The sequence below is a fragment of the Pagrus pagrus genome (genome assembly GCF_965226575.1).
Source record: "Pagrus pagrus genome assembly, chromosome: 21".
NCBI classification, from domain to species: domain Eukaryota; kingdom Metazoa; phylum Chordata; class Actinopteri; order Spariformes; family Sparidae; genus Pagrus; species Pagrus pagrus.
In genome coordinates, this window is record NC_140208.1 from 25,732,270 (window position 1) to 25,876,448 (window position 144,179).

A 144,179-nucleotide genomic window follows, 5' to 3' on the forward strand; every position below is an offset into this window, starting at 1 on the left:
GTGCTGTCAGATGGACTCCGCTCAGGGAATCAGGCCAAATCATGTCATGATTAAATGCAATAACATTTGCTAACATTACATGGCATGACAGGATGCACGATGTAAAATCACTTTCAGGATTTGCACCTTCAGCAAAATGCATTTAATTGAACGCATACAATATTTATAACATAAGCACACACTTACACTGGCGGACACGTAATGCCGGTGGCGGAGATGAGAGCACCTGCTGTCGGTGGGACAGAGAGGATCGGTGGCGGGCACGTAATGCCGGTGGCCGTGATGGTGGCAGCCGCTGTTGGCGGGACGAAGAGGGTCGGTGGCGGGCATATTATGCCGGTGGCCGTTATGGTAGCAGCCGCTGTCGGCGGGACGGAGAGGGTCGGTGGCGGGCATATTATGCCGGTGGCCGTTATGGTAGCAGCCGCTGTCGGCGGGACGGAGAGGGTCGGTGGCGGCACATAATGCTGGTGGCCGTGATGGTGGCAGCCGCTGTCGGCGGGACGAAGAGGGTCGGTGGCGGGCACATTATGCCGGTGGCCGTGATGGTGGCAGCCGCTGTCGGCGGGACAGGAGGATGAAAGCTGGGGACAGAGAGGGTCGGTTCGGCCCCACTGACCACTGCTGTAACTATCGGGGGTAATGTGGACACTGCAGAGACGGGTGTTGGTGGTGATTTTGTACTCTCCACAGTAGCTCCTCTTGACAACATCGATCCACCGTTTCCTTACGTTGTCTCGGTAGGAGACTTAAATAAGCTAACTGAGCCGTTACCCTGGCCTGCACACTGTGGCATCCAGGATTGATGCATGAGCTACGTGGAGGAGACATGACTGGTTAGCTAGCTGCAAACTATCGTAAGCAATGCTATCCAAGACTCGAGAGCTAGCGGGAAAACCACCGAAGCTAATGCTTACGTAATGCGGCTATGATTTCTGACCCGCCCATTAAATCCTGAACACAGAAATTTTGAAACACAGTTTGGAAGCCTAGCTCCATAATTACATTCTAAATGGTTGAATGGCTTTTTACATGTTGAAACTCTCGCCAAAAAGCAACCGAGGCTTTATTTATGATTGGGTATGAGTCAAACCTTCACGTACAAGCACACTCATGACCAAAGAGGCACTTTTAAGATTTACCGTAGTTTCGTTTTGGGGCAAGCTCATTTTGAACGGGAGTACATAGGGCATACCACGACGGCATCAAAATGTCTATTTTTAGACCACTAAGAAGGCTCCACACATCATGAAACTTTACTGGTAGCATCACCAGGGTCTCTACTCATGACACGAGCAGTAAGAACATTGTTTGTGTACACAAAGTGTGTGAAAAAGACGGTTTTGAACTACTTACGCTTAGCTACTGGGACTCCGGCGCGCCGCCGCCATTCCAGGCAAAAAGTGTCGATCTCCGAGTGCGGCCATCATGTTAGTCAAAAGCAACACTGACGTCCATGTTGTTGCTTTTGACTAACGACAGAACAACGAATTATCCGCGAATTCATCTGGAAATAAGCCCGAGGAGCGTCCCACCGTTACTCTCCGTCATGATGGCCGCACTCGGAGATCGACACTTTTTGCCTGGAATGGCGGCGGCGCGCCGGAGTCCCAGTAGCTAAGCGTAAGTAGTTCAAAACCGTCTTTTTCACACACTTTGTGTACACAAACAATGTTCTTACTGCTCGTGTCATGAGTAGAGACCCTGGTGATGCTACCAGTAAAGTTTCATGATGTGTGGAGCCTTCTTAGTGGTCTAAAAATAGACATTTTGATGCCGTCGTGGTATGCCCTATGTACTCCCGTTCAAAATGAGCTTGCCCCAAAACGAAACTACGGTAAATCTTAAAAGTGCCTCTTTGGTCATGAGTGTGCTTGTACGTGAAGGTTTGACTCATACCCAATCATAAATAAAGCCTCGGTTGCTTTTTGGCGAGAGTTTCACTTTAAGGAAATACATTTATGACCTATTTAATGTGTTTAGAAGAAAATGGCTGAATTTGCTTTACACGGACTTTAAAAAGCATCTTATAAGATGTTTATTGTATTATATGACACAGGTATCATAAGACATTTTTTGTTCAGTCCCAACATCAACATTATGAGGCCTGATGGGAGCCACATGCCCATTTAGAACCCTGGGAAATCTCCTTCCAACTCACACAGGCAGAGAGCTTTCCATATCTGAACCTTCTTCCCTTGTAGCAGTTTGAGATTTTGCCGTGATAAAAGCTTTCTAAATAAAACATGAAGTGATTATTATTACCACATATGTGAAGGAGAGGGAGAAAGGATGGAGGGAATGAAAAACCATTTACAAGGAAGAAAACTGGAACAGCACAGGCAATCTGTGACAGTCTAAAAACAGAGAGATCCTGCTGAATGAAAGGCTGAAAGCACCCTGGGCACAGAATGGACTTCTTTATTTATCATGAAGTTCACAGTAAAAACACCAGGACAACAAGTGAAAGGGTACTGTTGGCTCAACTCCTGTTTGATTTGTGTTTAAGGTTAGATTGTTGTGGAGTTCCATTTTCATTTTCTCATGTGATTTATACAAACCAACACCAAACTAAATGCCTGCACTATATGAACACTATATGGAATGCTAACGTATAAGCTTGCAATATAAGCTTATACATTATTCACAGATGTCAAAATCCCATCTGAAATTCATACATTCCTGACTGCAATATTAATCTGCTCTGACTCTTGTGAGGTTTACAGTATGTCTATACATTGTTCAAAGATAATATCCAAATCCTTGTTTTATGAGTTTAACAATAAGGACTTAATCATGTGCGTTTGAAGTGTGGTGCTTTACCTGCAGTAGTTTCATATTAGTGTCCCCCTAAAACCATAAATTGCTGTTTTTACATTTCTGTTTGTACACAGATTAAACAAATAAGATCCAACATATTAATTATTGAGCTTCAGAGCTGTTGGTAGGTGTATTTTTCATGTTTGGACCTCTAGCTGTTTCCATGTCCTGACTTAAGCTCTGTACTTAACACAAAGTCATGAGATTATGTCAATCTTCTCATTTCAGTCTAAGTAAATGAATAAGCGTATTACCTAAAACAATTATTTTAAGATATTGCAGATTATTTTATAGTCATGCCTGTCATGCAACCCAGTCCTTGGATAAAATGTTGGTGGTTACCCTTTCTGCAAACCACTACTATGTTTACATTCCTACATGTCATGCGAATCATACTGACATTTCTACAAAACATGTCATGTCATGTTTAAATTATTTGTTTATGACCTGACTTTCATATCAGGGGGCGTAGGGGATGGTGGAGGAGTTACAGGCCGTTTCAACATTTGTAAGCGAGAAACCACTGATATTATAACCGTCATGTTTTCAAACCCTGTGCCTAACCTGACCAGAGCATAAGCACAGTGTTGTTAAAACATAAAATTTAAAATTGAACAAAAAAACCCAAAACAAAATGAAGTGAGGACTGCTTATGCAGTCTGATTCCACAGACAGACACCCTACTGTGGACAGTAAAGGAATCAGAAGTCCCAGCTCACACTGGTGCTGTTCATCCATCCAACCATCTGTCCATCATGACCTGTTTATTTTTCTGGAGGACACAGAGCCATTTACTACAAGTTCAACGGGTGGAAATGCCTTCTTCCAATGGACTGAGAGCATCCTGGCAGCTGAACACGTCAATAGTCCTCTGGAAAATGGCATTTAAAATATTAGTAATTAGTAATATAAGTGTACATAGACATGGACATACAGTACACACACAAGAATCACAAGCTGTCTCACCTCCACACCTGTCAGTACCTCCTCTCTGGATGTGGTGAAGAGAAGCTCATACAGTCTGTAATTCAGAAACAGACTGCAGCCAACAGAATACACAGGGTCAGCTGCATCAGTTAAATTATTAAAACACAATACACCCTACAACAACCGAGAGCTATTTCCTATCTATCTTAAATGATTCATAAAATCACAATATGCTGGCTGTCATTTCAAGTGAGTTTTTCCTCAGCACATTAATGCGATGGTGTCATTAAATAATCTGTGGTAAATTCTATTTATAAATACAATGAACATTAAAAGGAGGGTAAAGTTATGGGTTAGCAGTGGTGGACAGTAAGTGCATTTCCTTTAGTCAAGTCTGTGATATTTTACATGAATATTTCCCCATTCTGCTAATTTAAACTTCTACTCTGCTACGTTTTAGCGGGAAATGCACAATTTACTCCACTACATTTATTCAATGGCAGTACTCACTAGATATTAATAGTACATACAAGACATTAAGATTTTTATATACATGTACAGCACAAACATATCATCAGCTTGTAAAATGATGCACTGTATTAGATTAAACTACCCTGAACATATAAAATACACAAGTTAGTACAAATGAGCCTACCGTGTAAAGGTACAAAACTAAAGATTCAACTTTATTTAATTGTCATTATGGAGAATAGATTGTATAATTTACTTGATATCTGTAATTCCCTAAGATACAAACACATACACACAAAATGATACAGACTTAATTAACAAATTATTAATTTGGACAGGGTGAACAGACTTTGGCTTAATAAAGGGTCATAATTCTGCAAAATGAGTACTTTTACTTTGATACATTAAAAACATTTTGATTTTGAATATTTCTCCATGATATTGTAATCTGGGTTTTACCTGTTTACCAACCTTTTTCCCACTGATTTTGAAAGCCAATGCAAGACCAAGATGTCCTGTTTGCCTACCTGCTGTGTTTTACGAAACATGCTGTGACAGCTTTACAGCATGTGGTACCAGTTTCTCCAGAATGAACCCAGTCAACATGTCCACCACCCACACTGTTAGTGTTGGTCTGTCAGATACCTTGTGCAACCTGTGTGGTTTAAGAAATGCCAGTGTAGTTCACAGGTGGAGCCAATGCCAGCAGTGACATCAGGCCCCTTTGTGACCACCTTACCTTATACTGAATAATGATTGAGTCACTATGGGACACACATTGTAAAACTGGGATGTATGTTTGATATGTGTTTACCTATGCAGGTTAAACATTGGGTAGCATAACCCACACAGGGCCTGCACAGAGCAAATTGAGGAACACATTTTTATGCCAGCATATCACTAATCCATGCTGGGCCCACATGGACATGTTGTCTGGGATTTACAGGAGGTATGCATTTGTATCCTTCCAGCCATCTCTGAATGAGTCATACGCAGAATTTGAAAAAAGTAATAATATCATGATTTGACCTGTGAATTCGAGACCATTTCTTACCTGTTTCTGATGTAACTTATGAGTGCTGTTGCCTCTTCGCTGTCTAGAAGTGGAGTGGTGTCTGCTTCTGGTGTTGAGCAGTGGCAGGCAGGACCTAAGGCCTTGGCAAACTCCATCAAGTTTTCAACAAAAAACATCTTCTTCTCTAAAATATGAGAATAAAGCACAAGTCAGTGCTGCAATTTTTATATATTTGACAAGGTATGTAGTAATGCATTTACTAGTCATGCCAGTTTACTGGTTTTCTCGGCCCCATTAGATCCCAGTAACCTTTGATGTGGATCCAGATAAAGGGACGGATCCAAACATTTTTCTCACTTTCTTTAACATTGTGAAATGCGTTTTCCAACATTTTCACTAATTTCTCAGGGAATAATGCATGCATCTTGCTGATGTTGGAATTGATGGTAGGGTGGGTGTGGTTATTAGAAATTAATAATTATTGATATTAATTATTAAAATTAAATCAATCAAAAGTGATAATCAAATCATTAAAACAGGGCAAAATCCTGGAATCAGGGAACAATAACCAGACCAAAAACAGTCTCAAAGAGGGGTTCACTTTAAATGTAAATATTTGTAAAATATTAAGAATTAAAGGAACAGTGAAGGAAATTAACACAAAACATATTCACAAAATAATCACATTTAACTGCTCTTTACAATATAATAGAATTTATTAATGATCATATATACTTAATACTAATACTAATCATAATACATAAATCAACAAAAATCCATCATTCAACCACAGCAGCTAAACCATGAAACCTTAACACTAAGACAAACTCAAGCAACAAATAACAAACAAGCATGTGGTGTGTGTGTGTGTGTGTGTGTGTGTGTGTCAGAGAGACAAGGAAAGAGACGGTCGTAGGGAAAGAGAGCCAAGATGCCCAACACGATGTCTTGGAAGATGACGTCACGGAGTGTTCAAGCCTGTGCGATACACACAAGACATTGTTCCACAAAGGTAACGGTGCTAACACAGGACAACCGTATCTAGTGTTATAACAAGGCCATTAACCATAAGTCTCCAACAAGTCGCTCAGAGGATTATGTATATGTGTCACTCAAACATACAGTATGTGTGTATTGTACATGTGGGTTAGTAGGGGGATAGAGAGAGAGAGAGAGAGTAGTTTGGAGTTTGGAGAGAAATGGAACTGAGCAGTCATGCTTAAGAAAAGCTGCCGAACAATGTTATTATTTTCTGTTCAAAAATAAGATAAACACTGAAAAATAGTAAAGAACTTGTCAGGATCCTGTCAGGATCCAGTTCACCTCTGCTCTCTCTGTGTCCATGTTTTCTTTTCCCCCAGAGCTGGGCGGGGCCTTCTGGTACCTACTGCATCCACCCTCCTCTGCACACCTGCTGCTCAATCAACTTGATTCCCTGCTCTTCACAACAGCAGTTATAAGCCGGTCTCTCCCTCCACTCATCGCCAGTTTGTTGTTTCATCCACCTCGTGGTAATGCTCTCGGCTCCTTGACCTAGTGATTGACGCATATTTTTTGACTCCAGCTCTGTTTTTGCCTTGACTCACCTGTTTTTGTGTTTTCTTCCTTCAGCCCTGCCATTTGCCTGCTCTCAGCCCTGCCTCGCCCAGCCCTGTCGTCGGTCAGCTTTTGTTTCCTTTTTTGAACCTTGTGTCTGAATAAATACCTTTGGCATCAGATCTGCATTGTGGGTTCAGTTCAGTTTTTGAACTTCTGACAGAACTTGAATACAGAAGTCATCACAACAAGCCAGAGAAGAGAAAGAGAGGGAAAACAGCTGGAACAGGACCCCAGAGACAAAGATCAAGACAAAGATCAGGGCTGCGTCCGAAATTCCATACTAACATGCTATTGAGTATGCTAAAACAGTATGTGAGATGTTTTAGTATGTCCGAAACCTTAGTATGAACCCAATAGTACGCGAAGTGCATACTATTTCCGGTAAATATTACAGTATGCAAGCAGTGGACACTACGGCGGCCAAAATATCCCACAATGCAATGCAGCTGTGACGACAACAACAACAAAACGGACAATGGCAGACAGCGACCAAACCACCAGCTCTGAAACGCTTATAACGCTTCAATTTAAGTGTAAGATATATGTATGATACTTTAAGTATAAGGTTTCACTTATGATGACATTGTTGTGGTTGTAATGTTAACCGAGTTAATTAAGGAGCTAACATTAATTAAGGAGCTAACGTTAATTAAACGGCTACCGTTAGAAACGTTAGTAACGTTATGTGTTAACGTTAAATGAAATGAGAGGGGATAGGGGACGTTACTAACTTGCCCAAATGATTTAACGTTAGTAGGTTATCGCTCTCTTCCTTTGCTTATTGCTAAATTTATTTGATTGATTCCCCAGGGACAGATGAGCTGACAAAGAAGCTCATCCACTGGCGAGCAGCCAACGACAGCCTTTTTACAGGCAGACGTAATGCGGCGATGAAAGATTTTGAGTAAGTTGACCCTTATATGCATTAAGTAGGACATAAATTGCAGTGTAAATGGTCATAAAAGGTCTTAAATTTGACTTGGTGGACCCTACAGGCACCCTGCTCATTAATGTGTATTCTTGATTAAACACCATAAAACGTTTGCATCTGTTTGCTTTAGAACATTTGTAAAAGAATCTGGCCTGCAGGGAGTGCTGAGCCCTGCCTGGGTCAAGAAGAAGTGGGAAAACCTGAAACAAAAATATAAAGTAAGTTGGTCAAATAGTTGTCACAACAGTAAGTTCTAGAAAAGCTAATTTTAATGGTTGATATTTTTGCTGTCATGTTTTGTAGGACTTGAAATGTCCCCAGTCAGGGATTAGTACCGAGAGTGGTGAGGCTACAGCAGCATCATGGAAGTGGTACGATGCCATGGATGGGGCAATAGGCGGCAGGCCGTCTATTACACCACCTGTCCTTATTGCCTCAGCCAGTCCAGATGCTGCTGTGTCCTCACCACCCTCCAACACTGAGAGCAGGCAGGAGAAAGACACTCCGGTGAGGAAGCAGAGTAGGGCAGATGTCCTGGAGTACTTGAGGGAGGTTGAGGAGAGACAGGAAGAGCGAGAAAGAGAGGCACAAGAGAGAGAAGCTAGACAGCTGAGAGAGGCGGAAGAAAGAGAAGAAAGACGAGAGATGGAGAAAATTGAGAGAGAGGAAAGAAGAGAGAGGGAGAAAATTGAGAGAGAGGAAAGAAGAGAGAGGGAGAAAATCGAAAGAGAGGAAAGCAGAGAGAGGGAGAAAATCGAAAGAGAGGAAAGAAGAGAGAGGGAGACAAAAGAGATAGAGAGGAGCGTTTCCTAAAATTGATGGAACTCTTAATTAGAAATCAATAATACAGTAGTTTAATCAGTTCAAAATTTGATTATAGTTTTTGTGTATAGTTTTTTGTCATTATTCTGTATATATTTATTAAAGATGTTTTAAATTCACCAATAATCTTGAACTTAATTGATTACACCTTCTTACCTTAGTAAATAACTGCTTGTAATTAATACATTTCCCTTTACCTTTCAGGCTATTTAGGTACAATGTTTGGCATGTAGTGGATCTTGTATTTGAGCATATGTTTAAGTTTTCTCCTCTGTAGTAACATACTTCTTTTAATTTAATGGTCTTTTTGGTTAAACTGCAAATTAAGAATATTTAGTGAGTGTAAAGAGAACTATCTTCTACACAACAATTACAAGTAACCAGCAAAGTTTAATAAATAAATATAATAATAAAGTAGTAGCAGTAGTTATAATAACAATGTTCACTAATATAATATTGACAATATTAACAAGTATAATGTAGTAATTGTAAACAGACAAAACAGTTCAATTAAATGAATGAGAATAATCATATAATAGAGGGCTCGCTCTCCTGCTTCTGAGGCCGTGCAGCATTATATTATATTATATCATATTATGTTCTATTATGTTACTGTATGTTATATTATATCATGTTATATTATAGTATATTACAATTTATATAACAATATAGTAAAGTAGTAACTAATAAATAATTTCACATTACAATAAAAAAATGCACTGTACTAAATAAATAAATATATATATATATACACACACAATAATGTTGCTACTAGAATGTCAATAATCATGCTCTTGTAGGGCAGGTACTGCAACCTCAGGTGCTGAAACAGCTGCACACAATGTGGCCCTTAATGTGTCCCCAGATGTTATTTCAGCAGAGCCAGGAACGCCATGGTCATCGTCAGCGGGCTCCATGATGACTTCCTCAACAATGTCACCGTTGTCCAAACAGATGTTGTGAAGAATGGCACAACAGGCAACAACCTCCGCAGCAAATGTGGGACTCACTTCAAGGGCCTTAAAGAAAATGGAGCGCCAATGGGTCTTCATCATTCCAAACGCCCGTTCGATGATGCACCGTGCCCTTGAGTGCTTCCGGTTGAACCGAGCCTTTGCAGGGCTCTGCACGGGCTCACGGTATGGTGTCACCAGACGCATAGGGGCAGCCAGACAGGGGTATCCTCCATCTCCTAAAATGCACTTCCCCTCTGGTGGGTAAAGCTGCCTCACGTATACTGGGCTGTTTTTCAGGACACGGGTGTCATGCACTGAGCCAGGGAAGCCAACGAAGATGTCCAGGAATCTGCCTCGATGGTCACAGATGGCCTGCAGCTGTATAGATGGAAACAGCTTCCTGTTGAAATAACACTGGGCATCGGCAGCTGGTGGCTTTATTCTTACGTGGCAGCCATCAATTGCCCCAACCACGACACTGAATGGGGGACATCCAGCCAGGTGACTGAATCCAGCCCCCACTTCTTCCAGCTGGTCACCTCTCGGGAAGTGGATTGTTCGCCCCAGGATCCCGATGACTGCCCTGCTTGTCCTGTGCACGATATCGTGTATTGTGGACCTCGGGATGTCAAAGGCAGTGGAGACAACCCTATATGATGCAGCATGAGCCAACCAGTAGACAAATACCAGCACTTCAATGTCCTTAGCCCAGCCATGGGCTACATCAAAGTGAAGGGCAGCAGTTAAGGCAGCAATCGACAGACGAGACAGACGCAGGTTGGGGCGCAGGTCAACTGTGTCATCCAAATACTGCCGTATGATAGGCACTGTTGTGTTCAGCTGGCAGTACGTCATGGTGCTCACATTCTAAAATATGAGAAATTAAAGGATTAAAAGAAACTGTGTATGTTTGTCATTTTACACAAAAGCATAAAACATGTTTCTTAACTTATCATTTTGTTAACAATCTTTTCACTTAAACACAAGCTGGCTCAAAAAGTACAAGTAGGACATTTCAGGATTAATTTCATTAGCCTGCATCAGTTACTCAACTATACATTTAAATGGCCTAATGCCAGTTTAATGTCATGTCAGTTACATATACAAGATGTTCAATGCAAAGTTTTTTGAGTGTATGTAATATAGTGGCCACTTTATGAGGTACACCTGAACAATGCAATCTAATACAGCTGCTCTGCTGTAAAGTCTACTTTTATGATGCCTTAACATTAATTGTTTGTTAATTGTCAGAGGTGTTAAATAACATGTTTTAGCACTGAGGTCATAGTTAGTGATGTTGTACTGGACTGCATTATATTAACGTTATATTATATTATTATAGAGGTACAGTACAACAGCGCCTTCAACTGTGACCTTAGTAATAAACATATAACTGTTCGTTGTATTTATACATTTCTGACAATGTCACCAAAACATTATAAACCTCGTAGAGTTTATAGCAGAGCTGTTGTAATGAACTGAATTAGATTAAAACGTGCAACAGTTAACGTTACCAAATAAAGTGGCCACTGACTGTATATAATTTACAGTATATATAACGTTAAGTTACAGTAGATACACACACACACACACACACACACACACACACACAGTATACTGTATATATTTAATAAACTTAACCATTAAATTACACACAAACTTGCTGCTAACAGTTGAGGTTAAAATCCGTTGGAGTAACGTTAACGTCAGTTGCTTACCTTTTCCAGAAATGCCATGATTATCTGGTGACGAAGATGCCTGCGAATCACAGAACGAGTTCGCCTGCGGTTCGCATTTATTATTGGATGCATATCAATTATTATTAGCATTAGACGTATTAAAGTAGGAATGCAGATTGCCGGTAGAGGTGAGGTTTGCACGGGTTACCACGATTACGCGTCTCCAATCCGACCGGCAAGGGTCTCAGGAAGTGCATCACTTCCGCACTAAGCAGTGCGTCGGAAAAGATGCATACTACTGTTATTCACTCAAAAGTATGTTGAACGATAGTACACATATTAAGTATGTAGTGTATAGTATGGAATTTCGGACGCAACCCAAGACTTTTAGCTGGTTGGATACAATGTTGCTAACCTAAGCAGTCAAAACAACTAGAAGAAAAGAAAAGAAGAAGACTGAGGAGGACTCAACTAAACAAACAAAAAGACTAAGTGAAAACTTAGTTTTAACACTTTAAATTACAAATAAATTACAAATAAAATCCCAACTGAAATATTAAAGCTAACAGCTAACTAGATTACACTAGCTAAATAACAGTTGGGTGGCGGTTGCCTAGCAACGGCATCAGTGGCATCAGTGGCAGCAGTAGCAACGGAACTTTCCTGTTATAAATCAAAACTCACAGACCTCAGTGTTAACCTAAATTCAAATTCAAAGGGGGCTTTATTGGCATGAAAGTTTAACAACAATTTTGCCAAAGCATAAGCATAGCAACACAACATGTAACAACACAAACACAACACCGAGATTGATTTACATTAACCGAATATAAGACGATATTTTTTCCCTTGAAAAATGCCTGAAAATTATGCCTCGTCTTATATTCGGGGTCTAAGGAGTAACCCATGTAAAACAATAGGTAGCGCCATATGAGCGCTTTTCTCTCCGTCAGCATTTAGTGCAGTGTGACCCTAACATGATCCTGTAAACAAGCATGTAAACAAGTTGGCTGGAGTGGGTGTGTTAGCCTTCATTTGCATAAGCTACTGAATGACAAAAAGATGCAGCCAGGGCACAGAGATCCACTTGAAAAAAGTGCTTCCAAAGTCGGTCAGGTGAATAAAAATCAGAGGAGAAGTTATGATGCGAACTTATGGTTGTAAATGAAGCTGAGAGAACGAATAACGTGAGGGCAGGAAAAAGATATGATGTGACTGAGTACAACGTACGACGCTGGCGGTCCCAGAAAGATGAGCTAAAAAACGCTCACAGCCAGAGAAGGGGCTATCGTGGTCCACAAACTGGTCGCTTCACTGAAATTGACAGAAGGGTGTGTGATTATGTGAATGAAAAACTTAATGAAGGGATGCCCATCACGAGGGCAGTGATGCAGCAAAAAGCACTTGAAGTAGCCACAGAGCTTAACATTCCCCGCGCCGAATTCAAAGCCAGCATGGGCTGGTGCCGCAGAATGATGCGACGTAATGGCCTGTCCCTCAGATGCAGGACAAGCCTAGCTCAGCGTCTGCCCGCAGACTTCAGAGATAAACTGGTAAATTACCAGCGTTTTGTAATCAAATTGAGAAAGAAGCATGAATATCCCCTGGATCAGATGGGCAACACAGACCAGACACCTGTTTTTTTCAACATGCCCACATCTGACACCATTCATAAAATAGGAGACAAATCAGTGATAAGTCTACAGGGAACGAGAAGAGCCGCGTTACCGTTATGTTAACCTGCCTCGCTGATGGGACCAAACTCCCCCCCCCACTATGTGATTTTGAAACGAAAGACTCTCCCCAAAGATCCTATGCCGGCTGGCATAATTGTGCGTGCACAAGAAAAAGGATGGATGGAGTCCAGGCTTGTGGTGGACTGGCTTAAAGTTGTGTGGGCCAGACGTCCCGGGGGACTTACCCGCAGATTCCACTGGATACGGTACGGCTGCGTTACGGCTCCGCCACGGCGGCGGAGCTGATCCGTAGCACTCTAGTCTATGTGTTAACTTCCACCAGGTCCACTGCGCTGCGTGTCTGCTGCGTCCCAGCTCCGGCAGTCCGCAGCCCTGCGGAGCAGATACGCAGGACTTCTATTCTGGCGGACGCCGCAACACAAAGCAGCAATTCAGCCGAATTTAGCACAGAGCAGACAGGAAGTCAGACACGAAACAACAACAAGAAATCCGGTTGATTTTCAAAATAAAACACTCCGTGTTGATGCAAACACAAAAACCTCAAAAAAGAGACAAATACAAGCTCTTCTTCTAATCCGTCGGTCGGGAACACTTCGTGTCGTTGTGTTTATAACACATACATATAACTGCGGTCGTGTGTGATTATGTAATTATCGCGGGAATTCCTCGGTTTCGTTTCTCCAGCTGATCGGCGGAGCTGCGCCGTAGCGGACTCAAAACGCAACTGGTGGGGGTTGCCGGACGAGGACACCGGAGCACAATCGTACCGAGGCCGTAACGCAGCCGTAACGTAGCTGTACCGTATCCAGTGGAATCTGCGGGTAAGACGGAAGCGAAACATGCTGGTGCTAGGTGCTTTCCGTGGACATGTGACAGACGAGCTCAAGAAACAAGTTAAGGAGCTGAATGGTGACTTGGTGATCATCCCGGGTGGAATGACAGGTCAGCTGCAGGTCAGTGTGGTTTGAGTCATTTTATTGGAGATTGAAAAGATACAGTATGAATTTATGATAGATGTGTACATAACAGCAAGCTACTGTAGGCCTATAATGGTTAAAAAAAAACTTGTTACAGGTACTGGATGTGGTCCTTAATAAGCCATTCAAAAACAATCTGCGGAAGAACTACACAGCATGGCTCCTGGCTGGTAACCATGTCCTGACACCTACTGGAAAAATTCAGAAACCTTCTGCCCAACTTCTCTGCGAATGGATCCTGCAAGCTTGGGCAGACGTGTCCTCTGAGAGCATCATCAACGGGTTCAAGAAATGTTGCATCTCAAATCTGATGGATGGAAGCGAGGATGATTTGATGTGGGAGGAGCCGGCGGCAGCGGCAGAGAGCGAAAACAAAAGTGCGAGTTAGGAGGAGGAACCCAGTGATGTGGAGGATGCAGCTGAATGAATGTGGAAAAAAAACTTTTCGTGGTGTTTTTGGATGTTGATGCTCTTACATTTTGCAGACTGTTCTGACACTGTTTGTCAAGAAAATGTGCGCCGCTTATTGCACAAGTTAGGCCAGTAGGCTTTTGCTCGTTTTATTGCACTGTTTTCATGGCATAGAACCGTGAAGTGCGTTCTGCGCTTTGCCTATTTGCGGGGAAGATTTTATAATTTTTTCCCCCTGCATGATAAACACCAAACTGTACGAGGAAAACAATGAAATGTTTTTATTTATGCAAATGAAATTTTGTCCAAATAAAAAGTACTTTTCCAAATATGGGTCTTGAAAAAGAGGGGTCGTCTTATATTCGGGTCAATACAGTATATACAGTATATACAGTGTGCGTGTGTGTGCGTTCGTGTGTGTGTGTGTGTCGGTCACTCACTGTCCCTCAGGTTGTGGCATGTTGACACATATTGGGCAGCAAGGTATGCCCTATCTCCCTCTCCCTCCAAGAGTATTTTTAATTTTGATATGTCGTTCAGCTCTTTGAAGTCTGAGATTACCAAATTGAATTTATTAAAATAAATGTTCCTGGTTTCGTTGAATGTTTTACATTGTAGGAGAAAGTGCATCTCTGTCTCAACCTCACCTGTCGAGCCGTGACCACATGTTCTATTTTCTTTTGGTTTCCATGATTTTTTGTGTCTTCCTGTTTGGATTGTCAGTTTGTGGTCACTGAGCCTGTACTTGGTGAGGATCTGTCTCTGCTTTCTATTTCTGACAGTAGAGAGATATTCTGCTAATTCATAATCTCTTTTTAGGGCTAGATAACATTCTAATCTACTTTGGCTTTTAGTTTCTTCTTTCCAATGTTCCAGATAGGTTTCTTTACATTGTGTTATAATTTGCTCTACTCTGATTGGTGTTTGGAGAGCAGTGTTGTTGTGAGGCTGGTCAGACTGTGTCTGAGAGGGGGCAGTTAGCCTCAGTACCAACTGACATAGGGGACTCTTTTCTGGGCTCAGCTCTTGAGTTTGTATGGTTTTTGGAGTGGAGAGTATCAATTATCAGTGGGTATCTGCCTAATTCTGCTCTACATGCATTCGTTGGTGTGGTTCTGTGTACGTGTAAAATGTGTCTGCAGAATTCTGCATGTAAAGATTCTGTTGGATGTTTGTCCCAACGGGTATAGCTCTGATGACTGAGTGGACCCCATACTTCACTACCATACAGTGCAATGGGCTGGATGACACTATCAAATATTTTAAGCCAGATTTTGACTGGAATTTGGAAATTATAAAATTTTCTCTTAATTGCATGTAGGGCTTTTCGAGCTTTTTCTTTTAGTGCATTCTCTGCCATGTTGAAACTCCCCGATGCTGTAATGGTTATACCAAGGTAGGTATAACTCATGCTATGTTCAATGATATGATTATTTATGGTAAATTGGTTCTCCTGACATCTGGGGCGATTACTGCCAGGGCCCAGTTCTGACAGTACTTTTCTACTATGTCCAGCTGTTGCTGTAGTACTTGTCCAGTAGGAGACAGTAGAACAAGGTCATCAGCATAAAACAGAGACTTCACCTCTCTATCTAGGAGGGAGAGGCCAGGAGCAGCACATTGATCTAACTCAACAGTATTATATACTGTATTGATATATGATATATAGTATATACACATTAAATAGAGTCGGACTTAAATTGCAGCTCTGGCGTACATCTCTTCTCTGGGTGAAGAATTCAATTTGTTTGTCTTTGTTTTAACAGCACACATATTTTCCAAATACATGGATTTAACCAGATCGTACATTTTGCCCACTATACCACAGTGTAGAAGCCTGTAATAGAGCCCTTTATGCCAAATAGAGTTGAGAGCTTTCTTGAAATCAATGAAACAAGTGAATATCTTACCATTTTTTGTTTGGTGTACATGTTTGTTAATTAAAATGTGAAGGGTACATGGTCGGTGGTGCGGTGTTTTCGGAGGAAGCCAATTTGACTTTTACTCAAGATGGAGTGTTCCTCAAGGAAATCTAGTATTCTTTTATTTAGAATACTACAGAATAATTTACCTAGACGGCTGCTGACACAGATGCCACAGTAGTTATTAGGGTCTGATTTGTCCCCACTCTTATGAATGGGGGAAATGAGCCCTTTGCACCAGATGTCAGGAAAACATCCTGACTGTAATACAATATTGAACAGCGTTAACACTGCACCCTGCATCTCTGGGGTGCTGCATTTGAGCATTTCGTTTTTAATGCTGTCTGGACCACAAGCTTTCCTCGGCTGGAGAGATTTTGTCTGTGTGGTCAATTCTTCCCAAGTAATTGGGAAATCAAGGGGGTTTTGGTCTTTAATGGTTCCTTCTAAGTTTTGGAGTTTTTCTTGTATAATGCATTGATCTGAATTGATATGATTTATTTCAGGTGAGTTCAAGGCCATGATGAATTTGTCTCCACTGTCTGGGGCCCATCTTCTCTCCCATCGACCTCCACCAACTAACTTCGATGGTTTCTTCATCTAGACCAACAACTTGTCTCCTAGACCCCATCCCAACTAGGTTCCTGAAAGAAACTTTACCTTTAATTAGCACATCTCTACTAGAAATGATCAACCTGTCTCTATTAACAGGATACGTACCACAATCCTTTAAACTAGCTGTAATTAGACCGCTTCTTAAAAAGCCTAATCTTGATCCAGAAGCTTTAGCCAACTATAGACCTATATCCAACCTCCCTTGCCTCTCCAAGATCCTTGAGAAAGCAGTCGCCAACCAGCTACTTTCTTCAAAAAAATTGTTTATATGAGGATTTTCAATCAGGTTTTAGAGCACATCATAGCACAGAGACGGCACTGGTGAAAGTTACAAATGACCTCCTAATCGCTTCTGACAAAGGACTTGTCTCTGTCCTGGTCTTACTAGATCTTAGTGCTGCATTTGATACCATTGATCATCACATTCTACTGCAGAGACTGGAACACTTAATTGGCATTAAAGGACCCGCATTAAACTGGTTTAAGTCCTATTTATCGGATCGATTTCAGTTTGTACATGTTAATGATGAGTCATCCCTGTATACCAAGGTTAGTCATGGTGTTCCTCAAGGCTCCGTGCTTGGACCCATACTATTCACCTTATATATGCTCCCTCTAGGAAATATAATTCGAAAACACTCCATAAACTTTCATTGTTATGCAGATGATACACAGTTATACCTATCAATAAAGCCAAATGAAACTAATCAGCTTACTAAACTCCATGCATGTCTCAAGGACATTAAGACCTGGATGACCTGCAATTTTCTGCTGTTAAACTCAGATAAAACCGAAGTTATAGTACTTGGTCCTAAACACCTTAGAGATGCATTATCTAATGATATAGCGAGTTTGGATGGCATTAACTTGGCCTCCAGCACCACCGTCAGGAATCTGGGAGTTATCTTTGATCAAGATATGTCCTTCAACTCCCACATAAAACAAATTTCAAGGTCTGCATTTTTTCATCTACGTAACATTGCAAAAATCAGGCCCATCCTGTCTCAAAAAGACGCAGAAAAGCTAGTCCATGCATTTGTTACTTCCAGGCTGGACTATTGTAATTCTCTATTATCAGGCTGCCCTAATAAGTCTCTAAAGAGTCTCCAGCTGGTCCAGAATGCTGCAGCACGTGTACTGACAGGAACTAAGAAAAGAGATCATATTACTCCTGTATTGGCCTCTCTGCACTGGCTCCCTGTAAAATCAAGAATAGAGTTTAAAATCCTTCTCCTAACTTACAAAGCTGTTAATGGTCAGGCACCATCATATCTCCAGGAGCTCATACTACCCTATCACCCAACTAGAGCATTACGCTCCCAGAACGCAGGATTACTTGTAGTTCCTAAAGTCTCCAAAAGTAGAATGGGAGCCAGAGCCTTCAGCTATCAAGCTCGTCTTCTGTGGAACCATCTTCCTGTTTTGGTCCGGGAGGCGGACACCCTCTCTACCTTTAAGAGTAGACTTAAGACCTTCCTTTTCGATAGAGCTTATAGTTATGCTGCTATAGGCCTAGTCCGGGGGACAATGACACACTGAGCTTCTCTCTCCTCCCCTCTCCTCTCCTCTCCATCTGTATACATTATGCCTGTATACATGCCCCATCTCTGCATGTCACTGACTTACTTCTTCCCCGGAGTCCTTGTGCTTTCTAGTCCTACAGGCTCCCATGGATCCTGGCCGCGCCCGGGTCGTGGATCGTGGATGCGCCCACTGCTATGGCCCTGCCTGATCGTGGATTCGCCCACTGCTATGGCCCTGCCTGATCGTGGATGCGCCTACTGCTATGGCCCTGCCTGATCGTGGATGCGCCTACTGCTATGACCCTGCCGGATCGTGGATGCGCCTACTGCCATGACCCTGCCTGACACCCACCACTACTGTCGCTAATATTAGTCACATCTGTTACATACGTTCCACTACTATTATTGTAATGCATTACTACATACTATCCTTACCATTAATCACTACTACTGTTATCACTAGTAATCACATTTCCATGTGCATTTCATTATTATTGCTGTAATACATCTTTATGTACTTTCACTCCTGTCAACCATCGCTTATAATTGAATACATTGTGATCTCGTTGATCTGCTCTGTACATGCGACATCTATTGCACGTCTGTCCGTCCTGGGAGAGGGATCCCTCCTCTGTGGCTCTCCCTGAGGTTTCTTCCGCATTTTTTTCCCTGTTAAAAGGGCCTTTTTTGGGGCAAGTTTTTCCTCACTCGAATCGAGGGTCGAAGGACAGAGGGTGTCGTCTCTGTACAGATTGTAAAGCCCTCTGAGGCAAACTGTGATTTGTGAATTTGGGCTATACAAATAAAATTTGATTTGATTTGATTTGATCTGTAAGTAGGATTTAGTTGAAACAGCTAGCTGGGTTCCCTTTTTGTGTCACTCATTTGATCTGAGAGTTTAAAGAACACATTTATTTGGTTGTGGTCTGAAAGGGGGAACGCTGTCTGACGTGAGTGAATGCACTGATAGTGGAGGGTTCCATGTCAGTGATTGCATAGTCTACTACACTAGACCCAAGATCTGAGGAGTATGTGAATCTCCCTAAAGAGTCCCCTCTGAACCTACCATTAACTATGTACAGGCCTAAGGCCCGAGAGATGCACTATCTCCCTACCACTTTGATTGATTTCAGAGTCAAGGTTGTTCCGACGGGTGATGGTTGGTGTTGTAAACAGGGAGGCCTGACCAAATACATGGTTGCTGCCCTGTGGATCCATGACATCAGGTTCGATTCCTGTTCGTCCATTGAGATCTCCACTTAGAAGCACGTTTCACTGGGCCTGGAAGTAGCCAATTTCTGAATGGAGAGTGTCAAAAATGTCTTCTTCAAAATAAGGAGAATCTACTGGGGGTATATAAATTGCACAGAGATATAGATCCCTATCAGTTATGCCTAGGGTTTGATCTAATCTCAACCAAATGTGTGATTTACCCTGTTTTACTGGTGAGATCTGATGCCAAAGATCATCGGGTGTCAGGGAATTCCTTACTGGCCTGCTCCGCCATCTTCCTCACTGCCTCAGCAGTGTCCATTCGGAGTCTGTGCAGGTCATTTGTTTCTGTGTGGATCACTAGGCATTGAGGGCTCCTGAGGGTCTCCTTTTTTAACAGCTTCATTGCCTGGCCTGTGGTGCTGCAGCGTTTCAACAGCACTTTTTCCCCAGGAAAAAGCTTGTTTGTGTCCAGGAATTTCCCATTTGAGTCAGCCAGCAGGACCATTTGTGGAGCTTGTTCTTCTGGCTGAGTGGAGGGAAGCTGGGATGGGCAGAGCTAGTTGTTGGCAGCTGGCTGTGTGGGTGTATCAGGAGTTGCCAGGGTGTTGTTGGGCTGGGTGCAGAGCAGAGACGGTGGGACAGAGACAAGGCAGGAGTTTGGGACACTGGCAGGGAAAGTCTGTGTCTCTGTAGTTGTCATTGTGGGGACTGCTGAGAGTTGGTCTGTCAGATGTTTCTTGCTTCTTGGTGAAGCTCCTTTCTCTATTTTCAGCATCCTCCTTCACTTTGGCTAACTGAGCACAGAGCACACTGTTCTCCTGCTTTAGTGCCTCTACACTTCCTCTGAGGTCAGATGCCAAGGCTTGGTTGTCTCTCTTGAGCTGCTGGAGCTCCTCATGAAGCTGTTGCACAGTGTTGTCTTGGTGGTCAGACAGCCTGGCCTGGGTCAGCTCTTTGAATTCAGCAAAGTCCAGCTCCAGCAGGGCTATACTCTCCTTTAGCTGGTTGGTGGAGCTGGCAGGTGTGGGAGGGGCAGAGATGGATAAGGCGGTGGGGTTCTCTGTTGGGCTCTCATCATCTTCACTGTCAGAGCGGATATTGATCCTCTTGGTGTCCACCTCCAAGCCCGCCGATAGGGGGGGACAAACGGGTCTGTTGTCCCGGGCCCAGGGTAGGGGCGATCATTAAATTATGGAATCATTTTTTTAAAAAATTAAAAATAGCCCTATTTGTGGAAAAGATATGTAATAGCTGAGTTACATAAAAGCTTTTTATTTGTTTTCTTCCTAATTGTCCTTGAAATAGTGGTCAAGAACCCCCCCCCACCCCAATTTTGCCTACCATGCTTGCTGTTCTCCTTTGAAGTAGAGAAAAAGTCAACTAGTGCACTAAATTCCACAGATGGGATGAAAATATTGAATACAAATACAGAAAGCTTTATGAGAGATTTCCAGAACATGAAAGAAACCATGCACACAAACATTGTTATTGGAAATTGAAGAACCTACAACATTCTGTCCTTCGGACTTCTGGAATTGACAGCCAACAACAAAAATTGATGGAGACAGAAATCGAAAAAAACAAAGCACTATCGAAGCAGCTGCTGGATGTAACACTGTACTTAGCCTTCAGGAATCTGCCATTCAGGGGCAGTACAAATACACTAGATGAGCCAGACAATGGAAATTATCTTGGCATAATTGAGCTGTTGGCAAAGTATGACAATATCCTAAATGACCATTTACAAAACATCAGAGAGCACCGGCAACAGGGAAAGAGACTCCAAGCTCATTACCTTTCACCTGACAGCCAAAACGAATTTATTGAACTTTGTGCTCAGCGTGTCCTAAACACTATTGAGGGAAAGGCAAGAAACAACATTCTATTCCATAATGTGTGATGCAACCCCAGATGTGTCAAACCTGGAGCAAAATGTACTGTTGCTGAGGTATGTCAGTCAAACTTCCCCTGAGGGTGGTTGGGAAATAAATGAACGTTTCCTTGAATTTAAGGACTTTTCAAAAAAGACAGGAGAGGAAATCACCACAAAGGTGGAACAATCACTAGGTGAACATGGGACAGATATAGCTGATTGCAGGGGTCAGTGCTATGATAATGGAGCTAACATGGCAGGAAAAGTGAGAGGAGTGCAAGCTTGCATACTGAATAAAAATCCCTTGGCCACATACTCACCATGTGCATCTCACACGTTAAACCTAGTTGGTGTCCTTGCAGCCCGGGCCTGCCCAGAAATAGACATATTCTTTGGCTTCATCAATCAGCTGTACAAACTATTCAGTGGCAGCCCTCACCGATGGGCAATCTTACAAAGAGTTTTGGGTTGTTCTCTGCACAGCTTGTCTGACACACGATGGAGTGCATGGATAGAGGCAGTGTGCCCAGTGGCAAAACATTTGCCCGGTGTGATCCAGGCATTAGACACCTTTATCACTACAGGTAACCTCACCAGTGAAGCCAAAGCTGAAGCACAGGGTCTAAAGACCTACTTTCAGTCCTTTAATGCAGTTTTGCTCCTCACTTTTTGGGTCAAGGTGTTACAATGCATAGAGGATAGAAACCTTACCAGCCAGTCCTCAACCATCTCACTTGATGTGCAAGCTGTCAATATAAAGGAACTGGAGGACGAGATTGCCTGCATGCATGTGTAGCCGGCAGTAAACGCCTCATAGGCCACCGTAGCTGTAGGGGGGCGGGGCACCTTCCGACTTCTGCGTTGCCAATTTGTTTGATCGAAGGCATATAAACTGCGCCGATCGGTGAGAAAGGTCTTGACTGCTACAGCAGAGGCTCCGGTATGTGTGGTTTATTTTGGTTTTTAGTGAGTTATGTTGTGTGTCCTCACCTTCTGTGTTTTTGTGTTTTTTTAGGTTCCGCGCCATAGCCCTCTTTTGTCTTATTTCATTTGTTTCCTTTTTGTTGTAGGTTTCTTTCATTTTTTCATTTCAGTATGCTTGTTTGTTAAATTAGGTGATTTTGCTTAGCCCCTTTTGCTTTTTGTTGTGGCGTGTTCTTTTAGAGTAGTAACTGTAGTGGAGTAACATGTAACAGTTATTCCCTGTGTTGGAGTGCTGTCGGGCCAGCGGTGAGAGTGGTCGCACTTGTGGTGGCGGATTGGTGATTGGAGTTCCTCACCTGTGCTTCACCCCCCCCCCCCCCCCCACACCCCCCCAATCGTTTGTTTGATTAATTTTGTACGCCCTTCACAATTTACTTTATTCTTTTTCTTTTGGCTTGCTGTGTGCGTGTGTGTGTGTAGGGCACGGCAGCCTGGTGAGTACTTTATCCCATTATAACTGTTTCCTCTGCCGTCTGTGACCATGGCCACTCGTCTTGTAGCACTCTCTCACCATTTTTAATCTAAGTACATGTTGCATACTTCACACTCCCCTACAGTTGTTTTCGTGTTTAATGTCTTTAGATAAGTGGTTGTTCCTTTTATATTTTGTGTTAAATAAACTGATTGTTTTGATAATCCCTTGTCTCGGCCCGTAATTCCCGGTCACATGAGTATCTGTGGCATTTTCTAGTCTTTGAGGTTGTCAGCATAACAATGCATGACTAAGTTATTTTTAAATCAAAGTGACGGCTCTGGCCACACGTGCATCATGGGACAGTTTTCTGACAGAGGCAACTGCTGTTGCCACGTCCATGGGCATCAAATCCCAGCTAGAAATGAGACAGAGAACGAGGAAGTGTTTCTTTGATGAGTCAGAAAAGCAAGGGACAGAGGAGCAAAGCCCAGAGACCCTATTCAGAGATAGAGTGTTTCATGTTGCAATGCAATGCAATGCAGCAGTTATGTGACGAGTTCTGCGTCCTGTGGAAATTCAGAGATATGCCACAGGACAGCATCAGTGCATCATGCTCAAAGCTCTCTGAGAAATATAAGAATGACCTCACCGAGTCCCTTGAAGACCAAATTCAGCACTTGCACATATAGTGCAACTTTTGAAGACGGTCTTGGACCTCTGGACCTACTTAATGCCATATACACAATGGGACTACAGAGCATTTATGGAGACCTGTGTGTCCTGCTGCATATTTTCCTGTCTCTGCCTGTGACTGTGGCTGGAGGTGAGCGGGCCTTCAGTAAAATGAAGATAATAAAAAACTACTTGCGCTCTAACATGTCCCAGGAGAGGCTCAACGGTTTGGCAACGCTCTCCATAGAGTGTCAACTTGCCAAGAAACTGGACTTTAAAGACATCACAGATGATTTCACCACAAGGCAAGTTCGGTGCATGGCATTTGGAGTTCAAATCTAAACATGTCACACCAGCAGTAGCCTAAAATACAATGGTAAATATTCATTTATTTCCTGCTAGTGTCAGAATTATACATATACAATACATACATATGAAGAGTGTATTTGGCAACAGCTTATGTGTAGTTTGTTAATGATAACCATTATTGTCAATGCCTATCACTTGTCTTTTGCAGAGAGAGATGTGAGGAGAGGAGAGGAGAGGAGAGGAGAGGAAGAGCAGAGGAGAGGAGAGGAAAGGAAGAGCAGAGGAGAGGTGAGGAACAGGAGAGGAAGAGCAGAGGAGAGGAGAGGAGCAGGACAGGAAGAGCAGAGGAGAGGAAATGTTGGTAACAGTGGCAGGTAGTAGCCTAGTTAGCAGTTGACAGCAAGTTACACAGTTGACAGCTAGCTAGTTGAGAGTTAGCTAGTTGTTTTGATTTAAAAAATATATCCAAAGATGACATTTTTCCTCCTGTTTTGCTGATTAATGTTGTTACCTTCTCTTTAGAGTCCTTTCCGAAGAATATTTGAAGGTTCTTTTGCAATTTGTCCCACTGTTTAGGTCCAAGTTTGACATATATTCAGGAGCTTATTTTTGATGCAGCTTCTTCTCAAGGAATCTTGCAGCTCTCTCTGCTGTTGTTGCTGCTGTAACTGCTGTAACTGCTGTATCGTGATGTCTACCTGCTCTGACACAATAGACTATCCCCCAGCTGTAAAAAGCGAGACTGCAAGGGGCAAATATAAACAACAAGTTCTCCGGGAAAGACCAGAAACACTCTTTCTCGACCTGTATAAAGATGGGAGGGCATGTAATTTAATCTTCTACACTGATGAAGCTTGTGCCTGGCTGAATGTCATCAGCTCCCACTACTCCTCAGTAAAGAAAACAGGTATCTGCAATGGATGGAAGATAAGTGTATTGGAGGAAAATGACCCAGACAACACCATCATGACAGTCAACCTGTTTAAAAATGGAACTGCCATGATTCAAGGATACCTCTCAAGGATACCTCTCTCCCCACGCCTGACACTGACCTTCCCCTACTAGAACACTCAGAGGCTCTGAACATCATGAGTGAACAGTTCTCCCAGATGGAGATAGAGCTGGTACAGCTCAGGGAGCAGCTGGACCAACAATAGCCTAACTCTCCCTCCTTCCAGAATACCCTGACCATCTTCAGGAGATCACAGGAGGACATACTCAACACTCGGCTGAGAGAGTTTCAGCAGGACAGAACCAGTCATGGCAGACAGCTGGACTACCTCAGTGAGGAGGTGAAGCAGCTGAGAAGTGACAGAGACAGCTGTGAGGCAGAGATAGCAGCACTGAGAGAGGAGCTGCTGGAGAGGGAAAGAACTCTGCTCAGTCTACAGGAGAGCCTGAAAACACAATGCTCTCTACCTACAGTCAACCCTCAGAGCCAGTCTGTCCCCACCCAAACCAGCCCTGCACCTGTTCAGCCTCCACATAGCCCTACCCCTGGGAGCTCACCCTGTCTCACTCAACCAGCTCCACCCCAGCACCAGTGGATTCAACTCCACACTCCACTGAGACTGTACAGACACACAGAGGCAGAAGGGCTGAAATTATCCTGCTCATGGACTCCAATGGGAAGTTCCTAGATGAACAGACACTTTTCCCAAGACATAGAGTTGAGAAGATCTGGTGCCCTAACACCCAGAGAGCCCTGGAGCTCTTGACCATGGCTGAGTTGGGATAACCCAGCCATATTATCATCCACACAGGCACCAACGACCTAAGGTCCCAGCAGGAGAGAGTGGCAGACTCACTCAGGAGAATGACTGAAAAAGCCTCCACCACCACCACCACCATGAATCATCATCTCCACCCTCCTGCCAAGAGGAGACTTCCACCCCCACACCATACACAGGGTGAACGCCAGCGTCTCCAGGGACTGTGCCCTGAAACCCAATGTGTTCCTGGCTCACCACCCGATACTAGGTCTGGACTACCTGTATAACCATGTACACCTGTACAGAGAAGCAATCCCCACCCTGGTCAAGACCCTGAAGGACGTCGCCTTCAGCAGGAACCTCACCACCGCCCAAAGGAGCAGTCGGCCAGCACAGACCCCACCTAGACCTCCCAGATCTTTCAGACCTCCTAGACCTCCCAGATCTCCCAAACCTTCTAAACCACTGAAGTCGTATGCCAGAAGTCGTACGCCGAACCACACTACGCCGAACCGCATTAGCGAGGCGCTATATTTTAAAAGAACCTTTTAACAGTGTGGGATCTACAACCCACTAGTAAAGTGAGCTATCCGCCTAAGAATGGGGAAGGTCCCCCTGGACATTTTGGCACCAGAGCTGAAGCAAAACTGTAACTCACCTCCGTGTGTTGACACTGTGTTCCGGGGTGACAGATCTCCTGCACAGGCTGCAGGTATGATGGGGGTGTGTGAGTCCTGCCTCCCCACCCTCTCAAAACTGAGGGAGAGCGTTTCTGGCCTGCAGGCTGACCTCAAGGAGAGGGACAAGATCCTTATGGATTTCTCCACCGTTGACACGACCCAGGCAAAGCTTATCGCCCATCTAAAGGCATCTGGCGCTGGTGACCGGAGCATGATGGCCATGAACAACACTACCCTGCCGTGGACCGGCTCTATCACCATCGGAACTCTGGCACCAGTACTCACCGAGTCCTACTGGCACCGCCAGGGAGCCAAGCCCAAGACATCAGCACTCTCCACCTCCTGCCTTCGCCCCGCGGAGTCGCAGTGCTCCATCAGGAAGGATGGAGTAGTGGCTCCGGCTCCGGTGAGCTCAACTCCACTCAAGCCAAGGGAACCCTGGTCGGTGGTGAACAGGGGCACTGGGGCTCATCCATCTCCCCCTCCTCGGCCTCCGGATCTACCACTGGATAACAGGTTTGACATCTTAAGCCTGCAGGATTTCCCTCCTGTGGGCGCTTGGCCCAGCTCGCCTCCGGGACCTGTCCATCCAACTGGACGTGGCTCTCACCAGTCCAGGAGCCCGAAGTGGCCTGACCCCCCACCTCAGTCAGGAGAAACCACAGCCGGGCACCACCAACCTCAGGCTTCTTCCCGCCGCCGCCGCCGCACCTCCGGGCGCCTTCACCAGCTGCACGTGTGGCTGAAGGGGGTACTGCCTGGGAAAAAGTATCCCCTTTGTGGACAATTTTATGGCTTTTTTAAACAGACCCCACCTTTTTGAACAGGACGGCCTGCACCCAGACCAGCAGGGATCGAGGCTTTTATCAGTCAACATTGACTTGACTGTCCGGTCCTGCACCACAGCCACCTCCTGACTCACTACACCTACACACAGACCCTCTGCACCTCGCTCACACTCACCTTCACCCCCCCCACCTACGCCATACATGCCCCCCCCCTCAGTGGCCCCAGTGGCACAGGACAATATTCACGCAATCAAAACCATAACTTCACACAGACAAATTAGACCCAGGACTGTTTTTAGATCAAACACTGTTTTTAACATTCCTCTGGAAAAACGTGATGAGCGCACGTTCAGCGCAGACGTTGAAATGGCTGTGCTGAACCTGCGCTCTCGTTTAAACAAATCTTTTATCATAAATGATATAATTTTAGATAATAACCTGAACAGCATTCTCCTTACAGAGACATGGCTTGGCACTGATGCACCTGTTGTTCTAACTGAGGCTTCCCCACCAAATTTTAACTTTTTATTTTCAACTTGGGGGTGCAAAAGAGGGGGCGGTACTGCTTCAATTACAAAGAACACCATGCACTCCAACAAAGTCTTTTTTAACAGCTACTCATCATTGGAGTATCATGCTTTCGTTTTTAGCAGCCCACCTATCCTCTGTATGACAGTCTACTGACCACCCCAGAACTCCACTTCTTTTATTAGGGAGTTTTCAGAACGTTTATCAATTAGTCATACCACTTTTAACAGAATTTTAATAACGTGATTTTAATCTTCATGTGGACATCTCTTCAGATTCAATGTCCAGAGAATTTTTAAACCTTTTACACTGCCTTGATTTTAAGCAACATGTCACGCAGCCGACCCACAGCAGGGGGCGCACCTTGGACCTGGTTATATCCTATGGCCTGTCCATTGGTGTGCCCTCTGTTGTGGACCTGGCTGTATCTGACCACTTTTGTGTGTTTTTTACAATCACCAGTTTTAATCAGCGTGAGGAAACTTCTGAAGTGGCTGCAAATTTTATCCAGATTTTACAGAGTTGACACTGGCCTCAGTGGCTTCACTTTTAATCAAAACAATTAAAACAAGACCTACACCCCCCGTGGAGAACTGAGGAAATTAAAAAAACTCAAAAGGGAATGCAGGAGTGCTGAAAGGAGATGGAGGAAATCAAAGTTAACAGTTCATTATGAAATATTACGTAAACACCTCAAAACTTACAATAACACAGTCAAACAGGCAAGAATCTCCCACTTCCAAAAACTAATCCATTATCATAAAAATAACCCCAAATTCTTATTCTCCACAATCGATCTTTTAACAAACAAAAATGTTAAAAGATCCTCCAAGACACCAGACAACGCCCTTCTCGAGGACTTTGCAGACCACTTCAGAAGAAAAATCAATGACATCAGATCCAGTCTTTTATCCCAACAGTTTTTAAGTGTCGACACACCTGGATCATTGATTTCATTGATTACACCTGTGGAAAGTTTTGCCCTGGTTGATGCGAGGACACTTACACTAGATTTTTCTCCCAAGTAAAGCCCACAACCTGCCTTTTAGATCCAATTCCTACACCGTTTTTTAAAACACTCTATGGATTCTTTGAGGAACAGCTGTTATATACATGTATGGTGAACTGCTCTCTTCAGACGGGTGTCTTCCCCACCTCCTTTAAAACGGCGGTGGTGAAGCCCCTTCTGAAGAAGAGCGATTTAGACCCCAATGTTTAAAATAAATAATCGGCCTGTATCCAACTTACCATTTTTAAGTAAAATTTTAGAAAAACTTGTTTTTGATCAAGTGAATGATCTCTTAAACTCAAAACATATTTTAGAGAGCCATCAGTCTGGTTTTAGGATGAACCACAGTACAGAGACAGCCCTTTAAAAGATTTTAAATTACATCAGGAGCAATTTAGATAATCATAAACTCACAGTCTTGGTACACCTACCTTGGTGGTAACCACCGCCTTTGATACAGCAGACCATCACATTTTATTAAACAGACTGAGGAACCTGGTCGGCCTCTCTGGTACTGTTCTTAACTGGTTCACGTCCTACCTTACTGATCAAAGTTTCTTTGTAAGTGTGGATACATGTTCCTCGAGAATCCACGAGACAAAGTGTGGAGTTCCCCAAGGGTCAATTTTAGGTCCAACTCTTTTTAATCTTTACAGGCTTCCCCTTGGGGACGTCATCAGGAGGCACGGCATCAGCTTTCATAGTTACGCTGATGATACGCAACTGTACATCGCTGTGTCTCCTGATGACACAGGGCCAATTGATGCCCTTTTTAACTGCATTTTAGATATTAAGTCATGGATGGCAGAAAACTTCCTGCAGCTCAACCAGGACAAAACAGAGGTTTTAGTCATTGGTCCTGAAGGCCAGAGAGAAACTTTTACCAAAGATACAGGATTTTAAACAATCACAATCTGTAAAAAATCTGGGCATGATTTTTGACTCTGAGCTCACTTTTATTCCACACCTAAAAAACATAACAAAGATAGGTTTTTACCATCTTAAGAACATAGTCAGAGTCCGCCCGTTTCTCTCCCAGGCCAGCACGGAGGTGCTGATGCATGCTTTTATCTCTTGTCGTTTAGATTATTGTAATGCCCTGCTCTCTGGTCTTCCCAAAGAGAACATGTATAATCTACAATTACTACAAAACTCAGCCGCACGCATGCTGATGAGGACCAGGATCGCTGCATTGGCTCCCCGTGCGCTTCAGGATCGATTTTAAGGTTCTTTTATTAGTTTTTAAATGTCTTAACGGTCTCTGGCCTTCTTACTTATCTGAACTACAACTAGGTCCTCCAGTGCCGGCCTTTTAACCATACCACAAGTAAGAACTAAAACACACAGGGAGGCGGCATTCAGTTATTATGGCCCCCAATTGTGGAACAGCCTGCCGGAGAACCTCAGGGCCACAGAGACTGTTGATGTCCAGTCCAATCCAATCCAATCCAACTTTATTTGTTAAGCACTTTTACACAACCAAAGTTGACCAAAGTGCTGTACAGAAGAAAGGCCCAAAATTACATAAAAATACAAAAATAAATTAAAGGCATAAAACATGAGTAAAAATAATAAAATAATAATAGCCACGCAATAAAAAGCAATGAAAATAAGAAATTAAAACAAGGAGATAAAAATCGACATCTTACTAGGTGTCAAAGGCCAAGGAGAAGAGATGGGTTTTAAGAAGAGATTTAAAAACAGACAGAGAAGAGGCCTGTTTAATGTGCTGAGGCAGAACATTCCACAATTTAGGAGCCGACACAGCAAAGGCACGGTCCCCTCTGAGCTTCCGCTTAGTTATAGGCACACTCAGGAGCAGCTGATCAGCTGACCTGAGAGAGCGGGCGGGTGTATGAGGGTGTAGAAGCTCAGAGAGGTAGAGCGGGGCAAGACCATTCAGGGATTTAAAAGCAAATAAAAGAATTTTAAAATGGATCCTAAAAGGAATAAGGCAGCCAGTGGAGTGAGGCTAAAATGGGGGAAAGGTGCTTGTGTTTACGTGTGCCAGTTAAAAGACGTGCAGCTGCATTTTGCACTATCTGGAGACGGGCGATGGAGGACCCACTAACCCCCAAATACAGTGTATTACAGTAATCCAGCCGAGGGGTAACAAAGGCGTGGATTACCGTCTCAAAGTGCTGCCTTGATAGAATTGGCTTTACTTTGGCCAGCTGCCTCAAATGGAAAAAGCTTGATTTTAACAACAGCCTTGATCTGACTGTCCACTTTCACCCCTAGGTCTGTGATGCTCTGCTTGACATACTGGGCCAAGGAACCCAGATCTACAGGGGGGAGGGGGGTCCCAGGGGTGCCACCAAAAACCATCACTTCCGTCTTTTTGTCATTGAATTTTAAAAAGTTCATTGCCATCCAGGCCTTTATGTCCTCGAGACACTTAAGTAACAGCCTGACATCGTAGTCATCTTTCTTTTAAGAGGCACATAAATCTGACTGTCGTCCGCATAACAGTGGAATGAAATGCTGTGCTTCCTAAGTATGGAACCAAGCGGGAGCAGATAGAGAGAGAAGAGGAGAGGGCCGATGTTTTTAAAAAGAGGCTCAAGTCCCACCTTTTTAATCAAGCTTTTAACTGTGCTTGTTTAATTCTTTCTAATTCCTTTTTTTTTGCTCATACCCCTATTCTTGCATTTTTTATTATTCTATTTTATATTATTTAATTTAGCTTTTACTTTCTTAATCCATCAGCTTTAGCCTTTTTACCTTTTACCCTATCATACTGTTTTATTGTTTTATTTTAATGTTTTAGTCGTTTTTACTCCCTCAGTCTTTAGCTTTATACTTTTATCTTATTTTACTGTTTTAGTCCCTCGGATTTCCAGTGTTTCCCTAATGGGGGCCTACCACAACGGGAGTTGTTTCTGGTCTACCGATGGGGGTGCTGTCCCGTGGACGGCTCTGGCCCGGGTGGCTAGAGGGCTCTGCACCTTGGTGTGGAGCCTCCTGTCTGCCTGGGCTGTGGCCCCTGCGGTCATGGACCATGATTTCTCTCGGTGTGCGTGGACCCCAAAGGTAGCTTCTTCCTCACCTCAGATCTCGGTGCCCAGCCATGTCTCCTCAGTGACAGCTAGTGCAGGTGTGTGAGTGTGAGCGTGTGTGTGTGTGTGTGTGTGTGTGTGAGAGTGTGTGTGTGAGAGTGTGTGTGTGTGTGTGTGTGTATGCCTGCGTATGTGCCTGAGTGTGTATGTATTTGTGTATCTCTGTGTGTTTAGCTCCTAGACACCACCAGCCCAGACTGCCCGCAAGGATACCCAGGACACCCCAGCCCCCGCAAGATCACCAGCATCACCAACACACCCCACAACCAAGTCAGAACACCCCCCAGCCTAGACCCCCTCCCATCAATTAAACTCCAAACAGTAACCCAAGGTAGGGACTCAGGAGGCATGATTATTTGGTATAGATCAGAACTAACCCAATAAATTGAAATTATCAAAAAAGTAGAATCCTATATTTGGCTGAAAATTAACAAAGAAATAATATGTGCAGACAAACATGTCTACCTATGTGCTATTTACATACCCCCCTCAGAATCCCCCTACTACAATGAAGATGTTTTTTTCATTCTAGAGGGGGAAATAAACCAAGTTAAAACATTGGGAAATGTGCTAGTCTGAATGCTAGAACTGGAGAGAAAGCTGACACTATAAACATCCAGGGAGATCAGCACTTAGGCCTACCTGGAGAAACCGGCTTTCCTCTCCCCGAACTCCCTCCAAGACACAATTTTGATAAAATTACAAACACAAGTGGTACCGAGCTTTTACAGCTCTGCCGCATACTGGGTCTGTATATAGTCAATGGTAGGTTACGAGGAGATTCTCTGGGCCATTGCACATTTAGTTTAGCTCTTAGCAGTAGTATGGTAGACTATGCCATAACAGATCCGGACCCAATGTCTCTCAGAGCTTTCACAGTCAACCCACTCACACCCCTCTCGGACCACAACAAGATCACATCTGAAGAGGGCACACACTAACTATGAGGCCTCTAAACCCAGTGAACTGTACAACACCACACATTCATACAGATGGAAATCAGACAGCATGGAAAGCTACCAAAAGGCATTTGAAAATGCCAAAATCCAATATTCAATAGATTTATTTCTTTCTGAAATATTTCCCCATAATAATGATGGTGTAAACACTGCTGTGGACAAAATTAACGCAATTTTTGATAAATTGGCAATGTTATCAAACTTAAAAACCTCAAATCAAATGGTTTGACAATGATTGCAAAAATATAAGGAAAACTTTAAGAAAGTTAACAAACGAAAAACATAGAGACCCAAATAACCAAAATATACGCCTTCATTACTATGACACCTTAAAACAATACAAACACACATTAAAGTCCGTGTAAAGCAAATTCAGCCATTTTTTTCTAAACACATTAAATAGGTTATAAATGTATTTCCTTAAAACATGTAAAAAGCCATTCAGCCATTTATAATTTAGTTATGGAGCTAGGCTGCCAAACTGTATTTCAACATTTCTGTGTTCAGGATTTAATGGGCGGGTCAGAAATCATAGCCGCGTTACGTAACGCGGCTATGATTAGCATAAACCCCGCCCTGCTGCGGAAGCAGTATAAATACGTTCAGTGCATTAGCTTCGGTGGTTTTCCGCTAGCTCTCGAGTCTCGGTTAGCATCGCTTATGATAGTTTGCAGCTAGCTAACCAGTCATGTCTCCTCCACGTAGCTCATGCATCTTTCCTGGATGCCACAGTGTGCAGGCCAGGGTAACGGCTCAGTTAGCCTATTTAAGTCTCCTACCGAGACAACGTAAGGAAATGGTGGATCGATGTTGTCAAGAGGAGCTACTGTGGAGAGTTCAAAATCACCACCAACACCCATCTCTGCAGTGTCCACTTTACCCCCGATAGTTACAGCACGGCCACCGGCATTACGTGCCGCCACCGAGCCTCTCCGTCCGCCGACAGCGGCTGCTACCATCACGGCCACCGGAGAGAGAGCACCTGCTGTCGGTGGCGGGCACGTAATGCCGGTGGCCGTGATGGTAGCAGCCGCTGTCGGCGGACGGAGAGGATGTGCCCGCCACCGATCCTCTCTGTCCCGCTGACAGCAGGTGCTCTCATCTCCGCCACCGGCATTACGTGCCCGCCACGATCTTCTCCGTCCCCGGCTTGCAGCCTCCCGTCCTGCCGACAGCGGCTGCTACCATCACGGCCACCGGCATTACGTGCCCGCCACCGATTCCCTCAGTCCCGCCGACAGCGGCTGCTACCATCACGGCCACCGGCACTACGTGCCCGCCACCGACGGCAGGTGCTCTCATCTCCGGTGGCGGGCACATAATGCCGGTGGCCGTGATGGTAGCAGCCGCTTTCGGCGGGACGGGAGGATGCAAGCCGGGGACGGAGAAGATCGATGGCGGGCACATAAGGGTGCCCGCCACCGATCCTCTCTGTCCCGCCGAAAGTAGGTGCTCTCATCTCCGCCACCGGCATTACGTGCCCGCCAGTGTAAGTGTGTGCTTATGTTATAAATATTGTATTCGTTTAATTAAATGCATTTTGCTGAAGGTGCAAATCCTGGAAGTGATTTTACATCGTGCCCATGTAATGTTAGCAAATGTTATTGCATTTAATCATGACATGATTTGGCCTGATTCCCTGAGCGAGTCCATCTGACAGCACAATGATAATCCACAGGTAATATTTTATGTGCACCAATATAGCTATGACAAGGAATTATATGTAGACTGGGGTTTAAATTACTGGGAAATAAATTACCATTCTGATGGAGACTGTGAGGAACGAGGCTGAGCACTATCAGTGTCTGACTCAGAGTCAGTTTCTGGCTCTGATGGCTCAAACAGGTAGTGCTGGGTCCTTCAGACGATGCTGCTAGCACTAGCTTCCATTGTTGCTAGGCTACGTCCTTGTGCAGTACACAGAGGGCTCCCCTCCCGCGCGTGGGCGTGGTTCCAGCGCCTCTAACTGACACGCCCACAGCGTTTCACAGCAGAGAGAAGTGCTTGTTTTTCCATGATTTTGAGACCTAATTTTATATACTTAGCAATTTTTTTAATCTTTCAAATTTGGCTCAGTGGTCAATGATACATGTTACTGTGGTGTGACAAACTCATAACACATTTTTTTTGCTGCTTTACACGCACTTTAAGAGCAAAGAAATACCAAGACACCAGAATCCAGCTCTCTGAAATAGAAGAATCTTTAGAGTCAAACCAGTTCTGGCAGAAATGGAACACTCTAAACAAAACACAACAAGATCAATTGGCAATACAAAATGGCAGCATTGATCTTGTTGTGTTTGCAGGATTTGCACCTTCAGCAAAATGCATTTAATTAAACGAATACAACAGTGCATTTCAACAGTGACCAAAACAAAACACACACCAATTGGAAAACCTTAGAATTAGTAATTAAAGACAACCAAAACCCCTCTAGATGCTTCATACTCAAACTTTTTAATATAATTCTAGCAGTTGGCACTTTTCCTGACATATGGAATAAAGGTTTAATAACACCACTTTATAAAAATGGAGATATCGGAGATGGAGATGGAGATATGGAGAAATGGAGATATGGAGATAATATGACCCTAATAATTACCATGGAATCTGTGAAAATGATAACCTGGGAAAAACCTTTTGCAACATTATGAATAAAAGACTTATCAGTTTTATCAATGACCAAAATGTTTGCTTTTGCTTTTTCTTTTTACTGTAATCTCATTTTTACTTAACACTTTGGCAACACTTTCTCTGTTACATTCATGCCAATAAAGCATACTGAATTGAATTAAATTGAATTGAATTGAGAGAGAGAGAGAGAGAGAGAGAGAGAGAGAGAGTAAAGCAAATTATAACAATGTAAAGAAACCTATCTGGAACATTGGAAAGAAGAAACTAAAAGCCAAAGTAGATTAGAATGTTGTCTAGCCCTAAAAAGAGATTATGAATTAGCAGAATATCTCTCTACTGTCAGAGATAGAAATCAGAGACAGATTCTCACCAAGTACAGGCTCAGTGACCACAAACTGACAATCCAAACAGGAAGACACAAAAAATCATGGAAACCAAAAGAAAACAGAACATTTGGTCACTGCTCTACAGGTGAGGTTGAAACAGAGATGCACTTTCTCCTACAATGTAAAACATTCAACCAAACAAGGAACATTTATTTTAATAAGTGCAATTCGGCAATCTCAGAGTTCAAAGAGCTGAACGACCTCTCAACATGGCAGACTACAAAATGGCAGCATTTGGATGAATTATTTTACTGAATTATACAGCAATATTACAAACAACAGTGACCAAAACAAAACACACACCAATTGGAAAACCTTAGAATTAGTAATTAAAGACAACCAAAACCCCTCTAGATGCTTCATACTCAAACTTTTTAATATAATTCTAGCAGTTGGCACTTTTCCTGACATATGGAATAAAGGTTTAATAACACCACTTTATAAAAATGGAGATATCGGAGATGGAGATGGAGATATGGAGAAATGGAGATATGGAGATAATATGACCCTAATAATTACCATGGAATCTGTGAAAATGATAACCTGGGAAAAACCTTTTGCAACATTATGAATAAAAGACTTATCAGTTTTATCAATGACCAAAATGTTTGCTTTTGCTTTTTCTTTTTACTGTAATCTCATTTTTACTTAACACTTTGGCAACACTTTCTCTGTTACATTCATGCCAATAAAGCATACTGAATTGAATTAAATTGAATTGAATTGAGAGAGAGAGAGAGAGAGAGAGAGAGAGAGAGAGAGAGAGTAAAGCAAATTATAACAATGTAAAGAAACCTATCTGGAACATTGGAAAGAAGAAACTAAAAGCCAAAGTAGATTAGAATGTTGTCTAGCCCTAAAAAGAGATTATGAATTAGCAGAATATCTCTCTACTGTCAGAGATAGAAATCAGAGACAGATTCTCACCAAGTACAGGCTCAGTGACCACAAACTGACAATCCAAACAGGAAGACACAAAAAATCATGGAAACCAAAAGAAAACAGAACATTTGGTCACTGCTCTACAGGTGAGGTTGAAACAGAGATGCACTTTCTCCTACAATGTAAAACATTCAACCAAACAAGGAACATTTATTTTAATAAGTGCAATTCGGCAATCTCAGAGTTCAAAGAGCTGAACGACCTCTCAACATGGCAGACTACAAAATGGCAGCATTTGGATGAATTATTTTACTGAATTATACAGCAATATTACAAACAACAGAGATAATATGACCCTAATAATTACCATGGAATCTGTGAAAATGATAACCTGGGAAAAACCTTTTGCAACATTATGAATAAAAGACTTATCAGTTTTATCAATGACCAAAATGTTTTGAATAAATGCCGAATTGGATTCTTACCAAATTTTCGCATAACAGACCACATCTTTACCCTCCACACTCTGATTGAGCAAGAATTAGACAAGAAGAAAGGAAAGGCCTATGCATGTTTTGTTGATTTCACAAAGGCCTTTGACTCCATCTGGCATGAGGGCCTTTTCTATAGACTACTTAACAGTGGCATTGGGGGAAAAACATATGATGTAATTAAATCTATGTACACAAATAGTAAATGTGCAGTTAAAATAGGAGACAAACAAACAGCCTTCTTTTCCCAAGGTCATGGGGTGAGGCAGGGATGCAATCTTAGTCCAATCCTCTTCAATTTATACATTAATGAATTTGCATGTCAATTAGATCAATCCACCGCACCTGGCCTCAACCTGAATGACACAGAAATTAAGGGTCTCCTGTACCCAGATGACTTGGTGTTGCTGTCACCAACAAAAGAAGGTCTACAGCAGCACCTCAACCTCCTGCATAAATTCTGTCAGACCTGGGCTCTGACAGTTAACCCAAAGTAAACCAAAATTATGATCATCCAGAAGCAGTCCAGAAGTCAGGAAAACACATACAATTTCTATTTGGACACCACTGAATTACAACATACAAAAAACTACACATACCTTGGCCTCAACATAAGCTCCACAGGAAGCTTCAACTTGGCTGTGAAAGATCTGAGAGACAAAGCAAGGAGAGCTTTCTATGCAATTAGAAGAAATATTAAACCTTGACATTCCAATTAAAATCTGGCTAAAATTTTCCAATTTGTATTAGAACCGATAATTCTCTATGGCAGTGAAATTTGGGTACCACAATTAAATCATGAATTTGACAAATGGGACAAAATAATAATAGAATCCTTCCACACAGAGTTCTGTAAGAACATCATGCATGTCCAGAGAAAGACACCAAACAATGCATGTAGAGCAGAACTCGGCCAATACCCCCTCATATTGAAAATACAAAAAAAGAGCAATTGCATTTTACAATCACTTAAAAACTAGTGACCCCCAGACATACCATCACAAAGCCCTAACCTGCCAAGAGCTGAAACCAGAGAAGAGTCCCCTCAGCCAGCTGGTCCAGAGGCTCTGTTCAGACAACCTAACATGCCCCAGACAGCCTTCGGGACCACAACACCGATCCAATCAGACCAAACCAAATTATCAACCAACCACAAGAAATCTATATCACATGCTGGGAGGAAACAACTAAAACACAGAGTAAATTAAAATGTTATCTGACCCTAAAAAGAAACTTCACATTAACAAATTATCTGAGCACAGTAAAAGATCCTAAATTAAGAAAAGCCTTAACTATGTACAGACTCAGTGAACACAGCCTAGCTATAGAGAAGGGTCAGCATAGACAGAGCTGGCTGCCAGAGGAGGAGAGACTCTGCTCCCACTGTGACAGACAAGAGGCAGAGTCAGAACTACACTTCCTCACCTCATGCCCCAAATACCAGGCTCTGAGAAATGAGCATTTTCCCAATATAATAAAAATACACCCTGAATTTGAAAACATAACAGACATAGAGAAACTCCCATATTTACTTGGGGAAATGCCCAAATGTGAGAGCATTGCAGCTAAATGTATCACCTCATGTCATGACCTGAGGACAGCCAGTGGAACCTGAGAAACACAACTCAGTATTGACTTCTTTTTAATTGTTTCATTCTTAATTATTTATTTATTGTATCAGTCAGCTACATTTATTTGATCTATAAATAATTTAATGATAACATTTTTGATAACTTTGAATAATTCCTTCCTGTTAGAACGATTGATACTGATACTGCCACTCACTGTGTGATGGAGGGTCTAATGTAGGAGCTAAATACACAACCGCCCAGGCCCTCCACTGTCCAGTTACTGATACACACACACACACACACACACACACACACACAGATCAAGTGTTCATTGTTTTCTACTATTTTCTTGATTTTACGAATTGTACCTTTTTGCTTTTGCTTTTTCTTTTTACTGTAATCTCATTTTTACTTAACACTTTGGCAACACTTTCTCTGTTACATTCATGCCAATAAAGCATACTGAATTGAATTAAATTGAATTGAATTGAGAGAGAGAGAGAGAGAGAGAGAGAGAGAGAGAGAGAGAGAGTAAAGCAAATTATAACAATGTAAAGAAACCTATCTGGAACATTGGAAAGAAGAAACTAAAAGCCAAAGTAGATTAGAATGTTGTCTAGCCCTAAAAAGAGATTATGAATTAGCAGAATATCTCTCTACTGTCAGAGATAGAAATCAGAGACAGATTCTCACCAAGTACAGGCTCAGTGACCACAAACTGACAATCCAAACAGGAAGACACAAAAAATCATGGAAACCAAAAGAAAACAGAACATTTGGTCACTGCTCTACAGGTGAGGTTGAAACAGAGATGCACTTTCTCCTACAATGTAAAACATTCAACCAAACAAGGAACATTTATTTTAATAAGTGCAATTCGGCAATCTCAGAGTTCAAAGAGCTGAACGACCTCTCAACATTAAAAATACTCCTGGGAGAGGGAGATAGGGCATACCTTGCTGCCCAATATGCGTCAACATGCCACAACCTGAGGGACAGTGAGTGACCGACACACACGCACACACACACACACACACACACACACACACACACACACGTAAACCTTTTACATGTTTAATGTAAATATTTAATGTAAATCAATCTTGGTGTTGTGTTTGTGTTGTTATTTGTTGCGTTCTGTCCGAGTGATTGGACAGATGCTTTGGCAACATTGTTGTTAAACTTTCATGCCAATAAAGCCCCTTTGAATTGAAATTGAATTGAATTGAGAAAGAGAGAGCGCTAACGCTCAAAAGCGTAGCAAAGAGGTAGAAACACTTGAGCGAATCAGCTTGTGATGAGCACAAACAAAACAAACAGTGTTTTAAAATGTTAAACTAACAGCAAAGAAAAGGACTTGGTACAGCTGTTTTCATCTTCTCTGTGTATTAGGTTGCTGCGGAACTGATGATGCGTTCAGGTGCACTCTCAGACAATGGGTGATGGGCGTTGTCAAACCTGGGGGGAGTGTGACAATCTGGCGCCACCTTTTGGACATTAGGGTCATTGCACTTTCCTTTGCTTACGAGGCTTTGTTAGTGCAAGGAGGCCGCATTTAAAGGAGAATTCCGGTTATTTGACACCTGGACCTTATTTATAGGTGGGTGTGTGCTGGTATACTCACACAGACGATTGTAGCGCAGCTCGGAGTCCTTCGGAAGTTATTTACATCCAACCGATCGTGACCGCAGCTCACCGGGGCCACGGCAACGGAGCTTTTAAATATGAGTTATCTGCCGCGAAACTCGCTCATTTTACCTACATTTTGTCATGAATGGTCAGTGTTATCATCATGTTAGCTCAGCTAGCTTGTTGTCGTCTTCACCCAAACAAACTTTTGATGACGTCATAGGCATGCGCCGCCAAAACTCAGCTGTTTCACTTTGTTTTCGTCGGCTATTTCTGTGCAACATGGCAGAATATTTATCTGATGTAGGTGTCTCTTGAGGTTCTGACGCTGTGGTTGCTTGCCTTTTTTCTTTGGCTTCGTGGGAATAAAGTCCTCCGGAGCGAAGTGAGCACTGCAGACCCGATGACTCGCACACTTCAGTTCTTCCACTTCAATATTCGTATCCATTTTGAGCGCAACAAGCCAGAGCTTTAGTAACTCCGGGTAGTCCAAAGGAAGCCGGTGGAAGCTGAACTTTGACGAACTAGTCATTTTGTTTGGACAAAGTGGAAATACACAATGGCGAACCATGTTTGTAGCAGTGCAGCCGAGCGTAAAACAGCGTGGACGGCACGGTACAAAGAGTATCAGCTGAGTTTTGGCGGCGCATGCCTATGACGTCATCAAAAGTTTGTTTGGGTGAAGACGACAACAAGCTAGCTGAGCTAACATGATGATAACACTGACCATTTATGACAAAATGTAGGTAAAATGAGCGAGTTTCGCGGCAGATAACTCATATTTAAAAGCTCCGTTGCCGTGGCCCCGGTGAGCTGCGGCCACGATCGGTTGGATGTAAATAACTTCCGAAGGACTCCGAGCTGCGCTACAATCGTCTGTGTGAGTATACCAGCACACACCCACCTATAAATAAGGTCCAGGTGTCAAATAACCGGAATTCTCCTTTAAGCTTTGGTCTACACGCAGGCCGCTCTATTGGCGGAACCATGTGGTGAGGGTCGCAACACTGAAAAGAATTAGGCTTATTTAGGTGGCTAGTATGTATGATCCTAATAAAAATCTGGGATAGAAACATGCAACTACCACCAATGCGTAGTTGGGATAGTCTCTGGGCGTCCTTCTCACCTCTAATGTTATCCAGCAGCATGCGCAGTACAGCCATGGTGAAGGAGGTCTGTATGGAGGTGAAGGTAGCCTCTTTTGCCCACCAGAAACCACAGAAATAGTAGGCCAGCATGGCAGCTTCCTTCATACAAGTTTGATGGTCCCTGAAGCCCAGAAGCTCCTTTATTTCCCTTGAGGCAACAGAAAGCAGATCTGAATAAATACTATTTCAGTGCAGTTGTAATTATGCACTGAAATAGTCACTTTAAACGTCCAGTGTGCAGGATTTAAGGGGGATCTACTTTTAGTTAGTGTATGCTCACCTGAAACTAAGAATCACTGTGTTTTTGTGAATTTTTTATATCTTTAAAATAACACATTTTTAGTTAGTTATTTATTTAAATATCATCAATCAAATGAAAGTGTGACACTTTTACTGTGTAAAAGAATATATTGCGCTGGCATGTTGATGATTGTAAACATTTGTGATGTTTGTATGTGAGAAAAGTGTTGTATGAGCATGAAGATTGGTAGAGGTGTAAACATTAGGTCTGGTTAGGGTGGAGCAGGGACAAGCAGTCTGTATGTGAATCTTGATTGATGTGACTGAAAGGTCTTATAATATAATTTAGAAAATGGCTCTGCATGCAGTAAACATATGGCTAATAATAATATTACAACACATTCATTTGAAATGAAGGATTTGTAGTTGTAGCTGTAGTTGAGGGAAACTTTAGTGATTACAATCACAGCAAGCCCCACTTCTAAACAGCAGGCAGTTTAATGAGCAAAAAGTCGATATCAGGAGTTTCAATGAAAACTGAGGTTTTAATTGTTCTTCTGGGTCTGTTTGAGAACCTGGGTGACAGGATACAGTAAATTCTCCACCCAGCAGACCACAACACTGTATACATACAGTATTTTGCTGTGTATTTCATTTGGCTTACTGTTCGTTGGACAGTTTTATTCCCACCCAGAACTTAAAAATGGTAAATAAAGAAGGAAATCTTATAATAAATAACTTGAACCATAACCTTACTTTGGGTTTCTTTCAAAAGTATTCACCTCTCAAGGTTAAACCTCCATCTTTCTCACTTTGGCCACTTCAACTCTTTTGATCAGAGCTGCCCAACACGGGCATGAAGGCCTATTGAACCACACAATGATTCAAATACATTTTTAGAAATTATGATACAAATAGCTTTTCATGACGTTAAATTTTTGGGAAGTAAAATACTCTTTAAATATGTAGGGTTACGTTAAAGTGACTCCAGTGAATAACTGATTCTGACACTGACTGAGACAGACCGTGGCGGACATTTTTGTTTGACACAATTTCAACTGTCACTGTGACGCAGTAAGTTACGTACGACTGAAGGTCATCCCCAGTCTTCTCCAGCAGGTCTTGTATTTGATGGTGTGTCAGCACGTCCCACTGGAGGAAGACATTTTCCTCTTTCTAACGAGGAGGGAAGAAAAACAGGCTCAGCTTATTTCAGATAAGCAAACAAAGCAAATTTACTTAACTTATTACCTGTAGCTTATCTTTATCCTTTACTGTGGGTTGTTCTTTCTTCTCACGACGTATCGCTCCGCCGGACATGTTGACGCTCTAGTCGTTGCCATGGCAACACCCCATTAAAAGCCGCAGTCACCACAGTCAAGTTACTTTTTTACATCGACCTTTTTACTTCCGTTAGACCTCTCTACAAATAATTAGGAGCCTATTTGTGTGACAAGGTTACATGCTGCTATTCCGACATGCCGCTATTTAGACAGTGACCTCTAATTGTCGGAACAGCGGCATTAAAGTTATTTTTCAAGCGTCCCACTATTTCGACATAGTTTTTTGTCATTGTCGGAGACATGTCGGAATAGCGGCATGTCTGAATAGAGGCATGTCGGAATAGCGGGCGAACCCCGTGTGGGGGGGTGGCCAAAGTAATTAAATACAGCTTTTTAGGTATATATGGTAGGTAATGCCGCGGACTTCCGGTATGGCACTTCCGGGTTTTTAAGACAGCCGAACTACTTCCGGCGCACAGGTAACGGTGTTAGCAATGGCGTTCTTCACTCGGTCGCTGCAGGATCTTCCGGCGATAACGGTGAACGATGTTATTCGGATCATTCAGACCACGTCGAAGACACCCACGTCTAAATAGGATAAAGGGTTCAAATTGTACGTGTCCAGTTACATAAACAACTACGAAGGTAAGTTAACAGTTCACCAAACCGACTCTGATACATGCTAGCCCTTAACTAGCTAACGTTAGCTCAGTGACGAAACAACGTTTATTTACTATCTATAGCTAATGTTAGCATAGTGGTAGGTTAGCGTCATTAACTGTTTGTTTGTTTGTTTGTTTGTTTGTGCGATGTATTATCCCAACCCTAATGTTAATCTCAGTTTCAAACAAGGAGGCAGGAGAGGTCACAGTTAGGGCTAAGAAACAGGTTTCTGTTTGTCAAATCAAGTTTCTGTGAGTCATGTCATTGCTGCGAATAACGGATAAAGACTATCATTAAACTATGTCATATGGTACCCGAGGTGTCATATTCAGAAAGAATGTAAAATTAATGGCTCTCACAGAAACAAGATTGTGCTTTGAGTTCTTATAATTTCAGTAAAACATTTATTTTGTATTTTTCTTTGAAATAAGTAAAGTGAGATTACACATATCTATTTTACATGGTTAACAACAAATAAATTGTGTTTTTATAAGACTTTTTCCTGTCTCACTTTGCACAATTTTTAAGTTTACTAACAGAAGTTCACTAATTTAATGTTGTCTTTCTATTATTACACTTGCAGCCAGTACATTTTGTTCTCTAACATTTGCTATTGTAAACAGATTGTGCTAAGGGATTCAAAACCAGTCGAGTTGCAGAGATGCCAGTGCACCTGTGTGGCAGGTACAGCCTTGTGCAGCCACGTGGCAGTTCTGCTGTACCAGACGGCCCACTACTCCCAGCTGAGGCTTACATCTGTTCCCCCAGTGTTCAGCTGTACAGAGACTGAACAGAAGTGGCACAAACCAAGGACCATGGTAACCAACCTTTTAATGACTCCTCCATCTTATGTATGGATATCGGTTCAATGTTTATAGAAACGTGTTTTTGTTTGGATGCAGGGCATTAAACCTGGTCCAGTTAATGACATGGTCATCCTGTCAGCCAGACCAAGGGAGAGGAAGGAATCAGGTATGTGTTACTATTAATATTACACACACACACACACAGAACACATCCACTTACATGCACACATTTACACACACACAGAAGCACTTACCTGCATAAACGCACACGTAACTACAAATATATATGTATGTACCACCACCCCCTCCTTTGCACACATTTACTTACTTCCATGGACATGGACACACACACACACTCTCCTTCATACAAGCAACTCACAAGCACACACACACTGTCACATGCACAAAGTAGTTTAGTTACATATGCCTACACACATACTTTTGCACATGTATTTCTTATTTATGACATGACTTGTTTGTGTTGTTTTTTTTCACAGAAGCAACTTGTATAAAGGCGTCAACTGCACTCTGCCAGACATCTCCATGCTGAAAGTTAAGGATGTGTACCATGGACTCACTGCTGATGAAGCTCCCATGATAACAACGATGGCTGTCTCCAGTGATGTACCTCTGGTTGAATCCAAGTTTGGTCAGGTGCAAGAGGGAAGTGTGCTGTCCTACCAGCTGCCAACAAGGACAGTCCCCAGGACCTGTCCACATACAGTTGCCCCTTCTCCCCCACAGCTGCCACTCTCTGATTACAGGCTGGGACCCTCTACCTGTGCATTTGTCTGCTCCGAACTAGAGCCCGACCAATAAAGGATTTTTAAGGCCGATACCGATACAAATATTTGGTGATTTAAAAATCCGATATTACGATATATCGGCCGATATATATACATATATATATATATATATATACATACAGTACAGACCAAAAGTTTGGACACACCTTCTCATTCAAAGAGTTTTCTTTATTTTCATGACTATGAAAATTGTAGATTCACACTGAAGGCATCAAAACTATGAATTAACACGTGGAATTATATACTTAACAAAAAAGTGTGAAACAACTGAAAATATGTCTTATATTCTAGGTTCTTCAAAGTAGCCACCTTTTGCTTTGATTACTGCTTCGCACACTCTTGGCATTCTCTTGATGAGCTTCAAGAGGTAGTCACCTGAAATGGTCTTCCAACAGTCTTGAAGGAGTTCCCAGAGATGCTTAGCACTTGTTGGCCCTTTTGTCTTCACTCTGCGGTCCAGCTCACCCCAAACCATCTCGATTGGGTTCAGGTCCGGTGACTGTGGAGGCCAGGTCATCTGGCGCAGCACCCCATCACTCTCCTTCTTGGTCAAATAGCCCTTACACAGCCTGGAGGTGTGTTTGGGGTCATTGTCCTGTTGAAAAATAAATGATGGTCCAACTAAACGCAAACCGGATGGAATAGCATGCCGCTGCAAGATGCTGTGGTAGCCATGCTGATTCAGCATGCCTTCAATTTTGAATAAATCCCCAACAGTGTCACCAGCAAAGCACCCCCACACCATCACACCTCCTCCTCCATGCTTCACGGTGGGGACCAGGCATGTAGAGTCCATCCGTTCACCTTTTCTGCGTCGCACAAAGACACGGTGGTTGGAACCAAAGATCTCAAATTTGGACTCATCAGACCAAAGCACAGATTTCCACTGGTCTAATGTCCATTCCTTGTGTTCTTTAGCCCAAACAAGTCTCTTCTGCTTGTTGCCTGTCCTTAGCAGTGGTTTCCTAGCAGCTATTCTACCATGAAGGCCTGATTCACACAGTCTCCTCTTAACAGTTGTTCTAGAGATGTGTCTGCTGCTAGAACTCTGTGTGGCATTGACCTGGTCTCTAATCTGAGCTGCTGTTAACCTGCGATTTCTGAGGCTGGTGACTCGGATGAACTTATCCTCCGCAGCAGAGGTGACTCTTGGTCTTCCTTTCCTGGGGCGGTCCTCATGTGAGCCAGTTTCTTTGTAGCGCTTGATGGTTTTTGCGACTGCACTTGGGGACACTTTCAAAGTTTTCCCAATTTTTCGGACTGACTGACCTTCACTTCTTAAAGTAATGATGGCCACTCGTTTTTCTTTACTTAGCTGCTTTTTTCTTGCCATAATACAAATTCTAACAGTCTATTCAGTAGGACTATCAGCTGTGTATCCACCTGACTTCTGCACAACACAACTGATGGTCCCAACCCCATTTATAAGGCAAGAAATCCCACTTCTTAAACCTGACAGGGCACACCTGTGAAGTGAAAACCATTTCAGGTGACTACCTCTTGAAGCTCATCAAGAGAATGCAGAGTGTGTGCAAAGCAGTAATCAGAGCAAAAGGTGGCTACTTTGAAGAAACTAGAATATAAGGCGTATTTTCAGTTGTTTTACACTTTTTTGTTAAGTACATATTTCCACATGTGTTAATTCATAGTTTTGATGCCTTCAGTGTGAATCTACAATGTCAATAGTCATGAAAAGAAAGGAAACTCATTGAATGAGAAGGTGTGTCCAAACTTTTGGTCTGTACTGTATATATAAACATCCAGAAACGCGTAACAAAACAAACAGATTTCCGTAACATTAGTTATTTATGAGTCCTCACTGAAATAATATGATAATGCAGTTTAAAAATAAACTTGTTTGTTTTATTGTCACAACAGAACAGAGGAACATCAAAATTACTAGCTAAGTCAGTTTCACTCTCGGCTTACACCTAACAGCAGCAAAACTGGACATGGTAGTAACTAATTTTGTCATGCTTATTTGAGTTAAGAGAACTGGTGGGGATGTTCTTTTAATTGTTAATCAAGCAATGTATTTCTCGTGACAATTGCCAACTTACAATGAACACACTTCAACGATGATCTCAGTCGTGGATAACTGGTTCGTTCTGCTCGACTCTGGCTGGATCAGCTGATTGTCGGGTTTGTGGCGTTCTAAACACAAGTGTTGCCAACAGGGACGTTGTAGAATGTCCTCTGGTGCCGATACCGATAGTTTGGAAAATGCCTAATATCGGCCAGCCGATATATCGGTCGGCTCTACTCTGAACATCAACACCATCATATGGCGTCCCTTGAAACATCTTTGGTGACAGCACACAAAATCGAGAACAGCACACCAGAGCAGAGTTCCTGTGCTGAGTGGCACAACTAAGGAGGTGCCGGATTACCTCCACCAAATTCAGAGAGGTCTGTCACACCAGGGGGGAAAGCTCTGCTGAAAACGTCGCCAAAAGGCTTCTGAGACCATCCAGTCATACTGCTGACATGCGACGGGGGCTTGACCTGGAGCCTATAGCAGTGGAGGAGTACTGCAGGGTAAAGGAGGTAAACCACTACCCCTGTGGGTTCCTGATTCACCCTGATGCCCCATGGATGGGGTCATCACCTGATGGGATCGTGTACGATCCTGAGGGGCAGCCAGTGTTTGGCCTGCTGGAAATTAAATGCCCGCATGTGCAGAGCTATGTGGACTGCCCTTACGTTACGATCAGGGAGGGTAGACACGCACTGAGGCGATCCCATGCATACTACTGGCAAATCCAGGGACAAATGTTGGTTCCTGGCTGTGACTGGTGCGACTTTGTCATTTACACAGAAGATGACATGTTTATTCAGAGGGTTCCCCGTGACATGGAAGTCATTGAAACCATCAAAGAAAAAGTTGATCGTTTCTTTTTTTATTTTTACCTCAATGCCTGTTTGAGCAATTAGTGAGTTGATGGCAATGTAGGTGTATTTATAGTTACTGTGATGGATGCAAAAAGAAATTCATCAGTGAAATGTTGCTGCATTATGTTTGTGTTTGTGATGTAATGTTTTGGCTACATGTAAGAATAAATGATTTGGATCAAAGCATTTTTGTGTTCTGTACAGCTTAAGTAATTAGTTTTAAAAGGTAACGGTAAGGTAAAGAAATGAGTGACCAAACAAAAGCAGGGCACTACTTGAATTCACATAACAAGGTAGCATTCAAAGGCCTGAACTGTATGCAAACAGATTTCTTACAACTATAAACACTGATAAGATTAAGGAAAAAAGGGGTTGCGAAAGTGGACAGATGAATGCAGACTACTGCTCAAATTTAAAGTATTTTTTATTTAGATTTCTTGGAAGTACAAACAAAAACTGGTTTAATGCACCTTGCAACTCTTTTTATATTCACCAAGCTTTCGGTCAGACAACCTTCATCAGGTCATTGCACATGTGCAATGACCTGATGAAGGTTGTCTAAATATATACTATAATATAAAATCTATAAAAATACAGTGTGACTGCCTTTGGTGTGCACACCAAGCTATCAGTCAGACAACCTTCATCAGGGCTTTGCATATAACATAGTGTATATGTGCAATGCCCTGATGAAGGCTGTCTCTCCAAAGGACCCGGCCTTCATGGGCCGCAAAGGCCGCGTCCTTGAAGGATGCAGCCCCTGAATTTGGACACAGCTACTGTACCGGTCAGCATGGTCCCGCTGCTTGGATCCAAGGGCCAGGTAGTTTAGGAACAGGAACAACTCATGAATGGGCTGCAGGGAATAAGTTGCGGCATTTGAATCAGTGAGAGTTCCTCTCTGTGCTTGTCGAACACTGACCATAGATGGCAGAGAGGGCTCAATCAAGGCCCAAAACTGCATGAGGAGGTCATATGATGCAAACCTTAAAAAAATAGAAAACAGATAACAATAATAACTGTTCATAATTAACTACACAACATAATAAACAGATCACTTTAATTAAATGTATCTGCCTATTTTTTTATTATTATTATTTCTGAGAATACAAAAAGCTATTGTAATCATATCCCCTCCCTATGACATATTGCACTTTACATACACGATACTACCAACTACCAACCATCGCATCATTCTCCAAACATCTTAAAGCGTGGCTATTTGAAAACCAGATTTGTGAACATGGTCATACTTAAATTTGTATACTTCTTTGTCCGTTTGTTGTATGCTTGTTGTATTTTAATATGTTGTTTGTTGTATGCTTGATGCACTTTAATATGGGCATTCTGCAATAGAATCTTGCACTTATTATTACTGTATTATGGGTATTTCTGCAATACAATTCAGCACTTTATACAAGCATTTCTTGCAATACTGCCCAGCACTTTATTATGGGCATCCCTGCAATACAAATCAGCAATTTACTGTATAATAATACATTTTATTTCATAGGCGCCTTTCTGTCACTCAAGGACACCTTACAGTAAATAAAAGACAATGCACAGTACACAGTAGAATAAAATAAGTTAAAAATAAAAATAAAATAATAAAATAAAAAAAGAAAGCCACAAAAGTACACAAGAGTAAAAACAGTTAAAATGGACAGGAAGGTCAGTTAAAGGGAAAAGGCAATCTTAAACAGGTGTGTTTTGAGTCGGGACTTGAAATGTGATAGTGTACTGATGTTCCTTATTTCGGGTGGCAGAGAGTTCCAGAGCCGGGGAGCAGAGCGGCTGAAAGCTCTGCTCCCCATGGTGGTGAGACAGGCCGGGGGGACAGTCAGCAGAATGGAGGAGGATGAACGATCCAGAAGAGATTAAAATTGTCCGTAAAGTTAAAACCTCGGACGTAGCAGGAAGGTTTGAGCCAGGTGTTGAGCATGAGTAATCTGGAGAAACGCGCGTCACCGCGACCAAATGTGGGAATGGGGCCAGAAATAAAAACAGATTTTCCACAAGTGCGAAGGAAGTCCAGGAGGGAGATAAAAGCACGTTTTGTCAGTTCAGAGGCACCCCGAGCCATGTCGTTCCCTACGTGCACAACTAGTCGGGTAATGGAGGATGGGAGAGACTGCAGCAGCCCAGGAAGTTTTCCCAGGATATCCAGGACTGTGGCACCGGGGAGACAACAGGTGGTGGCGTTGAAAAAAGCAGATATTCCGTGTAATGGAGTCCCCAATGATCAGGGTGGTTGGTGGAAAGAGTGGGCGAGGATGAGGTTGAGCCGGAAGGGATGGTGGTGAGCCAGCGTCCGGGCCGTGTGCTGACGGCAGGATCGGCGACTGTGCCCAGCAGGACAGGTGTTGCAGTGGGTCGGCCGCCCCGGCCCCAGGAGGAAGAGAGTCTGCCAGCGGTGTCGGGTGGCGCATGCCTCCAGAGCGTCGGAGAATGGCTTCCTTCAGGAATTTGCGGCGAAAAGTAGAGGTGGTTGTCCTGGAAGACAGCTGGCGATCCGTGACCAAAGCACAGCGGCTCCGGGCACCGGCGGGGAAGAGGGCCCCGCAACAGCCACGGGGCCCCCTCTCACCGCCAGGATGATCCCAGACGCAGGGCAGCCGGAGCGGGGGGAAGACGCACCAACAGCCGCCGAGGCACCAGGGACCGCGCGGCTATCGGAGCACGAAGCCGCAGGGACACCACCGGCCGCAGGAGTAGGACCAGCCATCCTGGACGTGGAGCCGCCCGAGACCGAGTCCGGAGCACCAGCGGTCGCAGGCGGAGAGGGGCCAGCGGCTCCCCCAAGCAAGCAGCCCCCGGAGCCAGGAGCCGTACAACCGCCAGCAGCCGTGTGTAGAGAGCAGGCAGTGGGGCCTCCCGGCACCGGGCGAAGATCTGGATTGTCGGCCAGGGCGGCGAAGCAGTTGGAGAGGCTCAGGCGAGGAGGAGAGGCAGTGGCATCCTGGGCTCCCTTTCTGCCGTGGATCACAAATTCAGCCCAGGATGACTGGAGGCTGGGGGTTGAGGAAGTGAAAGGCCGTGGACAGGTGGAGGTATCCCATGGAGCAGTATCCTGGAAGTCCGCTTTGAGTGAGACTATTTGCATGGATTGTTCGTGGGCAATGTCCAGACAGGAGGTCAACAGGGCCTGTTTATTCTGCAATTCCTGGGAGAGTCGACGGATGTCGTCAGATATTTGTTTATTTGCTTTTATGAGGGTGGTGTTGTCGAAAGTGTTGTGTGTTGATGAGCTGTGTGTTGATGTGGCAGCACAGCGGCTGATGGAAATCCAAACTCAATAATAATCCTGCACTTTATTTTGGCTGGGAATTTTGCAATAAAATACAGCTGTACATAACTTAGCACTTTATACAGGCATTTTTGCCCAGCAATCCAGCACTTTATTATGGGCACTCCTGCAATACAAATTAGGACTATATATATATATATATTAGGGTGCATAAAAAACACAATTCTTGAATTTTGATATGGCTGGGTGCTAAAAGTGTTCCAATATATGTAGAAACAACACATGCAAAATATTTTTCCAATACATGATGATTTAGGGGTTCCACCGCACATCTGTTTTTGTTGGATAAAGTGATAAACAGTGCTCAATGGTTGCCGTAGAGCTCTGAGGACTAAAGACTGCAGCTCAAGAAAACTGAGGTGAGTTTTATATTTTTGTGTTGGGTATGTATACTCTTATTACATATTACTACTATATATGTAGTTGTGTCTTTGTATATTTACATACTTTGAATGAAATGTAGTCATATTTATAGGTATTTGAGTGCTCATTACATCTAGCTAACATTAGCTAGCAACAGTTTGTTAACCACAGTTAGCTAGCTTAAATTATCATTGTAATGATGAAGTTAGACTTTGTATATTTACATACTTTGAATGAAATGTAGTCAAATTCATAGGTATTTGGTGCTCATTACATCTAGCTAACATTAGCTAGCAACAGTTTGCTAACCACAGTTAGCTAGCTTAAGTTATCATTGTAATGATGAAGTTAGACTTTGTATATTTACATACTTTGAATGAAATGTAGTCATATTCATAGGTATTTGGTGCTCATTACATCTAGCTGTTAGCTAGCAATCATTTGCTAACCACAGTTAGCCAGCTATGTTAGCTAAGCTATTAAGCTTAACATCAACAGTATTCTAGAGTAGACATTAGACAATATCATATTCAGAGTATTGATGTCTCATGTTTATTGAGAGTAGCATTGTAGTTGTTAAATTAATATTTTAAATATAGGTATATTTGCGAGCACAGCTAGCTACTCTGGTAGTGATGTAACGGTAAGTTATCATTGTAACGATTAAGTTAGACTATGTTAGACTATGTACAGCTAAAATTTGAGGCTTATTCAAGCATGGTTTATCATAATTGAGTGATATTAAGTATGCTAAGATATGATTTTAAACACTATCCTTGTCCTTGTATCCTTTTCATTCTCAGGCACTGTACAACACAACCCACCCCAGGATCCATCTCTCCTAAGATGCTGCCCTCACCAACTGGTCCCTGCCAGACTAGCAGTCGCAGCCTGGTCTTTGGTCTGGGCCCCAGCATCACCAGTGAGGATGACATCATCACTGGCGCCAAGCTGCCAACTGGTCATCAGCTCTTACGCTGCATGCTTTCCAAGCAACCTGGTGCAGATGGAGCGTTGACGCAGTTCGAGGCAGCCAAGGTCGTCCTGGAGCAGGTGCGGCCATTTTACAAGAAGGCCAACATTCCTATGGTGAGCGACAAGCGTGCGTGCCACAAGATGGTAGACTTGGTTAATGCCAACAACAAGCTGCGGAAAATCTCCAAGGCCAAGCGCTCCAGTGAGGCTACAGCAGAACAACTGGAGAAAATGGAGTGCAGACTTGATGCCACATTTCCGCTGTGGCCTCCAAATGTTGAAAAGCTGATAGATAACCCAGAAGACCTAGCTTTCTTGGCCAGCATGAAGACCGACAGAGTGGCCACATTTGGTGTATTGGACAAAAAGCTGCAGCTCAAGGTGAAACGGCGAGAGGAGCGTCAAGCGGCCACAGCAGCCAGGCAGTCCCGGTGTGAAAAGGAGCTGGAGGAGATGACGGCAATGTCCAGCTTGGTGTTGGAAAGTGATGAGGAGCCAGAGGAGGATACTAACACAGTCTGTCCACAATCTGAGGATGAACCATCCCTCAAGTGTAAGAAGACTGGAACAAGTGTCAAGCGTAAGAAGACTGGAACAAACGTCTTCATTCCACATGACGTCCTTAGCCGACAAAGTGTCGTGTCGCTGGCTACAAGGTTGAAGATGTCACCAATGCAACAGGCTGCCTTCATGCGAGGCCTGATCGCAGAGTCAGGCAGTGATTGTACACATCTCTCTGCATCCTACGCAACAGCTGACCAAGCAAGACGCCAAGTGCTGGAGACAATCAGTGAGGAACAGCACAAGCAGTGGACACCACCTCCATTGTGCACGCTACACTGGGACAGCAAGTTAACACCGATGATCAGCAATGTGCGCCAGTTGGAGGAGCGTCTTACAGTGGTGGTCGGAGATGCAGAACGGCTGAAACTGCTTGGTGTCCCAGCGTATGAGAAGCAGACCAATGAGGCATGTGGAGCGATCATTGCCCGGTTGACATGCAAGTTGCTGCAGGACTGGTGCTGCGCTGACCAGGTTGTCAACATGGCATTTGACACCACCGCTTCAAACACTGGCCATCTCACAGCAGCCTGCATTGCCATACAGCTCTCACTGGGCCGACCACTGCTTTGGTCTGGGTGCCGGCACCACATTGGTGAGGTCCTCCTGAACCAGGTTTTCACAGACCTGAAGGTGGAGTCATCACGCTCGCCAGAGGTTGCCTTGTTCACGCGTCTGAGAGAGAACTGGAACCTGTTACCACAAGAATCCAGCAGCCAATGGTCCCGCTACATTCCTGGCAACACCGAGCAACCATTCCTGGGCAAGTTACGTGCTGAACTTGTCACGTACGCAAAAGAAGTGATTGACTACAAGCGAGGTGACTACCGTGAGTTTGTGCGGCTATGTCTTGTGTTTCTGGATGCAGATGGTGAAGAGCAGACTGCAGTGACCTTCCAACGACCGGGAGCGCTCCACAAGGCATGATGGATGGCCAAGCTGCTCTACACTCTCAAGCTGGCCTTGATGGAGCAGCACATCGCATTGCTTCCCCAGGGCACAATCACCACACGGCAGCAGGTGCTGAAGATTCGAGCATTTTCCAACTTCATCACACACATCTATGCAAAGTGGTGGCTGACCTGCGAGAAAGCTGTAGATGCTGCCTGGAATGACCTCACACTCTACCACCACCTGCAGGCATACAAGGCTGTAGATGAGGGCATTGCAGCATCAGCGATCAAGGCACTAGAGAGGCATCGCTGGTACCTGACAGGTGAGATGCTACCCCTGGCTCTCTTCAGCAGCAAGGTGCCCATTGATGACAAGCGTGCACTTGCCAGTGCGATCTTGGAGCACAAGCCAGCTGATCTCCCCATGCACGTCCCCCAGCAGCGCTTCGGCACTGGCTTTGGCAAGCCAAAGTTCCCCACCCTCTTGCCAACCACCAGCTTGGCCGACCTCGCCAATACAGATTGCTGGTTTGGGATGCACCAGCTGCACATTGATCCAGCATTTATGTCTCTCGATGCTGAGGAATGGGCTACCAATGCTGCGTTCAAAAAAAGTGAGGTCAATGTACATGCAATGAACGTGGTCAATGACTGCGCCGAGCGTGGCGTCAAGCTCACATCCGACTTTGTCGCAGTGGCCAGGAAGGAGCAGCACCTGCAGAATGTGCTGCAGGCAGTTGAACATGACCGCAGCCAACAGCCAAACCTTCGTTGCTGCAAACGCAAGCTAATCCCTGAATAAGAGGGTTACTCTTGGGTGGCAGGTGGGGAGACATATCTGGGGGGAGACGCACTGGCTAGGTTCAGAGTTCAGGTTCCATTTCCTCTCTCTCTCTCCCCGTTGATGTTGCTCAGTGGAGCGGATTCTGGCACAGGCTGAGCAATTAAGTTTGAAGTTTAGTTAATGTCAGCTCTTATCATTAGGCCCTGTGAGTTGCCAGTGAGTTAGCCACTAGAGATGGTTTGTTCTTTTAAGTGTGTTAGAATTGCCCTTGTGTTTAACAATAAATTCAATTAAACTTTATATGTGTGTCCGACATCTATCACTGCTGCACAAAACTCAGGGAAAGGCCATGTGAACATGTCCCATTGACCTCCATTCATTTTGTCTATAGGACAAATGATTGGAGAATCTTGAACGTTGAATTCTGAGAAATGCCCAAGTTGCCCAAAGGGCAAACAAACTAATTTTACTTTGATAACCCTATAGAACATGTTACTGTATAAAAGTTCACTGTACTCAACATTTCCGGGTCAACCTTTTGTCAATTAGACTAAAAATTGCACATTTTTCGAAATTTCACAAAAGTTTGTGTGTTAGGTGGCACCCCTTAATCTCAATGGATTTCCTCAAAACTTTGCAAAAGTCATTTTTATGTTAATTGGAACAAAATGCAATGCCAGCCAAATTGATATTTTGAAATTAAAATTTCCCATTCAAATTTGATGCACCCTATGTATATATGTATATAGGTGTATATATAGGTGTATAATCCATGTTCACGATAGAATTTTAATATTGAGCTACGGTAATTAATCATGTGTCAACCCAAACGTATAGTCTGTATTGTTGTGCATTATCCCCTCTTACTTACCTAGTAAAGAATCTAATGTCTTTGTCCGAGGCAGCAAAACGGTGGATGCTGAACCGCTGCCTCAGCGGCTCTCGACCTGTCCTCGTAGCTGGCGAATTTCCTCCCGGAGAGAAGCATTTTCCTCCAGCACCAAATCGACAACCACCGGGTCTGGAGCCGACACGTAGTCGTGGTCCATTGAGACGTCTTCAACTACATGGTCCGGTGCGTTAGCCTCCGTGTCATCCTCTGGCGGCGGCGTCTGCCTTCTCTCCCAAACCCCCAGCCGTGGAAGTGGAAAGGAGAAATTGTTCCACGCAAATAACTCCGGGACAGCTCCCTTTTTCAACAGACGTCGTGCGGTTTCTGATGCTGGCTCACAGATGACTTCCGGTTTAAAATGCCGGCTACACACCCGGGTGTGAGCCGTGATTGTAAATTTGTCCCTGCGGATCGCAACTATCCACTTATCTCCTCATCGGCAGGAAAAGTAAAAAAACTAAGTACACTTGCTAGATGCCTGGCACAATGGCCCACAACAGTGCTCAGCTGTCGTACCAGACGATCGCTGATATTTAAACTTTTTCATCATCGAGTCAACTAGCTTAGCGGCTACCTACCAAAACAAACAAAGCGGATGGCCACCGGAAGTGTTCGCGCTGGCTGGCCTTTAAGCGGAAGTACGCCACCACAATGGTTGGCATATAGCCAATTAACAATGAATGTGACTTTTGCTGTTTTGTTCAAACAGATTCGTTAGCCCATCACTGATGTAACAGAGTTAAAAATGCACTCTATTAATTCTTATTTCCAATTTGTATTTGTCAATTTTTATCATTTAATGATTGTTGAGTATGTGTGAATTTTATCTTTATGAGTTATTTTAATTTACCGTTATTTTTTATTAATGTTTCCTGCGGAAATCACTTTGCCATACATCACCTTTTCTGTACCTTCTACGCTTCCGTAGTCCCGACTGACCCTCACAGTGCCACTTTGCATTAGTGAGGGTAAGTTGTGTGGAAAAATGCTGCTGAGCTATTCTATTGTTTTCTTTGGTAATTGAAACGTTTATGTTGTAAACTTTAATGCACTATGTTAACCGTTAACACTACTACGTTACCCAGCTGTTTTGTGCTGTTTTGACCGTTAATATAAGTTTTGCAGGTGTTTTCATCTAACTTTCTGGGAGTCATTTGTAACGCAGCTCTGTCGTTTTGCCTGTTTAGGAACAGAGCTGCAGAAAAAGAACAGAAGGCAACTAATGTGCATTACTGTTTTCTGCAGGTATGTGCTTTTCTTTGCTATATGTTATAATTTTCATTGTCTCTGTTTAGTCATTCTCATCCACGCACCGTTTTAATTTTCCCACCAGGGGTCACTGTTCTCCCTTTTGTATAGCGTGTCATAGTTTTGAGGAGATTTGTTGTTTAAGGTTAGATGTTTTCCTGTCAATTTAAATAGCTTTTGGCTAGTAATGTGCACACTGAGCTGAATATATACTGTAATGTTAAATGAATGTATTTGTATGTATTTTGAGGCTACACAGTGCTGCCTTGCATTAATGAGGGAACAGAGGTGCAGAAAAAGAACAGAAGGCAATTACTGTGCATTACTGTTTTTCTGCAGGTATGTGCTTTTCTTTGCTATGTTATAATTTTCGTTGTCTCTGTTTAGTCGTTCTCATCCACGCACCGTTTTAATTTTCCCACCAGGGGTCACTGTTCTCCCTTTTGTATAGTGTGTCATGGTTTTGAGGAGATTTGTTGTTTAAGGTTTGATGTTTTGTAACGTGGAGCTGGGGAAAGCTTAGCCACGGATGCTATTAGCATAGCTCCAGCATGAAATAAAGTTGTGAGGCCGGAGACGAAGTGGAGGGATTTCCTCACTGTACATTTATTCACAGATACAGACCATACAAGCCAGGTCTCACGGCATAAACTATTATCTTCAACAAAAGAATAAACGAAGGACAGATACTTTCGTGGTCTGCAGCCTTAACCAGCGTCCACATTACTGAAGTCAAGGGAGTTGACTCGGGGAGAAGGGTGGTACCAAGTCACCAAACAAAAAGGAGGCGCCACCATGTGGCGTCAACTGGTAGTGCTCTGTTATACTCTGACTGTTACATATTCCCCCCTGGTAATAACAAGGCTGTCCTCAGCCGTACACAGATGAAGAAGCAACCAAGCTACGCTTAACACTGTGTTATACATGAACTTGATGAAAAGTTAGCTGTTACACACAGAGAAAGACATAATGACTAGCCTACTGATATACATATCAATGAACAGAGTATACAATAAAGCAGAGAAATACCCAGTAAACACATCAGGTGAATGAGTACAGTGAAATATCCCATTTTTATAGTGTCTAGCTATGTTTTGTATTAATGGTGGCCTATAAAAACCCGAACCACACAGCAAAAATGAAGAGATAAAGACCTTAGAAAGACCCTGCAAGGAAATTTGAACTTTGACAAAACCTGTACCACCAAGGCAGGATACACAATATAAACACAAGGTATGCAAAAATATTACCACAACTCTGAACTGTAAAAATTGCATTGCATTTAAATTTTCAACACATGACATAACAAACTAATCGCCTATTACAGGTCAAGTCTGTCAGTATGGTAAGAGTTTGTCCATCTGCTGGCCGATCAACCAGATGTGATTCTGGGGCGACGTCTCGGTCTGAGGTCATAATGGTCAGTGTTATCAGGGTTTGAGTTCGACACGCTCATAGGTGAGCGGTCCTCAGAGTCACAGTCCATGACTGGCACTGGGCCAGAGTCAGTGTCACCATGCAAGTCAATGCACATGTCTGCAGCAGGGAGGTCAGGCTGGCTGCCAATCTGGGTGATGGGCTCATTGTCGTCCAGAGCCAAGGCGTCAGTTTGCTCTTCAGCCACAGGCACAGTGTGCCTGCCGGGGGAAACAGAGTCCCAAGTGTGGAAAGGTTGCAAGTTAACTACATGAAAGACTCCAGCATCCACACCGGTGTCCAGCTTAGTCAGTCTGTAGTTTACAACTCCCAGCTTCTGACTAACACGGAGCGGGCCTGTGAACAGGGGCGCCAGTTTAGCTGCAAAGTTGGATTGTGCGTCAGATCTAGGATGTGTCTTAACCCTAACAAGGTCACCAACAGCATAGGAGGCCTGACGGCGTCTCAAGTCATAATAGTGTTTTTGTCTGTTGTGACTGTGGTCAAGAGCTGCTCTGGCGTGGTCGTGAGCTTCCTGTAGGGAGGCCCTGAGTGTCTCTGGGTACGGCACACCAGGATCATCCACGCCGTCACTGGATGGATTTGTTATGAGGTCGAGTGGAGTGTCCAGCTCACGACCATACAGCATCATGGAGGGACTGAGACCTGTGCTCTCATGTGGGGCTGTACGCAGAGCAAAGCAGATTTGTGACAGGTATTTATCCCACGCCGTGTGCTTGTCCCCAACATAGGCACGTATGGCAGTTTTGAGTGTCTGGTTCACACATTCTGTTGCATTCGTTTGAGGGTGGTAGGCAGTGGTGAGCCTGTGCACAGACCCCAGAGTGGAAACAACATGTTCAAACAACTCACTGAAAAAGGGTGAGCCTCTGTCGGAGATCAGGTAGGTTGGGGCACCACACCATGTCTCGCAAACACCTCACTGACAAACTTTCCCGCTGCCACCTGCGCTGTTGCCTCCTTAACTGCACACACCTTGATCCACTTAGAGAAATAGTCAACAAAGAACAGTAAGTGGGCGTTACCGGATGCCGTCCGGGGCAGTGGGCCGACAAAATCCACTCCTGCGTACTCCCAGGGCTTTTGGGGAGAGATGGGAACCATGAGACCAGCCGGTCTCCTCTGGCTTGGTTTAGTGAGCTGACAGACTGAGCAGGACATGACATACCGCTTGACATCTGCTGCCATCTTGGGCCAAAAAAATCTGAACCGCAACCTTGCTAATGTCTTTGAAAAACCGAGATGATCTGCAGTGGGGTGGTCATGATAATAGGAGAGCAAGGTGCCACGGATTGATGTGGGAGCGTAAAGCTTCAGTTCTTTCAGAGGATGCAAACCACATCTGGCTTTTGGATCTGAGTAGAAAAGCAGACTGTCATGAACAACAAACTGTGGGGGGCTGCTTATGTCTGAGTCAGTGTGCGGATTCGCCTCTAGATCTCTGAGAAGCTACCCTAAGTCCGGGGTCATCCTTCTGTAGCTGTTTCAAATGCGAGCGATCTGCCAAGAGCACAGGGGGCAAAGCGCGGAGGTCCAAACTGCCGATAACAGCGTACTCGAGCAACAGGTCCATGGGAGCATCGTCACTATTGAGAAGTCAAAGTCCTGGAGTCGCAGTGACCAGCGAGCTAGCCGGCCAGAGGGGTTTGGGCGGGACATGAGCCACCTGAGGCTGTTGTGGTCAGTGAAAATGGTTACATGGAGGCCCTCTACGTAAGGTCTGAAATGCTCTAGAGCCCAAATTACAGCCAAACACTCTTTTTCTGGGGTGGAGTATGGCTTTTCGGCTTTGTGAAGAGAGCGACTTGCATAAGCCACAGCAATCTCTCGCCCGTCTGAGTCTTTCTGCGTCAGTGCAACCCCGAGCCCAAGGTCACAAGCGTCAGTGTGAATGAAAAAAGGTCTTGTGAAGTTGGGAGCAGATGTGACGCACTCTTTCAAAGTTTCCATGGATTCCTGACATTTGTCATCCCAGCGGAAGACAGCATCCTTCCTCGTGAGTGCATGGAGGGGCGTGGCGGGCGTAGTTTGGGACAAACCGCCGGTAGTATCCGGTCAGTCCGAGGAACTGTCTGACATGTTTTACGGTGGATGGGGCCTGGAACTCTGTCACAGCTTTTATCTTGTCCTCATCAGGTTCAACGCCAGAGGATGTGATGCGGTAGCCCAGGAACGTGAGTTCGTTTAGACAGAACTGACATTTTTTTAGCTTCAATGAGAGGCCAGCAGTTTTGAGTCTTTCGAGCACCTCTTCCAGGTCCTTTAGGTGCTGCTCAAAGGTGGGGGAAGCAACGACAATATCATCTAGATACACAGCACACGTTTTGTAGATGAGACCAGCCAGTACAGTGTTCATTAGTCTCTGAAACGTGGCCGGGGCGTTGCAGAGACCAAAGGGGAGAACACGAAACTGAAAGAGACCACAGTGTGAAATAAAGGCTGTCTTTGGTCGTGACTCCTCTGCAACAGCCACCTGCCAGTATCCTTGAGCTAAGTCCAGTGTTGTGATGAACTGCCCCCTCGCCAGAAAGGACAAGGGATGTCATCCATTAAGACTGTTCTGGATGGGACGTGGATAGTCAGGGAGGCTCGAATCATGAAATCCATGCCTAGGATGAAAGGGGATGACAGGTCAGGGATTATGGTAAAACGTTGGTAGAAGCATTTCCCCATGAAGCCAATACAGAGCCAAGTCACACCATCAGGGATACAGGAGGCATTATTAGCGAGGCTCACTGTTGGACCTGTCCACTGACGTGCTTTGCTTGGATAAGAGTCATTAACACAGATGAGATCTGCACGCACCGCAGAGAGTGAAGCGCCTGTGTCTAAGGTTGCTTCCACAGGCACACCATTAAAGCTCACCTTGGTTCTCAGTGGTGTGTTCCAGGGAGCCTGGGAGTCAGTGTCCTCAACGTGACATAGGATGTGTCGTTCTTGTGGGGTTGAGGCAAGTGGGTGAGGCTCAGTCAGTGTCTGGAGGGAGGATTGCCTCGGCGAAATGTCCTCCCTCCTCTGAAGTTTCCCGACTGCCTGGAGTGAGGTGGGGTGTCAAAAGACATGCTGCCTGTCTCGACACGTGGCACACCTACATCTGGAGACACAGTTGCTGGGGATGAGGGAGTTGTTACAGGCTGTAAACTAGGAGGTGGTGGCACCTGAGATGCAGTGTTGCAGGATGGGCAAGTGTGAGAAGTGAAACTAGGGCGAGAGCATTTATAGCAATGGGGCTCACTGTTCTGGTTCCTCCTCACATGTGGGGGGTGAGACTGGTGTCCACTCGGCCCCAGGACCACATGGAGTTCATGTGCACGCAGTAACAAGTCCATCACTGAGGGGATAGGGGCTCCATACAGTGCAACTCTGTATTTTTCCAGAGAATGTTTACATATAAGTTCAATCTGCTCCAGTGCAGGTGGTGGGCTCTTTAATTTATTAAACTCCCCCAGCATGTGAGCTACGAATGTTGGGAGGGGCTCATGTGGTGCTTGGACACGGTCAAGAATGCCTCTCAGGACACGCTCTTGGAGGTCAGATGGCAGAAAAACTGTTTTAAACAGCTGGCAGAATTGGGCCCATGTGATGACATGTGAACTGAGAGCTTTAAACCATTTACCTGGCTCCTTTGCAAGGAAATGTGGCAGCTCGTGTAGTATCTGCATGTCTGTCAGGTTCAGTGAAGATCTGTAGGTGTTGACAGCCTGCAACCAGTCTTCAGGGGGCTCTTTACCATCACCAGCAAACACATGGGGCTCGAGCTTTGCATGATGTAATGCAGCAGCGATCACTCTAGATGTGTTACTCAGCTCGAGTGAAGGGGGCTGCAAAAAAGAGCTTGAGTGATCACCGTGAGCACCAGAATCTGATGTGGGGCCTGATTTGGTTACAGCAGGTGTGAATGGGATTGAAGTGGCCATGGGGGTTGGGTTCGGTTGCTGAGTGCCAGGACTGTCAGAGTGTTTTTCATCCCACCATTTAAGTAAACCGCGCTGCAGTTCCAGGGAGTCGTTCAGACACTCACGTAGTCTTTCAACCTCCGACTGCAGATCCTGAACTTGTTCTTCAAGGCCCGCAGTAGTACGATGGGGGACAGTGTACCCAGTCAAACATGTAAGGTCCATGTCAGACTCAGAGTCAGAGGCGGCTTGAACACGCTTGATCCAAGAGAAGAGTAGGCAGCAGGCAGGGAGGTAACGTAAAGTCCACACACGTCCCACGCCGCGGACACGAGGCGAGATCCAATACTCACGTCTGCAGTCACGATAGCTTTAGCTTTAGCAGAAGTTAGCTTCCAACGGGGCACACTTGCGTCGAAGAGAACGGCGAAACACACACTCATACGGACTCCCACGGTGGAGAAAAGCACAAAGCAGTCCGGTCCGGTCGGTTGTCCTTCTTCGCGTGCCCAGGCGAGGTCCAGAGAATGATGTTCGGGCGCCAGTTGTAACGTGGAGCTGGAGGAAAGCTTAGCCATAGATGCTATTTGCATAGCTCCAGCATGAAATAAAGTTGTGAGGCCGGAGACGAAGTGGATGGATTTCCTCACTGTACATTTATTCACAGATACAGACCATATAAGCCAGCTCTCAAGGCATAAACTATTATCTTCAACAAAAGAATAAACGAAGGACAGATACTTTCGTGGTCTGCAGCCTTAACCAGCGTCCACATTACTGAAGTCAAGGGAGTCGACTCGGGGAGAAGGGTGATACCAAGTCACCAAACAAAAAGGAGGCGCCACCGTGTGGCGTCAACTGGTAGTGCTCTGTTATACTCCGACTGTTACAGTTTTCCTGTCAATTTAAATAGCTTTTGGCTAGTAATGTGCACACTGAGCTGAATATACACTGTAATGTTAAATGAATGTATTTGTATGTATTTTGAGGCTACACAGTGCCGCCTTGAATTAGTGAGGGAACAGAGGTGCAGAAAAAGAACAGAAGGCAATTACTGTGCATTACTGTTTTCTGCAGAGGATAAATGCTGGAAAACAAGTCCTGGGGTCGTCTCCTTTCATGCCCTACCCACATCTGTTACACTGGTGCCGTGACCTTTTGGATCTTCAGATCAGCTTGATGCTTATCGCCGTGGATGCTGTGCTGCCGTCCTGATCTACATTTAAAGATTGTTGTGTGGTCAGGTTTGCAAAAGAGTGTGGATTAGGGCATAGTGCTTTGACCTGTTTTTCCCTAGTGAGTCAACAATTTGTAATTACTGTTGTATATACATTTTTTTTTATCTTTCATGTTACCCTGTTCTACTTCACTTTGATTCTGTATAAATATACACAACGCAAGTACATTTAATAGTTGAAAGCAGATGCTAAAATAATTATGGATGGGTTTGCTAGTCCTAGTTTGCCAAAAGGTAGGGGTGTTTGACTCAGGGAAATTGCTGACAGTAGAGCTGTAGGACACTCAAAGTTCATGTCTGATGATTGTGCAGATACAGGTTTAGGTCAGAGCCCAGGTAGTACTCCTGTTAGTGGGTCCATGAGGGAGGGCCACCACACTTCGACTCCTGGCAGTGATATTGGTGCCATTCACCATTTCACAGATATGGTAGGGCAGTTAGGTGCTCAAATTGGTGAATCTATTGTAGAAAAGTTGATGTCAGCTGGTGTTGTGAACATGAATAGTGATCACCAGACTGCTTCTACCGCCCAGAACACACACTGTGATGTTAACAGACATGACCTCCCACGTGTGACAGTCCATGTTAACTCTGATAAAGGACTACAGACATTCAGAGGTGACAGCACTGACAAATACCCAGTCCAGGACTGGATTGACTTGACTAAGACTCATCAAAAAAAGCAAGAGATTCCTGTGTACGATCAGACAGAAGAAATTATGAGCCACTTAATGGGCAAGGCCAGAGAAGATTGCATGGCGTGTTGATCCTGCACTTGATGTTAAGAAAAAGCCTGAACTGATATACAATGTTCTTCTCCACTATTTCAGTGATGCACCCTCGTGTCTCCCTCTTGCTGACTTCTATGCTACTCTGCCCAAGCACAGGGAAAATCCAGTCGACTACTGGATTAGACTGAACAAAGCAGCAGACTTAGCTCTTGAGGGCCTGCACAGACAAGGGAAGTGGACGGACAACATGAATGATGAAGTGGCTCTCACGTTCGTCAAACACTGCCCTGACCCAGAGCTGTTCTGCACCTTAAAGTATAAGCCACCTCATGAGTGGACCTCACGCGATGTTCAGCTGAGGATTGATGATTATCAGAGAGAGTTGAGGGCTAGTGGCAGAACCACTGGTGCTGCACAGCTAAAGAGTCACATCGCCACCATCACCTCTGAGCAGCCTAGTCCACCATCATCAAGCCTGGCAGCGTCTGAGCAGTGCCACACTCCGAGTCCCCCGCCTTCCTCTCTCCAAGCCCAACATCATGTGTGCCATCCTCCTAGCCATTCTCCAGCATCTGTCACAGTTCAAGGTGAATCTCAACGGGCTCCAAGCCATGCCTCTATACAAGTTGTGGCACAAAATCTCTAGCAGTCAGAGGAGAGACTTCTCACTGGAGAAAATGCAGGAGCGCAATACTTCTCATCCAACTCGAGGTGGGAGGTTCCAGGGTGCCTCACGTGACAGGCGTTCCAGAGAAGCAGTTTGTAAAGTCTGTAATGACTCAAGCCACACCACCATTTCCCACTGCATGTCTGAGAGACTGTGTTTTGCCTGCCTCGCCCCCGGCCACACCAGACTGAATTGCCCTGCTAATAACACCTCCCAATCCCAGTCTGAGGCAAACTAGCTGACCTGTATTCGGAGGGAGGCAGTACAGGTCACACCACAAACTCCCGAACTGATGACATGTCTGATGCTGAGACAATTTGCACATCTGTGAGAGACTCATGTAATGACTCTGAAGTTGTTGTTTATCAGAACATTCACAGAGTTGACAGCAGTGACAGTCTTTTCTACACACCTGTGGTGATGGGTGGAACAGTGAAAATGGGCGGAATGTTGGACAGTGGTTCAATGGCCTGCAGCATCAGTGAGACAGCTGAGATAAAACTGAGAGAGGCTGGGGTGATAACGGACCAAGAAAAGACTGACATTAATGTAGTCCTTGTTGGATGTGGCGGACTTCGTGTTAAGCCAAAGAGTGCTTTTGATGTGGAGATGGAAGTGTATGGCTGTAGGATGTTGGTCCCCACACTTGTTGTTTCAAGACAGCGTGATGAGTTGATACTAGGGACCAATGTTATAAAACACATCCTGCATCGGTCTAAGCTATGTGAGTCCTATTGGGAGACAGTGTCCGGCCCCTGCCCAACCAGAAACCCAGAAACTGTACAGTTCCTGTCTATGCTCTCTGGTCTGAGCCCCTGGAGAGGCGAAGATATTCCTGACAAGGTCGGTACAGTCAGGTGTAACTCAGCCACCTTACTCGAGCCTGGCCGCGAGTATCTCATCTGGGGAAAACGGCCCAAAAACACTGCTGTTTCCCCGGGCAGCGCCGTCATCACAGAGCCCACGTCATCCCGCTAATCTCCCAGAGGTGTTTTGGTTGCAAAGATTGTAACTACACTGTGGGGTGACAGGTGGGTCCCACTGAAGCTAGTCAATACGTCTGACAAGCCTGTACTGGTGAGGAGCAATGCAAAACTGGCTGATGTCCACTCCTGTGTAGCGCTTGAGGACGTGGACGTTGCTGAGAGCTCAGGAGTTCCTCTGGATAGCTGCACCCAATCAGCTGTGCCGCCTTCTGCCGATGCAAATTCTGCCAAAGACAAGCTCAGGTCAGTTGGGCTCAGTACCGTTGACGTTGAGTCATGTGAAGTGTCAGAGGACTGTAAGAAGAGGATGGCTGACCTTGTTTTGCAGTACGAGGACGTCTTTTCACGCCACTATCTTGACTGTGGGGAGGCGAAGGGCTTTGTTCACTGCAGACACCTGTCAGACAGCAGACCATTCAGACTCCAGATACAGAAGAGTGCCCCCTGGCCAGTACCAGGAGCTACTCCAGGTGCTGAGCGAGATGGAGGAAAAGGAAATCATCCGAAAATCGACCAGTGAATACGCATCACCATTGGTGCTTGTGTGGAAAAAAACGGAGATCTGTGCATCTGTACTTTCGCTGGTTGAATAAGAGGACCCTGAAGGACGCTCATCCCCTTCCTCACCAGGCAAATTGTTTGGCAGCGCTGGGAGGCAACTGTCTTTTCAGCACGATGGATTTGACCTCCGGCTTCTACAACATGTCACTCCACGAGGAAGACAGGAAGTACTCAGCCTTTACCACTCCTATGGGCCTGTATGAGTATAACCGTCTGCCGCAGGGTCTTTGCAACAGCCCTGGGAGCTTTATGCGCATGATGACCAGCATTTTCGGGGACCAAAAGTATTTGAGTCTGCTGTGCTACTTGGATGATCTGTTGGTGTTCGCACCTGATGAGGAGACTGCCTTGCTGCACCTGGGGATGGTGTTTGAGAGGCTGCGTGGCCATAACTTAAAGTTGGCCCCCAAAAAGTGCTTCTTCCTCAGGCGGTCTGTAAAGTTTCTAGGCCACGTGATTGATGAGAATGGTGTTTCAACAGACCCCAGTAAGGTTGAGAACATCACAAACATGACAAGCTCTGACCTCATGGAGCCTGATGGCGCAACCCCGTCCCAGAAGCGAATACGATCCTTTTTGGGAATGATAAATTACTATCAACACTTTGTGCCGAGGTACTCTGTGATTGGCAAGCCGCTCTTTAATCTGTCGAAGGGTGAGAAAAGAAAGGGCAAACAACATAAAAATAAACTGTCGTGCAGGAGGTTGTGTGCGTCTGACTGGACACCGGAGCAGGAACAGGCTTTTGAAAACCTGAGGGCTTCACTGGTTCACAGTGTCGTCATGGCTCATCCTGACTTCTCCTGTCCCTTCATGCTGTCGACTGATGCATCCTTGGATGGCATTGGTGCTGTTCTGTCTCAAATTCAGGAGGGTGAATGTTGTAGCTGATGCCCTGAGCCGTGTACCATTTGTCAAGGAGAGTGTTGGCTACAGGCTGCTCGCTATGCAGGTCTTCTTGCTGATGTCAAAGATATGTCGAGTACTTCAGTCCAAAATGCCTTCCGGTCATCCAGTGGTCACAAGAAACTCTCTCCAGTGAGTGACATTGCCCAGTCTCCATGCAGTCCACTTCACATGCACACTCAGTCTGTCGCAATAGAAGATGTGTCTGCTGTGCTGCAGTCGCATGTTGAGTGGGATGCTGGTCCGAGGGCCTGTGCTGTTGAAATGTTGCAGTACCTACCTCACGAAAAGGACCTCAGTGATAAGCAGTTGGAGGATAGGACTCTCTTTCGTGTTCTGTCCTTTGTTGAGAGACGTCGGAGGCCTTCTCAGAGGGAAAGATTTAAAGAGTCTGTCTCTTTCACAAGATATTTGAAGCACTGTGATAGGCTCGCTGTGATAGGCTCGCTGTGAGCAACGGTGTGCTGTACAGGGTTTCAAGGGACCAGAAATCCAAGGCAAAGTGTTTCCAGTATGTTGTTCCTGACTCGCTCAAGGCTGAAGTTCTGCAGGGAGTTCACAACGGAGCTGGACATCAAGTTCAGTACAGGACGAGACAGAGGTTTCTCTGGCCAAACCTCGATAGGGACGTGAGAGACTATGTCCGTCATTGTCAGCGATGCATCATCAGCAAGACAGTTGAGCCTGAACGAAGGGCTCCCCTGGAGAGCATAACATCATCCAGGCCACTGGAGTTGGTCTGTATTGACTTTTGGTCTGCCGAGGACTCCAGAAACAAGTCTGTTGATGTCTTGGTGATAACAGACCATTTCACAAGAATGGCTCAGGCATTTCCATGTAAAGACCAGATGGCTAAGCAGGTGGCAAGGGTTCTCTGGGACCGGTATTTCTGTGTCTTTAGATTCCCAGAGAGGATCCATAGTGACCAAGGAGCTTAAATTTTAGAGTCAGCTGATAAGTGAGCTCCTCAGGGTCTCAGGTGTCAAGAAATCACATACAACCCCATACCACCCAATGGCTCGTACAAACCATGTCCAGGCAGGATGTTGTTCAGGACAGGTTCAGTGTTAATATTATGCTATTATATTATGCTGTTTGCAAATCTATGTTCAGGGCTTTTGCTGATTAAAACCGTACTCAGATGGCCTATGTCTTTATGGCTCTGAATTATTTTTTTTTTTTATTGGTATAGTGTGCCTCAGATCTCATTTTCTTTTCTGTCATGGGCCTACACTGCACTATGTGTTAGGGTCTTGTGTGGTTTACAAGGCACCCTGTTGCCAGTTGCTGGATTGAGGGATAAGCGCTGCTCTCATACCACTTCATCCTTGTGGGATATATTTGGTGTTGGTTTTCTTGATGCTGACCCTTTGTAATATGTCAATTTGTAGTGTTTTCTTTAGTGCATACTGTGTAGCTGGTGCTCATATTCGCTAAAATTCAGTGGGGGTGGATGTAACTCTTATGCAGCTAATTAACAATGAATGTGACTTTTGCTGTTTTGTTCAAACAGAATCGTTAGCCCATCACTGATGTAACAGAGTTAAAAATGCACTCTATCAATTCTTATTTCCAATTTGTTTTCGTCAATTTTATTTATCATTTAATGATTGTTGAGTATGTGTGAATGTATGAGTTATTTTATTTTACCGTTATTTTCATTAATGTTTCCTGCGGAAATTACTTTACCATACGTCACCTTTTCTGTACCTTCTACGCTTCCGTAGTCCCGACTGACCCTCACAGTGCAGCTTTGCATTAGTGAGGGTAAGTTGTGTGGGAAAAAAGGCTGCTGCACTATTCTATTGTTTTCTTTGGTAATTGAAACGTTTATGTTGTAAACTTTAATGCACTATGTTAACCGTTAACACTACTACGTTACCCAGCTGTTTTGTGCTGTTTTGACCGTTAATATAAGTTTTGTAGATGTTTTTATCTAACTTTCTGGGCGCCATTTGTAACGCAGCTCTGTCGTTTTGCCTGTTTAGGAACAGAGCTGCAGAAAAAGAACAGAAGGCAATTACTGTGCATTACTGTTTTCTGCAGGTATGTGCTTTTCTCCATGTATCCCTGACTGCAGGCCCGCAGACCTCAATGTGGGCAGAGTCAAACGTTTGACCGCCCACTACCCAGTTTGACTCCGAAGAGGGACAAGAAACCATAATGAATGTGGCGAAATGCAGGGATTTAAACACAATGAACTTAATCTTTGGTTTCACTAATTATGAAATACAAAATATCCGATTAACTACCTATCAAAACATTAAATTACCTTAATTATTCATTAAATGATGAAAAAAGTAATATATTTTAAAAGTGTATTTATCATAATCAAATGTAACCTGAGATACTTTTTAAATGTTAAAAATTAAAGGGATCACTAGACCTTTTTTTGTTTTTTTATTGAACAACAAATTATTTAACAACAAATAACCAAAAACAAACAAACATTAACATAAAACAAGCAGGCAAACAGTAAAAATGTTAATGTTAAAGCATTACGACAGCATTGTTCAACCTCACACATCAATTTTGGTGTGGGCCCCCAAGTATTTTTGACTACATGTATTAGTGTTGCTGGACCACAAAATTATTTTTCAACAACAAACACCCCATTTTTAGGATCCACACACTCACATGCCAAAAATCTGTCCTTTGAAACAGTTTCATTTTTTTTTTTTTTTTTACATTTTTCCTGTTTAGTTGGAGTTTACAGTGTGGACAAGTTACAGTTCTCCACTTGCCAGTGGAGATTGCTGGTTGCTCTTGGGGGTCTTCAGGGGCCACGGTAGCCTGTCTGACTAGCCTTATTTGCTTCGCAATAGCAGCAATGAAAGTGTGTTATCTTTCGACAACTCAAGCCACATTTGATGATTGTGAACTCTGAAAGAGACATAACAGTAAAGTAACATTATAAAATTAAATGACATACATTGCACTATAAATTAGGGGAAAATGTCAAATCAAAAAATGTGTCTTGTTTTTTTTCAATATCAATTTGGAAAGCTGAGGAGACAAGGAGTTTAGGATAGACAAGGGCAGGAGAGAGTTATATATTACAGTGTAGGGCTGGGCAATTACTCGAACATTAAGAAAAATTAACACAAATGTGAAATTGGTTACTGGTTAGTTACTCATAGTCCAGAGAAATATAGGCTGAATATATGCATAGAGGAACTATAAGTAAAACTGAAAAAAAACCAAACACACATAATGCATTTATTATAATACCATATAATAATATTACATATAGAAAAATAATAAAATATGACCAGAGACTCATAAAGAATCCTATTTCTGAGTTGTATAGTTGTGATTTTAAAATCAAAAAGACAAGATATGCTCTTAATAACAAAAAAATCACTGCATATTTATTGTACATGTAAATATAAAGTATGAACAATGAGGGCAGTGGGGGTCACATCGGGCAGCCCTTAATTACAGTGTATTCAATAACTACATTTCAAAAGCAGTACCTTTGTGCCTCACTGAGGCATGGCCCTCAATGTGGTTGTCCACTTGATAGTTTGCAGCTGCTTTGTACTTGCAAAACGGACATGCATACAGGTCACTGCTGCTTTTTTGATTTGGGGAGGTCATCTCCAAGTATCACTGTAATGTGTCTCTATACATAAAAAAAAAGCATAGCATGATTACAAAGCCACAAAATACTGACTATGCATTCAATTTCATTCTTGTACTCTGATTCGTCTCTTAGAAGACTCAATCACTTAGTTATGTTATATATCATTACAGTGCATACCACCGAATGCACTCTAATATTAGTATAAGACCAGTTCGGTGTTGTGAACAAGCTCGTACACACATGTAATTAAAACGTTAGCATAGCTAAATAGCACCCACTTGCACGTAAGCTAACGTTGTCTGTTTAATTGCACACGCGCATAAACGTTAGTTTAAATATAACATTAGATCATGTGCAGCTAATTCACATAACCTAACGATACACCTAAAATCATATGAACAATATTATAAAAGTCACACTTACTTCCATTATTTATAATACCAAAGCGGGCGTGAGGAAAGAGACAGGAATAAATGGGAAAACCGAGCAGGAAGCATCACCGTGACGGCAGAGTCAAATGTTGGAGGAGGTTAAACGTTTGGCTCCGCCCACATTGAGGTCTGCGGGTCTGCCGTCAGGGGCTTCTCCTTTTCTTTGCTATATGTTATAATTTTCGTTGTCTCTGTTAAAGGATAACTGCCGTTTTTTACAACCTGGACCTTATTTCTAGCAAAATATATGATCATTTACTCACCCAGATAACTTTGGTGTCATTTGAAGTTGTTCGGACGTAATTAGATCCAGTGTAGCGCCGATATATCCATATAATGCGAGTGACGGGGCACCGAAGCGCAGCCTCTATGAGCATTATCTGCCACGAAACTAGTTAATTTCACCAATATTTTGTTATGATACGCTAGTGCTATTCCCCTCTGAGTCCGGGCTCATCTATTGTCAACATCCGGGGTCTGTAGGTTGACCTACTACCTCTGACCTGGAAGATGTCGTCTCTGAGCTGCGCGCGCACCTGCGACAGCCCGGCTTGTTTACCTGTAGCTGCTACTGCTAGTTTGACCCCGGATGTTGATAACGGACGAGCCCGGACTCAGAGGGGAATGGCACTAGCGTATCATGACAAAATATTAGTGAAATCAAATCAAATCAAATCAAATTTTATTTGTATAGCCCAAATTCACAAATCACAGTTTGCCTCAGAGGGCTTTACAATCTGTACAGAGACGACACCCTCTGTCCTTCAACCCTCGATTCGAGTGAGGAAAAACTTGCCCCCCAAAAAAAGCCCTTTTAACAGGGAAAAAAAATGCGGAAGAAACCTCATGAAGAGCCACAGAGGAGGGATCCCTCTCCCAGGACGGACAGACGTGCAATAGATGTTGGATGTACAGAGCAGATCAACGAGATCACAATGTATACAATTATAATGGATGGTTGACAGGAATGAAAGTACATAAAGAGGTATTACAGCAATAATAATGAAATGCACATGGAAATGTGATTACTAGTGATAACAGTAGCAGTGGTTAACAGTAAGGATAGTATGTAGTAATGCATTACAATAATAGTAGTGGAACGTATGTAACAGAGATATTACTAATATTAGCAACAGTAGTGGTGGGTGTCAGGCAGGGCCATGGCAGTAGGCGCATTCATTATCAGGCAGGGCCATGGCAGTAGGCGCATCCACAATCAGGCAGGGCCATAGCAGTAGGCGCATCCACGATCCACGACCCGGGCGCGGCCAGGATCCATGAGAGCCTGTAGGAGAAAGCACAAGGACTCCGGGGAAGAAGTGAAGTCAGTGACATGCAGAGATGGGGCATGTTTACAGGCACAATGTATACAGATGGAGAGGAGAGGAGGAGAGAGAAGCTCAGTGTGTCATTTGTCCCCCAGACTGGACTGGGCCTATAGCAGCATAACTAAGAGCTGGTCCAAGACAGGCCTGGGCCAGCCCTAACTATAAGCTCTATCGAAAAGGAAGGTCTTAAGTCTACTCTTAAAGGTAGAGAGGGTGTCCGCCTCCCAGACCAAAACGGGAAGATGGTTCCACAGAAGAGGAGCTTGATAACTGAAGGCTCTGGCTCCCATTCTGCTTTTGGAGACTTTAGGAACTACAAGTAATCCTGCATTCTGGGAGCGTAATGTTCTAGTTGGGTGATAGGGTAGTAAGAGCTCCTGGAGATATGATGGTGCCTGACCATTAACAGCTTTGTAAGTGAGGAGAAGGATTTTAAACTCTATTCTTGATTTTACAGGGAGCCAGTGCAGAGAGGCCAATACAGGAGTAATATGATCTCTCTTCTTAGTTCCTGTCAGTACACATGCTGCAGCATTCTGGACCAGCTGGAGACTCTTTAGAGACTTGTTAGGGCAGCCTGATAATAGAGAATTACAATAGTCCAGCCTGGAAGTAACAAATGCGTGGACTAGCTTTTCTGCGTCTTTTTGAGACAGGATGGGCCTGATTTTTGCAATGTTACGTAGATGAAAAAATGCAGACCTTGAAATTTGTTTTATGTGGGAGTTGAAGGACATATCTTGATCAAAGATAACTCCCAGATTCCTGACGGTGGTGCTGGAGGCCAAGTTAATGCCATCCAAACTAGCTATATCATTAGATAATGCATCTGGGTGTTTAGGACCAAGTACTATAACTTCGGTTTTATCTGAATTTAACAGCAGAAAATTGCAGGCCATCCAGGTCTTAATGTCCTTGAGACATGCATGGAGTTTAGTAAGCTGATTAGTTTCATCTGGCTTTATTGATAGGTATAACTGGGTATCATCTGCGTAACAATGAAAGTTTATGGAGTGTTTCCGAATTATATTTCCTAGAGGGAGCATATATAAGGTGAATAGTATGGGTCCAAGCACGGAGCCTTGAGGAACACCATGACTAACCTTGGTATACAGGGATGACTCATCATTAACATGTACAAACTGAAATCGATCCGATAAATAGGACTTAAACGAGTGTAATGCGGGTCCTTTAATGCCAATTAAGTGTTCCAGTCTCTGTAGTAGAATGTGATGATCAATGGTATCAAATGCAGCACTAAGATCTAGTAAGACCAGGACAGAGACAAGTCCTTTGTCAGAAGCGATTAGGAGGTCATTTGTAACTTTCACCAGTGCCGTCTCTGTGCTATGATGTGCTCTAAAACCTGATTGAAAATCCTCATATAAACAATTGTTATGAAGAAAGTCACATAGCTGGTTGGCGACTGCTTTCTCAAGGATCTTGGAGAGGAAAGGGAGGTTGGATATAGGTCTATAGTTGGCTAAAGCTTCTGGATCAAAATTAGGCTTTTTAAGGAGCGGTCTAATTACAGCTAGTTTAAAGGACTGTGGTACGTATCCTGTTAATAGAGACAGGTTGATCATTTCTAGTAGAGATGTGCTAATTAAAGGTAAAGTTTTTTTCAGCAACCTAGTTGGGATGGGGTCTAGGAGACAAGTTGTTGGTCTAGATGAAGAAATCATCGAAGTTAGTTGGTGGAGGTCAATGGGAGAGAAGCAGTCTAAATATAAGTCAGAATTTACAACTGTTTCTGAGGTTCCTGTGTTTAAAGATACAATAGTGCCAGTTGAGGGCAAGCGTTGATGGATTTTGTCTCTAATAGTTAAAATTTTATCATTAAAGAAGCTCATGAAGTCATTACTACTGAGCGTTGTAGGAATACATGGTTCAGTAGAGCTGTGACTTTCTGTCAGCCTTGCTACAGTGCTGAAAAGAAACCTGGTGTTGTTTTTATTTTCCTCTATTAATGACGAGAAATAGTTTGCTCTGGCATTGCGGAGAGCCTTCCTATATATTTTAAGGCTATCTTTCCAGGCTAAGCGGGATTCTTCCAAATTGGTGGAACGCCATTTCTTTTCAAATTTCCGTGATGTTTGCTTCAATTTGCGGGTATCCGAGTTATACCAGGGTGCTAACCTCCTGTGCTTTAAAGGTTTCTTTTTCAGAGGGGCAATAGAGTCCAGTGTTGTTCGCAATGAGCCTGCAGTGCTATCAACAAGATGATCAATTTGTGAGGAACTGAGGTTAGCGGAGGTTATATTAAGACATGGCATTGAATTTATAGCCAGCGGTATAATTTCCTTAAATTTAGCTACAGCACTATCAGATAGACATCTAGTGAAGGAGTTTTTGCCTAATGGTGTGTAGTCCAGTAATAGAACTTCAAAAGTTATTAAGTGATGGTCTGATAAAAGAGGATTCTGTGGAGAAACTGTGAGATTTTCAATCTCGATACCATAAGCTAGAACAAGGTCAAGGGTGTGGTCAAAACAGTGAGTTGGTTTATGTACACACTGAGAGAAGCCAATAGAGTCGAATATAGTGATAAATGCAGTACTAAGGCTATCATTAACGACATCCACATGAATATTAAAATTACCTACAATAATTACTTTATCTGATTTGAGGACTAGACTTGGTAAAAACTCAGAGAATTCAGATAAAAATTCTGAGTAAGGACCAGGTGCTCGATACACTACAACAAATAGAACTGGCTGTAAAGTTTTCCACGTTGGATGTGAAAGACTAAGAACAAGGCTTTCAAATGAGTTATAATTTAATTTAGGTTTAGGATTGAGTGACAGACTTAAAGGATAACTACCGTTTTTTACAACCTGGACCTTATTTCTAGCAAAACATATGGTCATTTACTCACCCAGATAACTTTGGAATTAGATCCGGTGTAGCGCCGATATATCCATATAATGCGAGTGACGGGGCACCGAAGCGCAGCCTTTATGAGCATTATCTGCCACGAAACTAGTTCATTTCACCAATATTTTGTTATGATACGCTAGTGCTATTCCCCTCCTAGTCCGGGCTCGTCTATTGTCAACATCCGGGGTCTGTAGGTTGACCTACTACCTCTGACCTGGAGGATGTCGTCTCTGAGCTGCGCGCGCACCCGCGACAGCCCGGCTTGTTTACCTGTGGCTGCTACTGCTAGTTTGACCCCGGATGTTGATAATGGACGAGCCCGGACTCAGAGGGGAATGGCGCTAGCGTATCATGACAAAATATTAGTGAAATGAACTAGTTTCGTGGCAGATAATGCGTTACATAGAGGCTGTGTGTCGCTGCCCCGTCACTCGCATTATATGGATATATCGGCGCTACACCGGATCTAATTTCGTCCGAACGACTTCAAATGACACCAAAGTTATCTGGGTGAGTAAATGACCATATATTTTGCTAGAAATAAGGTCCAGGTTGTAAAAAACGGTAGTTATCCTTTAAGTCATAAATAGCTGCAACACCACCTCCTCAGCCGGAGCCTCGAGGAATGTGAGTATTAATATGACTAGGGGGAGTGGATTCATTCAGGCTGACATATTCTTCAGGATGCTGCCAGGTTTCAGTAAGACAGAATAAATCAATATTACAATCTGAAATTAAGTCATTTACTAATACAGCTTTTCGATGACAGGGATCTGATATTTAGGAGTCCGCATTTAATTCTCTTGTCTTGTTTTGAAATTGCAGAGTTGCTGTTAATTTTTATTAGATTTTCATGCACAACTCCTCTTCTGCTGACTTTTGATTTGATTAATTTAATTAATTTAGGTGGTCGGGGGGCAGACACAGTCTCAATAAAGTTTTGGGTGTGCAACTGATCTAATGGAAGCTCAGAGAAGCGTGTAAGACTGCAGCTCTGCCTCCTGGTCTCAACTCTGGGTTGTCAGGCTGGTTGTTGGCTAATGAAATGGGTTAGATTTCTAGAGATGAGAGCCGCTCCGTCCAAAGTGGGATGGATGCCGTCTCTCCTAATCAGACCAGGTTTTCCCCAGAAAGTCCGCCAATTATCAATAAAGCCCACATCGTTTGCTGGACACCACCTCGACAGCCAGCGGTTGAATGATGACATGCGGCTAAACATGTCATCACTGGTTAGATTTGGCAGGGGCCCAGAGAAAACTACGGAGTCCGACATTGTTTTGGCATAGTTACACACCGACTCAACATTAATCTTAGTGACTTCCGACTGGCGTAGCCGGGAGTCATTACCGCCGACGTGTATTATCAAATCAAATCAAATCAAATCTTATTTGTATAGCCCAAATTCACAAATCACAGTTTGCCTCAGAGGGCTTTACAATCTGTACAGAGACGACACCCTCTGTCCTTCGACCCTCGATTCGAGTGAGGAAAAACTTGCCCCCCAAAAAAAAGCCCTTTTAACAGGGAAAAAAAAAATGCGGAAGAAACCTCAGGAAGAGCCACAGTGGAGGGATCCCTCTCCCAGGACGGACAGACATGCAATAGATCTTATGATCTTACTATATTTACGTTAAGCTTTAGCCAGCAGTTTCAAATTTGATTCGATGTCGCCCGCTCTGGCCCCTGGGATGCATTTCACTATGGTTGCTGGTGCCGCTAACTTCACGTTTCGTATTATGGAGCTGCCAATAACCAGAGTTGGTTTCTCAGCGGGTGTGTCGCTGAGTGGAGAAAATTTGTTAGAAACGTGAAGCGGCAGATGGTGTAACGTGGGTTTTGGCTTGGTACTATGCTTCCTTTGTTCAGTCACCCAGCCGCCCTGCTTTCCCGGCTGCTCGGGAGTTGCCGGGGGACGGCTAGCTGAAGCTACGGTTGCTCGGTCCGCACTAGCTAAGGGGGCCTGGCTAACTGCAGCAGTTACAGTTGGAGTTTCCATGCTGCGGAGCCGAGCCTCCAACTCACTGAGCCTCGCCTCCAACGCTACAAATAAACTACACTTAATACATGTACCAGTATCACTAAGGGAGGCAGAGGTGTAACTAAACATCTGGCACACCGAGCAAGAGAAAAGAGGAGAGCGAGAGGGAGAGAGAGAAGCCATTGCTAGCTGATAGCGGCTAAGCTAGGATACGATAGATTAGCTAGCAGAGCTAGGAGAGCTACAAACAGCAGTAAGTTTAGCGATGAAGCTATAAACACAGAGTACTGTTGAATGCTTTAGTGGACTAGTACGTGCTTAATTGTAAGCGGGAATTCGGCCGCTGCAGTAAGGAATATAACAATAATCTGCTCGGACGAGCCGGAGCAGCACAGTTACGCTATCACTATCAGTAACACAACAACAGGAAATGACGCAATGACGCAACACGCTTACCGTTGTACGTACACCTCTTGGAAGGAAATGAACTAGTTTCGTGGCAGATAATGCGTTATATAGAGGCTGCGCTTCGGTGCCCCGTCACTCGCATTATATGGATATATCGGCGCTACACTGGATCTAACTTCGTCCGAACAACTTCAATTGACACCAAAGTTATCTGGCTGAGTAAATGATCATATATTTTGCTAGAAATAAGGTCCAGGTTGTAAAAAACGGTAGTTGTCCTTTAAGTCGTTCTCATCCACGCACCGTTTAAATTTTCCCACCAGGGGTCACTGTTCTTCCTTGTGTATAGCGTGTCATGGTTTTGAGGAGATTTGTTGTTTAAGGTTAGATGTTTTCCTGTCAATTTAAATAGCTTTTGGCTAGTAATGTGCACACTGAGCTGAATATATACTGTAATGTTAAATTAATATATTTGTATGTATTTTGAGGCTATACAGTGCCGCCTTGAATTAGTGAGGGAACAGAGGTGCAGAAAAAGAACAGAAGGCAATTACTGTGCATTACTGTTTTCTGCAGAGAATAAATGCTGGAAAACAAGTCCTGGGGTCGTCTCCTTTCATGCCCTACCCACATCTGTTACACTGACACGTTTGTATGCTTTTATTTTGAAGGTATTTGCATTCCGGTCAGCTGCTTGATCTTCCTGTCCTAATAGTGACGTAGTTCTGAAGGTACACAAAGTGAACAAACATTATAACTATTGGCACAGAGGATCTATATTCATTTAACATTTACATTTTCAGATACATTTACATACATAACACGTTTTATGATGGAAACGTTGCACTTTTTTGTTTTCTGCTGATCATAATAGGCTTGTTTGCTGTGGTATCAGAAAACACCAATACTTGCTAATGTCTCACGTCATTTCCGGTTTCAAAGATTTGTCAGTGAAGGGCCGTGTAGTAATATCCCTTATGTGGTGAACCTTGCTCCATCCTTACTGAGCCTTTCGAGGATGCCCCTTTCATACCAAATCAAGGTACCATCACCTGTTACCAATGCACCGGTTTACCTGTGGAATGTTCCAAACAGGTGTTTTTGGAGCATTCCACAACTTATCCAGTCATTTGTTGCCCCTGTCCCAAGTTGATGAGGTAAAACATTAAAGGGGAACTATATAGTTTTGGAGAGGAAATTCAAACTCAGAATTTTAATATTTACAATATCAGTGAGGTAACAATATCAATGAGGTAACAATAGAAACATAATAATAAATATGTATTTTTTCCATAAGTGATTAAACATGCTGTTCTCAGAGGAAAGGTCCCCAGAACACTGTTTGAAGTTAGAAAGGTGGCAGTGTCTGCCACATATAAACAAAGTAAAACCGTATAAAATTGTGTAGTCCTTTAAGGTCAGTTTGTTTATTCAATCTATTCAGTCATGAAAACAAAGAGAGTTTGGTTATTTAGTTTGTTTAGGCAGAAAAAAATTCCGCCAATGAAGATCTTTCTCTTCTGATTAAAATATCTTCCACAAAACTACCTAGTGCACCTTTAAATATATTGTCAATATACTTTTTTCAATTGAGTATATGTCAAAAAGTATGAGAAAGTTGTCACATTCTGTGTTATTTATGTTTTCCACAGCGTTCCAACTTTTTTTTGGAATAGTGGGTTCTACAACTGCAAGACTTAAGTTTTGCCACTGAACAGGTTATATTCAGATTCAGTATCAACAACTGCAAGTCTCTGCAAGCAACTGACATATCATCAGGATCGGAGCAACATTGCAGTAAACAGAAAAAAAAGTAATCCAGCAGGTCGCTGGAGGCGTGCCCTGGTTCCTTTTTTCCTCCCTCTGTAACAGTAAACTCCCTCAGACCTTTAACATATAACTCCCCTGTCCCCTGTAGCAGCTGGTACTGCCAGAACTCCTCCAGTGTGCTTCACAAACTCAGAACATGTTCTTCAAGTTCATCTGTGCTGTGGTGACCAGGTCTCTCTTTATCCTAATCTCTCTCATAGGCGTGTGGAGAGTGGTGTTTGTGAAGAACAATGGACTCTACTGGTTTCTCACCATCCTCTACCTGCCTCTGGTGGCTGAGATGATCCTGACGCTGAGAAGAAGGAGGGGAAATGATTACAAATGGTATGCTACTGTACTGCAATTCATTATCACAGGATGCATATGTGTATAATATTAAGCTATAGGATGTAACTGGTTGGTGGAAATTGAGATTATGACAATATTTCTGTAATGACGTTTTCTTTCCCTGCAGGTTTTCTCCTGCTATCTTCCTCTTCCTCATCAGTATCATCCCATCGTTATGGATTTTAGAGCTTCACCACCAGGAAAACAAATCCACTGACTCAACGGTATCATGCATGCATTCTATTCTATCATATTCCCTTGTAGTCTGAGAGTTTCATACCATTATGCTGTGATACTTGATCATTTCTCTCTCTCTCTCATTGTAGTGTGAAAAACTTGACTCGACTGAAAATATTAAAAGTCTTTTCCGACTCTGGAGGAACTCAACCAATGGCAGTGAGCTCCCTGAGGTAGGTAAGGTTAAACTTTACACAACTTTTGTGTTTATTGGTATTATTTAGAATTCTTTCCCTAAATGTAGCATATCTTTAGTTCAAGTCATTTAAAATGCAAGCCATAAACATGCAGTTAAGACGTCCGGTTTGAATTATTTGAACCACTTTTTAAAAAATGTTCACATTACATTATATATATGTTTCAGCACTATCTTATTATTTGGAAGTGTAGGGTTGTGGTCTGCATAGATAAATTCAATTCAACATTTGAGTTTTAGGTGCAAATGTGTTTTCGATTAGATGTGGTTTCCCTCAATGTAAATAATCACTGTGTAATTTAACAGACAACTATTTTCAAGGTTTAGAGCATTTGGAGTGTTTTTAGTTAACATAAGATGATCCAACTGAATAATTCTCTTCAAACTTACTGAATGATAAACATCTTGCTGGGATCCTCCTTTTCCATGTCCTCACACGTCTAGACACTGGGGCTCTTTTCCTTTTCTGTGTGTAATGCTGGTTCACCTCAAAGAGGCTGTTGTGAGGCTGCGGGTGTTTTTTTCCCCTTATAACCCAAGCAAATTCATAGAGCTGGCTGCTTTTAATAAAACGACCCACCCTCAATAAAAGCAATTACAAGCTCAACATGAAAAGTCTAGTGTGCACTATGAAATAAGTTCTATGTTTTGACCTTAGTTTTCTTCACAATTTTCACTAGAGAGGAATATTTTAACCCAGAACTTCTCCTTTCACTTCACCTAAAAATGTTCATTAAAAATGGAAATATATTTTCATAGAAATCACATGCCATTTAGCAATGAATATATATAAAAACTGAGATTGTCCTCTCAAAAACAACTGAATCAGTAAATACAGCAAATTCCTGAAAACAACATTTATTTGCCCTCAAATGACTAAACTTAGCCAAACCTTAAAGGGGAACTATGTCGTTTTGGAGAAGAAAGAACTTAGAATTGTAATATTTACAATATTAAGAAGGTAATAATACAAACTCAGAAATGTTTATTTCTCCATAAGTGAATGAACAATTTGTACCAAAACTAATAGAGCACCTTTAATCATTTGGTTATAGGATCAGAAAACATGTATACTTCTGAGACTGTTGATTGGAGTATAGAAACTTTCTGAGCCTGTAAACATTTGATCCTGTAGTGCCTTTTTCCCATGTCTCCCACTTCACAGGGGGTCTCTTTTTCTTCAGTGTGTGCCAATGACTGGATCCTGGCTTTACACCAAATCCTGCTCATATTGCTGATCCTGGGGAAGTGGCTTCTGCCGGCCGCTGGAGAGCTGACAAGGGACCAGCTCTCCCAGTTATTGCTCATCTTTGTGGGCACGGCTGCTGACATACTGGAGTTCACCTCTGAAACACTGTCTGACATCAAGTGAGTAGAGGGGAACAGGAGGTAGGACACTGTTGCATTTCACTTGTTATAAAACAATGAGAGGGAAAGTAAATTTGTGTGTGTGTGTGTGTGTGTGTGTGTGTGTGTGTGTTTAAACAGTGACAGCAGTCCAGCCATGGTCTACATTATTCTGGCTGTGTGGACTTGGAGCATGCTGCAGTTTCCACTGCATTTCTCAGGTACTGCACAGAAATATTGTTTTACATTCTGGTTCTATCTTTATTTCCCATTTTTCTGCAGCCATTATACTGCATGTACTGTATTGCAGAATGATAAGTTGAAAAGTTGTTCATTGCCATTTTAACGTTATTTCCTTCTTTGTCTCAACAGTAATGGGTGCTACCTCAGAAGACCTCTCAGAACCTGCCCCCTCCCTCCTCTCTCACCTCAGGACTGATATCTGGAGCACTGTGGAAGCTTTGTTTATCCAGGATGGGCCATTCCTGGTGGTCCGCCTCACTGTCATGATCTACTTCAATGTGGTACACCAGATGCTGATCTTCTTCGCCATTAAAAACTTCCTGGTTGTCATTCTTAACGTCTACCGGCTCTCTGTGCTCGTCTGTGACAAGACCTCCTGAGTTTGGATGTAATCCCAGTGCAGAAAGTTACTGTAATGATAATACTGTGTACAAAATTGTGATTGCATGTCATGTTCTTGTGTATCTGAGAATTTTCTGTCTAAACAGAAACTGCAATTTTCTAGTTTCCATAGGTAATGTCAGTGGGTGTAATGTATATCAGAATAACAATCCTATTCATGTTGCCACAATGACTAAAATTATCACTTGTGCAGAGTGAGTGATTAGAGATCCCAACTAGAAAACACTGACCTCATGTGTTAGTCCTGTGTTAGAGATATTTCCTGTTCATTATCAGAAACTAACTTAATAAATGAATCTCTGCAACACTGGAGTCTAGTGTTTCACTCTCAGAAGAGGTGGGTACTGCAGATTAGGATTAAAATTAGCTTTTGGTGTTATCTTTTGGTTTCAAATTATTTTTAATTTCCTTAAATCAATGTATTTGAGTTTCTGCATGAGAATATTGACACAGATCTTATTAAAGTAGAGTGAGTAAAAATATTCAATAAGACGCAAAATGGCGTGAGGCATTTAATACTGTAGCTGTAAATTCAGTGTTATACTGTTGATGTACTTATGTAGTTGAATGTGTAACAATGTTTCATATTTTTTGATCATGACATGTTTTTATTGACCATTTTTTCTGTATGAATACTTTTTCCACCACTGATATTCAGATTTTACAGATATTTTACTGGAGTAAAAGCAGAATCAGAATCAACTTTATTGGCAAAGTATGTGCACATGTACAGGGAATGGGAACCTAGTCTAAAGTTGCTCCATCACAAGTAAAAGAATGCATTTAGAATGTAACATAAATGTAAAAAGAGCAGTACCACCACAACTGCTTCTTCTCCCCCGCCCACATAGACAGAGACAATTCAAAATGAAAAAAAGACAAATCCAGACAAAACAATTCTTCATATTTTCCAGTGCCAGAGTTCATTTATTCAGCACAATATATTAATCTCGTAAATTAAGGGTCTTAATTTGTTGTTAATACATTATTACGGCGCTATTTTGTTTCAGTTCGTCAAAAAAGTGCAGAAAAGTTGGCTTTGTTTCTGACCATTATTTACCCTGAATATGTAATTTCCCAAACGTATGAGAGTCAGGGGCCCGTGCTGTCCAACATGTTATCATCTGGCAGCTCAAACGTCACACCCTCCTCCTCCTATGCCGCCCGCTCTTGATAGCCGGGTCTCCCCGCCCTTGCTCTACGTAACATGCGGCACATCGTTACAAGCGAATGGAGCGCAGCCACTATCTTCACTGACCTGGATTGACGAGGGTCCGGATTCTCACTCAGCTGACAGGAGAGGACACCACCACAGGTAACTCAGCACTCTGCTTCTCTTGACACACGGTGTGATCATCTTTGTATCTGTCATTTGATCCATTAACCGCTTCTCTGTGTACATATTTGGAGAAATAACTGAATAGCTAATTGTCCATTCTCTGTTCAAAATCACAGTCAGAGCGCAAACGCACTGTCAGATCTATTAATAGCCACGTTCTCTTTACTACACTAATAAAATGGTGACCAGGACCACTCTTTACTTGACTCTTTCATTTCACATCTCCTGCCAATCAGTCGTCGCTCTTAATGATAGGCTGCCATTATTTTGAAACAGTCTCGATGTATCCTGAACGTGATCTGTCATCCTTCCCCGCCGCCCACACTCGTGTCATTCAAAGCTGTACAAACATGTGAAGTGTAGGCTCGGTTGTGCCTACGCAGTGGCTGATGAATCCTGTGCTTTGCTCCCCGGTCAGTGCTGCCCGCCGTGCAGATGGAGTCAGGACCGGGAGGCCGTGGCTGCCCGTCAGCGCTGCTCCTGGAGCCGCCGAGCTGGAGGAAGAGCACTGGCCGGCTGGACGACTTCCTGTGATCGGATCATCCTCTGCTGCACCCGGAGTGTTGGAGGAAGAACACCAAGTTGAAAAAAACAAAAAAAAAACAAAACAAAACAAACAACATTCTTCATCCTGTTCATGGAGCCGGAGGGCGCAGGGTAGGGGGGGCAGCAGGGGCCTCCGGGAGAGACCAGAGCTTCACACCTGAAGTGTAACTCCACTAAGGCTAATGGTAAAGTGCTTCAACAAGTGCACCCATTTAACATGTACTCAGTTCAGCATGCACAATGTAGTTTTGTAGAAGAAATTCAAACTCAGAACTTTTATATTTACAATATTAATAAGGTAATAGTACAAACTCAGAAATATTGATTTTTACCATAAGTGAATAAACAAGCTGTTCCCAGAGGAAAATAAGGTCACCAGAAGCTAGAAAAGTGGCAGTGTCCGCCACATATAAAAAAAGTAAAACAGTATAACTTGTGTTGTCCTTTAAGGTCAGTTTGTTTATTCAGATTATTCAGTCATGAAAGCAAAGAGAGTTTGTTTATTTAGTCTGTTTAGGCAGAAAAAAGATCTTTCTCCTCTGATTAAAATTTCTTCCCCAAAACTACATAGTGCTCCTTTAATAATTCATATAATTTAGTGACTGCCTGTCTGTGTGCCTATGGTCTGTGAGTGCATTCTTTTTTTGAGAAAATTCTGGTGACAAGTGAAGGGGAAACCTCAGAGCAAATATTTCTAATTTTATTCTCAAGCAGGAACTATACATAGGGCCAAAAGACGGTTTCAAATTCAGATGCAGAATTTTTTTGTTTTTATTCCATTTGTAAAAACAGAATAAAAACATAATTGCACCTTTACCTCTTTGTCCACAAGACACTCTTCTAGCACTGCATTGGTACAGTAATTAGACTGAAGTTTAAACGTAGTTTTCAACTAAACACTGTGGTAAACATGCATAATGCTACTGAAATAGAGGCAATGATTTTTTATGTCAGTTTTTTGACAAGACAGGTCTTGTTTTGCCTTTTCTAAAATGTAAGAATAGGGTTCCAAATTTTAACCTGGGGTAACAACACTGTCTGGCACATTTGCAATCTTCTTCTCTTGTAAATAACCACATCCGGTCTCAGAGTTTTCAAGTGACTTTATTCCTTTTTATATGAAATAGAAAATTAATCTCTAGCCTTTTTTAAAAATTCTCTTTCTACCATGAAAGGGAAAAATGCCTTGTATTTAAATGTTTCTATTTTAAAATCAAATATGGATTATTTTTGTTTTTTTAATACCCGTAAAAGAAAATTGAATGACCAAATGCAAATGAATGCAAATACACTGAGCAGTCAAAAGGAACAGTTATTTGTTTTTAACCTATAGCTCTGCTCACTGACACTCACAGTCAGTGTGGATAATACTGACTGAAACTGTGGTTTGCTCAGTGGCAACTTTCAAACTTTCAAAGATGCATGTTAGAAACAGGGGCATCAAGGGGTCCCTGATGCAAAAATGAGCTATGGGCCCCAACTGACCTCCCTGACTCTCCAATCTTTGCTCCATTATTTAATAGTTAATTTGTAATTAAGTCACACTAGTTTCTACTTATTTGACTATAGACAAAATAATTTAGTCAAATTAACCATGTAAACACAATACAAACCTAAATTAAAGGGACACTCCACTGATTTTACGTGTCAAACTCAGTTTACTCGTCAGGTGGAGTACCGTGAAAACAACTCTTCAGTGGATTTAAATTAGTTTTTTCAAGTTCAACAAAATTACTCAAGTGATGTCAACTGGACTTGGAGACTCAAGATTTTTCAGAACATCTGAATATGCATTATTGGAAGTGTAGGATTCAATGTTTTGGTTGTTGACCCAGATTTTGAACCTCGGCAAGATTAGGGATCAATGAGTCAGACAGACTAACTATGAGGGGGGTGCAATTTCATCATTTTGCTAATAAGGGCAATTGCACCCCCCCCGCCTCAATTCCTTTACTGCCCATCATGCCTACAATCCAATTTGTTGGATTGGTTTTGGTTTACGACCAAATACTTGCAAAACTAATGACGTTCCCATCATCCTTAGCTGAGCTGTACTTTGTGTTTGGAGCTAACTAGGAAAAGTAACAAAAGTAAGATGATGAATATGTTCAACCTTATAAGCTACCTGCTAAAAATCAGCGTGTTAACTTTGTCATCATTAGCAAAGTGATGTGAACATTTAGCTCAAAGCACCACTGTGCCTAAGTACAGCCTCATAGATCTGCTAGCATGGTTGTAGACTGTCTTAATCTTACTTCCCCAACTTTATGGAAGTGCAATACTAAATCACTGAAATGCCTCTTTCACCAAATTACCACAAACTAATTGCCTCACAATGAACCTGGAGCCTTCGGACTATGTAAGGGTCAGTTGCTAGCTAGACCTGGTTAGTCATCCAACCTGAACATGTTGATGTTTGGGTAGTTTTTCAGTAGGTCTAATTGCCTCCGCCAAGGGGGTTATGTCCGTTGGTTGCTTGGTTGGTTTGTCAGCAGGATTACATAAAGACTACTTAACAGATTTCCATGAAACTCAAACGAAAAGATGGCTCTTAGCCCAGAATAGACCCCATTAACTTTTGGTGCAGATCTGGATATCGGAATGGATCCAGGACATTGTGAGGCAGGGCATTTTTCAACATTTTCGTAATGAATAATGCATGGATCTGGAGGGAAAAGAATCAGGCATATTTAGATGGCTTGTATCTGTGAGTGAGTACAAAAGTGGACTGTTTGGCCTTGGCGGAGGTATGCACTCTACCAAATACCAATCTAGTTTTTCTTTTGGTCCAATTATCCTTGGTCTCTTCATCTTGAAATCAATTTGTGCATGTTGGGTTCAGGTGGGTTTTCCTCTGAGCCATTACAGATCAGGTCCAAAAATATGGTCGCATGAAGGCACCTAGTTAGGAAAATAAGATATATCGAAGTACAAAGTGGTGTTTTGGAAAATGGTGTCACTGGATTCAAATTAATCAAGCTCCATGGTAGATGATAACAGTCAATTAAAACATTTCTTGATCAGTCCCTATACGTCAGCCCAGGACATTCCTGATACTAATAAAAGAGGCAGGAGGACTTTAAAAGAGATGAATGCTTCTGCCTTTGACCAGTAAAATGGATTTAGAAGAAAATATGATTATGCATCTTGTAACTTGTATCTGGAGTCCCTGTGACACTTGTAAGCTGGTGATAAGCACTGATGCTCTAAATTCAGATTTAGAACAAAGGAAGCCTAATTACAAAATCTTACCTTGTGACAGTGTGCGGTCGGTCATCTGAGATAAGTGGAGTGTAGTGCACACAGATCTTTGCTGCTGTGTGTGCAGGCCTGTATTTTTTCATTTTATGGGATCTGCAAAGGATTTAATCAGTCATGCTCTGTCTAATAGATGGGTTGTTCAGTGGAGCGTGATGAGAGAGCATGCTGTCCCGGAGTGAGAGAGAGATGAGAGAAGGAAGACGTGACAGTGTCTCTAAAATACAGGGCCTTGGAACACAAAGGAAAAGCGAGTTGACGCTGTCGTAAAGATGGAGCCAAGTTAGCTCTTGATTCCTGTCTCCACAGGAATCTTCAGCTTGAATTATGCACATGCAGGAGTGTGTTCCAGAGAAAGAACAGACAAGGCCTAACTGTTGTTTGAAGGCACGTTTTGCCTTTTAACACAGAGGGAATGCTAGACCTGTCCAGGAGATGCACATCACTTACTGTATATGAGTCACTTTCTCTAAGCCTCTTTCACAGTCCTGCCTCCACAGCTAAGTCATCTGAGCTTGGCTAAACAAGTGCAGTGATTTGTGAGTAGCTCCATGCATTTGCCAATTCCCAACACCCAGAAGGACTAAAATGGCCAACGAAATGTCAATTAAAAGTGTAGATTAAAGGACTAACGTTAAATTCTTATAAATACTGTTTATTCACCTTCTTTTCGCGAGTGATTAGAACATTGATGTCAATCTCATGTTTGAGTGCAGCAGTTAAAAGCTTGAATTATTTCTTTTTGCTGCAGTGGATCGCACTAGAGCTGTGATTTCCATGTTTGTTTTTACATGCAAATACAGGATGGCAGATGCTGATTATTTGCGTATTTGTCACTCAAGGGGAATGACCCTGGCAATATGCATAAGGGATGTCAAGTGCATACACTGTATTGCAAATGGACAGATTGGTGCTTTTCATCAGTGGATGTGAAGGTTAACAGACATTTTGAGTGTTACAGAACATGTTTTCTATCATGAACTGTTTTTATACTACACAGGCTGTGTGTATTGTAATGAAGTAATATGTCAACAATACAGTGGTCTGGCACTCTTACACTATAGTGTGATACTACATATATGTTTTTAATAGTTCTTCTCGGACGTGAGTCTGGTTCTATGGCATGACAGAATGAACTACTGTACATCAGTCTGCCTGATTATTATTAGTAGGTTAAGTGCAGCTCTCATCGCCTGATTTTTGGCAGTTGCTTTCACAGAAAAAGCTCTGAAAAACTGCACTATACAGTACCTGCCCAGCACCAAACAGCAGACAAAGCTAGCTAGTTAGCAGGAGCATTTGGTGGCTAAATCAACCTGATGTTTTTCTTAGGAGTTGGTGACCAAAACAGAGATAAAAGAGAGGGAATATTTGACTTCTATTCAATGGGAGTTACACTAATCTTAGCTCAGTATCAGTATACAGTAATAATATCAGAAATCAATGTCTTGATTATATTATTTTTCAAGGCAACAAGGTAGCAAAATAATTTATTTGCCATTATACAACACAAACTTGTATCCAGGAAATTATTTTTAATGCATTTTTGAATTTGGTTAGGTGAATGAAAACACCAGCAACAAGATGGTGATGACAACATGGTCAGCATCTACATATTAAAAGTTTGACAGCAGTTAAACACTGTCCATCCACTTTGGCTGAATGTGAACACCAAGCGTCAATTACGTAAACACAGCGTCCACCTCTCCTGTTCCTGCTGTAGTGCTGCGCCCTGTCAGCTGCTCTCAATGTAAAACCCCACTTCCTTTTCCAATGCTGATTAATGTATTTCTGTACATAAGCAATACACGTTTCAGTGAAAAAGACAAAAAAATAACCGATTAAAAACAAAAATATTCAAAGTACCTGCCGGCCACTGCATCTGCATGCACCATACCGTATCTTCATATTTCCACCAGGACATAAATGCATGCATGCAGGCATTTGTGACTCTGAATGGAGCTGGAGATTGTGGAAAGGGTCTCAAAACTCCACATGCAAATGTAACCTGATCTGTGTGTATCAGCCAGTGTGTGCACACACATTTAGCAATCTGTAAATTAATACAAAAGAATGTCACAAATATCTGACATTAGACATCTATTAGACATTTATATACATATGAAGTTTTTCAAAAACTTTGACATTGAAATTTGACATCTGTACATAAAATATTAATATTTATTCAGGTCATGATGTGTACATGTGTAAAATTATTTCTCTCCACAAAACAGCTCCTCTAATCTTATCAGATCACCCAGAGCTGGCTGGGTGAAAAGTGCAGTTGGGTTCTGATAAGAAAAACTGTTCCAGCCTGAGTGTTCCAAACACACATCTACCCAAACAAGATCTCATAATGTGCCTTTTGTTAATCTGATTTCATATTTCAGGAGACACTGAAATCACTGTTACCATGTTTTACATGTTTAATGATGTGCACTGAGTTATTTTAAGATAGTGATGTCAGTGCACTTAGGCAACACTACAACTACAGTAGCAGTTGCACAAAGACTCTCCCTGTCTAAATCCATGGCAGGCTGAGAGGGGGCTGCTTCAATCATGCAATCTATTTAATTATAATAATTTACATTTAAGTTTCTCAGTGTGTGTTGCTAGATCTGAGGACCAGGTCAGGAGATTTAATTAATGCACTCATATTGAAAGAGACTTGAGTAATTGTGCAGGGCTTTGGAAACATGCAGCACATTCTAACCTCCAGCAGCAAGTCTGCAGGCTTCGTGAAGTCATTCTGACTAGCATGAGTGAGGATGGAGGTTATGAGAGCTGATGGTTCATATCAGCAATTTTGGTATCAGCACTGGCTGTATGCAAAGAGGAAACATGATCATTTTCTCTTCCAGGCATTCTTCAAGGGGCTCTATGTAACAGTTTGTAGCAATTTACATGTATTCATCAGTTTTTCATTGGCCATATGTGAGCGGATTGTAACGTGACATGAAAAATGAGACCTTCCTTGTCTCTCATACAAGCCTGTGGACAATTTGTTTAAGTTGTTTAATGCTGCTGGACTGTGGTATTCTTAGTGAAGGATTTTCAGCAACAGTCCAAAGGACGCGACTTTATGCATGTTATCGAAAGCCTCCTCTCAGTGCTTCTTTCTGCGCCGCCAAAAGAGAGTAACAGTAGCTAAAGTTAGTTTAGAAATAGTCCACTACTATAAATTAACAACCATCTTCCAGGGCAACACAGAAGTTCCACAGAGCCCCTTTAAAGGCTTGAATTGTTGAGATTGTAGAAACCAGTAAGAGCAAGACAAGTCAGGTGGGAGATGTGTGTTAGCAGCTAGTTCACTATGTTCAATGAGCTCTCTTAGCTTTTTTAGTTTAATGAGCCTATATACTAGCCTATGTTAATGCCACAATCATATAAAAACAAGCAAAATAGACAGTTATTGCTCACTGCTGTGGATGTGTGCTTTATGCTAACTGGGTTAGCCGCTGAATGAATCTGTGGAAGTTCTACGACTAAGGGTCTGTGTGCTTTGTGCTACTGAATTGGCAAACTGCTGAGCGACAGGCTGTGTACTATGTGGGTGCAGCGAATCATTGTAATCGCTAACCTTACTACGTAATTTTTCACTTACGTCAGAAAAAAACAGTAACAGTAACGTAATCATTGTAAACAACGGACATGGCAGACATCAAATTTGATAGCCAGTCAGTCTAAATTTTAAATCACCCATTACTGCTTCACCATAATTTAAGCTTACTAGATCTTAGATCTACATCGAATTGTACTCACTTACTGAAACCAGCTACCTAAATATATATGCCTAATCTTTTTCATTTCAAGATCCATGCATTATTCCCCATGAAGAAAAGTGCTCTATCTCGCAATGTTAAAGAAAAGAGAAAAAATTCCTGGATCTTTCTCTTCATCCAGATCCGCACCAAAAGTTAATGGTCTATTCTGGGCTGAGACCCGTCCTCCATCCAATTTTCACGGCAATCCCTGTAGTAGGTTTTGTATAATTCTGCTAACCAACCAACCAGCCAACCACCAGTCAACATTTTGGGAAATGTGCACATTGTATCTTGTTTTAAATGTCACAGAAGGCATTAGTGTTTTTAGAGGGAGTTGCATGCTGTAACTATGTATTGTTGGACAGTCAAGCGCAGTAACCATGCACAGTTTTGTCGAGTCTTGTGCCACTTTCACATCATAGAATGGATGGTAGAGATGGAAAGAACCCATGTTGGTGATTTGTGTTGCATAGTGTTAATGTCATGGGGGGACTAAGGATGTTTGTATATTTGTGAAGTTGATCAGGTGGGGGTTAAAAATACCCATGCAATGTAAGGCAACAATGACTTTGATGTTGACGTGAGGGCTATTTAAAAGCTGGAAACTGGTAAAGTTGTTTCAATTTGACGTTAACACAGCATTGTCATAATAGGGAGGTTGCCAGTTTTGCTAGATCATGCCTGTACATATCAAATAATGTGCTCACTGACCGCATAGCTGGCAACCTGAATGGAAGCAATGGTCAAGTGGGACAAACTGTTATTTGTAAAGAAATAGTTCCAGCATATGACTCCCCCTAAAACATTTCTGTCTGTACCACATACAACATGTTAATTAGTGAGCTGTAGAGGTGTTGGTAGGTGTATTTTTCAGGCTGTAGCTCCTTGCCCTGCCTGTCTTTATGCTTACTTAGGCTAACCAATAGACATGAGAATAGTATTAAGCTGAACATCTAACACTCACAAAGAAATTTCTCAAAATGCCTTTAAGCTGAAAAAAATAGGCAGACAAATGCAACACAAAAGTCGTGATTGTCTGAGATCAACGCAGGACCATCTGGATTGTGTTATATAACTTTTGGCAGCACTAAAGCAGTTCAAGTAATCTTTTTTCATTGAACAACGGCATATATCTCTGCGTTTCGCTTTATATTTTCATTTTTGTGGATCTAATTATTGTGTTCTATTTGTGAACTTCTGTCTTCCCGCAGGATTTGAAGAGAGTGCTGTCCTTCCCACCATACCCCGGGGATTACCTGCATCCAGTGGTGTATGCCTGCACAGCAGTCATGCTGCTCTGCCTGCTGGTATCCATCATGACCTATATTTTCCACCACAGGTGAGAAGAACATTTTTAAAGTCAATCTTAGTACAATACTTACCTGCATATAAGTACATTGAAAGAGCAATAGGCCGTCGTAAAGGCCTCAGTATGCACCTGGTCTAACGGCATGTGAAATCCTCTTTACAATGGTGGAACCTGCGGTAATAATGGATAGCAAAACACTTTATGTGGGCAATGGCCAGGTGTGTGCAGGCTTGAATTTAGGCAGTGTTTTAACTTCACTCTTAGGCTCTGCCTTTTCAATCTTCACACGACTTTACATTTCATGGGAACAACTAAGTGCAACACCATGAATGCCATCAAGGAGTGATTTTCTGCCCCTTTGTGTAATCCAGCTGGACATTCTGAACACTTCAGCCTTGTGTTGACAACATGCCAATTTGTTTGAAGCATACTGAGGTCTTAAACATTCTTCTGTTCATACTGGGCAAGCTGTCAGAGATATAGTTGTAGTAGTATTTTATTCAATATGTTTTCTGGAGGTGGTTGTTGAGCTATGTAGTTCTTTGCATTGTTGTTGTTCAGTGTCAAGCCAGGGATAGCAATGTTCCTAAGGATGGATCGATTGGTTAGAATTTGTAAATGATTGGCCATTTGGCCTTTTGTCTTTTTCCAATTTGGTTATTTTAATTCGAGATTTTTTTATTTTTCTGCTCAAATCTTCTTGTTGATGAATTCAGCGAGTTGCTGAACCATGTGGAGGGTGGACGAAAAGAAGTCATTTATTTTAGGTGGTATTGTCATCTTGGGGAATGCAATTCTGCAAGTTATTGAGACTCAATCTGTTTTTGTTGTGTTCTATTGTTTTGATAAGTGGGTTAAAAATATGTACCAGTTCTGACAGCTTGGGGAAATATTAATACAAGGTATCTTATGGAGGGATGACAATATCCTGTGGAGGGAGGGATGGGTGATGGTCGAATGCATGGTTCCAGCTCTTTTTGGCAAGTGGTTATTTGAACCAGTTAATGGATAATTTTGACATTTTAGAGAATTTCTGTTTAGGTTCATGGCTTCTTGTAGTTATATAAGTAAAGTAGCATGTCATCTGCATATGAACTGATTTTATGGTTTGCAGACAGTTGCAGCAAGGAGTTCAAAGTAGATGGAAAAAAGGGCAGAAGAGAGTAAGCATCCATGTTTTGCCCCGTTGTGAAGTGTGAAATTTGATTGCATTGTTTTGAAAAGGTACTGTTTACAGTTGGAATACTTGGTATCAGCTGAAAATGAGAATTCCTTGTAGAGTGGAAAGTGAATGAATCCCAATGTTCCTGTCAGGACAAGTAGGGACAGGAAGCTAGAGCAAACAATATTTTTTTTAGTGTACATATGGCATGTAGGCATTGTACTTATACTGTATATTTAGAAACATTGGAGCACATCCTTCTTCTGTGAGTTTAGGTTTAGGTTGTGCTGTTTACAGATAAACCTTTAAAATGTTTTTAGTTTCCTTGTGTTATTGAGAAAGATCATCACGCTCACATAATTCTGTTTGTGGATGGTAAGAAAGGAGACATATTATGCTCATTTTCAGGTTCATAATTTCATTTTGAGTTACTATTAGCAGGGTTTCCCCCAGTGTATTATAAGCCTGGTGGGCCGCCAGGTCTTACTTGCCCCCCCGCCAGGCTAAGCATCGTTTATTTATTTTTTTTAAATCAGTTTTTGCGCTCCATCAACACGTGATCAGGTGTCTTTTTCATCACCTGACAACGTCACAACTTCGTTGCGCATAACGGGACATGTCACGGACATCATGCTCATCAGACCGCCGCTTCACCAGCTGACCGAGAGGAACGCACAAAGTCGACATCGACCTCGTAGCGGTTAACTTGAGCCGAGCCGCGGCTCTAGAGGCTCAGCCAGCTGCTGCAGCGGCTAGTAGCTGTTAGCACGTCGTCCCCTGCAGCGTCAGAGCTCCGGACTTCTGTGAGCCGAGGTGCTTTCACCAGATGTGAAAATGACCCAGCGTTTCATTTTTCAGCTCGTACGGTTCGCGTTTACACACGTTTGTTTTCTCTGGTCCAAACAGTAGATTACAGAGTATCTTTGGTAGATCCGTGATTGTCACGTTTCCATGACGACTGACCGGAAACAGACGCGTGGTCATGTTTACGTGACTCCAGATTGTAAAAATCTCTGAGGAAAAAAATAAAAAATCTCTGGAGACACCAGGCAGTTGTTTTTTAGTTTTTAGTGCAGACAGTTGATATTATTTATCTAAATAGTATTTTTATTATTTATTTATTTTTGTGGTTGGTTGAACAGCATTTCAAGAGTGCAATCTGTAAGACCTGGTGTTACATAAATGTCTTATAATAACACATGATAATGATAATATTTTCAAATTTTAACATTGATCTTAAAGCCTTATGGAGTCACTCCTTCTAAATTCTACTACTCCATGAATGAATCTGTTACCTATAGGGCCCTGCCATCAGTCAATGGTCAGGGTCAGGCCCCTGACACAAAAAAACACGCTTGGGCACCGGTGGGCCACCCTACCACCAGGCTTAACAAGTTTTTTGGGGGAAACCCTGATTAGAATAGGTTTACATGCTTTAATGCTCAAAACATATCAGTTTTCTCGTACTGTCCAGTGTTGCACTCTTTTCCCCCTCTGTCTGAAACGCTCTGTTTTAGCTTTTGTCTTTTTAAGGTCCCCCTCCTGAATACCCAGTGTGGTTAGTCATCTCATACACACCTGAGCCAGTACCGTTAAAAACAACAGAACAGCTGTGCTCAATCAATTCTTTAATGCCAAACTTGCCACAGTGCATTAATTAGGCAGATATGTGACATGGTGATGTAGTGTGATGTCACACTCAAGCTTCTGTTGGTGCAGATTTTTACCTTTTTAACATTCAAAATCTTTAACATTCACAAGAACATACACCGATCAGCCACAACATTAAAACCACTGACAGGTGACGTGAATAACATTGATCATCTCATCATAATGCAATGTTTTGTTGGGAAACCTTGGGTGCTGGTATTCATGTGAATGCCACTTGACATGCACCGCCCATCCAAACACTGTTGTGGACCAAGTACACCTCAGACACATCACAACAACACTACCCAATGGCAGTGGCCCCCCAGCAGGACAGTGTGCCCTGACACACCGCAAACACTGCTCAGGAACAGCTCGAGGAACACAATAAAGGGCCCAAGGTGTTGACCGGGCCTCCAAATTCCCCAGATCCTAATCTGATCGAGCATCTGTAAGAAGTGCTGGAGCAGGTCTGATCCATGGAGGCCCCACCCCCCAACATAGAGGATCCACTATAAAATGCCCTGGTGCCAGACACCACGGGAAACCCTCAGAGGTCTTAAGTCCATGTCTTGACAGGTCAGAGCTGTTTTGTCTACACAAGGGGAACTTTCACAATATTAGGCAGGTGGTCATAATGTTATGCCTGATCGGTATATATATAACACTGAAGGAAAGAAAAAAATTTAAAAGGAAAACAGGTCTCCTTCATTTCTACAACCCACTTAGTGTATAGCAGTGGATACATAGTAGGTTTAAAGACTTCCATCTTTGTGACTGTTTCCCCAAGGTTGCCTTTAGGGTAAAGATGTGGCGGTGGTTGCAGATGTTAGCCAATTCATTACAATATTACAGTATCCAGATTCAGGTTGGATGCATTTAAAAAAACGCAGATTTTTTTGCCTAAATTTCAAATGTTTGGCGTCAATGACTGTCCATCTTTAGTTTTTGAGGGCTAGATTACTCTTGTTGGGAAACTTTTATTGTACTAAGGGTAACATAATGAGTTGTTGTCAAGTAAGGCTATCTTCACTTCACCTTGGCTTAAGCCCTGCCCTCTTTAACCAAAGCAAAGGAGAAGACAGAAACTTGCTCTACCATAAATGACAGCAAAACACAGTAAAGACTGGGCTGAAATATAACAAGTACACATAAATTAGGTAAATAACATAAATAAAATATTTTGTACCTTTCACTGGTTGGGTGGTGGTTCCTATTGAGGGGCTAGGAAACACTGTAAATTGTTCTCTATTCATTGTTTGCAGCATAATCCGCATCAGCAGAAATGGCTGGCACACACTCCTCAACTTCCTCTTTCACACGGGGCTGACGTTTGGAGTTTTTGCTGGAGGCATCAATCAGATCAACTTACCTTTTGTGTGTCAGATTGTAAGTCTTTGTTTTCCTACTTTCTCAGCATAGTAGTATTTCACAGCACTTTCAAATCAGTTGTTGGTCAAGCAGTTGCAGACAGCTTTAAGCCAAAGTGAATTATGCATTAATTGTAATTGTGATATTAGTGTACCTCAATGCACTAGCGCAAAAAGTGAATAAATAAAGATGAATAATGAATAATGAATAAAGAATAAAGAAAAGCAGCTTAGGGAATCTCTGTTTTCACTCTCTTAACATAACATTGTGACTACTCAGTTACCAGCAAGATACAAAAATAATTGTACAAAACACTATGACACGTGCTGATTTGGACAATGAACACATTGCTTAATTGTAATCTTTGTCTACATCTTTTTCTGTTTTAGGTTGGCATCGTACTCCACTATGCTTCTATGTCTACCATGCTGTGGCTGACGTTTACAGCTAGAAACATCTGTAAAGATGTGTCCAAAGACCCCCTTCGGAACCAGGACAGAAATGGGTCTGGCCAGACTCACACCAAACCAACCATCCTTAGGTAAGATGTAAGCTAGCTGACAAATGTTCTATATAAATCACTTATTTACAATGTGTGAATTAGTCATGACTGCTTCAGTGACTCACTCACTCTGTCAACAAGCAGTATTCTGCTCAAAACCATCATGAGAGTTTGATCAAGACAGCTTGAATGTTTTGAAACTGTGTTGCATTGGATTATGGATTATAGCAGTGATGCACTTGCCCATGGCCCTTCCTTTTAAGAAATTCTCAGCTGACTTTGAGAAAGCAAACAGAGCATTGACAGCATGCACTGACAAATCTCAGTGCACTGTAACAGTGTGAGGAGCTGTGAACCAAAGTCAAATGAAAAATCCTGAATTTGAAATTGAACACGTTTTACAATTTAGTTACTCAGTGACATAAATTCATTTCACAATTCGATCGTAGAGAATTCAATCACTTATTGATCGGAGTTGGTGCCTCTTGTCCCAATGAATCACCCCCTAGCTGCTAATAGAACCAACTTCTTGACAGCCCAATGATTTAGAAAGCTCACCATTTTTCTGTAGTTCAAGTTGAATATAATAGGATGACAGAAATAATATGATCTCATCTTAATGGAACACTTCACCCAAAAATGAAAATTCTGTCATTATCTACTCAACCCCTTGCCAATGGAAAGTCAAGTGAGGTTTCGTAATCAATTAAACATTTCAAGACCTTCACAGCAAAACAGCGTTGCAGCATTCTCCTAAACAACTGAAGTAAATGGGGACTTAATAAAAAAAAAGAATAACTGGAAAAAAATTGCTCAATACAGCTCCCCAGGCGTAATCTAAGTCTCTGAGTCTCTAAAGCCCCGAAATCCATTAGAATAAAGTGACAAAATCACACCCCTGATTAATTCACTAAGGGACAGAGCATTTTATATTTTCAATATAGGACCATTCCATATTATATGGGACAAGTGGCAACACTAGTACTATGCACAAAATAAAGCTGAGACCTAGTCCACATGTTTACGGGTATTTTCGAAAACAGGGTTTTGAAACAAATGTTTTAGCACCATTCCTGAAAACACATACTACATGATCATTCACATACACTGGGCATGAACGTGCTGGTGTAAACAGGAAGCAGATACTCTGTGGTTGATTGCTTGATTACAGAAAATATTATAAACAATTTTCACATTTACTACTTTATGTAGTTACAGACTTACTTTTACTTTTAGATCATGTTATACGTGTTACAGATACTAGGGCTGTTAGCAAGACGACAGGGATTTTTTTCTGAAAACAAGATGAAAATGATGAGGCAGTGCAATGTGAAAGCTCTTCACAGAGTAATGCTGTTTTCATCAAAACATTGTCAGCTGTTTTGTCTCTCTTTTTTATCACTGTCGTATTACCAGTGTCGGTTTTTGTCTTTCTGAACATAGACAATATGCCATCCTTTCCCTCAATGTACAAACTGAAATACTTCGAAATCATAACACATGCCATACTCACATTTACCAGTGATGCTATATACACTGATAATGAGTCAGTTAGGAGGCAAACGTGGGTGTCTGCATCATCATTTCCAAAAATCTTTCTGCTTTGATTTTGACCTAATGGTAGTGCAAGCTGAGAAATCTGAGAATTGCCAGAAGTACTGATTTAATGGCAAATCATGCAGTTAAACTATCATAGTGTTTCTTTACAAAAACATTAAGACACTTAATTTTCACTTGTTTTTGCAGATTTTATCTTGTGAGTGATGGAATCCCTCTCATAATTGTTGGAGTTACAGCAGCATTTGGTATGGATAACTATGGCAGCAGGGACAACGCTTTGTAGTAAGTACTCATTATTTCAGAACAATCATGTTTTCACTCATCATTTAATAAACAAAATAAATGTTTTTGTCTGTGTGTGTCTTTTTTAGTTGCTGGATGGCATGGGAACCGAGCCTCGGAGGTTTCTATGCCCCCATGGGTCTTTTGGTCTTAGTCATGTCTGTGTACTTTTTGTGCACCTATATCCAGCTAAAAAGCCACCCAGAGAGGAAATACGAGCTGCAAGTTCTGAGTGAGGAGCAGCAGCAGCTATCGTCCAGTGAGTCAAACCATCACTGCCATGCCGACACTGGGGGAGCATCTGGGCCTGCTGTGGACTGTCCACCATTTGCAACAGGCATTTCAGTTCTGGCCAATGAGCATTCATTTAAATCCCAGCTACGGGCCACAGCCTTCACCCTCTTTCTGTTCTTGGCTACGTGGGCTTTAGGAGCGTTGGCGGTTTCACTGGGACATTTCCTGGATATGATATTCAGTTGCCTGTATGGGGCTTTTTGTGTCACTCTAGGACTCTTTCTTCTCATCCAGCACTGTGCCAAACGTGATGATGTATGGCACCGCTGGTGGGCTTGTTGCCCGTCCAAGTCTAAGACAGAGGACGGGAATGGGGATGGACAGAGCCAGAGGCAGGAGCTCCATCAGCCACACTGCCAGTTGAGCTCCCCGTGCTCAGGCAAGCAGCCTCTGCTCTCTCCTCACCTTGTCCAGAGTTCTTACCACAAAATGACACCACCTCCCCAGAGCCCTGCACCCAATCACACAGGTCCATGCTGTGTGACCATGATGGGTCCCGTTACCCCAACCCCTATCTCACCTCTCCCTGAGCGAGTGCCCTCACCATGTCCACAGTCGCTTTCTGATGAGCTCCCTCGTCCAACTCTGCCTCTACAGAGCTGCCTTAATAACAGAACGAAGTCACGCTCCTTCAACCGCCCACGCCCATGCCTTCAAGACTACCGTTCTCACATGACTTCCACTAGTATGGATGGGAGTGTGCATAGTTCCCACTTGGACAGCCCTCATGCTGCACACCACCTTGAAGGCTCACCTCTGGTTTCCAGCAGCCATCACCCAGACATCCAGCTTCCCTGCCCAAGCCCTCACCTGGATAAGCAGCTGGCTTCCTGCCACAGTTTGCAACACCAGACCTCCTGTCACAGTGTACAAGACTCAATGACTTCCTGCCACAGCCACGCACACAACATGCATGACAGCATTACTTCCTGTAACAGCCTCCTCCTGCCTTCTCATGGGGTCCACACCTGCCAGTGGCACATGTACAGCTCAGCTGATCACTCTTCCACTACAAGCTGCTGTGACAAACTCGATCCCTTCACCTTGCAATATCAGCAAGACCCCAAAACATACAGCTGCATGTCAAAGATGACAGAAAAAGAAAAGGATCATCTCAGTGTAGAGGTGGAGCATCAAGGTTTTCCAAGAAATACTCTGCCTCGGCAGCACGCCACTGTCAACCGACGAGGTACCATCGGTCGAAACAGGAGCCTCCAGGAAGACGGCCTGTTTGGTTCAGATGCTACAGGAAACATACGAACTGGCCCTTGGAAGAATGAAACCACTGTATAGTTTTCTTATACCTGTACTTGCCAGACCTCCCAGCAGCCCTGTAATTGAATAACTCCGTAAGTGTTTGGGTCTTAATGCCTTCAGCTTTGCCCTTAATCACAGGTTGAATTTTCAGTGAGGCCTCGTATCCTGATGTTTCAGAACCCTTTATAACAAAATTATCTTTAAGTGTTACTAATACATTTTTATAAGGGATATTAAAATGCAAGAAAGGTTCAATTAATGCTGAACTAATATTCTACTCCATGCAGTTTAAAGTTGCAATCAGTATTGCATGGCTCTTGACGGGCACAGTGGCTCAGCAGTTAGCATGGTTATAGCAAGAGGGTCCTGAGTTTGAACCCCTTCTTATTTATCTATACATCTTATTCCTATAGTAATCCATTTATCATTCATAAAAAAGTAAAAATTAATATACTTCTGGATCTCAAATACCCACAGGCTTATTAAACAAGTGAAAGAATCTGAGGCACTTGTGTTCACTGAGGTTTTGGAGAAACTACTCTGGTGGGTGCATTGTGTAAGGAGTCTGTTTAGAAAACCTGAACTCACAGCAGTCAGTGAGGAGGAATGAGCAACACTGATCATCAACATCTGCAAACCATTGTTGATATAAAGTATTATGCAAAGGGACAGTAAAATATCACTGATTGCACCTTTAAATACATGGATTGAATAATTGAAAAAAAGAAAAAGATCTATATTTGGTAATGTTATTACATTTCTAATGGCATTGCTTGACACAATATAATTTAAATACGAGTGGCTACACATGTGAAAACACTTTAAAGTGTGAGCATGTGTGTTTTTTATGTGTGCAACTGTGCATGAGTAGGTACATACAATGTGGTGTGTTAGTGCTATATGTATTTATTCTTATGGATCCACCCTTGCAGAATTTTATGGATATATTGATAAAGAATAATTTATGAAGCCTCTGAAGATTTTTTATGGAGACACTTTATGTATGCTGCCAAATAGAGTCAAATAGACTCTTGTCAGACAAATATTGCACCAGTATGTACTATAGTGACCCTCACTTGGTGAGATATTCCCAAAAAAGTGCAATGTGCTTCAAAGCACAAACTTTGTATAGTGCCAAAATTATGTGCCAGCTTTCACTGTGATGGGAAACTACACACAACTTCTTCTCAATGAGTTTTGAGAGATCATACAGTTTGTAGCATCATACAAACTTGAACTCAGGTTTTAGAAGATCATCAGCAACCCTTTCAAGTCTTTTCAGAAACTTCCATATATTTTCTCCAATGAGGTGTTTCATAATGCAATTTGACCATTTAGGTCAGGCTTACCTTAGTATAAATCAGGCTCAGTTTTGTTTCATTAAGCAGGTTTAAATAAGTCTCTGTACCAATGTTATAGTCCCATCAGTCACATTGAAACAGAGTCCTCTATAGACATGTCTCTGTGTTAAGTATGGAGGTAGAGCCAGTGGGCAATTAGCCTAGCTTAGCATAAAGTTCCAGCATTTGACTTCTCCTAAAACCAAATTAGTATGTTAATTGGTGAGCTTTAGGACCCTGACATTAGCCCATGTCAGACCACTGGCCAATGTAAATCGGCAGCAGTGCCCTTTGATGATAGAAATCACTTTGACTGGCTGTTCGGCTAAGCGAATCAGTGCATGATAAGACAAACAGAAAAAGAAAGGAGAAGCACCTTCAGCCTCTCACTGACAACAAAAGTTGGGATGCTGTGTCAAACATAATTAAAACAGAATGTAATCACTTGCAAACAAACTGTATTTACTGACAACAGTTTTATGAAGTTCTCCTGAGCGTAGTAATATCCTTTATACAATCATGTGTTTGACAAAGTGACCTCGCTCCATCTTTGCTTGTGAATGGCTGAGCCTTTCGAGGATGCCCCTTTCATATCCAGTCATGATACTATCACCTGTTTCCACTGAACCTGTTTACCTGTGGAATGATCCAAACAGATGTTTTTGGAGCATTCCACAACTTTTCCAGTCTTTTGTTGACCCTGTCCCAACATAATGTCTTTTTACCTTTTTCAGTTGAGTTTATGTCAAGAAGGATTAGCAAATTAGCATCCTTTTAAAAAAAAATCAGGGTTGTATAATTCTGCAGAGATGCAGTTCTGGCCAGCGCGAGTGAGAGTTAATTTTCTTCAAGCTTGATCCTGGTTCATTAGAATTACTCGAACCAGGCTTATCACAGTAAGTCCTGCTTTTCTGAGCTATCTTTATGAAACACCTCTCTGGTTCATGGTATTTAGGGGCACATTTGGAATAAGTGAAAGCGCATAAGTCTTTTGAATTTCACTCCGTTAAACACATCCTTACATTTTATTCTTCTTTAAGGTTGTAATCAGGCCTTCATACTGAAACTACTGTTACTTTAAAGAGGGATGAGTCATATCACTGTTATATATTGTAGGTTAAACACAGATGTTCACTTATATGTCAACATATCCCAGTTTGATGTAAATGTGATCATCAAAAGACACTAACCCTCAGCCTGATGTTGATGACTGTGTACATGTGATGTGTCGTTGTCCCAGTGTTGCGACAGCATTAAGCGTCTTCCCAGACCGAGGGCAAGGATCACCTGTTAGTGTTGAAATGACACTGAAGGATGCTGTCCAAACATGGAACCATTTTAATGTGACATTTTTGATTTCTCACTTCTATTGTGGATTTTCTCAACAATGTAAAGAAACAAAGTGACACCTTGTAAGACAAAGGGAGTACCAATAGCACTGAGCACTATGTGTTGTCTGCACTAGAAATAAAGATTTACTGTGACACACTGCATGAGTCATCGCTCTCTTTCTGAACAGGGTTGTGGCTACCATTGAGGATCCTAAGGCCATGTTCTCTGTATTTTTGTGTTATTTTTAAAATTTTGGGGGGGAATTTGGCAGTTTGAGCTTCAGGGGAATGAGTTACATTCTACAGTGGGTAAATAATACACTGATCCAGTATTTTTACTGTCAATACATTTATATTTTGTTTTTTAAATTAGACCAAAAAACAAATGAAAGAAAGCTTTTGAAACTACATTTAAAAAGATCAGGCATTTAGAAAATATCTACTGTATAATAATGAATTGTTATATTAAACAAATAATGCAACACTTATGATTTCCCACATTTCTCACAATTTTAATGAAAAGACTCTTCATGCACACAAGAATTATTTATCTGATTTTGAGCACAAATTTGTATCACAAAAAACAACAACAACAACAACAACAACAACAACAAAAAAACACGTTGGTGAGCACTTCTCCTTTGCCAAGATAATCCATCCACATGACAGGTGTGTCATATCAAGATGCTGATTAAACAGCATGATAGGAGCTCTGGACTGGTCACAGTAAAAGGCCACTCTAAAATGTGTAGTTTTATCACACAACACAATGTCACAGTTTTTAGGGAGCGTGCAGTTGGCATGCTGCAGGAATGTATTGACTTTGGCAACTGGCCTCACACACCACGTGTCAGTCCCAGACCTCCACATCTGGCTTCTTTACCTGCATGATTTTCTCCAACCAGTCACCCAGACAGCTGATGCAACAGTTGGTTTGCACAATCAAAGAATTTCTGCACAAACTGTCAGAAAGCATCTCAGGGAAACTCATCTGTGTGCTTGTCATCCTCACCAGGGTCGTGACCTGACTGCAGTTTGTCATTGAAATCCATTGAGAGGGCAAATGCTCACCTTCGAGTGCATCTGGTGCTCTGTAGAAGTGTTCTCTTCATGGATGAAACCTTGGTTTACACTGCACCGTGCAGCTGTCAGACAGTATGTATGGCCTTTTCTTGGTGAGTTGTTTGCTAATATCAGTGTTGTGAACAGAGCATCCCATGGCAATGATGGGGTTAAGGTATCGCCAGGTATAAGCTCCAGAAAACAAACACAGGTGCATCTCATTGATGGCAATTTGAATTCACAGATATACCATGATGAGATCCTGAGGCCCATTGTGCCATTCATCCACCGCCATCCCCTCATGTTGCAGCATGATAATGCATGGCTCCATGTTGCAAGGATCTGTACACAATTACTGGAAGATGAAACATCCCAGTTCTTGCACAGCCTCACACTCAAACATGTCAGCCATTGACCATTGACGCTCTGGATTGATTGTATGACAGCTTGTTCCACTTCCTGCAAATCTCCAGTGACTTCACACAGCCACTGAAGAGGGGGCCGCATGTTACAAACTTGGCTCAGGCTTGTAACAAAATAGGGAGTTCACACACACAAAAGTTCAAAATCAAAGTGATTTATTTAACTTATAATATATTTAAGCAAAAGAGTGAAGATGGGAATGCAGTCAGTAGTGTAGGCATGTCTGAAGGTTAGTGTATGTGTTAGTGTAAGCCGTAGTATGAGGAAGGGCTGCCCAGCACGAAAGCACAATCAGGGTGAGTTGCTCTTTTATGTGCTTGGCTCCTCCCTTCCTCAGGTGCAAGCCGTTTGTCTGATGACCCACCATGACTCCTACAGAGCAACACAGGAAACTAGGAGGTGTGGGCCGTCACAGACAGCCTGATCGACTCTATGGCTGTGTCCAAATTCAGGGGCTGCAGCCCACGAAGTGTGCATTTGAAGGCCAATTACGTCACAACGCTGTGCGAAGGCTGTCCAAATTCAGAGGCTCCTCCAAACGCAGCCCACAAATGCAGCCTGGCCTTCCCTCTTTTCGGAGGACGCACCGCAACTATCCTTCGCGACCTCCCATATCCCAAGATTCTTTGCGCACCGCTGCTCAGTCCCGAAACAGAAGAGGAAGCAAGAGAAAATGGCGACATCAAGTGGCGCAGACATGACATTCAAATTTAAGTAATGGGTTTATACTTGGTTTTTAGTCATTTGAACATCCAACGCCAGATATGTTAAACTTCAAAACCTCCAAATTTCAACTTTCAGTTAAAATACGTGACGCTGGTAATGCTATGGTAAATATAGTTGTTATTCACCAATGGGTTAATGTTTATTTTGTAATGTTAATGATTCAATTTAGACTTGACACATTTTTTCATTAATTTTTGTACACACATAAATAAATGTACACGTTTGATAGATTTGAACCAAAACAGACTTTAATGCATATCTTTATTCACAATCGTGACGTAAGGGTAAGGGCCGGGAACATCTGGTGAGGCAACCAGGAAATACTCCGAAGGCTAGACCGTCCCATTTAACAACGGTGGACGAGGCTTTCAAAGACCTGTCCGAAGGACCCGGCCCTCGTGGACCGCAAAGGCTAGGTAATTGAAGGCTGCAGCCCCTGAATTTGGACACAGCCTATGTGAAGAGGATGTGTTGCACTGCATGAGGCAAATAATGCTCACAGCAGACACTGACTGACACATACCCCAAATTTGTGGTCAAAATCTGTGTGCATAAAAAAAAAAAGTCTTTCATTTTTTAATTTAACTTGTGAAAAATGGGAGCACAAATAAAAGTGTTGAGTTTATTTTGTTGTTGAGGGTCTGGTCGAGTATATTCAGTTTTGATTCATTCTATTATTGTTCATATTTACAATTCAATACAATTCAATTCAAAGGGGCTATATTGGCATGAAAGTTTAACAACAATGTTGCCAAAGCATCTGTACAATCAGTTGGACAGAACATAACAAATAACAAATAACAAATAACAACACAAACACAACACCAAGATTCAGGTGCTTTAAAAAGTTGAGCGTTCTCTGTTGAATGTTAATTATCAGTGGGTATCTGCCTAATTCTGCTCTACATGCATTTGTTGGTGTGTTTCTGTGTACGTGTAAAATGTGTCTGCAGAATTCTGCACGTAAAGACTCTGTTGGATGTTTGTCCCAGTGGGTATAGCTCTGATGACTGAGTGGACCCCATACTTCACTACTGTACAGTGCAATGGGCTGGATGACACTATCAAATATTTGAAGCCAGATTTTGACTGGAATTTGGAAATTATACAATTTTCTTTTAATTGCATGTAGGGCTCTTCGAGCATTTTCTTTTAGTGCATTCACTGATGCTGTAATGGTTATACCAAGGTAGGTATAGAATATGGTATTAGTTCCACAATGTTTAGGTTATTCATTGGAGACAACAGACAAGTCCATGTGGGATCTTGGGGCTCCCAGAGTTTTGGATTATGCCAGATGAGCTGTATGGAGCCTTTTTTCCTGAACACATACATCATCACTTTCAGTTGTTTAGGAGAATGCTGCAATGCTGTTTTGCTGTGAAGCTCCAGAAATGTTTAGTGGACTACGAAACTTCACCTTACTTTCCAACAGCAGGGGGGTGAGTAGATAATGATTGAACTTATTTTTTTTAGTAAACTGATCCTTTAATCTAAATTAAGTGAAATCATTGCTGAGCTGTGAGCCGTCAGTTTGGACTCACCAGTGGACACCAGTGCCAGCTCCTTCCACCCAGCTTAAGTGACACTGCAAGAAAAAGACTCACCAAGGCTCATGGTGAAGTCTGCATCCTTTCTGTGGTGTTGGACACTTATGACTCTCACTGTGTAGTTGCCTGTTGGTAACTACTATAGCTGCAAGGTTTAGTGTTAATGATTCCTCTAGACACAACAACAAAGCATTTGTCTTTCTCCACTGCAGATGTCACGACAATTATGTTTACATGAACCTACAGCATCATAATACAAGTACAGTCGTGGATCCACAAGCTTGTTTTGAGCTACAGCCAAAGTATTCACACTGACTCAGTCAAATTTATATTCACCCAGTGACACATGATGTGACTTAACATTTAAAACAGACTTAATGTTTCGTATTTGCGATCCAAGGTTTTTTTTTTTACTTTAGTTCCATCAACGTGACTGGTAACAAAGCTGGGATGAAAACTCCTCAGTCAGCTCCTGTGATTGTGTCTCAGCATCTCTGATGATGATAATGCTACATGTTGAGGTCTCCTCTATCCATCCATCCCATCCCCCATACACTGCTCTCCTCCACAGCCACGGGCCACTGGCCTGAACCACTTCAGCAGCAGAGAAGTCATAAAAATGATGCAGACATCCCTGATGTGAACATGACCTATTTTGAAGCCCTACAGAAGCCTGCAGACCTGGCTGTCTTCCTGCCGCATTGGCCTAGTGCCTGCGTCTGCCTACATAACATGCTATATACACGTAGTTAAAGATTCCAGTTCTCTTCATTTAGTTTATGTTACACTATTCATTTCTAATTATTGCAAATTTTCTGTACAAATGTCCAATCTTTTCTGCTGCATTGCCTTCCCTCTTGACATGTTTCTCTACACATACGTCCGGTATGATATTTTCCTGCTTACACACAAAATAGTTATTATTAGGGCCCAAGCAGGGAACCTGCAAGGACCCTATTGTTTTTGTAGTGAGCATTTTTTGTCCCAAATGATCACATTTTTCACTGCCTGAACATACCCCAAAACTCACCAAACTTGGAATATATGTCACATCTGCCAGAAAATGTGATAATCTGTTGTCGTGAATTTCCATCACTAGGTGGTGCTGTAATCAAGGAAAGTGTGTTTTGGCTAATAACTCCCACATACTTTGTCGCACATTCAAAAACCTTAGATCCACGCCTTCAGTGAATTCTGCTGAATCTCATGATATAGGCCACGCCCATATCCGCTTCCGTTTTTTTTCGCTAGCTCGCGAAATGTCGCAAACCTACTTTTTCGAACTCCTCCCAGGCAATTTCACCAATTTCCACGAAACTTTGCTCACAGCATCTGTGGACCCTCCTGACAAAAAGTTATTAAAAGAATTTTGATATTCCAAAGAATACTCAACTTATTTAATAACAACTTCCTGCACATTTCCTTCAAAACAGGAAGTCTTGCATATCTCCACATTGGTTCATCCGAATGACATGAAGCTCAGGATAATACTTCCGCATGAGCCCCTTAGGCTCTGTGGACAATCTTGCCCGATGACCACTAGGTGGCGCTCTTTAAATTGAAGGATTTTATATCTCCACATCGTTTGGGTCGGATTAACACAAAACTTGGTACACTCATTGCCAATGCCCTCCTCAGGACATCTGTCGAAGCTTTTACCGATCCGCCGCTAGGTGGCGCTCTGGTGCCAGTTTCATTAGGGCCCCAGCAGATAACCTGCGATGTCCCTATTGTTCAAAAACCATATATCCACGCGTTCCCTGAATTCTGTTGAATCTCCTGATATAGGCCACGTAAATTTGCGGCCTAGGTTTTTTTTCCGCAAATTCGCAAAATTTCCAATACCTACTTTTTCTAACTCCTCCCAGGCAATTTCAACCGATTTGCACCAAACTTTGCAAACAGCATCTGTGGACCCTCCTCACAAAAAGTTATTGAAAGAATGTTGATATTCCAAATGTTACGGCCGCGCGCCGTTATTTGTTAGTGGGTGTGTATGTGTGTGTGTTTTTTGTTTTGTTTCTTTTATTTTGTACAGTGAGAGCTCCTGTCTCCCCAGAGGATCACGTGGCTCCCGCGCCGGTTCCGCATCCCTGCGGTGGCAGTGAGGGATTGGCTATTCAGGGGAGTGGGGGAACTACAAGAGTCGGCAATATACCAGAGGACATCGTTGTAGGGAAACATGCCTAACGCTCTCATGTGGACCTTTGACCTGCTGAGGCCCTGTTTTATTTTTCATTATTAACACTTTCCATCTGTGTGAGGACGTTATCAGGATGGAGACGCCGGGATGTCTCCCCGTGTTATCTCTTAGGAGGGAGAACAACACTCTCTCGTCATAAAACCACCAGAGGGAATCAGTTTGAATTAATTTACGATGGTAACCCCCTGTACGAACTGTTTTTGACCTAACAAACAGGAACATTCCTTTCACACAGGTCAAACGAAGGAAACATATGAAGCTACTTCTCCTTTAAAACCTCAACCAAAGGAACCGGGATTGTTTGTGATAAAGTTGTGCGATATAATGTCTTTATAATTGTAATTAGGTAACACGTCTGATGGACCGATCTTGCTATCTGTCCCTCAAACTCACCCTTCTTCTCCCTACTTCCCAATACACACACTAGAGAAAAGGACGGTGGAAACCCCCCCCTTCTCTACCTCCTCTCTTTGAAGAGATTAACGACACATCTGTTTCAGTGTTATCTTTGGTACATTCCAAACAAATGGTCAGAGTTTCCTCTAGACTTCAGAAGCATTTCTAATTAACCATTAAATCAGAGTCTCACCTGTTTAATTCTTACAATTTGAAATCCAGTAAAATAAGCTCATCAAACTGAACCAATTCCTAAGTTTCTGTGATGAACATGGACTGAGATTCTGCTTAATGCTCACTGGTGTCTGGTGTTTGGTGGAGTCACAGTGCCATCTAGTGGTAAGTTATGGTTAACTGGATTAGACTGTCGGAGATCTTTTTTTTTTCTAACGTGTTTATAAACTACAATTTAAAAGTCTGTAAAATGTTTTTCTTTACAAGCCTTAAGCTAACACTAGAAGGAACATGTATAAGTGACCAGTTTCATCAGTCCTACGTTATCTTCAAGTGTATTCTTATGTTCTGATCCAGTGTTGATTTCATTTAAGTGTTCAATGATTTTAATCAGATCATACTGTCTTATTGTTTCACAAAAGTCCATCTACTTTTGCCATGGTAAAGTTCTGAGAAAGGCTAAGCGCGATTTCGAAGCGTTAACTTGATAGTTGGAATTAATTAAGTTTAAAGGTGTGTAGGAATTCAATGGGAATATTAATTGATTATTGATTATTAATAAAGTTATTAATGTTAATTAATGAAATGTGTGTTATCACTCTTCATTAATAATCAACGGAGCACCACCCTGGAATCAGGGATCAATAATCAATTGATATGCTTTTAGTCTCAATGCCTGAATATTTGTCACAAATCGTTAATATCATAGGAATATCAATAATGAGGGAAATAGAAGGCGTAAATCCGAACACTGGACTTCTCAACCAGCTGTTATTACAATAGAAAATTGTGCACAATAATCACAGGAAAATGCTCAATTATAATCAACAGTATTTATTAAAGCTTGTACTCAATCCACCAACCACTCACTTTAACAAACAACAGTCGCTTATTACAACTAGCACATCTATAAAGCAAAAATAAGCAAGCACAGATATAGGAAGGGATGTAGACCTGTATGTGTGTGTGTGTGTGTGTGTGTGTATGTGTGTGTGAGAACAATGGCCGACAGTGGGTCTTTGAAAACTACAAAAATGGCCGAACCGGACGTCGGACTACAAAATTACGGACGTGACGTAGGTGAAGTCACGTTCGTAGGACTACAAAATGGCCGGAACGTGATTTGGGGAAATCGCGTTCATAAAACTACCAAAATGGCCGGAACGTGGTTTGGTGAAACCACGCGCGGACACGAATTCAAGGGTGATATTGATTTTGCTGAATCATATACCTGGAATTCAAAAATGGCGGACTGAAACGTCAGCCGAAGGTAGTCGCTCCCACAAGAGCGCGGGATTTTGAAACAATGGCGATAGTTACACCACCACTGGCCTTATATGCACTTTGATTGCACACAAGATGAATTTAGAGGGAAAAATGACCCACTGTCCCCAGAGAGGTAGCCGCGCTACCAAGAGGCGTCCGCCTCTAAAGTTATGAATGGGAATACTACGAGACACGCGTCTCTTATGCTATAGCGAGGTTACTACCCGTAGGTTTACACCACGTTATTCATAAGATCACGACTCTCGGACATGTGTGTAGGTGTAGATATGTGTGTGTATGTGGAGGTTAGTAAGAGGGAAAGAAGATAAGTCGGCGCTTATCAGACAACAACGAATAACAGGACAACCGTGAAATACACACAGTCGTTTCTCCCTAAATCGGGGGTCGGCAAGCGGACCGAGGTTCGCTTATCGTCCACTGATCAGAGAGAAAGTACGACGTACAGTGATCACACGGCGGCAAGATTACGCAGCTATCCAGCGAGTGGATCAGCGCACATAAGCTCCTTCGGGAGCGCAATAACACATACAATCAGCAAAGTTATAACATAGGTAGGACTCGGCGGTCCCTTCACATAAATGTAAGCACACGCTATACTATCTGTCTCTGCCCAAACAATAGCCTCTTACTTGGGTCGCTCGTTGCGACAAGCGTGCGTCCCGTCCGACTCGAAACTCCAACTCGTTTGGATGCGAGCGCGGGACCAGCTGCAGCGTCCTGGCAGCGAGTGATGGCAGCGCCGTTCTTTCGTTAGTGAAAGTGAAACAGCGGGATCGATCAAATGGAAGGACCGGACCTCGGTGGCTCCGTCTCCTTCTGAAGAAAAATGTTCTTCCTTCTGCAGGCGATGAGGAATAGCTGGGTTGCGCAGCGTTCCTCTTTGGATCCAAAAAAAAAAAAAGGAATAAAGAATATTCTAACAAAAAGAAAAAGAACAGTCTCTGTCTCGTCCAGCGAGTTAAGAACTGTGGCCTAGGTCAAGCAAACTGAAACGTCTCACCAAATTTACCCTTTTTGGCAACTACTGAATAAAGCCGGAGCTTCTTCACAGCATCACGTTACCTGGGAAATGGGACGAGTAACGGGGCTCCCTGACCTTTATGCCCTGAGTGACGTCAGGGTCATCTGGCCGTACTTTTATGGCCTGCGGCAACTTTGGCCCAATCAGGAGCGGATTAAAATTTGGGGACGGACTGTACCTCGACGTACAGTTTGCCAGACCTTTGGGCGTTGGCCCAGTTCCTTTGTTCTTGAAAACTCATGCTGGTTTAGGAGTGCCTTGTAGTAAGGCTTCTGGGATCCTTACAGGCCTCTCCTTTGTCTGCAATATCTGATGAAGGCCCAACATTCCCCCCTTTGGTCCGAAGGGCGGGGTGCTGGCCACGGCCTTAGGAGCAAACCCAAGGGCCGAGCAGTCCGTGCATCCAGACAGCACGGAGTGGTTGTATAATCCACATATCCTTGACGAAGAGAGTCTTTGTTACAGTTTCAACAGTTCAGTTCAGTTTAGTTCAGAGGCTAATGTCTGGGCATTGACATAGAGGCAAGGTTTGGGCAGATGACTCTTAACTATCTCTAGCTTATCTAGACCATTCCACTCAAGGGTCGGCGTCGTGCGACACGCCCTTATAGTTCATTAACAACACATCAACATCTCTTGATGAACAAACAAAAACATACAAGGAAAAAGAAAAGAGAGAGAGAAATATAGGAAAAGAGGAAATGTGGTTGTTAGCAAATGGTTAGTAAGCTCTACCTTGTCCTCCTGGAGGATTGAAGGTAGTCAATGGTAAGGTGTCAGCTTGTGGTTGGAAACGTGGTGGAACTAGGACAAGGGAGTCTAGTCTGGTCTGTAGCTTTTGGATGTACTTGTACATCACATGTGCGATCATTGCCGTGATGATCCAACCACTAAGTAGCAGTCCTAGAGCAACGAGGCTAATAGCGTGCTCTTGGTAAGCGAACTTACTTGGGTGCCCAGAGAACGTGGCTGTCAGCTCACTTGGTCTCAAGTTAACTTTCACTAATTTGGTACCCTCAGTTAAAAGCTGTTGCTGAATACCATCATCAATTGTGAAATTCTGGCCGATAAAGGCATCCATGATCTCAATCTCTACATCGTGTCTGTCTGGATTGAGGTGATGGAGGATGATGTCCTGAATGTGGACTGTGGCACCCTGAGGGACTGTTAAAAACATTGTCTGGTTAGGCAAGGCTAGTTTAGTGGCTGTATCATGGCGGTCATATGACACTAAGGCTTCTGTGACAGGTGTGCTCACGAGCCATCTACTGCCCGCTCTCTCTACCCGGGTCTCGGTCCCTTCATCCTTGAGGGACAGGCTACCTTGGCACTTCTGCTCAGGTGCATCGGTTCTCAAACCGCAGAGGTAGCTAGTCACATCTCGGATGAAGGGGTTACTTGGGCAGACCCAATGAACATCCTTTGTCTTAGTACACATACTAAGGTTAGGGATAAGGTAGAGTGAGGGGTTAGTGTCATGGTATGCAAGTGTTGGTGGTGTTCTAAGGTGGACATGTGTGTTACCCTTCCAAAATCCAACATTTAGCACAGACTTAAAGTGATACACATTCTGCTTATCAATAATTGGTAGATTCAAGATGAATCCTACCTCTAATTTCTGTGGGTTTACAGAAATTGGAATAGCGCTGCCAAGATTATATGCCAGGTGTACCTGTGAAGGTTGCACAGTGGAGGTAGTTGCGGTCTTGAGAATACTCTCCACAAGGTCTAACGGGACCAGGTAGGGTGGTATCCTACCTGCACTGAGACTACTAACTGAGGAGCTAATTTCCCTGATGAGGTCCTGCATAAGGTCCCTCACTACCCGCACATAAGTGATGTCTTCCTTCACTACCTCTGACAAATTCTCTAAGGCATGCACAGTGTTATTGATTAAGGCAGAGTGTAAGTTCACGGTGACTATGGTGCCCTTGAGTGTTTCTCCCAGATCCTGTAATTGGTCACGTTGGAGGAGGAGTCTCTGTTGGATTTCTGGCATTTCTTCCTCAAGTTCACCCATGTGCCTTTGTAGTGCCCCAAGACTGACAGAATTGGCCGCTGAGAGACCGATAGAGAACAACGACCCAATACCTGCCGCTGCTGCGAGTAGAGCACCCAGGAATCGTTTGGGTCGCTTGTTGTCAGTCAGGTCTTTTTCAGTGGTCAAGAATTTCTCCAATTGTTCGAGAACATGGATAGTTCTCTGTTTGGCGTGTTCAATAGTATTGTGGGTTTGAAAACCACTTAATCTACCTTCTGTCAGTTTAGGGGGTAGGCGAATATGCTTACGGTACACATCCCAGGGGTCTAGGCGTACATAGAATCTCTGAGTATAAAGGTCACAATGGGTGATGAGCAGTCCAGGTGTCTCTTGTAGGACAATCCCGGTTGGAGGGCCTGGTTCAGTCATCTCGGTTGCTAGAGTGACCTGTATGCCCAGGACGATGCCAAGGATCCAAGGGAGTTCCATCCTAAAACAAATTAAAAGGGTCGTTACTAGTGACATTGGAGGGGCGTCAGGGTTAGTGCATGCTGACGGGGTTAAGTCATGCATGCCCCCTACTCTGTTCTGGCCACTAACAATCCTCTACGTCTCCTTGGCCAGGAGACTGTAGCCTCTCATCAGACGCAGGGCGCGTTGTTTGCCCTGAGAGTGCGAATGGCTTGTACAACTTGATCTGGTTGGCATGGACCCATTTGTAAGCCGAGGACTGTTTCGGTTTAGAGACCCTAATCCGGTAGGCTACTGGTGAGAGCTTGCTGACGACTTCAAATGGACCTGACCAGCTGGGGAGGAACTTCTTGGAAATTCCCACTGGTTGTGCAAATCTGAAGTACAAGACCTTATCGCCTATTTGGTACTCGCGGTGGGTTGCGGTTTTGTCATAATAGGCTTTTGCTCCTTTCGCATTGGACTCCAAGTTCACTTGAGCCCATGCGAATGTAGCTTGAAGATGTTCCCGCAGGTCCGCCACGTACTGATGTGCAGTGTAGGCGGTCGCAATACTGACATCTTCTGGATGGTAGAGCAGGTGTATTGGCAAGGTCATCTCTCTGCCAGTCATCATCTCAAACGGTGTGACTCCCGTAGAGCGATGCGGGGTTGACCGAATTGCCATCAACACCAAGGGAAGTTTTACATCCCAATCTTTGCCATTATTCCCAACATACTTTTTCAGCATGTGGATAATGGTTCGATTGGCGCGTTCGACTTGTCCTGATGACTGTGGGTGGTAGGCAATGTGGAATCTGACTTCCACTCCCAAGATGTTGTATAGTGCAGTCATTACACTAGAGGTGAAATGGGTACCTCTGTCCGAATCAACAGAGAGTGGGAGGCCCCAGCGGCTGAAAACATGGTTCATCAAGAGAACCGCTGTTGTGACGGCAGTGTCATTGGGCGCTGGGAGACACTCAACCCATTTGGTGAAGGAACAGGTGACCGTGAGGAGATATTTGTTACCTCGAGAGGACCTAGGGACAGGCCCAATCCAGTCCACCTGGATGTGAGACCACGGAAATGTGACCCCCCTTTCCTGAAGTGGGGCGCGGTTAAGTGGTCGGGACGGCTGGAACTGACAACAAATCAGGCACCCTTGGACATAGAGCCTAGTATCACGGGCCATCAATGGCCAATAGGCTACTTGCTGGAGGGTCCTAAGTGTGGCTTTGTAACCCCGATGGCCTCCAACAGGGGAGTCGTGAGCATGAGAGAGCATCACCCCCCTATGGTCGGTGGGGACCACCCAGCGGGTCGGTCCTTGGCCATTGTTGCTATAAACCAGTAAACCCTTTTCCAGTTTCATATCTGGCAGATCACGATGGAGAGTCTGCACTTCTTTGGACGCATCCGAAGGGACTTTTGGGTCTCCATTCGCAGGTGGGTTCAGCACCAACTTCCGAATTGCCTGGATATTCGGATCTTGTTCCTGCATCGTGACCAAGTCTGCATCATTGGGTTTTCGACCCAAGTGCACTGTCTGTTCACCAATTTGGGAGTCTTCCCGTCTCTCTCGTGCTTGCCTGCGGGTGATGGCGTTGACCACGCAGGTCTGGGGTGTAGGGAGCCAATCGTCTTGGAACTCCCATGGTGTACCTTTCTCTGCGCCTAATTTTGCCAAGCGGTCTGCCTCATCGTTCCCGTCCTTTTCAGGACCCGGGATTTGAGAGTGGCCCTTGACCTTCTTCCAGTACACCATCATTCCCCTGTCTATTACCAGAGAATCACATGCTTGGAAAAGTTCGGAGTGTTTGACGACTTTGTTCCGAGCATTCTTCATGTCGTTCACCTTCCACGTGGGGAAATGTGAGATGAAGCTGTGGCGAGCGTAGTTCGAGTCAGAGCAGATCACTAATTGCATCACATCTAGCTTAGCAGCCTGTTGGAGTGCAATGAGTACAGCTGCAATCTCTGCGTACTGGCTCGACTTAGGGCCCAAATGATAATGGTTTGGCTCACCGTTATTATGGTCCCAGACAATCCCGACACCAGCTCTTAGTCTGCTTTCGTGGTGGAAAGAGCAGCCATCCACGTAGACCTTTGGCAGGGCATTGCAGATGTTTTCATCATAATAATGATGATTAGAAGGCAGCGTTGGTGTGGACATAGACGGAGAGTGGAAACTCTGTTGGTCTCCACAGTCACAATGTTGACACTCGGCCAAGCCTTGACCCAATGCCATTCTATGGTTTTGTGCATACTTCACCTCGACGTCGTATCCTTGTAAGGCCATCATCCAAGAGGCGATGCGACTGTTGGATACACGTCCTTCCCTGAGCCGCTGGCTGTTCAGGAAGGTGACGGGCTGGTGACAAGTTTCAATCACTACCTTCTGGCCCCCGATGTAGCTTCGGAAGTGTTCTACAGCCCAGACAGTAGCTAGGAGGGCCTTCTCACAATCGGAGAATTTTACTTCTATGCTGCTCAGTGGTCGACTGGCATAGGCTACTACCCGCTTGTCTGAGTCGTACTTCTGAGCTAGGGCAGCACTGAGGCATTGTGATGAAAAGCTAGCTTCAAGGAGAAATTCCTTGTCCTTATCTGGGTAGGCCAGACAGGGTGTTGAGCATAGTTTTCCTTTCAGTTGTTGGAAGGAGAGCTCTTGAGCTTCTTCCCAGTGGAAGGGCTTATCTTTACAAAGGAGTTCTGTAAGTGGTCTAGCTATCTCAGCATAGTCTTCGACGAATTGCCGGGAATAGTTACAGACCCCCAGGAAGCTCCTGAGCTCAGACACGTTGGTTGGAGCTTTGATGTCCTGGATTGCACGAATCCTTCCAGCTTGGGGTTCGATGCCACCTCCCCCCACCGTCAGGCCAACATAGTTCACCTTGGTGCGGCACCACTGGCCCTTAGCAATTGCCAGTTTGGCTCCTGCTTGGGTGAGCTGATTGAGGACATGTCGAATCTCAGCTAGGTGGGATTCAAAGGTGCAACTCCTCATAAGGATGTCATCCACGTATATGAGGTTACCGCGTGCTGCAGCATCGCTCATTGCCTTGTGGAGGAAGATGTTAAACTCTGCTGGGGAGTTTGAGTACCCGAATGGGCAACGGTTCCAAGTATACTGGCGATTTCCAAAGGAAAAGGCAAGCTTATACTGGTCGGTAGGATCCACCTTCATGGTCCAGAAACCATTTGCTATGTCCACGGTTGAAAAGAAGCAGGCTCCCTTAACCTTAGCCAGCTCTTGATCCAAGTGGATCATCGGCCATCGGGAAAGTGGGACCTGTTTGTTCAAAGGACGATAGTCAATAGTGAGACGCCATTTTCCAGTTGGCTTCAACACTGGCCAGATTGGTGAGTTGTAGGTTGAGTTGCATTCTCTGATAATTTGCTTTTCCAGCAGTTTGTCAAGGATCTGCTGTATGGACTCATAGGCTGCCAACGGAATTCTGTACTGACGTACGAATGTTGGTGGTGCTTGTGGATCCGTGGGGATACGCACCGTATGGAGGTCTGTGACTCCACAGTCGTTTGAGTCCCTGGAGAAAATGGCTTGAAATTCTCTAAACAACTCCCGGAGGGAATGTCTCTGATCCTCAGTTGTCAAGGCATCGGCTTTGGCAATCTGTTGTTCAATCTCAGTCTCGAAACCAGGATATGCCTCCAATGGTGGGGAATGGGTCTCGTCACCATTTGGGCTTGCGTGCTCTGGTTGAGTCAAAAGAGAGTAGACAACCATGTCACCTTCCTTGCCCAGAGTTGCACCACAAATCGCTTCCTGTTGCAGGGTTTCGTGGCGGGCGACGGTGATCATTTTGGTTGGGAAGCTGAAAAGGACATTGTGTAGAGACCCATCTTTGACCAAGGACGGGGGTAACTCACCAATGATGGGCACTGTCAGCTCGAAGTCGTAAAACGAGCGGTCAATGAGCATCCCTAGCGGTCGTCCTGCCATCACTTGAATTGGAGCACGGGTGAGATTCTGGACCAGCAAGTACGTTGAACGGTTGTTCAACTCCAGCAAGGGTGTACCACAGACGGTCAGGTTGAGTTCCTCAAAGTGAGGTAGGGGTTGGAAAAACGCTTGCACTCCAGGTAGTTTTTGTCCCTTAAGGAGTGCGAGGCGGATGGGAAATCCTGCCGTTCGGGCTGGGATTGTCACATCATTTTCGCTAGACACTTGACCCGCCTGTGGTATCGTCTGTCCTGATCTCATGTGCTCGGGCTCAGTGGTCAAAGAATGGTTCTCTACCTCTGCTAAGGACCACAGAACTTGGTTAACTGTGTCCAATTGCGCGCCAAGCCTGACGAGGAGATCGGCCCCCATGAAAAAGGGGGGGCGAAGTTGGGGAACTACACTTATGTAATGCACAAACTGTCTCCTTCCGATCAGCACAGGGAGAGCACAAACACCGGTTGCCCTAAGAGGGGTCTGAGGTGTACCTGCTGAAAGGAGGCGATGTTGTTTCTGTACAAAGACTAAGGTAGGGTTGTGTTGACATAGGTCGCTGTAGAGGTCTTGGTCGATGGCGGACTTCTCGGACCAGAGTGCCACGAGTGCGTCAGGGACCAAGGTGCCATCAAGGTGTACTCCTCCAATGATATGGGGGCAGTACAGGGCCGAGTCCATGTTTCTCAATGAGCAGAGGAACGATTCATGTTCCTGAAAGGTGGAAGAGCTTTGGTTGCCAGCTTGTTGTGGCAGAAAACCTGCTCTTTGCTCTGAAGAGACGGAGTCAGGACTGGGCTCTAGGAGAGGCATTAGCATGGGTGTAGGCTCTCTCGACTGGATGGCAGCTACATTCCCATTCAAGGCTGGCAGAGTGACGTTGGGGTTCAGTGGTTTCGGTGTGTCCACCTGGGCCCAAATGTGTCCCCGGCGACAGTCAATGAGTGGGGCCAGTCGGTCCAGGAGGTCCTGTCCGATAAGTAGGGGCTCTGTATCTAGCACGCAAATATAGATCGGGTGAATCAGCGACATCTCCTGGAAGTTTATGTCGACCCAGGCACGTCTGGTGATGGGTGAGTTATCTTGTGTGTAGGAGATGATGCTTAAGTTACATGCCTCGATCTGGAGAGGTTTGCCGAGGGAGAGCATTGCACTGGCAACCTTTTCAAACGTGTCAGAACTCATCAGACTGATTTCTGATCCAGAGTCGAGCAAGGCGAGGGTGCTGAGGCACCTCCCTACTGTCACTGAGGTGTAAATGCGTTTGGCGTTGCCTTGTCGAACAAGGTCGCCCAAGAAAGTCAGGAAAGGAGAATCGGCAGGACTTGGCATGGTAAGTTCAGGGATACCTATTGTCTGCCCAGCTTCCCTTCCCCAACCCACAAAGTAAACTTTTGCAGTAGGGGAAGGAGCGGTTACGCCTAGTCATTCCGGTTGGGGCCCAGACTCCGGATCCTTTTTGGGATCTGGAAGGGGTCGACTACCCGCAAATTGTCGCATGGCCTCCATGAGACATTTCTGGACCAAGTCTTTCATTTCTGGCTTCACATCCTCCTTTTGACTTTGGTATGGAGGTTTCTGGTTATACTTACCTCCGTACCGGTTTTTTCGGTCAAACTTGTTTTTAGGCCCGTGAGAGTTTCGTGAGCCTGGTCTAAACTGGTTGCCACCCCCCTGGTTCTGTTGCTTACCTTGCTGGTAGGGTGGTTGATGTCCCTGGGGTCCCATGCGAGGAGCACCCTTTGCACGAGGCATCTCGTTGCCTTCAAGTCGCAAGTCTGCTCCCTCGGATGTTTGGATCCCCAAGACTCTCGCGTCGCTCTCAGGCCTTCGGGCTGGGCGTACACGGATCTCCCATACCATCATGGCATACTTCCTGATCTCCTGCATGGAGAGATCTCTGGTCCTACAGTGCAACGCTACTTCATAGCGTATGCTTTCATGGAGGTTGTGCAGGAACAATGATTTGAAACCATGTTCCTCCTCCAATCCAGGTGCATTGCGGCCTTGGAAGTATGCCGCTCTCAGACGCCGGTAATACTCCTTTGGAGATTCCTGCTTCTTATGGGTGATAGCGAAGGCACCCAGGGTGGCAGAGGCAGGGTCTGTATACAGGGAGTATTCTTCCCGCAGAGCAAGGCAAAGTGCAGAGTAGTGATCTCTGACCTGAGGGGGGAGTGTTTCCATGAAAACATGGACACTCCTTGCAGTGGTCTTCCAGATGAGCTTCAACTTCTCACGAGAAGATGGATTAGGCAAATCAAAGAGACAGCGCTCGATCTCACGCAGATAGTCATCCACGTTAGACTCCTTATTGCTAGGATCAAAGCGTTCTATGTCTCTGGCAAGGGATTCTAATTGACGGGTACGGAGACCGTGTTCGTGAGGGTGACCTGGACCATCAGAGTCGTCTGAGCCGATATCTCGAGGATCGGTAGAACGACGTGGGGGTGGGCCACTCCGAGAGTAGAACTCACCGGTGGATGGAGGCCCAAAACGGGTCTGGAGGTACCTATCACCTTCCCCGTAGGCAGGGGTCACGGAGTCATCAAAGCGCAGTGCAGTGCGACTTAAACCTGATGGGGGAATGGTGCGGGGGAGTGGAGCCCTTATGTGTGGTAACTGACCTATAAGGGGTGACGCATAATGATCTGGCGTTACAAGATCCTCCGGCACCTTACGAGGGGCCTGATAGCCCTTCGTCGTGGTCGTTGGGCGGTCCCCGGTGGCTTGACCAAGTGACTGACTGGCATCAGGCAGTCTACTGGTCGACGCCACCTGAACATCGGGGGAAGGCTGTTTACGAGCTCGCAATCTCATCTGGCGTAAAAGATTAGCCTCCCGCCTACGACACTCATCAAGCTCCATTTGTAGCTCCTCATTGGTTTCTCTATCCGAATGTTCTGAATAGTACTCCGAGTCTTGGTCTAGCACTACCACATTCTCAGCCTGCATTTCTAGTGCGCCACTTGCCTGTTCCCTAGCCTGGGCCTCATGCCGCAGGCGGGAAAGATCCTGCTGGAGTTCAGACAGTTGCTCTCGGCTTTGTCTAGCCAGCAACTCTGTCTTTCGCTGATAGAGCAGCGTGATCTGACCCAACACATCCGCAATAGTGCGTTCTGGTTTACCAGCAGGGTCATTCGCATAGCGTACAAGCTCCTCGAGTTTCTCTTCGCAAGTCTCCAAGCTGTAGCTATTCAAATAATTTCTCTCATCTAAGGAGAGACGAATGAGTCCAGCAACGACATCTTGCATGCCTGCGTTGTCTGGCTCAGAAGGAGCTTCAGCTCCTTCCTCACGGGGTCTTGGCTCACTCATTTCTACTTGAGCGATAAGATTAACTCCCCGTGGGTCAATTAGCTTACGCCGTGAATTTAAACCTGTTATACTGATGCTAGTGCACAGGTGAGAGGTGTACCTGTGACTCACGACCTACAGACTTGTAGGAAGGCTAATTGCTCACCTTACAACCAATCCTAAACAAGGGTTATTGAGGTGGTCTCTACACCTCGGGGCAATAGCTCTATCAATGTGTTTGTACTTCTTGCACTTAAAGTCAGCTAAGTAGTTGAACAAACCAAAATACTAACCAACAATACACTACAGTGCTTCATGCACACCACACCCGGCTTTATCTGGCAGCTTATCACAATTTAAACCAAGCAGGAAAGAAGAAAACTTTCCAAAAATTTAAATTTCAAAAGAAAATTGTTAACTTTATAACTGGATTATTGCACAAATATTATAATAAAGCTGGTATAAAGAAGTCCTCACACGGAGCACCACTGTAGGAATTCAATGGGAATATTAATTGATTATTGATTATTAATAAAGTTATTAATGTTAATTAATGAAATGTGTGTTATCACTCTTCATTAATAATCAACGGAGCACCACCCTGGAATCAGGGATCAATAATCAATTGATATGCTTTTAGTCTCAATGCCTGAATATTTGTCACAAATCGTTAATATCATAGGAATATCAATAATGAGGGAAATAGAAGGCGTAAATCCGAACACTGGACTTCTCAACCAGCTGTTATTACAATAGAAAATTGTGCACAATAATCACAGGAAAATGCTCAATTATAATCAACAGTATTTATTAAAGCTTGTACTCAATCCACCAACCACTCACTTTAACAAACAACAGTCGCTTATTACAACTAGCACATCTATAAAGCAAAAATAAGCAAGCACAGATATAGGAAGGGATGTAGACCTGTATGTGTGTGTGTGTGTGTGTGTGTGTATGTGTGTGTGAGAACAATGGCCGACAGTGGGTCTTTGAAAACTACAAAAATGGCCGAACCGGACGTCGGACTACAAAATTACGGACGTGACGTAGGTGAAGTCACGTTCGTAGGACTACAAAATGGCTGGAACGTGATTTGGGGAAATCGCGTTCATAAAACTACCAAAATGGCCGGAACGTGGTTTGGTGAAACCACGCGCGGACACGAATTCAAGGGTGATATTGATTTTGCTGAATCATATACCTGGAATTCAAAAATGGCGGACTGAAACGTCAGCCGAAGGTAGTCGCTCCCACAAGAGCGCGGGATTTTGAAACAATGGCGATAGTTACACCACCACTGGCCTTATATGCACTTTGATTGCACACAAGATGAATTTAGAGGGAAAAATGACCCACTGTCCCCAGAGAGGTAGCCGCGCTACCAAGAGGCGTCCGCCTCTAAAGTTATGAATGGGAATACTACGAGACACGCGTCTCTTATGCTATAGCGAGGTTACTACCCGTAGGTTTACACCACGTTATTCATAAGATCACGACTCTCGGACATGTGTGTAGGTGTAGATATGTGTGTGTATGTGGAGGTTAGTAAGAGGGAAAGAAGATAAGTCGGCGCTTATCAGACAACAACGAATAACAGGACAACCGTGAAATACACACAGTCGTTTCTCCCTAAATCGGGGGTCGGCAAGCGGACCGAGGTTCGCTTATCGTCCACTGATCAGAGAGAAAGTACGACGTACAGTGATCACACGGCGGCAAGATTACGCAGCTATCCAGCGAGTGGATCAGCGCACATAAGCTCCTTCGGGAGCGCAATAACACATACAATCAGCAAAGTTATAACATAGGTAGGACTCGGCGGTCCCTTCACATAAATGTAAGCACACGCTATACTATCTGTCTCTGCCCAAACAATAGCCTCTTACTTGGGTCGCTCGTTGCGACAAGCGTGCGTCCCGTCCGACTCGAAACTCCAACTCGTTTGGATGCGAGCGCGGGACCAGCTGCAGCGTCCTGGCAGCGAGTGATGGCAGCGCCGTTCTTTCGTTAGTGAAAGTGAAACAGCGGGATCGATCAAATGGAAGGACCGGACCTCGGTGGCTCCGTCTCCTTCTGAAGAAAAATGTTCTTCCTTCTGCAGGCGATGAGGAATAGCTGGGTTGCGCAGCGTTCCTCTTTGGATCCAAAAAAAAAAAAGGAATAAAGAATATTCTAACAAAAAGAAAAAGAACAGTCTCTGTCTCGTCCAGCGAGTTAAGAACTGTGGCCTAGGTCAAGCAAACTGAAACGTCTCACCAAATTTACCCTTTTTGGCAACTACTGAATAAAGCCGGAGCTTCTTCACAGCATCACGTTACCTGGGAAATGGGACGAGTAACGGGGCTCCCTGACCTTTATGCCCTGAGTGACGTCAGGGTCATCTGGCCGTACTTTTATGGCCTGCGGCAACTTTGGCCCAATCAGGAGCGGATTAAAATTTGGGGACGGACTGTACCTCGACGTACAGTTTGCCAGACCTTTGGGCGTTGGCCCAGTTCCTTTGTTCTTGAAAACTCATGCTGGTTTAGGAGTGCCTTGTAGTAAGGCTTCTGGGATCCTTACAGGCCTCTCCTTTGTCTGCAATATCTGATGAAGGCCCAACATGTGGAATTAAAACATCCACACTGGGAGTGTGGTCAGTACGCCCCCTTTGCTCCGCCTGCAATCCAGAACTATTAAAACCAAGGGACAGAGCTCCCTCGCTCTCTTCTTTTCTTTGCTCTCTTCTTTGCTTAATTTTTCAACACTTTACTTTGCTTCTTTTTGTAACAAGCTCCTAGGTATAAAAATCTCCGTACAATCGACCACGTGCGATAATCTTTAAGAGCTTTTATTTTTGTTAGATGTTAATAGAAGTAAGTTCCGTTCTTACTATTTTTGTTAAGTATCACTATTTTATTCAGTGGAACAGAATTCAGTTTAATTATTCTTGTATTGAGAAACAACTGAGGAAGCGCCAGGCCAGCGTTATCCTTTCGTTATCCTCGTCAGGAAAGTTAAATATCAGTTGAATTAGAGTTAAAAGTCACCACTCAGAGTGTGAAGATAAACAACAGTCTTTTTTAAGACTAAAACGCCAAGCAAAACGTGCAGTGTCACTGCCTGTTTCCACAAACCTAGGACCACGGTTTGCAACGACTTTGTGCCAAGCTGAAGTTACGCTGCCCTCTACGCTCACGAGCGGTACCATCCCGCTGGGCAGCGAACCGGACCATCCTCTGCTGAGCGCTGGACCAGCTGATCTCTCTCCGACACCTGGACGAGAGAGAGCCGCCTGCTGTGAGGTCGACCGACCGCATCTTCCCTCCTTCGTCGGGACCCGCAGCTACCGCGAGCCAGCAATCCATCAGACGAAATCCGGCAGAAAAATCGAAGCGAAAGGCTTCTCCACTCTTCAGACGAAGTAGGCTAAGCATCTTGCACACGTTTCACTAAACGTTCATGAGTTGGTGTTCTTTTAATTCCTAATTCATAATAATCTTTTCACAAGACAAGTCCGGTTAGGGTCTCGTTAGTATCAAAATTGGTAGCACTACATAATACGGCCCGCGACTTACAGCGTACCTACCGCTCTCTTGCTGCGTAGGTTGCCGCTTATTTCACACAAGTACTGAGTAACTGCAGCTCACTTTCCCCCCTGTTTCCCCCGTGCATTTACAGTGTAACTAGGCTGCGTCTTAGCGCGTAATTTACATCCTGCTTCACACCAACTTCCACAGAAGTACAGGGTAACTCTCGCTGTTTTACAGTTTAACTAGGCTGCTTCTTGGCATGTAACTCCTGTCCTACTTTACACCAAATTACACAGTAACTCTCGCTCACTCCGCCACTAATTACCCCGCATTTTACAGTATAACTAGGCTGTGTCTTAGAGCGTAACTCCCGTACAATTACGTCCTACTTTCCCCGGACTTACAGTGTAACTCCTGCCAGGTACATTAGAAATTAAATAGTCTACTGTACAATATGAGCACAGTTGCAATCCATGTTTTCCAAAAGTGTCAGCAGCGACATTTCACCTCTATTTCAGAGATTTATTATTCATTATTTAATTGTATGGTTTGGAATAGGTGAGAAATGGGTATAGAGTGTGGACATTTTCCAATACAGTAACAGGCTGGCTGGTAGTAAACTTACCTCTCTAAAATGCACATCTATGAAAGTCTAGTTCTGTCATCCAAGGGCAAAACACAAACTATACAGTAATACATCCACAATAATGAGTCATTCGGAGAGTTAGAAAATGTTTTTATTATTTATTAACCAGAAAACACATGACACATCCACATCCATGATCATTCATAAACTTTAAGTACAGTAAGTAGCCTACTGTAAGTGAGCACTGTTACCCCTCCTTACGCTGCACCTATACAGTAGCTGTCATGCACCTACACAGTACTTGTCTTAGAGTTACCCAGTAAGTAGAGGGTAACGGGCTGTATTATAAAGTAATGGCTGTTACTCCCTCCTTACGCTGCACCTACACAGTAGCTGTCATGCACCTACACAGTACTTGTCTTACAGTTACCCAGTAAGTAGAGGGTAACGGGCTGTATTATAAAGTAATGGCTGTTACTCCCTCCTTACGCTGCACCTACACAGTAGCTGTCATGCACCTACACAGTACTTGTCTTAGAGTTACCCAGTAAGTAGAGGGTAACGGGCTGTATTATAAAGTAATGGCTGTTACTCCCTCCTTACGCTGCACCTACACAGTAGCTGTCATGCACCTACACAGTACTTGTCTTACAGTTACCCAGTAAGTAGAGGGTAACGGGCTGTATTATAAAGTAATGGCTGTTACTCCCTCCTTACGCTGCACCTACACAGTAGCTGTCATGCACCTACACAGTACTTGTCTTACAGTTACCCAGTAAGTAGAGGGTAACGGGCTGTATTATAAAGTAATGGCTGTTACTCCCTCCTTACGCTGCACCTACACAGTAGCTGTCATGCACCTACACAGTACTTGTCTTACAGTTACCCAGTAAGTAGAGGGTAACGGGCTGTATTATAAAGTAATGGCTGTTACTCCCTCCTTACGCTGCACCTACACAGTAGCTGTCATGCACCTACACAGTACTTGTCTTACAGTTACCCAGTAAGTAGAGGGTAACGGGCTGTATTATAAAGTAATGGCTGTTACTCCCTCCTTACGCTGCACCTACACAGTAGCTGTCATGCACCTACACAGTACTTGTCTTACAGTTACCCAGTAAGTAGAGGGTAACGGGCTGTATTATAAAGTAATGGCTGTTACTCCCTCCTTACGCTGCACCTACACAGTAGCTGTCATGCACCTACACAGTACTTGTCTTACAGTTACCCAGTAAGTAGAGGGTAACGGGCTGTATTATAAAGTAATGGCTGTTACTCCCTCCTTACGCTGCACCTACACAGTAGCTGTCATGCACCTACACAGTACTTGTCTTACAGTTACCCAGTAAGTAGAGGGTAACGGGCTGTATTATAAAGTAATGGCTGTTACTCCCTCCTTACGCTGCACCTACACAGTAGCTGTCATGCACCTACACAGTACTTGTCTTACAGTTACCCAGTAAGTAGAGGGTAACGGGCTGTATTATAAAGTAATGGCTGTTACTCCCTCCTTACGCTGCACCTACACAGTAGCTGTCATGCACCTACACAGTACTTGTCTTACAGTTACCCAGTAAGTAGAGGGTAACGGGCTGTATTATAAAGTAATGGCTGTTACTCCCTCCTTACGCTGCACCTACACAGTAGCTGTCATGCACCTACACAGTACTTGTCTTACAGTTACCCAGTAAGTAGAGGGTAACGGGCTGTATTATAAAGTAATGGCTGTTACTCCCTCCTTACGCTGCACCTACACAGTAGCTGTCATGCACCTACACAGTACTTGTCTTACAGTTACCCAGTAAGTAGAGGGTAACGGGCTGTATTATAAAGTAATGGCTGTTACTCCCTCCTTACGCTGCACCTACACAGTAGCTGTCATGCACCTACACAGTACTTGTCTTACAGTTACCCAGTAAGTAGAGGGTAACGGGCTGTATTATAAAGTAATGGCTGTTACTCCCTCCTTACGCTGCACCTACACAGTAGCTGTCATGCACCTACACAGTACTTGTCTTACAGTTACCCAGTAAGTAGAGGGTAACGGGCTGTATTATAAAGTAATGGCTGTTACTCCCTCCTTACGCTGCACCTACACAGTAGCTGTCATGCACCTACACAGTACTTGTCTTACAGTTACCCAGTAAGTAGAGGGTAACGGGCTGTATTATAAAGTAATGGCTGTTACTCCCTCCTTACGCTGCACCTATACAGTAGCTGTCATGCACCTACACAGTACTTGTCTTACAGTTACCCAGTAAGTAGAGGGTAACGGGCTGTATTATAAAGTAATGGCTGTTACTCCCTCCTTACGCTGCACCTACAGTCTAATACCACTGTAATTACTGTCCAAGTAGAGCCAGTGAGTTAGAAGACAGTCAGCCTACTTAAATGTGTCACGAGATAACATCATCTGAAAGTACAGTAATATAAAGACAAAACTAACTTCAGTGTCCCTGAAAACATTAAATAACAGATTTCTAATGGCTGTTGTTATTAACATTTATGTTCAGTGTTGAACCTTTATTGAGATCCGTTTGGTCCTTCTAAGTCTAAAATAATCAGTGAAGTCAGTTTCATTTGACAAATGTGCTTTCTAAGTTAGAAGTCAAGTGGAAAAGATCATTGTGATACTACTATCACACTAGATTGTGACACCCAGTGATGGAGATGGAAGAATGTATGGGCTCCTCCGGTTAAAAGGTTATCTTGATCCAAGTCCTTAGGTCAAGGCTGAGATGAGGGTCATGGGTGGCTCGCCATCTCCCTCGTCAGGTAGAAACTCAAGTCGTAATTTTCCACAGGATCTCCAAAAGAAAATCATCACCTGTGCATAAAGAGAGGTATTATTATGTAGCATCATCAACTGCATTTTCTTTGTGTGGTCATTATCATTATCATTATCACGTGAATACATCGCAGTAACAAAAAGTGAGATTCAAGCCCTAACAAGTGAATTGTATTGATACTACCGGTAGGCTATTTAATTTTAAACTACAAAGTTATTGTTTTTAAACATTCTTAACTTTTTGACTATGGATAACAAAACATATTTCGAAAATGTAGGCTACACAGTGTTACACTTGGCTATTCATTGTCAAATAACAGTCATGACCCAACTATAATGATGCTATGTAATACAGTACACTCACACAAATACAAAATACAAGGGGCCTCGAGACGAAACAAATGCAGCACGTAGGTTACGGGTAGGTGGTGAACCGAACAGTAACCAATGCCAAGTGTAGCCTATGGGAAACACACACACACGACTGGCGTCTTCTGGAGCACAAGCTAACATCGCTAGCAGCGTTAGCATCAACTCACCACGACGTTGATAAACGAACTCAGGTCCTCGGTCCCTCCCTCGCGTCCCCTGCGAGTTTAAATGGGAGTGTTATCTTTGTGTTTACAGCTTTAGTCCTCAACGTAGACATTGTGTAACGTTAATTTCACTTGTTTCCCTCCGTAGTCTAAGCGGCGGCTGCGCCTCAGCTGCTCTATGATCCACGGCCTCGCCAAGGGGTGGTACTTCCTGGCTTAACCAATGTGAAATGTGCACCCACTGTTTGACCAATGACTGCTGGTCTAAGCAGAGCGGCAGTGACTGACACCTTGTTTGATCAATGACACTATCCAGAGCGATCTAGTGCTTGACAGTTAAACACGTAAAGACAAACAAACAAACATTCAAGCAACCTTAAAACAACTGAGGGGATTATAAAGGAATTTTGTAATAAATTAACTCAGGGCTACCTAACAATGTCAAACATTACATGAACTATGTCCCTCTGATGGCACAGCAAGGGATCCGGGATTATGTGGTCTGTTCAATTCACTTCTGTGTCACAAAATAACACTGTGCAACATGTCATCATCACACAGTCTTAGCATAAAATAAGAAAAATATAACATATTTATATTCAACATTTTATTTTGAAACACACAGAACTGTCCAGCAAAACAATGACATAACTTTTATAATTAAACAATTTAAAAAACAATAAGAACAAGAACAAGAACAAGAAAACAATTATTTATAGTTTTGTTATTATAGCACAGACTGATACATTCATACAGTCATTATCATCCATATTATTTCTTTGTCTTCTTTTTGGGTTTTTTCTTATTGCTCTTTTTGCTCCTCTGACATATTTATAATTAACAAACATGTAGCACAACGAAAGAACAAATACAAAATTACAAAATAATAACAATAACAAAAACCAGGTAACTTAAATTAAAATGCCACAACAAAACGCAACAAAAAAAGGCAAACTAAAACCGCCACGAAAGTGGAAGGAGCTCATTTTTTTTTTTAAGTTTCTTTATTTTGTCCTGGAGCTCCAGACATCCGTGGACAAAGGTCCGGAGCTGCTGGCAGTAAGATTTTAATGTCGTCCCGTCAGTGTGTTGGGGGGCAGTCCACTCCTCCCCTTGAGAGGCAATATCCACCTGTAAACACAATTATTTATAGTTTTGTTATTAGTGGGCTGTGCTCGCAAGCACAGACTGATACATTCATACAGTCATTATCATCCATATTATTTCTTTGCCTTCTTTTTGGGTTTTTTCTTATTGCTCTTTTTGCTCCTCTGACATATTTATAATTAACAAACATGTAGCACAACGAAAGAACAAATACAAAATTACAAAATAATAACAATAACAAAAACCAGGTAACTTAAATTAAAATGCCACAACAAAACGCAACAAAAAAAGGCAAACTAAAACCGCCACGAAAGTGGAAGGAGCTCATTTTTTTTTTTAAGTTTCTTTATTTTGTCCTGGAGCTCCAGACATCCGTGGACAAAGGTCCGGAGCTGCTGGCAGTAAGATTTTAATGTCGTCCCCTCAGTGTGTTGGGGGGCAGTCCACTCCTCCCCTTGAGAGGCAATATCCACCTGTAAACACAATTATTTAAGTGTATTACCATATAACAACTGCTTTATGTACACAACCCCCCCCCCCCCCCTCCCCACCCATCCACACACGCACACACACTAAAAAGGATTTTCTTCTCCCCCTGATATAAATTATTTTGTTGAAGGGAGTAACAGTTTTGTAAGTATAGTAGCGCCACAACTACATGCATAATTTTTTCAAAGATGCAGTGACATACTTTACCTCAGCAATGATGCTGGTTAACATCAGCGTTGCCTTGTGAAGGCGGTGTTTTTTGAGGGCCTGTGACACCGACAGGCATGTCCTGTAGGTTTTCAGGACATGTCTGTAGCGGTGAATGACCTGAGTTGTTGTTGACACTGCAAAACACAAAATGACAATTATTATATTTATTTTCCATACCTGTTTAGTGTTCTTGGCTCTTCACAAAGTATTTAGCACAGGAGTGTCAAATATATGGCCTTGAGGCCACAACCGCCCACAAGTGACAAAACCTAATGTGAGCCTCCACAAACACAAAGTAATTCTGTGTGAAACACTTCTACTACTATGCTGTTGTTCAGTTAGAAAATATAAGGTGAGCATTAGTGCCTTGTGTAAATGGGTCACAGTAGTCCAAAAATACCATACATTACCAATTTCATTATTTTGTTTACTGCACTCAACATAAGTCAGAAAAGTTCTCCCTGTGTGCATGCAAAGCACACTGAAACATTTTAAAGGAAAAATAATATTAAGAGGTGATATTATTAATCACCGGTGGCAGGAGGGGGGGCAAGCAGGGTCTCAAGACCCTCCAAGCTTCTACGGAGTGCATGCCACTGCCTCGTCATAGATATATTAGTCCATGTGCTGCAGACATGAAACGTGAATGTGGAGCAACTAAAACCTTTGTGAGTTATAAAGCCATCAACATGACTTCCCAGTGGTAGCCTGCTAACAAGTAGCCTACCACTTATTCAACGTGTTTAAATGTGACTTCAGAAAAGCGCCCATTTGTGTTTGTTTAGCTAACACTACTTGTTAATTATAGCACAGTAAAATGAAAGCTATTATTGAGAAACATTGTGAAGCTGTTGCAGTCAGCTTGTTAGAACAATTACAGCTGTCTGTGGAGGCTGTTTATCTGGCCACAAATCACAAAAACTTCTAGCTGAGACTAACTGTCTAACATTAGGCTACCTGGATGTAGTGAATCACAGCAACAACAGGAGGAATCACTCATTCAGCTTGATTTTAGTGAAAATTTGAATTTGTTCCAGAGTTTATTGTGACTTTACTGTTGTAAACTGTTCCTACTGTAGAAACAGTAGCTAACTCTTGTTGGCAATAATTTGTTGACATAAAAACAGCAATTAGGACAGGATAGACACCTTTTATGAAGGGGTTAAACTTCAAATAACAAACACTGCTTCATTTGTCTTCATAGATTATTCACAGATGGGTTTTAAGAAAGATGCCTTACTTGTTAAAATTTTTGTGAAAAGTTCAATTGAACATTTCTTTAAAAATCAGCATCATAATTGAATGTACTAGCCTGTCACTTAATGACTGGGACTCTGATTTTTATTATTTGTTTGTGTTTGTTGCTTGGCATTGGTTCATTCATTAAATACAAGTAGTTAAATATGCTTGTGTTGTTCTATGATAAAATGCATTTCTGTATAAGCCTGGGAATAGTAAATCCATATCAATTATAGTATTATTTGTTGATGTTTGTTTTGTCAAAATTCAATAGCACCTCCTATAAACAATCCGGCCCCCTCATCGCCCCCCCAATAATAATTTTCTGGTGCCGCTGCTGTTATTAAAGCAGAAGTAAGCGATATTTTTGTGTTAATATAAGTCTTAAATAGTTATATCTTCCGACAGCAATCACTTACATAGAGTGTTTGGTCTGAAACACGGGTCTGTCAGTCACTCTGCTCTGCTCTGAGCCGAGGAGAAAACTTTTCTCGTATCCTACAAGTTTTATCCAATGAGGAGAGAGAACGGCATGAAGGGCTGTGTGTGCAGCCAGAGCCAGTCTGGTGAAGCCAAGGGATGCGCCTGAATGTGGTGACGTAGGGACGAGGGTGGTTATGGTGCGTTCAAGGCAACTCGTAACTCGTGTTTTTCCGACCTGTGAAGTCGTACCAGTTCGATCTGGTACGAGTTCACGGGTCGGAAGTTACGAGTGGCCGTTATAGTGACTTTCACAGGTAAAACAGGTCGGAAAAAACACGAGTGGGTTGCCTGGAACGCTACAAAGTCGTAAGTTGTGACTTGAAGCTGTAATTTACGGTTTCAAAAGCCTGCCTGGAACGCAGCATTAGCCAAAACAACCGGATCGCTTACTTCTGCTTTACTGCTATAGTTTAATACAATTTATTAATAATTTCTTATCATTGCACATGTTTATAGTGGTGTCACACAGCAGTAGTTTGCCTGTGTTTGTTTAAATTTTTATTTGATACTTTTTTTTTCTTTCTGTTTTTTAATGTGGGTTTCATATTGTTTGTATGTTTTAATTGCTCTGAACCCCAAACCAATGACAATTTTCTGTCCTTGTGACAGAAAAAGCTTTTTGAATCTTTGATCTTGAAGGGTAAGCCCCTTCAGTTGCATCAACTCGTTTTTGATGGGAGCTTTACCACGAATAAATGGTAAAATACAACATAGGGCAACATAACACAGTTACAGGAATGAAATTCCAATTGGATGAGGCTTTGAATTTAAATGCATGTCTGCCAGTTTCAGTAAATATTCTGGGGACTTGGAAATTCAGTTGCTCATTGTCCCTTAGGTTATTATCGGTTGTTTATTATAACTTAGGTTGTTATAGTATGAGGGACTAAGAGTTGATAGGAGAGTAAAGATGAATACAGTTGACTATAAATCACAGCCAGTCGGAATGTATTCTGTGTTCAATTGTTAGCTGCTTGGCTAATATAAACTTTTTTTTTCTCAGCTACAGCTATTTCTAATTCTTCTAGTGCAAGTGTGTGCTCAGAGTTTATTTTTTGCATTCACTTTTTTAGGCATTTGTATGCATATTAATATCTATAATGACAGTCTGAAAATGCTGTTCTGCAAAACTTACTCCTTTTGGAAAAAGATCTGTGTTTATCTTTCTTCTTCTTCTTCCTTTTGGCAGAAGAAGAAGAGGACGAGGTGGTAGTGGTGGAGGAGGAGGAGGAGGAGGATGATGAAGAAGATGATGATGAGGAGGTTGTCCTTTGCCGTTTTTTTGTTGTTGCTAAAAACAAACAAAAAACATTTCAATTAATGACATTTCCTTCTTTCCCCAAATAAAATGTTACGGCAATGATTCAAAACATATGTAATGTATGTAAACTGAATGAAAGCCGTAAACACTCACGTGAATAACTCTATAATTACTCTGACATTAATGTACTGATTAAAACTGCCCTAAGACAATAGCTAAATCGATTAAATTTCAGTAAATATGAAAAACAGCCACCTCTCTGTCACCTGCGGCTGATGAGGTGCTGCGACAACAGCAGCCATCTTAACTGCCTTCACCAGAGTGACTGACAGCAGGAATTCACTTGACCAAAATAGCTTTCATTACTCAATGTTTAGAAATCTGTAGTGCTTATATTTCATTGATTGGTTCATTAATTCATTTTTACTTCCAAGGCTTTATTAGCAACTGAGGGTAATCTACCTATGTCCAGGACAGGCAGACAGACTTAAAGTTAGTCGGCTGGACTAAGGATCTTTTTTTGAATAATATATACTATATGTCTATATCTACTTTTTTTTTCTCCAAAAAATGGAACCTTTAAATATAATAAGTCAAGTAATGATGTATTAACTGAAGTTTAAGTACTGGTATTTAATGATTTGGACCGAGATGTTAGGATTGACCAGTCAACATCTCATGAAGTGGTCATATGTTGCATCACAGATGTGTAACAATAAATCATTGCTGGTATGTTAATATAGCGTGGTCCAATCTGTTGTAACTCATAACTATCTACTATATAGTCCTAAATATGCAGAAAATACTTCAGTAACAAAAACATTTATACATTTTCCATGTTACTCTTACTTTCAGGATTTCATAAGTCTAAAGGCCCGCTCAATTGATTTAAACACTATCAGAACTACGTAGCACTAACTTGTCAAACTGGGAGCAGTCAGGGGGAAATGAGCTGCCACAGCTCCATCGATGCTCTGGGACAACTCCTCCCGTAATTTGTCCCGCTTCTCCAACAGAGCCTTTTTGTCATGTTTGAGGCTCTTAAGACGCACACTATGTGTCGGCGCCACGGCCACCTGTGTAGAGGGTGCAGCTGTCAAAAAAAAAAGAAAAAAAAGAAGATTTTGATATATATTTCTTAGTAAGTAACAATTTCAATATGCAGGTACATTAACCAGTGACTTCATATAATATTTTTAAATTACTATCAGCAGGAAAGCATTAAGTGATGGTTTGTTACACAATTGACATTGACAAAGTGTGTATGACATGGTGCTTATGATATTTGTTTAAAAAAAAAGTCATTGTAGTTTGATTATTTTAATTAATTGATTAATTAATGAAGTTATTTACAGCACTGCAGTAATAGTTAAAGCTTATTTCAAATAAACACAATATTATTACCTCTAACAGATTAACTTTAGAGTACAACTTACCCCCTGCATCCGTGTCTTGGCTGTCGCTGTTCAACACCACAGCCTCCATGGTAGTACTGCAATAGGAAAAAACAAACAACCAAAAAAAACATCCACATTGAGTAATGTGCTTGAAGATTTAGCTACATTGTTAGTGAAGAAAAACATGCAATGTTAACAAACCATAACAGCCTATTCAACATTATATTTTTAATAGATTACATAAGGGCATACAAACCGTTCACTGACTCTTTCTTGCTCTCTCTGCTCTTGCTCTCTCTTTCGAGCTCTCTCTGCTGAAATGACAACACGTGGTTAGCTTCCTTCAGCACTCTTAGATCAAAATAACACATTTTCCAGGACAACATTACGCTAGCTGGCGTCTTGGCGACTGCCTTAAACAATTTAATTAGTTATTTAAGCAATATCACACGAGAGGGAGTGCTGTTGTACTGTATATCATTACTAACCATTAGTAATGATGGTTACTAACTAGCCATTACTAACTAGCAAGCCTACCTGCTCTTAGCCGCTGAATCGCCTCCTCACTTTGTAAGGTGAGCACCGCTTCCCCGCTCCGGCCTGGCAGTCGTGCCCGTATGAGGCACCTCACTTCGTCGTCTTCCTCGTTCACATTCTCCCACACACGCTCGCCGATAATATTCAGCCCTAGACCCTTAATTTTCGATTCTGTAAGCAACGTTATAATGTTCGTCGTCCTCAGCGACATGTCCGACTTGCTTCTTTCCCCCTTTCTTTTTTGTAGATGTATTTCCTTTTTTTTTTTTTTTTCCCGTGCACTTTATTTTAGAGTTTTTACAATGTAGGTTAATTTGTAGGATAGCATGCAATAAAACATTTTCAGGAGTAATGTCTACAAAGTGACTTTTTTATTTTATTTTTTTTAGGGGGGGGGGGGGTTAATTACAGTTCCCTTTTTATTTACAACGAGCAAGGTCTATTACTCAATTTCTAGTATACAGTAACATCGGTTTGGCCCATGAGTCCTGACAATGGTTGGTGCAGTTGACTTAAGGAGAAGGATGCTCCTGGGGTCAACTCCAACCATTGTCAGAATTTATGGATCAAAGTTATGCTACTTTTCCTATACAAAACAAGAAAAAAAAGACAACTTCTAGGCTTAATTACTCCAAAATTATACAGTAAAAATGTTTGATAATGACTGAGGGAGTAGCCAGGATGCTCCTGAGGTGAACTATACCAACCACTGTCTGAACTTAAGGACCAAAGTGCCGTTATTGCATTAAAATGGAGTAACGACAGCTCACTAGTCATTTTGATTAGCAAATATGCACTAACAGTAACAGTGAACTGATGATTGCATTGTGAATACATTTTTCCTATGTTATATTGATACCCATCAATGTATCCATGATGCATTTCTCTATGTTTTCTTCCTTTACAGTGTGTTGAATAGTTACCAACACTAACACTCACAAGGCAATTACTTGACACCTTACAGTTAAGAGGTGTGGTACAGAAAATATTGGTCCACAGTGAAAAGAAAAAGACGGAATGTAATAATTACTCTAACCAGCTAAACAACACGAGGGTTCTTATAATATAAACATTGAAATTACTTCCCTCACGATATTTTACTATACTGCAATTTAATGTCTTCAAAATGAATTCCATGGTGAAAGTAATTTCAATATTATTAAAGGAAAATAAATTGCTTTTTGAAAAACATTTTATTAACAACTGCAACACAACACAGCAAACAATACAATGACATTCACATTAAACCTTGTATAGTCTTTGAATATCAGGAATTAAACGGCCCATTGGTCCGTGCCTATGCGCCTTTGCCAACCAGTAGTTCCACTCGATAAAACGTAGCGTTCTTCTGAGGGAATCTTCCGAAAGGTTCCCCCTGAATCTGTATACAGTTTCTTTGTATGTGCGCCAAGCTCGCTCGATGTGCTGTGTATGTGCACCTGTTTCTGGATGCACAAAGTACCGCTGGTGGTTCACTTGAAAGTGAATGAAACCTCTCTGCTGGAGGTTGTGATAGGCCCTCCAGCAGTCACTGATGATGGTGCTCCCCGGCTTCACATATTTGTGGATGATGTGCTCCAGGCGCCTTCTGTTTCGTCTTTTCACAAGTTTCAAGACCGGCCTTCGGTGTTCCCCAGCCACCTCCAACATTCCAAACACCCATGATTTTTCCCTTTTCCATGTTCTGCCAAATCTTCCACGATTGTACTGAAGGAAAATTAGAAGAAATCATTAGTGTGAAACAACTGAAAATATGTCTTATATTCTAGGTTCTTCAAAGTAGCCACCTTTTGCTTTGATTACTGCTTCACACACTCTTGGCATTCTCTTGATGAGCTTCAAGAGGTAGTCACCTGAAATGGTCTTCCAACAGTCTTGATGGAGTTCCCAGAGATGCTTAGCACTTGTTGGCCCTTTTGCCTTCACTCTGCGGTCCAGCTCACCCCAAACCATCTCGATTGGGTTCAGGTCCGGTGACTGTGGAGGCCAGGTCATCTGGCGCAGCACCCCATCACTCTCCTTCTTGGTCAAATAGCCCTTACACAGCCTGGAGGTGTGTTTGGGGTCATTGTCCTGTTGAAAAATAAATGATGGTCCAACTAAACGCAAACCGGATGGAATAGCATGCCGCTGCAAGATGCTGTGGTAGCCATGCTGGTTCAGTATGCCTTCAATTTTGAATAAATCCCCAACAGTGTCACCAGCAAAGCACCCCCACACCATCACACCTCCTCCTCCATGCTTCACGGTGGGAACCAGGCATCTAGAGTCCATCCGTTCACCTTTTCTGCGTCGCACAAAGACACGGTGGTTGGAACCAAAGATCTCAAATTTGGACTCATCAGACCAACGCACAGATTTCCACTGGTCTAATGTCCATTCCTTGTGTTCTTTAGCCCAAACAAGTCTCTTCTGCTTGTTGCCTGTCCTTAGCAGTGGTTTCCTAGCAGCTATTCTACCATGAAGGCCTGATTCACACAGTCTCCTCTTAACAGTTGTTCTAGAGATGTGTATGCTGCTAGAACTCTGTGTGGCATTGACCTGGTCTCTAATCTGAGCTGCTGTTAACCTGCGATTTCTGAGGCTGGTGACTCGGATGAACTTATCCTCCGCAGCAGAGGTGACTCTTGGTCTTTCTTTCCTGGGGCGGTCCTCATGTGAGCCAGTTTCTTTGTAGCGCTTGATGGTTTTTGCGACTGCACTTGGGGACACTTTCAAAGTTTTCCCAATTTTTCGGACTGACTGACCTTCATTTCTTAAAGTAATGATGGCCACTCGTTTTTCTTTACTTAGCTGCTTTTTTCTTGCCATAATACAAATTCTAACAGTCTATTCAGTAGGACTATCAGCTGTGTATCCACCTGACTTCTGCACAACACAACTGATGGTCCCAACCCCATTTATAAGGCAAGAAATCCCACTTTTTAAACCTGACAGGGCACACCTGTGAAGGGAAAACCATTTCAGGACTACCTCTTGAAGCTCATCAAGAGAATGCAGAGTGTGTGCAAAGCAGTAATCAGAGCAAAAGGTGGCAACTTTGAAGAAACTAGAATATAAGGCGTATTTTCAGTTGTTTTACACTTTTTTGTTAAGTACATATTTCCACATGTGCTAATTCATAGTTTTGATGCCTTCAGTGTGAATCTACAATGTCAATAGTTATGAAAAGAAAGGAAACTCATTGAATGAGAAGGTGTGTCCAAACTTTTGGTCTGTACTGTACATACTATTCTAAAGCAATGACAGCCATGCTATATATAAAATAAGAATACTATACCTTTCTCTTGTGGGAAAATTTGCTTTCATCAATGACAACAAATCCACGTCTTCCACCCATCTTCATCTTTCGCCTCCTTTCATATTTTTTTACTGCTCGGTTGCAGGTGTCACGCAGACGATCATACACTGTGGTGATTGAGGTACTACTGCCGCACACACCATCCTCAATCAGGTCCACATGTCTTCTCCTGAGACCTTGCATCAAACTGAAAGTACATAACAAAAAGGAATTTAAGTATTTGTGTAGTTCATGATGACAAAATGCATTTAATTGGATTGTTGGACAAAATATAGGCTATATCTACTATTGCTTCATTTTTGTCTGTAGGAAATAAAGAAAGCAAAATAATATATTAATAATATATATTATTATTAATATTATTTTTTAGTATTTTTCTGACTGCTTGGGGGTGATTGATTAACCTGCAAAGTGATAAAAATTCTGAAGGATCGATCAAATGTGAGAGCATGTCCGTGGTGATGTTTAGCCTGATATTCATTGTGCTGCTAAAGAATAGCCTACTGTTGAGATAAATTACGGACTGATCAGAAGCAAGGATATGAGAGTTCAGCTAAACTGGATAATTTCTCCTCCAGACACAAACCAATGCAAATTATTTCTGCTTCAACATGATGGGAGTGAGAAGAAAGGACAACCGCTGTCAGAAAGCTCTGTCAGACTCAGGGTTTCTTCAAGTAAACCTGCCAATGAGCAGGTTAGGTTCACAAAATCTGTTACCATGGTGACTGACACATATTTAAAAAATATCTTTAATTCTGGAAAACCCAAAGTTTCCCTCATCTCAGGGTTAACTCTGATTTTTCACAAAACATGCTTTCTGGGATCACAATTGCCCAAAAGTTGTAGTTTGACAATAAATAGTATTTCATGATAGGTCACATGCCTTAAGTCAATGGATTGCTAGATGGGCTGATTACAGTCTAATTAACAGCTCTGTAAATAGTCTGGTTGTGTCATTGAATCAGTTTTTTACCTTCCGTTGTTGTGATTGAAGAGTGCACATTGCACAGTTAGAAGTACCTTATTTTCCAGACTATATGTTGCACCATATAATTAGCCGCATCGGTGTATAACTTGCATTTATATTTGAAAGATGTATGTGTAGTTGTGCCCTCTTGTGATCATAGATGACGTTGTGTATTTTTTTGATACATAAGTCTCTTCAAAGTATAAGTCGCATGGCCATCCAAGATACTAAGGAAAAGTGCAACTTATAGTCCAGAAAAAACAGTACTTTAACTAGAAATCAATTATTAATGTGTTAAGTTTGTGGCAATAGTTTTTCATTGAAGTTTGCATTAAAAAATGTGGTAGGCGGGGCAGATCTTTGGCCATCTGCTATTACTATAGAACAGGGGTCAGCAACCTTTAGCATTAAAAAGAGCCGTTTGGGCCCTTTCCCAACCTTTTCGAAACCCATTCGGTTATGGTTGAAAAAAACTGATGCATATTTTGATCAACAAAATATTGAAACAAGTCTTATTTTAATAACACATGAGCACCTCAATCTCCAAAGAAATAACTATTACAATGAACAAGTGAATAGGCATTATTTAGCCTATGTTTTTTTTTTTTTTTCTCCCCAAAATGAGCTCGCCCTCTCTAAACCAGGAGGACCACACGGGAGCCACAGCAGAGTGACAAAAGAGCTCTGGAGCCGCAGGTTGCCGACCTCTGCTATAGAATAACCCAGTACATTTTTGCATGTCTTGTTGAAACTGCCACTCTCTGAACTTTTTCCACGGGAGCCACAGCAGAGTGACAAAAGAGCTCTGGAGCCGCAGGTTGCCGACCTCTGCTATAGAATAACCCAGTACATTTTTGCATTTCTTGTTGAAACTGCCACTCTCTGAACTTTTTCTTATCATGGTTTAAACACACCATATGTCATACACTCTGTCATGATTAGAGGAATTCTACTAATACCAACATGTACCTGACAATAATTTACACATAAAATATGATGTGTAAATTGCATAATTTACTCACTTGTGCATAAGTTTCAGCCATACCGAAAGTGCAAGGTGTGAACCCTCAAAAATCGAACCACTCCTGATTGACCTGCTGATGTCACCATGACATTTTCTTCTGCATCTCCTGTAATACAATAACAATTTCAATTATGAAAGATTAACAATAATGAGTTAAAGAGAGACAACTTTTGGAAGAAGAAGTATAAACAGTACAGACAAGTTAACACTGATCATTTCATGACAAAATAACACGTAGTTAGAAAGCCTGCTGCAAAGGGTGCCAAGTGGCACAGTAGGTTGAGCAGGCACCCCATGTGTAGAGGCTACAGTCCTCACTGCAGGCTGCCCCTGGCTGGAATCCTGCGTCGGGCAGCCCTTTGCTGCATGTCATTCCGCCTTTTAGCCTCCCCATTTCCTGTCTCTCTCAATGTAATAAGGCATGAAAAGCCACAAAATATATTAAAAAGAAATTTTGCTAAAAAATTGTGTCACATAATAAATAAGTGTCTTCAATTTTTGTCAGCTGCTAATCTGACAATGTACTTGCTTGAGTAAAATGAGTGACAAGGTGTGAAGGTGCTGTAGCAATACAGGAACTTTTTTGGCTTTGTTAGTCTACAAAGAATGTAATTAGTTTGGCTACTACTATTGCTGCTGTTGATACAAAAAAAATAACTTTATTGTCAGTGTTTGAAACTAATAATTTATTATTCAGCAGATTTATGTGTAGAAAAATGCATGGACAAGAAATTTTGTAGCTTTGGAAAATGTTTCTCATGGCACGTCACTGATTGCAATGACGGTGAAACATTATGTTTGCAAATACCGTGTAGCAACATTAATACTTATTGTGAAATAAAATGACAACCCAAACGATAGTGCTTCATAACAAATGCACCAATTTAGCTGACATGGGGTCAAGCTCACCTACAAACTTAAACAAAAAAACATCCAATACTGGAATCAAACTTACCACCTGTATCCGTCCTTCGTAGAGTCTGATCTTCTCATCTTCATGTGGTGTCGACATACAGGGCACTTCTTTTTTGAAGACAGAAGTTTTTTTTTTTGCAACCAGTGAATCAGAGATCTTCCCCCTTTTTCTGCTTTTCTAAGCAATTCCCTGATCAACTTGGCCATATCTGTGGAGATAACGTTGAAGATGTTATAAATACATAAATAAATAAATGGTTCACACAATCTGATGATCTGTGATGCATTGAATGTGTATGGGACAGCTCTGTGTGTTTATCACGGTCAGTAATATACTGCCCCCCTAACCCTACCCCTACCAACACCATCCTGAATATTCTTTGTCACAAATAAACAACATACACCAACGCTTTCTCTCGTTAATACTACTTAAACCTAAAATTAATTTTACGAGCGTTACCGTGATATGAGTAGCAACCATAAATATTTACACAGCCACATTCGGGCTCGTCAGGCCCATTAACACGGCCGCCATCTTTGGCCGGGGTTTCTGACCATAATACGTCTGACAAGCATCCATACCCGGTCAGACCCTTGTAGAACAAATGTCAGTGTATTTATGCATGTGGATGTGTGTTTGAGTATGTAAGTGTATGTTTAACATAAAAAATAATATATATATATTTTTTTTTTTTGAATGTTGTTGTTATATCATAAATATATGTCTGACATTTATATTAAACCAAACGGCTTGAAAATCGGTTGAATAATCGGTGAGTTATGGCGATTTTAATCCTTGATAGACCCCTACCTCTGTTGACTAACTTAACTGTTGCAGTAAGTAGACATGGTTCCCCTGGTCAATGATGGCGGCCGTGTTGACGTTTTTTTTTTTTTGGCCGCGTTGACGTATCGTCCCAATGTAAGTTACAACAGCGTCAGAGGCGTTATCTATATCTATGAGTAGCAACACTAAAGCTTGATTTATGCTTCTGCGTCGCGGCGACGGCGTAGCTACGTCGTCGACGCAGACCCCTATGCAGACCCTGCGCCGTAGCCTGACGTGCGCCTCCAAAAAATCCTGACTACGTGTCACGTCGACGCGTCGAGACGCGAACGGCAAGGACTGGGATTGGTCCGCTCAGACCGTCATTCCGGCAGTTGCTTTCCGGTCAACAGTATAACAACACCGCCAGTTACTTCTGCTGCTTGCATGCTTGTCTCCTATTGCTTGTGAACTCCATGCTTTGTGAGATCCCAGCAGGGCAGGAGGAGTATTGGTGTTGTGCAGCATGTAGCTTGTAAGCCCCACACTGTGACCAGAATGCTACACAGCAAATCCGCTCTGACCGCAACTGCAGTGCAAGAGAGCAAGAACCCCCCGAAACCAATCCCCCCCCACCCCCCCTCGCGGCTTGGCGGTGAATTGCAGACCAACGCGTTCCCTCGACGCAGAACTTCGAATGCTCAATGACGGCGTCGCGACGCAGAAGCATAAACTAAGCTTAACAGTGACGGCAACACTGCGTTAGCTACGTTAGCTCTATCGCAAAGCATTTTACCTGTATTTGTCGTCGCGTGAGTTGGTGAATGCGTCTTCGTCTCCGTCTCCTTCTTCTTCTTCTTCGCCGCTGCCGCCGGAACTTGAGCATGGACACGCCCCCCTGGTCTGTTGACGATGAACGTGGCTTT

General features: G+C 43.0%; 4 protein-coding genes across 8 annotated transcripts; 2 read left to right on the top strand and 2 right to left on the bottom strand.

The window, feature by feature from the left end:
• Positions 1-3,569: 3,569 nt before the first annotated feature.
• On the bottom strand, positions 3,570-43,767 carry cabcoco1 (ciliary associated calcium binding coiled-coil 1). 2 transcript variants are annotated; one of them, XM_084341664.1, is made up of 6 exons: positions 42,801-43,767; positions 42,637-42,725; positions 41,288-41,457; positions 5,273-5,417; positions 3,787-3,841; positions 3,570-3,691 (listed from the first exon to the last, which is right to left on the bottom strand). In XM_084341664.1, exons 1-6 carry the CDS (start codon positions 42,867-42,869, stop codon positions 3,623-3,625), a joined length of 597 nt encoding a protein of 198 aa, XP_084197790.1. In that variant the 5' UTR covers positions 42,870-43,767; the 3' UTR covers positions 3,570-3,622. The 2 variants fall into 2 exon arrangements, with proteins under 2 accessions (XP_084197790.1, XP_084197789.1); XM_084341663.1 differs by having other exon boundaries at positions 3,787-3,859; positions 42,801-43,753.
• Positions 8,250-14,732, bottom strand: LOC311250116 (putative nuclease HARBI1). The gene is made up of 2 exons (XM_084341659.1): positions 11,260-14,732; positions 8,250-10,408 (listed from the first exon to the last, which is right to left on the bottom strand). Exons 1-2 carry the CDS (start codon positions 11,368-11,370, stop codon positions 9,365-9,367), a joined length of 1,155 nt encoding a protein of 384 aa, XP_084197785.1. The 5' UTR covers positions 11,371-14,732; the 3' UTR covers positions 8,250-9,364.
• Positions 42,564-82,879, top strand: tmem26b (transmembrane protein 26b). Of its 3 annotated transcripts, none has more exons than XM_084341662.1 (7): positions 42,564-42,623; positions 80,085-80,208; positions 80,339-80,435; positions 80,538-80,621; positions 81,810-82,012; positions 82,133-82,212; positions 82,364-82,879. In XM_084341662.1, exons 2-7 carry the CDS (start codon positions 80,165-80,167, stop codon positions 82,612-82,614), a joined length of 759 nt encoding a protein of 252 aa, XP_084197788.1. In that variant the 5' UTR covers positions 42,564-42,623; positions 80,085-80,164; the 3' UTR covers positions 82,615-82,879. The 3 variants fall into 3 exon arrangements, with proteins under 3 accessions (XP_084197788.1, XP_084197787.1, XP_084197786.1); XM_084341661.1 differs by lacking the exon at positions 42,564-42,623 and adding an exon at positions 56,540-57,019; XM_084341660.1 differs by lacking the exon at positions 42,564-42,623 and having other exon boundaries at positions 79,751-80,208.
• Positions 82,880-83,375: 496 nt separating this feature from the next.
• On the top strand, positions 83,376-103,756 carry adgra1a (adhesion G protein-coupled receptor A1a). 2 transcript variants are annotated; one of them, XM_084341657.1, is made up of 7 exons: positions 83,376-83,951; positions 84,394-84,706; positions 92,755-92,882; positions 96,927-97,050; positions 97,422-97,573; positions 99,281-99,376; positions 99,466-103,756. In XM_084341657.1, the coding sequence occupies exons 2-7, from the start codon at positions 84,704-84,706 to the stop codon at positions 100,961-100,963; spliced, it is 2,001 nt and encodes a 666-aa protein (XP_084197783.1). In that variant the 5' UTR covers positions 83,376-83,951; positions 84,394-84,703; the 3' UTR covers positions 100,964-103,756. The 2 variants fall into 2 exon arrangements, with proteins under 2 accessions (XP_084197783.1, XP_084197784.1); XM_084341658.1 differs by having other exon boundaries at positions 83,376-84,706.
• Positions 103,757-144,179: the final 40,423 nt, after the last annotated feature.

Excerpts from the sequence above, each read along its gene's own strand:
- LOC311250116 (XM_084341659.1), bottom strand. The coding sequence starts at position 11,370 with ATGCTAATAATAATTGATATGCATCCAATAATAAATGCGAACCGCAGG. Across the intron at positions 10,409-11,259 it reads TCATGGCATTTCTGGAAAAG|AATGTGAGCACCATGACGTA; the intron begins GTAAGCAACTGA and ends CTCATATTTTAG.
- cabcoco1 (XM_084341663.1), bottom strand. The coding sequence starts at position 42,869 with ATGTCCGGCGGAGCGATACGTCGTGAGAAGAAAGAACAACCCACAGTA. Across the intron at positions 3,860-5,272 it reads ATAAGTTACATCAGAAACAG|TCTGTTTCTGAATTACAGAC; the intron begins GTAAGAAATGGT and ends TGTTGGCTGCAG. Across the intron at positions 3,692-3,786 it reads AGGTACTGACAGGTGTGGAG|AGGACTATTGACGTGTTCAG; the intron begins GTGAGACAGCTT and ends GCCATTTTCCAG.
- tmem26b (XM_084341660.1), top strand. The coding sequence starts at position 80,021 with ATGTTCTTCAAGTTCATCTGTGCTGTGGTGACCAGGTCTCTCTTTATC. Across the intron at positions 80,209-80,338 it reads AGGGGAAATGATTACAAATG|GTTTTCTCCTGCTATCTTCC; the intron begins GTATGCTACTGT and ends CTTTCCCTGCAG. Across the intron at positions 80,622-81,809 it reads ATGGCAGTGAGCTCCCTGAG|GGGGTCTCTTTTTCTTCAGT; the intron begins GTAGGTAAGGTT and ends CCCACTTCACAG.
- adgra1a (XM_084341658.1), top strand. Across the intron at positions 97,574-99,280 it reads ACCAAACCAACCATCCTTAG|ATTTTATCTTGTGAGTGATG; the intron begins GTAAGATGTAAG and ends TTGTTTTTGCAG. Across the intron at positions 99,377-99,465 it reads AGCAGGGACAACGCTTTGTA|TTGCTGGATGGCATGGGAAC; the intron begins GTAAGTACTCAT and ends TGTCTTTTTTAG.